General features: G+C 42.8%; 4 protein-coding genes across 12 annotated transcripts; 2 read left to right on the forward strand and 2 right to left on the reverse strand.

Moving 5' to 3' along the window:
* The first annotated feature begins 1835 nt into the window (after positions 1-1835).
* On the forward strand, positions 1836-44056 carry anks1ab (ankyrin repeat and sterile alpha motif domain containing 1Ab). Of its 7 annotated transcripts, XM_028406807.1 has the most exons (16): positions 1836-1972; positions 2353-2730; positions 16217-16289; positions 22854-22969; positions 28195-28293; positions 28945-29091; positions 32948-33055; positions 33696-33866; positions 35324-35461; positions 35569-35640; positions 35722-35805; positions 35921-36058; positions 36930-37106; positions 39131-39229; positions 40031-40128; positions 41673-41848. In XM_028406807.1, the coding sequence occupies exons 2-16, from the start codon at positions 2443-2445 to the stop codon at positions 41704-41706; spliced, it is 1842 nt and encodes a 613-aa protein (XP_028262608.1). In that variant the 5' UTR covers positions 1836-1972; positions 2353-2442; the 3' UTR covers positions 41707-41848. The 7 variants fall into 7 exon arrangements, with proteins under 7 accessions (XP_028262608.1, XP_028262610.1, XP_028262611.1 ...); XM_028406809.1 differs by lacking the exons at positions 40031-40128; positions 41673-41848 and adding an exon at positions 43503-44056; XM_028406810.1 differs by lacking the exon at positions 39131-39229.
* phc2b (polyhomeotic homolog 2b (Drosophila)) lies at positions 39284-83103 on the reverse strand. Of its 3 annotated transcripts, none has more exons than XR_003670690.1 (16): positions 82895-83103; positions 73846-74197; positions 70567-70728; positions 70348-70425; positions 69965-70126; positions 69042-69176; positions 68584-68878; positions 62724-63031; positions 62128-62308; positions 59572-59786; positions 58410-58539; positions 56323-56425; positions 56119-56233; positions 55059-55383; positions 53475-54968; positions 39284-39301 (listed from the first exon to the last, which is right to left on the reverse strand). XR_003670690.1 is itself a non-coding variant. In XM_028406805.1 (15 exons), exons 2-15 carry the CDS (start codon positions 74137-74139, stop codon positions 54814-54816), a joined length of 2658 nt encoding a protein of 885 aa, XP_028262606.1. In that variant the 5' UTR covers positions 74140-74197; positions 82895-83103; the 3' UTR covers positions 52727-54813. The 3 variants fall into 3 exon arrangements, 1 of the variants encoding a protein (XP_028262606.1); XR_003670689.1 differs by having other exon boundaries at positions 53471-54968; XM_028406805.1 differs by lacking the exon at positions 39284-39301 and having other exon boundaries at positions 52727-54968.
* On the reverse strand, positions 46017-51653 carry LOC114436516 (T-complex protein 11-like protein 1). The gene is made up of 10 exons (XM_028406813.1): positions 51579-51653; positions 51046-51127; positions 50794-50923; positions 50558-50678; positions 50230-50450; positions 50010-50146; positions 48936-49105; positions 48231-48412; positions 47707-47879; positions 46017-46868 (listed from the first exon to the last, which is right to left on the reverse strand). The coding sequence occupies exons 2-10, from the start codon at positions 51113-51115 to the stop codon at positions 46636-46638; spliced, it is 1437 nt and encodes a 478-aa protein (XP_028262614.1). The 5' UTR covers positions 51116-51127; positions 51579-51653; the 3' UTR covers positions 46017-46635.
* Positions 83104-103803: 20700 nt separating the features above from the next.
* Positions 103804-121465, forward strand: slc2a1b (solute carrier family 2 member 1b). Its single transcript, XM_028405377.1, has 10 exons — positions 103804-104178; positions 112503-112598; positions 116661-116821; positions 117517-117757; positions 117841-118003; positions 118094-118281; positions 118387-118491; positions 118578-118679; positions 118760-118963; positions 120149-121465. Exons 1-10 carry the CDS (start codon positions 104164-104166, stop codon positions 120344-120346), a joined length of 1473 nt encoding a protein of 490 aa, XP_028261178.1. The 5' UTR covers positions 103804-104163; the 3' UTR covers positions 120347-121465.
* The last annotated feature ends 22714 nt before the right edge of the window (positions 121466-144179 follow it).

Here is a 144179-nt window from a genome sequence, read left to right on the forward strand (position 1 = left end):
TCGCCGTCATAGAGATGATTAGATGTGCATTTCAGCGTGCTTCATTAGATGTGGCTTTTGTTATTGCCAGCCTGAGCGGTGTGTGTGGCTGTGTGAACCCTCGTCGGTGAGAGAAGGATGTTATCTTTTATGTCATGCACATACCAGGGGCTGCCCATAGGGAGGAGGTGAGCATGCAAGGAACTTGGCTGATTGAGGGCACAGGGCACAGAGGCGCGCTGTGCACGGCTACACTTGTGCCTGTGAATACTAAGGATGGCGCACAAGAGACTCTTTTGTCAGCGTCAGCTCCCTTTGAGAAGAGTCATAAATAGCACAGAGTGTGCGAGAGATCTTTTCTGCATTCCTGCCATATCATCAGCGTTTCCTATCTTTTAAAGCTCTCTAGATTCCAAGAGTTCCCACATTCTACAACCCACAGAACACAAAACAACACTTGATGGCATCCATGGTTATTATTAAATTATTTTTTTCAAAATGTATCACAGAAAGGTTGAGGAAATCGATGTAAAATCAAGAAGGTCCAATCTTGGTCGCACAGAATGGATGGGTTTTTCCAATCGAGCCATGGGAGAGATGCCAATATTCGTTGTTTTCTTTTTGTCGTGTGCATTCAGAATATGCCTCTCACTTCTCACTTGTTTTGTATCACACGGTCTCTCTGCTGTTTGCAATCAGCTCAGTGATGTACGCAATCCAATCTGCCAACAGTTTGCCAAGCTGGGGTGAAGATCCATGCACAAACGAAAAAGCTCACATTTCTGGTCGAAAAGAGAAACACATTTAAATGTCCTAAACAGCAGGAGGCTGCACACGCATGAATATTCAATCCATCACAACTGTAAATGCAAAACACCAGAAAACTAGCGAGCACCGTGAGCTGTTTCTACTGAATTTGTCTATTCATACATTTTCTTCTGCTTTCCAGGGATAAAATCCCAGCCCAAAACACATCTCGCCAGGAAGGTGCACAGGAGGCATCCTGACCAGATGCCCCAACCAGCTCCACTGGCTCCTCTCAATGTGGAGGAGCAGCAACTGCACTCCCACCATCCAGGGACCTTTGACAGTCTGGGCTGGGAACATGCTAATAATATGCACGAATAAAGATAAAAGCTATGAGATAAAAGCAACTTTTCAACATTTTGGGTTCAAACACCACTGACAGACTCCAAAGTTACAATACACAAAACAACGCAAGCGTTTCAGCCAGGTCCCTGCAAAAATCTCAGTTGTGTTTTGAGGATTCGCAGATAGTGATGAGATGTTTCTGAAGTGGTGTCTATTGGAAGATGTAAACAGGAATATTTCTGACTATTAGCTTTGCAAAGAGTTTAACCAGAACAAGTAAAAGATGAATATTTTGTGCATGTACACAAACAGATATTGATATGAACAGCTGAACTGGTGATAAGCTCACGTGCATCCAAGACTCATTAAGACATGCGACAGGTAAAGGCTGCTGTCTACAGTGTGCCTGGTCTGGTCTTTGACATCATGTGGACTGCTGGTTGCTTTAGGGAGACATGGCAGCAGACTACACTATTTGAAGAAGGTGAGTTGGCGGAGCCTTCTAAACGCTGTAGTCCATGCACATCCTTTCATGGTTTTGTATAAAAAGAAACAAACTTATTGGCAGTCAGTGCAGATTCCACAGAGGCTTTAAATGTCCTCTTTACAATAACAAAACTAAGTTCAACTCAGTCTTCATATATTCAGATATATTCAGACAGTCAGTAAAGGAGGAATCCTGGCTCTCCCTCCTTTAAAATGGAGCAGCCACCCAGTGCGTCAGTAACCTGATTACCCCAGCTGTCAGTCTGAATAAGGCCAGGCTTTGGGATCCTCCCGTCCTCTGATCCTCACAATGGGATAGAGCCAGTCCTCCTGAAGACTCCTGAAAACAAGCTCAGAACAGGACGGACACAAACACTCGGAAATAAAAGGAACCACAGCTGGACAAAGCCAGCAGGTAAAAGGATAACAGACTTCAGTTTTCCTGTTGTTAGACATCATTAACTTTTGTTGCATTGTTGTGTTTCTGAGTGAGAGTTGTGTAGCTTTATGTTTATAGCATGTGCATAAAAACACATCTAATCCTGTCTGACTCTTCCCCTGGGATTAATCTCTTTTATTAACACACACTTGATAAAAACAGTCGCCTGTGAATAGGAGAAAGTGAAGGCAGTCTGTCAGTGAGGGGAGGGCAACAGGATATAACTAGTGGGTGGACCTTTGTGATTGTTTCTGTGCACAACAAATCTCTCACTTATAGGCTGCCCTTCCCTCCAACTTTGTGTGACTTTGAGTGAGTTGCTGCATAGGAAGCTTCTGTATGTTATTATCTTTCAGTGAGACTCAAGGATATCCTCAACAAGAGGTTTAAGGGATCATTGTTTGGACTACAGGAAACTCTGAGCTGCAGTCGGCAGCTCTAAAACAATGGCAGAATGCACATCGGACGGCAAACCTCCCAAGGTGTTCCAGAATCCAAAAGCAGACATCAAGGACTCGAGTGGAGTTTCAGCTGCATCAGCAACAGTGGTTAAGATCAGACCAACAGACCTGGGGCTGATCCGAAGCCTCTCCAAGTCGGACTCTGACCTGTTGGCGTCGCCACTCGGAGAGGAGGATGGAGGTCTGGCCGGACGCAGTGGATCTGTGTCTAACTGCAGCTCCGGGCAGCCGTCCATGGAGCGCATGCCTTCCTTTGCCTCTGAGTGGGATGAGGTAACACTCAAGCTCTGGGGACGGGAAACAAGTGGGAGAGTGTGGAGTGGGCAGAGGGAGTGGCAGTGTTGCTGTGAAGGCATGGGCAGGCTTTCAAGTGGACTGTGTTAAGAGAGAGAGTGCGTTAGCAAGTGTGAATGTGTGAGAAAAAAGGAGGAGGTCGATAAGAGAAGCACCGCAAGATTAGTGTGAAAAAAAGATGATGCAGCAAGGCAGCACAATTCAGGAGAGAAGGAGGAAGGAAGGAAGGAAGGAAGGAAGGGTGGGAGCAGCAGAGACAGCAGTATGAAAGTGATCAGGAGTCCAGCAGAAGCAGTGATAGAGTAACTTTACCCCGGCTGTCGGCGGAGAACGCCTGCGGGCGAGTGCTTGAATGCATGAATGGCTTGATCACTTGCACCGACCTCCCTGTAGCAGCTCTGGCATCCAAGACTAATTGGGCTTGTGCTGTCATTCCACATCCACTCAGTACATGTCTCAAGGGCCGACCCACGCTTCCACTGTCTCCTCCTGCACTCTTCTGGCTCCTTTGCTCCGTCTTGCGCCATCATCCCCCCCCCCACCTCCATTAGCCCCAAAAGCCTGAACTTGTGATTTTTAAGCACTTTGGAGCGCCACTGCAGTTCAGCCTGAAGCACCTCATAGACCCCTAAATGAATAATCCATTTTTACCATAACTTAAATAGTCGGAGACAATGGAAACAATGGCTGATGACTGAAAATATATAATTAAATTACACAGCTTAGAGGCAAAGCAGTGTGATTTTTGCACAGCAGCACAATAGAACATTTCTGACACTTACCGCCTAGTGCCAAATGTGCATCCCAATGATAATATTTATAGGATTAGGGTATGTTCAAAATAGTGGAATATCTCATCATATATACAAACACTGTTTTCACTAACAACTTGAATAATAGTTGAAAACCTTTTAGGCTACGTTCAGACTGTAGCGACTCAAATATGATTTTTTTTATTTTAGGCGATGTGACTTTTTCAGGTCAGTGTGGACACACAAAACTGATCAGCAATCCTGATTATTCAAGCAGATTTGTGTCACTTCAGTATGTGGGCCTGAACTGGACTGTGGCATTGTGTTTCCATTGAGTTTCAAGCTTTTCTTAAAGTTTTATGGTCTGGTTTAGGCAGCGCTGTATGTGATAAGGGCACAGACATGTCACCTCAGAGGTTTTAGGTATCTTGAACTTGTACTTGGATTTGTGTGCCCTTCTCTTTATCACTGCTGACGGCCCGCTCCACCCCTCTGCTCCCTGACAGATCTGTTTATTCAGGCCATGTTGGGTGGGGTGTCCTGTTCTCAAGGGCATCCTGTTTTGCAGCTGTTCCCCAGTGTCTGTTTCTCCTCAGCATTTCAGGGGATTTGTTTGGGTTGGTGATGTGGGCGTGGGTATGGGCCAGAGCAAACACAGTAGCCCTGTAGTATTAACATTTAGGCCTACAGGGATTCACACATTTTTGACTCAGCCTCTAGTGGCCATAGGAGGAACTACTATTTCCACATTGCCTAAGTAGGGGCTGCTGTTGCTTGGCCACATTTAACTGGCCACAAGAGGGCACAAAAACACTTAAACACTGGATAGCGATTTCGTTTTTACCATCGTCCAGCATGTTCTTCTAAAGAATATAGTCAATACTTTTAATTTAAACAATTAACAAAATTTATAGATGTAAACATCATGAACTTTGGAGTCTCCAAATACCTTTTGGAGCCACTGTATTTCATCTACCATTAAATATTCAAACATTAAGCGACACGCAAGGCTCAGATGGAGCCTACCTTCAGGTCACATATACATAAAAACACTCTAACTTCTATGTCAGGACATGCCCACTCTGACAGCCACACTACAAAATGCAATTGCTGGCATTCACATGATGTTATTTCAAAAAAAAAGTTCAGGAATAACTACTCATTGACATTTTCAGTGCTACGTATACATTTTAAACTTTATACCGCCTGGCAGCTTATGAAACTGCTCACTATTTTTTTGTGTCTTATTGTAGTGAAAGCACTTTAAACTTAAGCAAAGAGAGGAGTCTGCTTATGTGATGAGACAGCTACTGTTGATTCTCTTTCCTGACACAGCTCCACTGCAGAGCAGCAGGGTCAGATGGAACACCTCACTTTGACTCATTCTGGGTTTTGGCTTTGCTGTAATTAAATAAAACTTTAATTCAGGAAAATGCTCAGAGAAAAGCCTCAAAGTCATTCGCCACATTCTCCGTGTCAGCATTGGTGAGTGCTGCTGATGCTTTATGATGGTGCATTATGATGTCCTCTCCATGTCCTGTCAGCTTTTGTTGGACTAGTAAATCATTCGCCTGACATGTGACTGGGACCCGGATGGTCCTTCTGCATCTTCTGCATTACTGTTTAATGTAGGTTTTAACAGGCGTGTGGCCTATTAGCAAAGCAGTGGGGACATGTCATCTTTGAATAACACAAATTTTTCAAATTACTATAAAAACGCCACCATATTCCAAATTTAGATTTTCAAACTAATTATGACACCTTAGGAAACATTGTTTTCTTGACAAGAGAACTGCAAGGCTGCCATGTTTTGGTGTCAAAATGTCATAAAATACCAAACAATACAGAAGGAACCCTCAAATTTGTTTATTTTTCAGCGAAAAAAAAAATTAACTTCTGTTAAATAATTGGATTGCACAGGAAGTACTGGGGTTTAAGTTTAAAAACATAAATAATAATTGGTGAGGTAAATTAACTTTTTTTAAGTGTATTAGAATATAACATTTTTAATTCTGTTTTCAGCAACTTAAATTCAAATTAAATTGCATAAAGGTACAGCTACGGGCATTTAAACAGCATGCAGGCTAACATGCTTTACACTTTTATGTACATTTATGTCTAATGAATTTAAAAGGCTAAGGATGAAAACAATTTGCATCACAGGGCTCATCAGTAATAATTATGAGTTCATCAGTTATAACTGTTACTACTGCTTGTAGTGAATCATTTTTCTCTGCAGCAACTCAATCTATTTTTTTAAGCTTTAGTGTCTCCTTAAAAAAAGCATCAAATTTGGCAATTTCGAGACCATAAAGATGTAGATTAGCTCAACATATCTTGCAGGTAGCACTTGAGAAAAAATATTCATGGTGCCATAAATAAAGCCAAAGCTTTAGTTAGCTACATCTACACGATGGCTTTTTTTATTTTAATGTCCTACGTCCTTTAAGAGTAAATACCCCAGGTGGCTCATTATTGCATATTGCATAATAAAAAAGGAATGCGAATGGAAAAGGCATGCATGATATAAATGATTGACATTCACTGCATCTTTTTAGTAAGGCAAAGGTTAACACAGCCACATGGTACAGATGCTTGAGTGGCTTCACTCGTGTGCATACTCTAAATTTCCCCCTGGTATTCCTGAGGTCCTTACACATGCAAAGCTCTTGAATTCCTTCTCTTAATGCCTGCGGTTTTACATAACATATGTGGATTTGGAAATGTAGTGAAAACACACATTTGCATCATGTTATATAGAAACTACTTTTCAATCAAAGTGTTTTTTGTTCATCTTTTTATGCAATAACTGAGAAAACAGTACAACAAAAGTCGTGAAAAATAGGTTACAAAATTGAATGAACCACACTGCAGAGGAAAGAGGATTCACACAAATGTGTTCATGTTGGTAATTTCAGCTGATAAGAAGGGACTATTTTTAAAGTACGTGTGTGTAAGCTGGTTCATAATTCATATAAAGAGATATGGAAGAGTGAACACATCCTGAGATCTGGTTAGACAGATGTGGTGCATGTATATGGGAGAAGTGGTGCTGGTGTTTGTGGGGGCTCGCGGGATTGGGGGTGGGGGTGTAGGGCTGAGTCCTGCCTCACCTGCCGTGTTTTCTCTTAAATTTCTCAACAGGTGTAACACATGTGGCACCACGTAGCTTACAAGCTGCTGTTTGAGTCCAGACACACAGAAGAATTGGTTTGAATAGGATACATTAAAGGTAGGGTAGGAGATTTTGAAAACTCAGTGAGAGTCAGCCAGATTTCGAAAGTAAACACACGCCCCTTTCTCTCGGAGCTCACCCCGAAGCCACGCCTCCCAATCACATGGACGCGCATTACCTGAAGACGAGCTGCGGTCTGTGACTTCGGCCATCGTGCACGTACCTCTCTGGTGCGCGCAGAGCAGGAAGAGAGTGACAACCGGCCAACACTCCGCGTAGGGTCCACCCAGAGGATTGGCTGATGTTTTTAGCATTTTATAGCTTCCACAGATGATTCATATTCTTCGTTTTAATGTGAAACTGCTGAACTAGTTGGTTGCTATCGGATTGTAAAGAGAAGTTACGCTAATTTAACAAAAAGTGCATCAGAATGAAATCTCCTACCCTACCTTTAATGATGGATTCATAGTTTGATAGCTGTATAATGTTATTTAGAATCATGTTCAAAAGTTAGTAAATTATTTATTTAATGTGACGTTTTGATTACAAAACATTCCTGAATCATCACTGCTCCACTGCCGTGCTTGACAGTGGGTATATATGAGGCGTTTCTACTGAAAGGCTGTTCTCACCAAGATGGCTGTGAGCACTGGGGTCAAAGATCTGCCCTTTGGTCCCACCTGTCCAGTTCTGTGGACTTCAGCCGTTGCTTCCATGTGCCTAGAAGAGTTGTTCTCCTGGAAATTTTCCAAACAAACTGTACTTGTTCAGTCTTCTTCCAATTGTGCTGTCAAGGACATTAACATTTAACATGCAGCAAGGCCCGTAGCTCTGAGATTGTATTTCTCTGAGGATGGTCTGACCTTGTGCTGAATTTGCTGCAATCTCCACTCCTGGGAGGATTAACAGCTGTCTTGAATGCAAATAATCTATTTTCCTTTAGAATGTCCTAATAGTTTGGAAATGGTTTTATAACTGTTTCTAGACTCGGGGCAGCAACAGTTGCTTCTCTAACACCATCTTTTTCTCCTTGTGTGTTAACATACACCTGCTGATGATGGCTTCATCAAGGACTGATGATTGACAGCACCTGCTGCAGCTCGCCATCTTAAGTCGTATGGAGGCACTGAGAAGATACTTATTGTTGTCGCTAGTTTTATTTATTTTATTTCTTTTGGCTTCATTTTTTTAACAAAGGTACATGTCAGAGGATTTTTTATTATGTTTTTACATACAAACAAACAGAGAGGGTACTAATGTCTGAACATAATTGTCTATCTGAAGACATATTTAGTAGTCTTGAGCATGAAATGAAAATCTTTCCTGTCAGAATAATTTATGTTTAAAGTGGATTGATAAAGCAGCTTGTCTGAATATGAATACATTTGAAGTGTAGTGAGATTGTTTTGCATTCAAAAGACAGTTTTGCAGTAAAATCATGTAACCGAAAAGCAATGAAAGCTGCGTTTAAATGCTCACACCTCACAGCAAGACGGCCAAAGTTTAATTCATAATTCTAAATGACCTGCAGGTGTAAGTGGTGAATGGCTGACCGGCTCAGGCTGCATACCTCCTCTCACCAAGTGACAGCTGGATCAGGCCCCAGGCCCACATGATCCTGTACAGTATATTTGTTTTATACTACAAGGCAGGAAGTGTGGACATTTTGTTTTATTATTTATACCTGCCTGGTTGTTACCCCAGCTTCCTGCTGGAGTTTAGTTTTAAAATGTGTGTGCAGGTTGAATATTTAACCCCTAAATATACGGCAGCTGTCAGTGAAAGCCGTTACCATGCTACTGCTTCCAAGATGGCTGGCGTGTCTTGCTCTTGTATAGCTGCATGTATCCATATATAAAAGCAGAAAAGCCATCAATATAGCTTTTATATATGGATACATGCAGCAGGTGAATCATATCCTCATAAATATCAAAAAAATCAGTCACGTATAATATCTTTTTATACAGCTGGAAAAAACAGAGGATTACAACCGCCCTACATTGACCGTATATCTGACTTTACAGCTAAGACTTTATTTATGCTGTGTGGTTCCAAAGCTGTCAAATAAATAAAAATCAATCCAAATCACAAGCAACTGCTTATGTGATCCGAGTCTTGTATACTGTGGAGCAACAGGGCCATCTGTCTTTATTGACAGTGATACTAAGGCGGTAATCCTGTTTCCAGACCAGGGCCACTGAAGCAGGCAGCCCTTTTCTTTTAGTTAGTTTATTACATGCAGCCATTCTTTCCATTATCTCTTTGTTTTTGGGCTCACAGCCATCATTTATGTGCAGGAGACGCTGGCTCGGTGAACAATGATCTACTCTGTATCTCATTGCAGCACATTGTTTAAGATCATTTCACATTATTTCTGTCGTATTAGGTCGCAGGAGGTCTCCTAGACAAGAAAAATGGGAGGAAGGGAAAGAAGGTCCTGTGTCCCGACTCCTTATGCAAAAAGTGTGGCACAGGCCAGAATTCTCAAACATGTCAGCATGAAATATAGAAAAATATAGAAATTAAATTGGGCGCTGTGCAACAAAACCACAGCTGGCCTGACTGTAATTGTCGATCCAGCTCATATGTTGAGCTCATATTAGAACAAAAACCTGCAAGCAGTGTAAAGGGATGTCTCAGCCTTAGGTGCTGATCTTAATCCTTTAAAAACCAGCATCTCCATGTTTAATCTGACATGTTTACCTAGATTCATTTTTGATTAGATGCGTATCTGACACACTTTATTAATCACAGCACAAAAACACTGAAGTCCTTGATCCAAAGCTATTTATAAAAAGTATTTTGGTGTTTAATTCATCAGAAGGTGTGCAGCAGCCGTTTTCAGGTGTGTGTTCACACTGCCACACGAAGAGAGAAAGACAGAAGCAACTGTTGTTATAAATCCTTTTCTTAACAACGTGGAGTTCAACATTCTACGGAGAAATGGATTATTTGCATTCTAAACAGCTGTCGGTCTTCCCAGGAGTGGACGTCTCAGCAAATTCACCTCAAGGTCAGACCCCAAAAAAACCCCAAAGAGCTACATCTCAAAAGCCTGCAGGCCTCGCTTAGCATGTTAAACGTTAAATGTCTTTGACAGTATCATTAGAAGAAGACTGAACAAGTATGGTTTATTAGACAGGGTTGCCAGGACTCCTTTGTCTATGAACAAATGAGACTAAAGTGGAGTTGTTTGGTCCTAATGTTCAACACCATGTTGGTGAAACCAAACACAGCATTTCAGAAACATTAACTAATTAATTACAAACTTACTGAAAAAGTGAGCTCTTAAACACAACAGGTCATTTGATAGGAACTGACTATGAGGAGAACTTTTAGTGCTTAGTTGGTCTATGCTCTATCTATGCTCCATCCACTAACATAATGGGGGTGGGGTTTGGGACCTATACTGTCTCCGGCCACTAGGGGGCAATCAGGATATTCTGGCCTCGCTATTAGAAGTTCAATCAGGAGAGACTAAGGTGACTGAATGAGGAAAATTATTTATTCAATTACAAAGAATATATGAAATGTGCTTTGGCGTTCTAGACCCCGATGCGATGACCAACATCCGAAAAGGGAGGAAAGGACAGGAAGTGAGGCCGCTTAAACAGGAATCCCCCCGGGTCTAGACCTGGTGGTGGTGAAGGAGCTGGAGAGCTGGAGAGGCCTGCGCTGTTGAGAAACTGGTGGTGCTTGGGGTGGAGGAGGGTTGCAGATGTCGATCTGAAGGCCAGCTGGAGAAGAGACGAAAACATTTAAATGTTTTTGCTGAGCTGTGATTGGGCAGGAGAGGGACAGATCGACAGCTGATTGGTTGGGGAGGTGCTCTAAATTAACCACCTGATTAAGGTGGGAGGTTAGAGAGAGAGAGAGGGGGGATGAGTGTGAAGAGAGATAAAGCATGTGGAGGATGAAGAGGGAAAGAAAGAGAGAGTTGGAAAATGATGAAGATGAGTGGTAGTCTTCCTGTTCGAACTTGTGCTAAGAGCTTCATTTGTCATGTCATCCATCTTTATATACAGGCTCTGACACATTATAAAAAACATAATAATTTCCCCTGTTTGTATTAAGCCTGTATTTTTGCCTCTAGCTCAGGTTGAGATTTTTCCAAGTAATTACAATAAAATATTCCATCTCCTGGGTTACTTCAGGATTCTAAATGTTCTCTTGGAGTGTCGCCACGTGTATTTTTTCAGAGGCAGTGATGCATATAATGAGCAAAGGTATAATAGGGACTGTAGAGAAACACACTCAGGCTGACAAATTAGAGTTAAAAAAACAACAAGAACTGGTCGACTCCTGGCTAAGTTAAACTCTGTTTAAAGCGTCTCTAACAGGCTGAAGCTGCACTGATTGAAGTCTGGAAAACTATACAAATTTAGCAGGGATGCACAATATAACTGTGATTGCAGCAGGAAATGTTTATATATTCTGCTGCCGTAATAATGACATTTCAGTTCATAATTACGTCTGATAAGGAGTGAGATGCAGACTGGGGATGCCATATCTTGTGACATGATGCGAGTTCAGCCTGCAGATAAACTGCTGCTTATTCACAGCTGGGAAGTTTTGCACAGATAGACAGAGCCTGTTATGATAGCTAATAGCAAATCCTCATGAACCAGCTACAAACTCACATTAAGCGTTGTAATGGCTGAGCTTAATTATCCTCCCCTTATTTGACACTGCTGTTGACTCTGACACTGAGACTAGCAGCAGAGGACACAGGAGAGTATGAACGAGTAGACTGAGATGATCTAACCACCATGGACCACTGCTCTGATCTTAATCTCTTAAATTAAATCAAGACCAACATTCAGACGAGCTGCATCTCGTACCACACAGAGAACCTACATCTGCTGGAATACTTGCTTAAGTTGTACTCGGTGTTGCCACATATATAATAAATATCGTATTTGTGCATCATTTTGGAGCTCATCCTGCATGCGAGGTGTTTGACACCTTGCTTACAGGCGCTGCCATGTGGGGGGAAAAAATGCAATCCTGGAGCTTGTAGGAAGTTTGAGAGGTGGAGCTGCATTGTTGCTGTTTACGAGAATAGCTGTTAATGACCCAGTTGGCTACTTGTGTTAGTATTCTGACGGTCTGTGGGAGTTTAGGTCTGTGGCTATCAACTGTGGGACTGCAGTGGAGCTGTGGTGGTGTGACTTGGTGTGAAACTTTCTGAGGTTGGCTGTTAGCACTGTATTGTATGTGACAAAAAAACGATGTCTGAGTAACCCACATCTGTTAAAGGAAGTGTGGGAGAGTGGCCTGGTTGAGAGTGGGTGTGACTCATGAAACAAGCCGGGTGAGAGAGGGCTTGATTGCTGCAGGTGATTTCAATCATGAGAGACTCAGCGAACTGAATGAGAAAGATTTATTAAGTACAAAGTTCCTAGACCCCATCATGAAGACCACATCCGAAAAGGGGGGAAAATGCAAGAGGAGAGGCCGCTGGATCAGATGATCCCCCTGGGGTTTAGACATGGTGGTGGTGGAGAGCTGGAGGGCAGGAGGCCTGAACTGGCGTGGATCTGGTGGTGCTTGGGGTGGAGGAGGGTTGCCGGGTTTGATCAGAAGAAAGCTGGAGAGGAGATTGAGACTTTTAAATTTCGTGCTAAGCTGTGATTGATCAGGAGAGGGACGGAAAGCGACAGCCGATTGGTGAGGGAGGTGCTTTCTATTAAGTGTCTGACTAAGTGAGCGGAAGAGAGGGGGAACAGAGGAGTGAGGGATAGGAGAGAGATTAGGAGCAGATCGGGATAAATGGTGAATGATGGAAAACAGATTGAACTTACGCTAAGAGCTACATTTGTGTTTACTGATCAACCCCCCAAAATCGGCTAAAATGTTGCTCCTGATTTCTGCCTGTTGTGTCCTGAGAAGAGCCCCAGTAGTGAGGAATCTGCTGTAGGAAGGTTTTTCCAACATTTGTATGTCAATTTCTTTTTCCATTCTATAAGTTAGTTGGCCAAAAGTTAGTCGGCCATGTGGCTTCGAGTTGGTTGGGGGACAGTGTTAAGAGGCAATGAATAAACTCTTTTCAGACACATTTGGACATACTACCAATCAAATAAACAAAGAATGTGATGTAGGCAGAAAGACGAGTATTAACATAAAACATGCAAAGTAGCAAGCAGTGAAGTAGGTACGCTTGTGATTGTTGTTGATTTAGCTGTAAAAACAAGCCGTTATAAGCAGTTCCACACATACTTTTGAATGAGGCACGCAGCAAGTCATCACATAAAGCCTGCTCCATGACGGGCCAGACTCCGTTGTCCTTATGTTTGGTCAGCGATTTAAATTGGACATCATGATATCTAAGACAGGGTGTCAGAAGTGATTGAATTCCATCAGCTGGTTGAGTTGCACTGGAAAGAAGTGCAAAATGATTTCACCTGTACTGTCAGATATTTCTCACTGCAGCACTTGAGCATGAAAGGTGACATAAAGTGGACGATTTTTTTGCAGTCTGTGCAGAAACTGAGCAGCACATTATCAACCAGTATTAACATGCAAATCACTTGGGGATGATGTCTTATCACTCAGTTGAGCACCACTGATTTAATGATACTGTCCACTCAGGGCCCCTTGTGCTTGATGACAGTGTTATCAATTGCATTTCTGTGTGAATAGATCTTCTTACTTTATTCCCAGCCAGCTCCTAAAAAAGTGCACTTACAGTCAAATGAAATGAATTTGCACGGTCAGCATGAAGCGAGCAAAGGTGGATACAGTCTTAAACCAGTGAAAAGATCTGCTAAAGCTCAAACTACAATTAAAGATGTGATTTGATCACACCAAATATTGTTTATAATTATTTTTTTTACTGAATTGTTATTTATAAACTGTACATAGTATTGATATCAAAAGCACCCTGATAACAAAAAGATGTTCAGTCGACATTCGTGTAGCCCTCCGCGGCTGCCTGGGGTCGAGAAATATTTGAGCGCTTTCGCTATGATAAAACTGCTTTCCTCACAAGCAGCCTTTTTTTGACAGGTTTTAATAATGGTGCACTTAAGCTTAGATGTAATGCACTCCTGATGTGTGTGTGTGTGTGCGCCTGTGTGTATGTGATATAGAATGTAACTGGGTTAATTCAAAAAGTAATGTGAGGTCTGCATTGCTGGAGGCATATGCCATGCGTCCCACGTGCCTGACTTCCAAATGAATCAAGGCTTTTCCACAGTGTTGATGCCACTAGCGAAGTGCATAGGGCTTTTTCAAACACTAAATATTACATCAAATAAGCCTGGCTGTGTCTCTTGTGTCACTAGTGAAAGCAGTTTTTCAGGCTTGCAAAAAAAAAAAAAATCTTCATTGCTGATTGTGAACAGAGTGATTCTAAATTTAGCTTCCTGCCTGATGTGCAGTATTTTGAACAGATTTCAAGGTGAGCCCAGCCTGCTATTTATTGGCTTGCTCAGAGTTGTCAAAATGTGTGTGTTGATGTGTATAGTCTGTGTGTTTACAACAGGCTGAACGATGTTCTGTGATTGAGGTCTTATTGTCCTTGAAGCATGACGTGTCAGCAAATAGCGTGGCGCTCTGTAGACAAATGCTAACACTTAACCGGTGACAAGAGCGCTTCTTATTCAGACATGATAAGTCCTGGACTGTTTGGTTGAGCTGAAACTCAAACATGTATTCAACTAAATTTATGTGTATTTTTGCAGGTATGAATTACATTAGATTTAGTTTCCTAACCATTAATTTTTAACGCCAACCACGAGTAAAACATGAAACTACCACATTGGTAGTGTCGGAACGGATGTGAACCCTGAACTCCTGGGTAAAAGTTCACTGAATTTTCATGGCTATATTGGGCCCCTGAGCAGATGGTGTAGGACTATACGTCCATATGTTCCGTTCTGGCCATCCAGCATAATCATATGCGTGTTTTGTACCTGGGGGATGCGATGGATTATGGTCCAGATGTGCTGTTTATCTGTGAGGTTGGAAGAAAACGGCAAAAGGTTAAAAGTGAAGCAGTAAAGTGCTTTGAATCAAAGCTAATTATTTATCTGTGCTGTCCAAGTGGTGGAAAGTAACTAAGTATTTGTACTTTGTTACTGTACTTAAGTACATTTTTATGTATTTATACTTTACTTAAGTAAAAATAATAATACATACTTTATACTTTTACTCCATTACATGTTGCAGCTGTTACCTGTACTTTCTACTCCACTACATTTCTACAGTGTTAGTAGTTACTTGTTACATGTGATGAACACAGTGCTGGACTGATGTGAGGTCAGACTCTGCATGAAGCTGGTGTCACGCTGCCAGCTGTGTTTCTATAATGAGCCTCAGTCATGATGCTGGTGCTCTGGCTCAGTTAGCTAACTAGTTAGCTGCTGTCTACTAACACAGGTCCATCCATTAATGTCTGATTAACATGAATCATAACATGAATCTACAGCAGGAACACTGACACAGTAAAATGCTGAATGCCTGTTTTTTATTAGCAGCCTCTCTGTTCACTGTCCATAGCTGCTTCTGGACTGAACCTGTACATTAACTACACATGGTCCATTTTAATTTTAAGATGATTTCTTTGATTATTTTAACCTGTTCAGATCCTTTGCAAAGGAAATCAATAATATATATACAGTGCGTGAGTACTTTTACTTTTAATACTTTAAGTACATTTAAAAGTCAGTACTTAAGACTTTTACTTAAGTAGGATTGTTGATGTAGCACTTCTACTTTTACTTGAGTATATATTTTGCTGGGTAATTGTACTTTTACTTAGCTTCAGTACTTCCTCCACCGCTGGCTGTCAAGGGCACCAATCCATTGTCTGTATATATGCAATCAAGAAGTACTGCTGGGATCCTGTCTTTTTATGGTCATATTGTATCACATATAAAAACTTGATGGTTCACACTCCTCCCCCAGAAGCAGTTTAGAGGAAATGAAGCCACCACTCTGTTATCCTGCAGAATAAACAACAGCAAACAAACAATCTGCAAATGTGTTTTGGCTCTGGAAAGTCAGAGTCTTCTTAAATAAACATTTTTGGCTCTAAGCCCCAAAACAAATCTTTTCTGAGTTGCTCTGTAATCTCCTGCATGCAGCATTGTGCACACTTAACCTTGCAGTAAGCTATTGCTTTATTCTGTGAAGCCTAAATAATACAGGTCTGAGAGGGCAATCGAAGACTCGCAAAGAAACAGTCAAGAACAGATTTCAATCTCCTGAGGCTGAGTATATGTGCAGCTCACACTGGGTAAAGAACTTCCTCCAGGCTGCAGTTTGTGGAGACTGTTGATTGTAATTCACCTTATCAGCCAGCTGTGTTTTCGCTGAGTGGTAGATTAGTCATTGAATTGCTGTCCATGTCTGACTGTTGCTTATAATCAATCATTGCGAGGCATTCTGCCTTCTTCCCAAAGTTCCCAACACACTGCCACCTCCTTCCCCAGTCCCACTCCCTCAGTGTTCGCTTTTACAGTTGATTTGGCACATTGTACATGCATGGAAGTGTTTCATTTTTTTGTGATATTTTAATTGTTCTCTTCAACAGATTGAGAAGATCATGAACCTGATTGGAGCAGGCATCGAAACGTCCAAAAACAACCAGCCTGAATCCAGCTCCGGTAATGCTTCAATACTCACAGTGTTGTCATGATGACAGATGCTAAATTCTGAAGCATTTTTCCCCAAAACAGAACAATGTGTTTTGAATATCATTCAGGAATTTTATTAATGCTAAATCACAAATGGGGTTTATGGGAGAAAGTTGGTCTTTCTCTATTACTAAGAAATATTATTATTGCTGTTGTTATAAGTTAAAGGTAGGGTAGGAAATTTCATTCTGATGCACTTTTTGTTAAATTAGTGTAACTTCTCTTTACAATCCGATAGCAACCAATTAGTTCGGCAGTTTCACATTAAAACGAAGAATATGAATCATCTGCGGAAGCTATAAAACGCTAAAAACATCAGCCAATTCTCTAAAATTATCTAAACTTTGTTTCTTTAGGCCTATTTGAACTGTTAGGAGGCCACGATGAGATCTCGATTGTTCATAGCTCAAATTCATGTTCAAATGTTAGCAGCAGTCTGACATTTTACACTTTGTTACTGGTAACATTTCTGAGCAGCAATGTTTCCAAGAACTCCTGTCTAGTCCTCAAACACGTTTTCACAAAGGATGCTGGGTAGTTCTATTGTTCCTATAAGTCACAGAAATCCAACCTGACATTTGTCTGGCACGTTGTTGTTGTTCGTTCCTCACAAGGTTTCCATTTTATGGAAAATCTAATTTAAAACTCCCCTCACTGTTTTTTTTTTCTTGAGTTACTGTATATCTCAATAGTGCCTGAGTTGATAGCATGCTTCATCAAGTGTCCTTCAGGCTGAGCAGAGGGGGAAGCCAGCTGGCATGAGCTCAGTTTGTTTAGATATCACTCCTGGGTTGTTACAGTGTAAGACTACCTCTGATGAGGAAAACTCATCATACAGGATTGTGTAACAACTTTTCTCATCAGATTTGTTTAGGTAATACGTTCATTAGTTATGTGCACTAGGCTTTATAGTCTCCCAGCAGCTGCTGACTATAGCAATGTGTAACATCACCCAGGCTGAAAGCCAGCATGTAATTATGACAGATGCTGGAAGTAAAACTATATGAAGTATAAGTCATGGCACGTCAGTCAGTTTACTACCGTTTATTTCTAATATCACATCTTCCTGTCATTGAATCACTCTATGTACTGTAGCTGCCAGAAGGGTCTTTGCGTTACATGAAGTCATGCAGAACGCTTGAAGTTTTGTAATATCTGATTTGATTGGCATCAGTCATTCACTACCTCGGTGTCAAGGGTTTGTCATCAGGATGTAGCATCATGAAGGATGCACCATCCAGTGTTATAAGTAGGGATGTCCCGATCAGGTTTTCAGGTTTTTTTAACTGTGGATTTCCACATGTGCACTGCTTCGCCAAACTGCCCGCAACGCATTGTCGCCAACTTTAAGTGCTTCAGCCTTCCTAAGCTAGGACATTTCACACATGCAGCGGCTCATCGAGGTTTTGAACCTTTCGCACCAAAGGCAACTGTCATACCCCTACACTACAAGACACAGAGCCACCCTGCACAGAAGGTGTTAAGTTTGACAGCCCTAACATATATCCGAGTCCTGATCGGGAGGTAATGTCCGATTCCGATCGAGTCTGAAATCACGTAATTGGGCCCGATTTCCGATCACGTGATCGGATCGGGACATCCCTATATATGATCTCTATCTAACCCCTTAACATCTAACCTCCACCAGTAGTTTTTGAATACCTAAATGAAATTGAAACTTAACAGAGGGCATTGACAAGATGATCATCTGTCCCTTAGTATAAACGTAACCTTTTGTCGGATCTGATGGGTGTCTTATTGACCAAATGTGCTGTTGTTATGTAAGATTGTGTTGGTTGATGTATGAGGGGTACTTTAGGGTAGAAAGCTGACAACCACCCCTTTAATATTCATGCAATTAAAATAAGAGAAATGTGAATAATAATTCAGTAATCAGGTTGAACAGTGGTGAAGAAAACCCGACATGGACTCAAACTCTACATTGCATAAATGAATCTTTACTAATGTGATGATAATGATATAAAAATGACTTTAACTGCAGGCCTGGATCACCTTTTTTAGGGCCATTATCAAATGATTCATATTTGTTGTTATTCAGCAAAATGGAGGCATTTTATTAGGCCAAGCAGCCGCAGCAGCATTAATTTATGATTTTAATTGTGACTTGACTTCCAGCTCACTGAGCATTCCTAGATTAATTACAATCCAAACAATTAAGACCTGGAGTTATTCCACATTATGTAATAGAAAATATGGTGTTTGTTTATTTTTATTTTTTTCCCCCCTACACTTATAGGTGTGAGCTATTTATAGGCCCTGGCATGCTGAAAGTGTCCCAGATTCAGCTGAGTCATACAGTCACTGCTGTGATTTTAATCATAGATTGTGCACAAATAGTTTCAGAGGTTGGAAGAATGCTTTTGTTGCTGTTTTTGTGAGTGTGTAAAAAGGTCATATTTCTTTTTTTTAACCCCCACTCCTCAATGTAATGAAAGGAACAAATAGGTACCATTCTGAATAATCACAGGCGAGGCAGGGGGATGGAGAGGAGAGAGGAGAGGAGGGATTACACAAAGATGGAAACCTAAACTGTAAATCTTCCTTCCACTTTTATCTTTCTATTGTGCTATAAGTGTGAAAAAAATATTATCCTCTATCCCCGTTTTGTGTATTTTTCCATCTATCCTTTCCGTCTCATATCAGAACGGTCAATTCATCTTCTAAAAATTTTATGCATTTTGGTGCCATTCTGCATGCTCCAGGATGAGTCTGTTTGTGTGTGTTTGCGTGCCCATCACGAGTGCTGCGATTGTGTGTTAACAGAGCACAGAGTAAATGAGCTTAAAATGAGAGAGGGTTTGGAGAGAGAGCACGGCTAACAGCACACAGGAGGCATCGGCTCGGTTTGTGTACAGGCACAGTCTGACGTTCAAAGGGAAAGAGTCCGCCTTCAGTTTCCCTGAATTAATTCAGCTTTGCGGCTCATTTTCTCCAGTGCTTGGGTGTGTTGACAAGGAGCTAGTGCTTTTCTCCTGTTCTGATAAAGAGGCACAGCTTTATCTAGGCACAACCCTTCTACCTTCTCCCCCCTGTAAATAGGCCTTTTCTGGGGTGCTCCTTGGAGCCAAGTCTAGACCTCACACAGCTCAAACAGTACGGAAACCCACATGGATAGATTTGACAGCTTGGGCTGTTTAACAGGGGATAATACAGTGACCCAGTTCCCCCCTATGGAGGAGCATCGGATACTCCATCAGTCAGTAATTAGGTCTTACTACCGTGGGAGGAGTTGCTGTCCCAAATGAATGGACGTAATCAGGTGGGGCGGCTGGTATTTTTATCAGTCTTTGTCTGGATATTGTGTTGTAAAAACTGAGTTTGGTATGAGGCTCAGCAGGAAAGAGTAAAGGAGGAGGAGGAGGATCTTGTAGTGAATCATAATTAGTCCACTTCAATCCTTCTTACTTCCTATTACCATCTTATCTCACCCATATGTTTCATCACCGCCTCCTCTTATTAGTCTTTTCCTGGGTCTTATCTGTCTCATTCTCCCTTTCTCCCTCAGTCCATCATTCCTCTCCTCGGGTAGAGCAAATTTTATTGCAGACTGTTTCTGATAAGGAATGAGGAGCGCTGGTCCTTGTGGATGACTGATGGTCACATAGACTTGACCTGGTCTTTTACCTGATTGTTAACGGCAGAACAACAGGGGTATAGGTGGCCAATTACGGAGGAGGTTCAATCAATAGCCCTTCACTCTGCCTCCCTCCAGTGTCACTGCTTCTCCTTGCCCTGACTACCTTCTTCCTGACTGGCTGACTACCCGTCTGGGAATGTGTGAGGTGATTGCACACTGCTTGAAAGCCTGCATAATTACGCTCTGCCGCTCGCAGCTGTACCCAGATAACACCAGGGCTGGATGCAGTGATCAGCCAGTTGCATAGGTGGGTGCTAAAGTCTTTCAGAGTCAGTTGGTGCAGTCCTTTAGCCCAAATCTATCTGAATTTTAGATCATCTCAGTCGCTTATCCAAGCTGTTTCCTGTGAGTAGCCTCTGTCGTGCTCTAAAAGCGGTTGACGTGACATGAGCATCTGGAAGTACATAATGGAATTTGCCTCTTTTCTGTCATGCTGGATGGCGGGATGAGATGGAGAAGAGACAGGTCTTCTCTTCTCTTCTTTCCTCCTGTATAAGTAGTGACTGCTGACTTGAATCAATGCTGCCCCCACTTGTCCTATCATCAAAGTAAGATGTAAATGACTTAAAGCCTTCTGGTAATAAGCAGGGGTTTGAGCAGACTCTTTGTTTTAATATCCTGCGTTAGCCAAAAAATTTGGAGAAAAAATTGTGAGAGGAAAAAAAAAAACTGCCGTTGCTCCTACAAGACAGAATCGAGGCTCCGTCATCTCTTTACATTCTGGTCATTCTTTGTAGAAAAGGACTGATTTTGGGCTCTCAGTGCTTGTTCCCCGCCTCTGATGGTAGTGTCCTTTCTGCACTGGCAAGATCAGAGTGCCTCTGTGCAATTCTAATCAGTGCAGTGGAGGGAGACAGGGGGGAGAGGTATGGTAAGGTTACAGAGAGAGCGGCAGAGAAGTGTGGGGACGTATGCATTTGTATGAGAAGGAAAAGAAGGGGGGCAAGGTAGAAAGAGGGAAAAGGTGGTAGAGAGCGACAGACGATGAAAGAAAGAGAGTGTGTTTGAGAACCAGAGGCAAGAAGCGAGACAAGAGTGAGGAAGAGTGCAAGCCAGAGAGGAAGAGAGAAAGAGAGAGGGAGGGGAGTTGATATAGTGGGAGAGAGAGGGAGAGGTGGTTACGTGGAGCAGCACCCCACTTCATCAGGCAGCATACGGCAGCCCTGCAGTGCGATCACACAGTATGGGAATGGGGCTATGAGATCGAGAGCGAGAGAAAGAAAGCAGAGACGAGAGCAAGAAGGGGAGGGGAGTTAAAAAGAAGAGCTTGAGGGATTCGCTCGGATGAAAAGGGGGGATGATCACTGAGTCTGTTGCCTGTCGTGGTCGTGGGAAGGACGTGGCAGCAGTGGTTGAGGCTGATCTGTGGTCTCCTGTGTTGAAGTAGCCGGCATCAGGACGTTATGCCCTGTGAGCAGTGAGGGGGTAGCGTGTGTGAGCCAGGAGCAGCTGCTGTGACTGCATCTGCGCTGCCTGCATGTCTCAGACAGGCAGGGGATGCAGCAAACCTCTGCCCTGAGCACACAGGCTGCTAGCTGTACCCAGCGAGGAGAAGGAGAGCCAGGTGGGCTGGGGAAGGGGGAAGGAGCAAAGGGGAGCACCTGCCTCAGGAAGGAGTCAGCTTAACCTGCACTGTGGTCCTGCGGTGGTCCTCGCTTCAGAGTCAAGAGGCTCACCTCCCGTCTGTTGGATCTGAACCTGGATTTACTGCTTTGAGAGATGAGAAGCACGTTCTGTGGCGGAGCCGCACAGCCAGCAGCCTGCTGAAGAGTGTGAATGCTGGGCAGCACAGGGAGCACTGGAACCACCAAGGACACAGAGCCTCTTTACACCGGCAGACAGCTTACCTTTATCAAGGAATCTATACTTGGATTTGATTATGAATTGAGGAGTTTGGAATCTGCACACTGTGGAAATTCTAAGCCAACGTTTCTTTGATGTAGGATTTACAATATGTCTACCTGACCGTACTCTGTGTGGCTCTGGAATAAGGACGAAATATGATTTAAACAAATGTGTATTCCTTGATCACAAAAATATATATATATATATATAACATGAGTACCTCAACAGTACTTTAGAATGCTGCTACCTTCATTGTATGAGCCTTGTCCTAGCTCTCAAAGAGGTTGACCAATGAAGCCATGGGACTCAGCCAGAGCTTTACAAGTATGTGGTGAAAACCCTGACAGATTCATTTTGGGGGAACTGAATATTTCTGTGTTACATCCTGATGGAGTAATTTCTGAATTTAGAATAAATGACGGGGATATTTTTAGTGGAGTTATAATTAGAGATATATTAAAAATGTCAAATGTAGTGATAAATAATTTCCACTTTCCCTCAGCCTGAATAGAAATAATCTCTTGACTTGTAGTGTTGTTATGTTTTTGGACTAGCCAGACACTGTTTCTTACACTCGCTCATCTGCTCACTAAAGGAATGTTTAGTGAGCCCTGTTTGTTGGAAGATGCCGTAGTGGCTCAGTCCAACATAACTAACGACACCAAGCTTCAGATGGGCTTCCTTCTTCCCTGCACTACCTCCACCCTCGCCTGACATTTCCAGTCAGTCACACTAACCACCAGTGGGTGTATATTAGCTTAGTCAGTCCCCTGCGGGGCTTGAGCCGTGCCTGCAGCACTTCCTTCCCTCCTCCTGTGTTTTGAGTTTTAGCGGGGCCCCCGCCTGTACCGTGGGAGCCCCTCACCCCCCGGCCTGGACCCTGTCTCCCCCCCACCCCGCCTGGTGCTGCTGCACTCGGCTCTGCCTCTGCTGGCCGAGGATGATGTGGCAATGCCATGTGTCGTCCTCTGAGTGCCGCTGCTACCGGCTGAACGGCTTCTCCCTGCTGAAGCGCTTCCCTCTCTCGGCAGATGGGGCCTGTGGTAAAGCCCTGGACCAGCCGGTGGGAGAGTGGCTGGAACACGTGGGGCTGCCGCAGTACGAGAGCAAGTTCCTGCTCAATGGTTTTGACGACCTACGATTCATGGTGAGTCACCTGCAGCATGTCATCCGAGGGGTCAGTTCCATTTTACATCACCCTGACTCTGCCTCTATCAACCTCCCTGCATTTGTCTTTTTATGTCACCACACTGCACTCTCACACGCTGCTTGTCTCTTAGTAACTCCATACCCTCCCTCCTTTCTCTTACTCACTCACCCCTTCACCCGTTCCTTTTCCTTCATCACACTTGCCCCTTCCCCCCTTCATAAGTCCTCCTCACCTCTCTGCAATGCATGACCCTGCTAAGATTTATGGTCCCTCACTGGAACCTTTAAGAGTATGGGCTGTCAACAATGGCAAGACAAATGACAACCAAAACCCATTAACTTTTTCCCAGCATTTCCAATCATGCTATCTAATTTACCGTACAATGCTAGAGATACCGCCCCCACCTTCCACATAGACTCACCACTGGACTTGACCCCTGTGCAGATGCAACTGGAAAAACACACGCTTTAATTTAAACACAGTGCTTTATATTCTAAATACACTTTGCATGGTTGCTTGCCAATTTCACTAAATCCTCCACCCATTATGAGCTTGTGGTGCTTATGCGACTTAACTGCACAAGGTTTGATTATTCTGCAGCAGCATGCACTAGTGTTGTATTTATATATGAAATGCTTGTAGATATTAGAATTTAATTACACATGTGTGCATGCAGATATTCATACATTTATTATTTAGCCAGCAAGCAGAACAAAATTGACATGTTTTCTTTCCACTGTGGTGGTTTAAAAAAACATGATATAAAATCATCAACACATTTTGCACTAATGCATCGACAGATTAAAAATGTCAACCAACTGCAGCACAAAGGATTTCCCCAGCCCGACTAAAAGCCTTATCATGTTTCCCCGTCAAGAAGATTGCCAGGAAACTTGATATTGCATTGTCGAGAACAGCATTACATTAACCATCCGCCGGTCATGTTTCTCTGAAGACATGGTTGTAAATAAGTAGTACCCAGAGGGTAAAGGCACCGGGGCCGTACCGGCACCGTGGCACTGCTGTATGTTACGTCTGTTTGTCACTGCTGACTTCAGTTAAGTGAGACCAGTAAGCTCAGAGGGGTGAAAAGTGCTTCTATTCATATTGTGTTCCAGTCAACAAGTGCTGCTCTCAGTTGTGTGTTTCTTTCTAGGAGTGCACAATGTAATGAGTACTTAAGAACATGCGCTCACTTGCAGTACAAGGTGAAGGGCAGATGCAGGTTTTAGACCCCAAGGCTACTCATAGTGAGTCTGTTTCCAGTAAAGGAATACAGATGATATAGATGCATGGACAGATAATATTGATACATGGATATTTATGTAGTTTTATCTATTGATTCAGTGGTATTAATAGACAAAAGCCAAAGACGTGCATGAGAATTTGAGATGCTACAGTTTTCCCACCACAGAATAATAACTTTATTTTCATTGTGTTGACCCAACTACTTTCTTTGCACTACCAGGGAATCTGCTGAAACTGCAGACTAAATTTAAAATCTGTTCCTTCCTGCTTGTGACTCATAGGAACTTTTTTTCATAAGGCAGCATGACGTGCTGTGGAGTTAGGAGCTAAACAGCTAAGTCACGAAATCAAACCCTAATAAAATAATTGATTATGTCTCCCTAATCTAGTAAAAAATGTACAATTGATGAAGGAATCCTATAAATCCAAACTTTCGATAAATAAATTCCTTATATTGACCTGCTGATCAACAGAATGTATCAAAGCACAGCAATATATTTATTAATCATCAAAACTGTACAGTTACTGTACAAAGCAACCTTCTTGATTTGATTAATTCCATGTCGATTAAGATTTTCTGGATGTTATGTGATGAGGACTACGGGTCGTTAAGCATTCTGATGTTCATTTTCACGCCATAACTAATGTGTCTGCCGGACTTGACGCATCAAGGAAATAAATCATTAGCTTCACAAGGCAAATTACCCATGGATATTTACAAGGATGTGGCGGATGCAAACAAGGGAAAGGTCACAGTCATCAGGCAGGCATCGTGAATGTTTAATATTGTGCCCTTTTAGATTGTGCTAGACTTGTTTTGGATGTGATCAATCTAGCTTGAACTTGAACATTGTTTGCGGGATTCGATGGATTGATCAGCAGAGGGCAGTATTGTGGCTCGTTGGCAATATAATTAAAGATTAATATAAATATTTTGGTTCAGTGTGGTGACTCTGCCTGTCACCATCTTGGTAGTGCAAGGCTAACACCTGGCTAATAAAAATAGGTAAAACATTAAGTATTAATAGAGTGGAGTGGGTGGGGGTTGTATTTATACTTTCGGTGAGACAGCTAGATGATGGACGACATGACTCCGCCTCCACCCATTGTACAAAAGTGAAGCCAAAACATCTCACTTGCAATGCTTGCTGCCATGTTTGAAAAAGATGCCACAATGGAGTCATAGGCTGTGTTCGAAATCACTCCCTAATCACTACATATGGCCGTATATAGTGCCTCCACCATTTTGTAGTGCTGTCTGAAATCTTAGTGAGAAATTATAGACCCCATATAGGGCCCTCAATGTATCGCACAATGCATCTTTAAAAGTAGTGTCCATCCGATGGTCACGTAATATGTACCATCATGGGGTCTAATAAATAGAAAAAATAACGGACGTTATTTTATTTTTTATTTTATTTATTTTATTTTTTTCATATTTATTTTAGATACTTTAATAATCCCAAGTATCTAAAATAAAAAAATAAAATAAATAAAATAAAACATTTAAAGAATGCAGCATGACCGGCTGTGTTTGTTTTATTCATGTTTTGCCATAAAACGTTTATTGGGCTATAACGAAATAAATTATAACTGCTAACAACGTAGTTTGTTTAGACGGCAGAGATCAGCTCGTTTAATTTGCGACAGCAATGACGTCATTGACGGCGACAGTAAATGAGGTGGGTAGTGTCGGACATGTCTGAAAATGCTTTCACAGTGAGTTTACTATATGGTGCCCTACACTGAACTCCCCATATGGGGAGTAGGGAGTGAGTGAGTGATTTCGAACACAGCCATAGTCTACATAGTAGACCCCACCCATCCCTCTACTTTCTGCATAGCTTGGCTGCTTCATTCGCTGCTGATCACTTCTTTTTTTAAAAAGAAAAACAACAAACAAACAAAAACTTGCAGGCCATGCGCCATCAATAATTAAGGAGCACTTTTAGTTTTTAAGTTGGGTCTGTGCCCCATCCACTAACATGGAGGAGGCAGGATTTAGGATTTATACTGCAGCCAGCCACTAGGGGGCAGATGTTTAAGCTTCAGTTACAGAGAGCTGTCATGTCGTCATCGTTATATACAGTCTATGGTTTTAACACATCAACTCTATACTGGTAAACAAAACAATGAATATGAAAGAAGGGAGACGGGTGTGAACATATCAAGACCCACACATTTTAACACTGTTATTTGTAAGAAAAGAGAAGGAAAAACCCCCTCATAGTCTCGGCAGATGAATGATACTGTACCTAAACCACCGCTGATACGCTGTACCATGCTGTTTGGAAAGTTTCCTTCGGCCCGCCCACCAGAGCAGGCAGGCAGGCACTCACATGAGGCTCTCTGCATGTGCTGATTGCTCTGAGATGCAGCTTTTGAGGGATCATAAATTATAAACAGCTGTGTGCCCATTCTCATAATTTTTACACGATGATTATCATTTTGTGCTGCTTTCATGCTACCAGAAGTGGGGCACCCATGGCTTTTATTCTCTCGGCCTTCACGCCCACACATTTCCCATAATTTTCTTGCAACATTATGCACTGTTGCTCTCATGTCCACGCTAATATGGAGGCAAATTGAGGCAAATTCTAAGCACAGAGCATCTTCGAAGTTTCCCCCTCCTGCATTTACATTGCATCTCTCCCGCATTAATATTGCATCATGTTGAGCAGCCGCCCCTCTTTCTCAAATGTTATAATGTGGAAGTGAACATACATATTGTATCACATAAACCTCTTGTTTTTGCCAGATCATTGTTATGCCCACTGACTCCTTAAAAAGGTTACGAAATTTGATTTTTCTAAACAATTCCACTGTGGGGCAGAGCAATAGAGCAGTTCTAATTGACTGTTGCCTTAGCTGAGTGCATTTACTGAGATGAAGGACTTCTACCATGGTTACATCTGCAAGTCGTATCCGATTAAATCAAACCACCATAGCTCATAAGCTATGTAAGAACTGAACCATACATTCCCGTCACATGTTTGAAATGCAGCATGAAATAATAAGTTTGCAGAGTCTCCCGAGGCATCATCAAACTTCGCACTGTGTTAATAAAAGTGGAGATTCTATTTTGGGCCTCCCTTACATCAGACCCCCGCTCCATTTTGACCTTTATTCTAGCGATCAGTGAGTAATCTCCAGACTGCGCCCTGATACAGGCCTGTGAATGCTGCTGCATTGTGCTCTGAAACCAATCCAGTGAGAGAAGATTGACTAAAGACTACACAACGTTTTAACATTCTTGGCCAGGAAGAATCAATCTGCGGCAGTCTATAGGGGGAAAATGCTTAGCTCCACATTTCCATGCCGCTCCATGTATCTTTATTCCTGCCTATAAACTGGAATGAGATGACAAAGCAGCTGGAGCATCGATGTAAAGTAGACGTAGCTGCTCAGTCAGGACGTGGAGTAAAAATGATCGTTCATTGTTTTAGAAAAGAAGGATTAGTCACAAAATGTGACGACATATTATAATTTCTTCTCGGACTGTTTAGTGTCCCTCGATGAGGCGGCGGAAGCATCCTGGAGATGCTGCTGCAGTTATGAAGGCTTTGTTCCCTTGCAGTCTAGATTAGATTGATTACTCTTGGCATGCACAATTTATTTGACTTCATTGTCCTCCCACTCTGTTGTTACTGCTTGTGTCAGAGATGTGTGTATTCTGTGTGTGTGTGTGTGTGCAGAGTTAGTGTGTATTTGTGTAGCTGCATTTTTACCCTGGTAGAACAAGTCATGATAATTTTATTGACCTGCTTTGGCCCTTTTTATGTGCAAATGCTGTATGCATGAATGAGATGTATAATAGATTACACATTTATCCTGCTATAGTAGTGTACCGAATGTCGTGTGTGTGTGTGTGTGTGTGCGATTGTCCGCACGCATGATGACTTATGCCTGAGCGTGTGGCTGTGTGTGGCTGTGTTTATTTGTGCATCTCTCTCTTTGTGTTTGCACACATGCAGGGAAGTAACGTGATGGAGGACCAGGATCTCAGAGACATGGGGATCACTGACCCAGGACACAGGAAGAAAATTCTCCATGCGGCACGCAGCTTGCCTAAGGTGCTTAATATCATGACAGATCCTCAGCACGCAGGATGAACACTGACTGACAGGATCTCAGAAAAACAAAACAGTTTCATGACAATGGCAAATAATCCAAAAATAGATACACAAGGAGAAAAATAACTGAAAATTCGTTTAGCTATGAATCTGTGGAAACAAATACCTGTTAATAATAATCATCCAGATAGATACATAAAAGGAAAAAAGAGATTCACATGAAGAATGGTTCTGCAGGGCTGAAATGGCATCCGTCCACATGAAGGGAATGATAATACTTTGTAAAAAGAAAATGAACTAAAGCTGGCTTTGTGTTGTATTGATACACATTCTGGGAAGCAGACAATAAAGTTGTGATAATATCAATGTTAAAAAGGAGTGGGTGTGGTATCCTTTTAAAAATGAGATGCTGACAGCTTTATAAGACGATACGCTTTGGGCTAAATGCTAATGTCAGCATCAGCATCTTACGATGGCTGTGTGAGCCTAGAAAGCTGGGGTTGATATTTCGATTAATGCCTCTTTGGCCTTCTGACTGGATACATTGGGCCGTAAAGGATCCAAATGGTGCCTCCTTTGTTAACGGGGACAGAAGTCTGCATTTGTCACTCTTGAGTTAATCAGCATTCTAACGCCTGTTTGTCTGTGCAGGTGAAAGCACTGGGCTGTGATGGCAGCACATCTCTGGCCTCCTGGCTGGACGGCCTCGGCCTGCATGAATATCTGCCCAACTTTCTTTCAAGTGGCTACCGCACGCTGGAGTGTGTGAAGAACCTCTGGGAGCTGGAGCTGATCAACGTAAGGGGCTGTTGTTTGTTTCTAGCTGTGCCAATGCCCTCTGTGGATGCATGCACTCGTCAGCTTTCACATAGCTCTCTTACAATGATGAGGTCACCTTAATTGTTGCCCATGGTTGAGGTTAAGAAGTACTTTAAAAACACAGCGCTTTAATATCAGAGAGGTGCTTAGTGATGGAAGCATTTGCATAAAACTATGGCAGAAACATTTTCCAAATCAGAGTAATTAGCAGATAACATAAGAGATAATGTAAAATAAGGGGCCAAGTGGTGACAGGAGAGATGAATGTGTAATTTGGTTTGTAACATAATTTATAAAAAATTATGTTACATTTTATGATGATTAATAATTAAAAAGAGGAACCAATCTATTTTAAGCTTTAAACATTTGAGGTAACAGAGAGGTGCATGTCCCACTTTGGTTGATTTGTCTTTGTGTGACAACAAAGACTTGACAGTTTGTTCAGCTGTTAAAATGATTTTAGAAGAAAACACTAACTGCGAGTGTGTGAATGGTTGTCTGTGTGTTGCCCTGTGATGGACTGGTGACCTGTCCAGGGTGTACCTCGCCTCTCACCTGTAGACAGCTGGGAGCGGGTTCAAATGATGGATGGATGGATGGAAACTCACTGTTGTTGTTGACCAATCACTGCCTGTGATGTGGATGATGCTAGCAGCCATTGTTTTGTCTGTAAGAAGCACAAATCACACCAGCTGAAAGGCAGGGCTACAACTTCACACACACAGACTATTATTTTTACTGACCGCTTTTATACAGTTTGTTGACAAAAATATCTGAAACTTGACCCTGCTGCTGGGTTGCTATGGGACAGAACACACGCTGGGTTGTTTTGTGACCCAGCGTGTGTTCTACTTCTTTAACCCAGTATGCTGGGTTGTTTATTTAACCCAACTTAGTTAGCTAAATTAACTATTTTTCTGTGATAAATTTTACCTGCACACTGAGTTATTTTATTATCATTGTTATATTGCCATCCAAACACACAGTGAGCACTGAATATCAATGAATGTGCATTTAAGGTGTCATTCAAGAACACAAAAAGCCCCCTTTAATGATGCATCTTCAACACCCACAAAAACAATGCGTTATCATAACATCGTATAAAATCAGACACTATTTGCATTGCAGTTTAGATTCAGTGCTGTAGATTCATCATAATTATGCAGTGAGGACTTCTGAGCAACTGTTTCTCTGCAGTAGAAAAAACATTAATCACAACCTGTTTTGAGAATCAAAGCGACGTTTGATCCACATGTCGAGTCTCTGAGGAAATTCCATTAAGGTCCTGCAGCTGGAATGTGATAGGAGATGGCTGACACACGTTTTATCTTCTGTCCCTCAGTAACATTATCTACATTCAAATCATATAAATATGGACTCACCTTTGAACGTGTTTTCAGGATGTGTCTTTCATTCAGCTTCATCTAACGGCATCAAAAAGTAGGATGAATACCATTTATAACGCTGACTAAAACAGATGGAAAACGTTATGCCGCTTCATTTTCCTGTCACATCATAGAGCTAGCGAGCTTGCTAGCTTACGTTAGGGCTGTAGCTAACGTCGCTAATTCAGCTACATCGCTAACACTTAGCTAAAGCTATCTATAGACAGAGACTGCGTATTGAAAGTGTATTGAAATAGCTAACGCTATACAGCAGCTGCTAATAATGCATAACATTAGCAGATAAGTATTGTTAAAGCAATACTTTGCTTCAAAACTGTCACGGCCATTAGCACAGCCTCCATGGGGGCTGCCATTGTTGTTTAGCGGGCTGTGTGACGTCAGAGGACGAAACTGGGAGCGCATCGAGTTCACGAGTGGAAAGTTCCGTGTTGACTGTCACTTTCACAGGTAACTGCCAAGAGACAAACATTTAAATGCACAATACAAACGTCTAAAGGTGAAAACTTATGAGGATGGCCTGTGTTAGCTAGCTAACGTCGAAAATATCCCTTATTAGCGCTGTAATAAAAAAGCATGGAAGCGCCTCTGCCCTCTTTATACTATTTTAATTAAATTAGATTTATATAATGGAGTTACCACAACACTAATAAAGTGCATGTATTCAGTATCATCCTGTCATTTGGTGTGGTCTGCAAGTCTCAGAGATGGATCTAGAAAGTTCTATGAGTGGGGAAATTAACCCTTGCAACCCAGAATTAAGTTGGTGTAAATGTATGAATGTAAAAATGTATTGATTATTAAGTGATAATTTGTCTGCTTAGCTTTTATGTTCTATGTTTTTGAGCTCATTTGATGTTAGGCTTTGTTTGTGAACTGCCCGCTCAGTTTATATTCAGAATTATTCAAGTTATGGAGCAGATTATTTAGCCTAAAATCGTACACTCCACCATATTTGTGGATATGGTTTGTCAAGATACACTGGGTCCTTTTTCCGTCAGGGTGTAGTCTTGAATGGGGGTTTCCTATGGCAACAAGGAGCCAAATACAGGGAGCGGTTTTCCAATAACTCTATTATGTTGCTTTCAATCTAACCAAGGAGTTACGAAAAGTAAAGTGAAAAATGGATGCAAAGCCCAGTTTCTAGTGTGAAAGTCTGGAGTTACTAATTTTTTTAAGTGAAATTTGTAAAGTTTGTAACAGTGACGTGTTTGTGTGTAAAATTGTGCAACCAGAAAAAACAAAGCGGCGGATCTGATGTGGTTAATATGAAATCACACAGCGCACCTGTGGATGGATGAGTGTGTTTTTACAGTCATTCTAATGATCTTTGACACAAGGACAGTGGTGGTAAAATGGCAGAAACAGCTGCAGCAGCAGCAGCGGAAGCCAAGCATATAATGTGTATGCAGTGTGTGTGTGTGTGTGTGTGTGTGTGTGTGTGGTGCCCAGCAGACTGCGATGCAGAGAGATGGGTGTGAGTGCAGGGCACATTACTTTCAGTGTGCAGAGGAGCAGAACTGCCTCTGAGCATCTTGGCAGAGCTCACTTTGCCCATTACATTTCCAACATCCTGCTCAGCATCTTCCAGCAAATGGCATCAAGCTTCAGGATGATGTATGAGCTGGTTTATATTCCCATATAATCCCCAGGTTCTTTATTACTGTTTAAGTTTTCTTTTATTTCACATGGCTCATGCATTCTGGTCTCCCTGGGATTCTGTAAAATAACGACAACAGTACAAGAAATCCAGACCAGTTAGCTCCTCTGCTGCTGACTCTCTTGTTGAATAAATAATTGAAGGCTTCATACAAAGAATCATATGAGCCTGTTACAGAATATTTTGTACTAGCAGCATAATTACAAATGTAACATTAATCACTCAACATCCACCTTTACTGGATGAGCATGAATGTTAATAGCCAATTATGCAAATGTACAGTATTAAGATAATGAGTTTTGACGACATGAAATTAACCTATGTTTCCTCCTGTGAGGATTTCAGACACACTAGCTGAAAGAGCCTTTGTTAGCTGAAAGGTTTAAAGAGACAGTGATAACATAATGACTAACATGCATTTAATTTATGACAAGTGAAACAGATCAATAGAAAGCAGTGCACCATTTGCATGATATTGTTCCGTAAATCTGTTTGTTTGTTTGCTTTTTTTCCGTTTCCAAAAATGGTCTGTGAATTTATAGTGTGTCCTGAAAAAAGGAGACAGCGCTGTACTTCAAGCTTACGGCAAAACAGATTGAGGCTGAATTATTGACGAGAGTCATTTCTGTTTGCCTGTGGATGCCTGCCAGCGAGGGGTGCATGCCACCAACTCCGTGTCAGTGTATTTTGGATATATCTCTATTAGCCTGGCCGAGATAAATTCTGAGATGTGGATGGAAAGTGTCTCTGACTGTGCCTTTGTCCTTTCTAGGTTATTAAAGTTGGTCCTCTGGGACACAGGAAGAGGATCATTGCCTCTCTTGCAGAGAGACCCTATGAGGAGGCTCCTTCCAAGTCCCGGCGCCTGTCCCCAATTATGGTAAGACTGGCGATGTAGAAATTTATACAGTTAATATAGTGTCAATTAAGGCTATGATTCTTGCTGATATCTGCAAGACTGCAGCAGCGTTAGTGCCACCGTTTAACCACTAAACCAACTGTCCCCGCTAATTCAGTTAACAGATTAGACATGGTTATTGCTCTGCATATGCCCTCAATATAACCCATATTAAGTGTCCCTATTGCCTGTTTTTTTTGTATTTAGGACTAGTTCGCATTTGTTCCTATGTAATACTTTAGTTAAGACAGATGACTACAGCTCCTTGTATTCTTATTAGCAGCCTAACCAGATCCTATAAGCTAAACTGCATGACATGGTGAGCTGCATTTCTGTGCCAACATCATTTTGTGAGAAAATGGAATCTTTTCTTTCTGCAGCAGATATCTAATTTTGGAATGAGATTCTTCAATATCATTATGTTCACAACAGTTAAATACTCAGGGCTGATTTCCCAGGCAGATTAAACTGGGCTAAAAAGAACAGAGAATCTCCATGGAAGAGGCTGTTTTGTGGAGGATTAAGCTTGGAAGTAGATCAGGGAAACCAGCCCCATGTAGACAGTGCTGTCAGATCATTAATCTCTGATGTGTGTCTGTGTGTGTGTATGTGTCTTTGGCAGTTCCACGACCTTCTGTCCCAGACCACTTCTCCCCTCAGTCAGATGGACCCCTACACCAGTCGCTCCATGGACATGCTCCTGCCACTGACTGAGTCGGACCGGAGGCGGAGAGGAGTCGACCAAGACTGTAGTGTATCTCTGCGTTCTTACAGTGAGAGGCCGCGCTCTGTAGTGAGTTCCACTTTCTTGGACTAGAATAATCTTCTTCCATGTTAGCAGCGTCACAATCTTCCTAAACTCCTAATACAGGTAAAGAGGTGGAGCATGTGTAGAGCTGAGGCAGCCAGGCAGTCACTGAATCGTGCTATAAGTCTGCAGCTGCCTGCCAATCAAGGCAGTCACAAAAAAGGAACTTATCTATAGAGACAAAAACCAGGCTGTAAATGTGGAATGGAAATGTGTTTCTGCTTAAAAGTTAACCATTTTAACATGCACATCTATAAGGATTGACTCACTTTTGGTGCCAGTCCCTAGAGGCTGTGGGGTGAACTGCATTTTTAAACTTTTCCACATAGTTTTTCACTTTTATACACAATAATAAAACAAAAGCACCCTGGCCACTCTAAACCAGAAGCTGAGACAGAAAAAACAACACATCAACTTACACAATGTCAAGTCAGTGCTATGCAGTAATCAATAAATAATAAAAAAACTAATCAGACAAATGCATAGTCAAAATATTGCAAATTCAAACCTTCCTAGTACAGAAACACATTAAGCCTCTAAATGGCTATAAAAGTCCTGTTTATTCAGGATAGTATAAGGTGATGGTGCATTATTTTTGCACAGCTCTTCTCAGAGTGTATAAATATGGCCTGAATTAGGTCATGATGGATTATCATTTTTGAAAAATAGGTCGCCATCAGTAAAGTTTGGGGAAACGGTTCTAGAGGTTCACTAAGGATTAACACACAGCTGATTTTGGTGAAAGCTTTAGATATAAAGTTTAAAAATAAAGGAGCATGTTGCATAAAGTCAAATGTGTCTGGATGTCTAATTGAAATTTGCACAGGCTTATCCTGCAAAGAGGAAAATATTACTGAAAGTCAAAACATGAAAGTATGAACTCTCTGCCCCCACGGCTGGTTTTGATCGTCATCGTCATGACTTCAGTACAGCCTCCCTGGATTTCTTCTTCTGTAAGCGAATGAACTAAGAATAACTAGGTGATCAAATTTTAGCATTTGTTAAAGGTCAAACTACGACACAAACAGTCAGGCTGGCTCGCGTGGTGTCTGACTCACTGAGACCACACACACACACACACAAGCATCCACAAATAAGGAAAGAGTTGCACAGGGAGCGTGACATGTAAAATCACTGCTGTATTATCATCTTAGGTATATTTTACTCTGACAAATAGTGTATGAAAGAGCTGAGTGCAGCCTAACATGCATGAATATTTATAAGAGTATGAGGAGGACTTAAAGTGCTGACCAGACAGACTTGAGTTCACTAATGCAGAAATCTTTTACCCTGCCAGATGCACAAAGCAGTCTTTGAAATCAATGTGGCTTCAACTTATACCACAAAAAAGTGCATACAATACATTCTCTACACTTACTGAGGTGAAGTTACAGTGTGGTTTATGTTATAAACTGGCTTCCTGTGATTTCACGTCTCTGCAGGACAGACACAGTGAACGACACAAAGAATCTCGTATAAACCTCCGGCCACCGAGCCACTCTGCTACCTATGCCACGGTGTCCGCCTGGCATCACCAGCCTGAGAAACTCATCCTGGACTCGTGTGGGTACGAGGCAACAGTAAGTGACTTCTACACTACATCCACACTCTGTTAATATATGTTAAAAATAAAGAGACTTTCTCTGTGTGTCAGTGTTCTAAATCGTAGTTTTACTCTCTGTTCTAGTACTTAGGCTCAATGATAATCAGGGATCTACGAGGGATTGAGTCCACACAAGATGCCTGTGCTAAAATTAGGGTAAAACCCCTGTTTCCTTTCCTTCTTTGTTTGAATTTTTATTCGTTTTACTTGCCTCTCACGTTTTCTTCTTATGTCCAGAAATCAAAGGACTCAAAAAAGGGTCCAGTTGTCATACTGTCCATTACCTACAGAGGGGTCAAATTTATTGACGCAGCCACAAAGGTAATGGGGAAGCATGTTATTGATTCATCCAGCTCCATATGCTGCAGTTGACTTTTTCAGCCTCCATTAAGGGCTGATTTCCAGTTAGCACTCACTTCATTCCTGTCTCCATTAGACCATAGTTGCAGAGCATGAGATCAGGAACATCTCCTGCGCCGCCCAAGACCCTGACGACCTCTGCACGTTTGCATACATCACCAAGGATTTAAAGAGCGGACACCATTTCTGTCATGTCTTCAGCACTGTGGAAGTGGTGAGTAGTGCACTTTGAATAAATAGAAAGATAATGTTACACACTAATGCCAATAAAATCCATTGCAGAGACCTCTCAATCTTTGTATCATTCCACAGCTTTTTGTGAATTTGTCAGTGAAACTCAGCGTGTCCTCGGCTGTCCTGCAGTCAAACCTGCATGCAGCTTTCTATGGACATCATTTTCTTGATTAGCTCATTATCGAGTAGCTTGATTGAAATCCTGCTCCTGCTATGTCTGGCCTTTTCATTTAGTGGGACAGATTGTGTAATTCTTTGTGTCTCAGTGTTAGTAAAAAGGTCAACAACAATCTTTTGTCTTTGGTTGGCGGACCACTGTGGAGCCACGCTCAGCTGCAGGGAGACCGTTTTAGCTGAACTATAAAGATGACTGTTTGCACAGGGCAGAAATACAATTCTGAGCTTCACACATCTTGTATTTAACACAGATGCTCCATGCACAAAATTGATTTTGCTTTGCTGTGTTATATATTTCAGCCATTAAGTAATTATACAAAGTAATTATCCAGTAAAAAGCAAGTTTTTGTGTGCGATGAACACACTGACCTCCTTAATGCGATGGCTGGTACTGCTTCTCTCTCTGATATCTGATGGCGATGCTATCTGCAATTGATTTTCAAGATTGTGGTCGGTCAGCCTTGAGTGGAACTGAGAGCTATTTTGAAAAGAACTGCTCACAACAATAGGTTGTCCCAAACAGAGATGCAAAGCTCAGTGCATGTCCCCTTACAATGGGAAAGTCTTCAGCATGTTGATAAAACTGAGTTTGTTGCTGTATACGGTCCGTAGGCCGGAGGTTCCCCATTGTGTTTGCATTCAGTGTCTCTAATGTTTTCAATCTCCTCACACAGACACAGACCTACGAGATCATCCTAACACTGGGACAAGCATTTGAGGTGGCTTATCAGATGGCAATCCAGTCCAGAGCGAGACAGTATGTCCCCCCGTCATCTCTAACCTCGGAGCTCATTGAAACCAAAACCAGCCGACCTATGTCTCAGTCTTGGAGCAGTATGCGAAGATCAGCAGTGAGTACCACCCTACAAACTCTTAAGAGAACATGGTGTATGTGTGTGAGTGTGGACACCGTAAACACACAATTGAGGAAAGGTACACAGACCTCATGGCTGACTTCTCTCCACTGATGAAACCCCCACCGGGCCGCCTACAAAGCCAGATTTGCTGTGTGTGTAGTAGAAAGTGATGACTCATTACTTTGCTACCAGTTTCTTCTCGCCCACCCCCCCACCCCCCAAATCTGAGTCACCTAGATCAGCGGAGATTTTCCATTTGTGCATATGTGATGAATGAAGAGTTTTATTTGCTGGCGGGGTGTGTGATTTCCTCTGGGACCCTTACAGAGGGCTTGGCCCCCCCTCTAGTCCGAACCACCACCCGCTTCCTCGCTTCATAAATGTTGATGTGGACTCTGAGCAGCCCGTTGATGCATTGACCTCTCAGGCAGCATGTAATAAGCATTCAGTGATCACTGTCACTGCACAGCTGAGAACACACACACACACACACACTGCTGCAGAGACACAAATCATTTTGTTTTACTACCTGCCTGTAAGGATAATATATGGAGTAATCACAGCACTGCATAATGAGTCTGGCTGGTTGTTTAAGTTTTAGACTGGAAGAGTGGTGATATCTGTCGGCTGCAATTTGTTTTAATACTTCTCACTGCTACCAAATGTAGTTGGTTCAGACAGAAACCGTGACAGCGTGGATACAGTACAGTCTCCCAAAGGAGCAATTGTTGCTAAGCCTCGTCCTCCTGCAGAGATTTTCTAATCTGCTCTCACATTGAACATGTGCAGTGTTACGGTGATTAAGTGTGACACATTTAAGACGAGGATTGTCTTCGCTTTCTACACACAAGCAGGCTAATAATGGAGTCTTAACAGTCGTCAGTGTTCCATTGTGTTGACCAAAATGATGACTGACATGAGCAGGTTGAAACAATCGGGTTAATTATGTGAATGCTACTGGTGGAATTTTCAATGGATTTAAGCTTTTTTATACTGTTAAAGGGTCCTAAAGAGTAAATGGCAAACACTGACAGTAGTTAGCATAATATAAATGATGGATTATTCATTAAAGTAACAGCAGCTTTAGTAGTGAAACGGGAGTAAAATCATCACAATTTTATTTACATAATTCCTAACATGTATGGTGCCAAATTGTCTTGAACAGAGATGCTGCTGTACCTGCTGCACTGAAATTAAAAAATGTTTTTTGCTTTAAGTATACATAGTAAGCTAGTTAGCCTGGCTTGTGTAAGTGACACCTGTGGTCCTTAAGTGAACTGCAGTCAGCATGGTGTTGGTAGCACACATGTCCTTTACACACTGAATGTGCACGAGTGAGGATCCTAGGCATTAATTTGATCAATTCTACAGTTGTTTACTGTTGCCCTGCACTGTTGTGTTGTTGCCCCTGCACTGTTATGTGTTTTTCTATGTCATGTATGTTAAAATAGACTGTTTACTTAAGTATAGCTATAAGCAAAAGTTGAGGTTACGAAGCAACCGACAAGCTGCACAACTAAGTCACAGCTTGCCTTGAAGAACAAAATCATTAATATGATTAGAATTTCCACATAGAATAGTATTTTACTTGTGATTTCAGCTTAGCTTTTTATTTATTTAGCTTTTATAACTGCTACACTGATGGATCTTGCATTTGTGACTAAATGTCCTGCTAGCTGATTTAGCAGCTAGATTAGCACAAGAGCTTGGATGAATTAAATCACCCATTTAAGATGGTATATTGCTGCATTTATGTAGCTGACATTAAGTCTGGCTGCAGTGCATCTCAGTTTAGTTAAGTCCAAAGGCAACCTAGAAAAATCAGATTTAGAATTAGATTACATTAAAAGCAGTTAATAGATGTACATTGTCACGGTGAGATGTGGTTTAGTGACTTTAAAAATCTGGTGATGAACTGCTTCTACTGGATTTCTTCTTTATCCATTCAGTGCATTTAAATGCTCTCTTCTTTTTTAACGTGTCTTTGTTCTTGTCTTCTTGGTCCTCCTGCTTCCCAGGGTGCCCCTCTGCACGAATGCCGCTGCTGTCACTGTCACACGTGTACTACCCACCGTCCTTCCTTCCTCCCGTTGCACTCTGTTAGCCCTGGAGTCCAGGTCCTTCTCTTTCCTTTCCTCTATTCAATCCTTAATCATCATACATCTGCTTACACACACACACACACACACCTCCCCTCCCCTTTTTTTCCTTTTTCTTTGTTGTCTCTTTGTTTTGTGGTTCTTCGTATTTCAGACATTTTATTCAACCATTTGCTTTCCCATCTCTCATCTTCATCTTACATTTTAGACTTTTTAAAATGCAAAGTCTGTGGTTCAGGGAAGGCGGATGTGTGATTTACTTGCCTAACTTGAGGACTGTTGGCTAAATTGTGCCAGTGAGGGTTTAATCCATTGCGGTTGAAGCTGTCTCTGTTTGATGTTTTTTTTTTTTGTATTCTGTATCTTTTTAAGACGCGTGGAGCTGAAGGTGTGATCCACAAGAAGGGGATATTTCAATACCAAATGCGTACCCTTTTTTATTTATTATTATTCTATTTTTAATTTGTAGCTCTAAGTAAATTAATCAGCATAGTGTATGTAGAACTGTGTGTGTGATTGTTGGTGTAGAGCACATGTTGCTTTAGAAATACTAATCAGCACATTGATTTAACTCCCAGAGGGTCGTGTCTTTGGTTTACTGCCGCGGCTTACAGAGGCTGAGTGTATTTTCTGTCAGACATCATCCATTTTGTGGATTGAGCCCTGAGTGTCTGTGATTATAACATGATCACTGGACTGTACCTCTAATCCACATGCACGTGTGTGAGCTGAGGACTTGTCAGTGTGGCACGATGGCCTCCACTGCCGCACGTCTCACGTCCTCCTCTCGTCCCTCCTCCCTCCCTCCCCCTCCGGCAGATCGACCCCTTGGAGATGGACGCAGACATGCAGTCCCTGGGCAGCACCACCTGGCTCTTGGACCATCGAGACTCCAACAGGCGCCCCGTCAGCACCAAGTACGAGACCACCATATTCTGAGGCCGGATCCCTCACAGCCGCCCCTCTGCACCCCCCCCCCGCCCTTCATCCTGCCTCGTACTTCCCTCTCTCCCCCTGCATCCGGTTCTCTATTTCTATATCTCTTTCTCTTACACGCACTCACACATATATACATGTGAGCCCCGTGCCTTCTCACTGTGATGGTATAGCGTCCCTCAGGGCTGCCTACTCCTGCACCCTCCTTTGCCCTGCCCAGCGACCCACAACAACCTCCTAACCTGCCATGCAAACGCTCCTGCGGTTCTCCCGTGTCTCCCCAACACCCCCGGCAGCCTCCTCCTCGCCTGTTGCTGCTGCAGCCAATGGCGGAGCCCTGGAACCGGATGATCCTGGACTGATCTTATTTTTTTACAGTGGCCCTGCTCTCTCAACCAAACTGCCTCTTCCTCCTCATCCTCCTCTTCCTGACAACTTGCATCTGCCTCCAAATCCCAGATAGCTCCCAGAGGTTGCATCTTTATTATTCCTTCTCTTTCAAGCCATTTTGTTTTTAAGAATTGATTCTTCACAGGCAAAACGAGCATGTTCGTATTTATTTTGGTGTGTATCTGGACCCCACACTGGCCCGACCTGACAGCAAGCATTTCCAGAAATGTTGAGTAAAATTCTGCTTTATATGTAGCACTGAAGGGCCAGTGTATTAAACATTTTGGGAAATATGCCTATTTAATTTCTTGCAAAGACTTAGATGAGACTATTGATGCCTCTCATGTATAAACACATGAAGCTCCCAGAGAATCTAACTACCAGCATCTCTGAAGCTCATTAAGCAGAGTGAGAGCAGCTTTATTATTCTGAGAGTTTTAAGATGTTTGGGCTGGTCTGTGACACTTGTCATGTGTGTTACCGATATCCTCCTATATTTCTGCCATTATGCTAATCTAAGTCAAAAATGAGAAGACGTTGCACTTACAAGTTATTTCCTGTATTTGTGCGACACGGGCCTTTTCACTGCTGCAGCCTGAACAAACCGCGAACTCCAAAAACAGCCGATGCGCAAGTGGCAGAAACTGCAGTTCCTCCAATGGCCACATGAGGGCTGGTGCACAGGGTTATATTTAAACAGAAACATAACACAAATATTGAATATCTGCTCTCCGGTGAGCTGCAAGACCAAAGTGAGACCACAGGAACATGCCGTCAGTGAGACATGGAAAATCATTTACTTTCTGCTGATTACATTATACAGTGACCCGCCCACTTCAGGGACAGGAAGTGTAAACCATTTCATACCATCAGTGTTTATTTGCCGCACAGATGTGAGCATGTTATCAATCTTCTCACATAACTCTAATCAAGAAAACAAACACGCCTGTTCCCCAAAATGTTGAATATTTACAGGTTTTATTTTTATTGTTGCTGTCGGACAGATTTATATTCAAATCTGTAAAATAAAAGTACGTTTTAGTTTGTTTTGTTTTTTAAATTTTGTTTTTAATTTACTAAACTGTTAAGTTGTTTTGCCTCAAGTTATTTATTTTTTTTCTTTCTCCATCTGTAGCCTGTCCTGTCTTACCAGGCATCTACCACTGTGAGGCACTATGAGGAGGCTACTTTGCTAGCATGGGATGCAAGACGGACAATTAATCAATCAATCAATGAAAAGACAAAACGGCAACATGCAGCAAACATCCTGTTTTTCTTTTTGTTTGTTTTTTTTTCTACACATTTGTACAATACTCATAGTATAAGACCACATCGGAGCAGATCTGTCACTGATGTCTGAACTTGAAACGGACCAAGAACTGAGACCTCGTATACTCTCAACACAGGAGGACGACTTTCTTTATAGCCTTACTTCCTTTGGGTTCAATATAATCAACTGACCTTTCCTCCCCCTCCCCCTCCCTCCCCCGAACACCACCAATTGCACGCCCTCCACCCTGCATTTGAAAAAAAGACTTGTGGAAAATAATACTGACTGTGACTGGCTGGGATGTTCTATTGATGGTACAGTTTTGTCAGGATGAGTCTTTCACTCTGGCCTTGTACTGCCCAGTGCCTCTCAGCAACATGGTAGCACTGAGAGCCTGCAAATCACAGCATCGTCTTTTTGTCAAGTTAAAGTAAAAAAACAAAACAAAAAAAAACAAAAAAACAACAACACTGTGTTTAAAAAAAATGGCACTATCCCTTTTAAAACCTTATTTTTGTTTTCTTATGGTGTATTTGGGACATCAGTGCATTTTGTGATACCTTTTGATAGATGGGTACAAACCTTTGGAACAGAAAGATATTATTATACCCAGAGGCAAAAAACAAAGAAACAAACATCTATATAGTGTACTGATATTGGTTCCCAATTTTAGTAATCTAAAGAAAACTTATTAATGAGCTCACAGCACAATTTGGTGCACACTTCCCTATCCTATTATCATGATTACATGGGTATGAATCCATGATGTTTCACTCTAATTTAGAATTAGTTACAGTACACTAAAAAAAAATAGAAAAATGTGTGTCACCTGAAAATAAACATATTTAATTCCACTACATTAAACGAGCCAAATCTGAACGTTGCTCTGGTGTCGTGTTAATGGATTTGTTATGCTGAGAACGTGACGCCATTTTTTTTTTTCCTGAGGACTTTTTCTTGCTGCACTGTGACTCAAAACTGCTCATTGTGGACTCGACACATATCCGTGGGTTGTCTTCTTCCCCGCCTCCCCCCACCCCATCCCCCTTATATCTGTGTGCACTACCTTGCCGTGCGTGCTGTATGCCTGTGTGTGTGTCCTCATGGGAGTTTGGACTGTTACTGTTACATCACTGGCCACTTCTTGTTCTTGTTTATGTACGTGCTGCAGGAGAAGTGAGGGATTGAGCTCCTCTCCCCAGAAGACTGACTGTTAAGGTGTAACTGGTCTGTGTGCGGTTACCGTGGCTGCGTCATTGCCACTCTGTTCTGACTGTTAATCGTTAGCTTCCTCTGATGATGTGCATGTTGGCAGTGTCTTTGTGTTTTGTACCCTTTGATGCACTTGGCCTGAGCAGTCTTTGTATGTACTGTAGCAGTGTCTCGTCTCCTCTCGCTCATCTACCATTTGCTTTTTATGTTTCTCCCCCCCTCGCCTCTCTCTCTCTCTCTATCCCTCTCTCTTTCTTACAATACAGCAACTCATCTTCATACCTCCATTTTGCCATTTTCACATTTTGTCATGTATGTTCTTCCATTTTGTGTGTCACCAAGACAACCTGCTCTAAGTATGGATGCATAATATAAAAGCATTACACTTTAATGAGCAGCAGCTATTTAAAGCAAGTTTTGGTGGCATGATGATGGCTGTGTGCATGTACCCGTCTTTTTAACATTGGTGTTTTCCTTGTGTAGCTCACCCCAGCGTTCAAGTTTCCGGATACCAAGCTGTGAGTTGAAGGGGAGCAGCCGGTGATGAGAGTGTGTGTTGCGTGTGTTGGTTTTTTAGTAGGCAGAGCAGTGGAAAAGAGGGAGAGAGAGAGAGAGAGAGAGAGGTAAGCCTTACGCAATGTGCAGGGCCAACCAGTGCTACTCTGACATTTAGATCTCACCCTGTATACCCCCCACCCCCGCCCGCCTCTTTTCCCACCTCCTTCCTGCTCCTCCACTGCCCCTGAGATGAATCCCAACACACAGACTAAAAGGTAACCTGTGATCCCACATCACTGGATAAACAGGACCTGTGTATCACTCCTGTCTTGAGAAAGGTCAGTCAGAAAGGCCAAGTCTTATTTCCTGGCCTCTGTGTGACTCTGATCTTGTCATGTAGGTACTGTAATGTTTAGAGCACTGTAGACCATTAATGATATAGACCATTAATGAGCATTTCTATTGATTCAGGTCTATTGAAGATAGTAACTGTGGGATTTATTAAAAGGGTAACAAAATGTAGAGGAAAAAAAAAAACCTGTACCAGCATACAATGCTTTGCCCATGTTTGTGGACAGAGTATGGTTTGTCAATGATAATGTGATACTGTTTCAAATTTCAAAGCAATATTATATTAATGAAATTAAATAATACAAAGACTAAAGAATCCCTCTGAAGTCTGTTGTCAGCATTGCTTTTTTGTGTTTCAAAACAGAAATGTTAACACTAGTTGTTTAAAAGTTAAAGTGACAAATGTAACAATGTGGTAATTACTGTACAATTACACCTTCACTGCTTCCACTGCTGAAAAGATTAGTGGGTGGTGCAACCTTCAATCTAAACAAGTGATTAGCCCCAGTTTGTGCCCCTCAAGTATTTATTATATTCAAGTCACAGCTGAGGATCCTGCTGATGTTTTGGTGTACACAAAATCAGTGTTGCTGGGCTTTAAAGGGTTTTTCCACTACACAGCCTGTTTTATGAATATGATCATATGCTGTGCTAGCAATGCAAAGTACACTGTTGTTGTTATTTTAAATACATTCTAGGTATCCACTTTTATTGTAATATGAAAATATCAAACTATTGATGATATCTATAAAAATCTCATGTGCAGTCAAACTTCAGTTATTATTTGCAATTGAAATTAAGATTAAGACAAAATAACCTCAATAATAAACATGTGGGGAAAAACACATCAGAAGCAACTTTGCAAGGTGTGGATGAACCTTGGCAGCTGCAGCTGTGCAGCTATGAAGACCCTTCATAAAACTATAGACTGATGGTACAACATGTCATGCTGAATAAACATACCGTAATCAGAAGATCAAATTCTTCTGAACCTTATTAGTTAAAGGTAGGGTAGGAGATTTCATTCTGATGCACTTTTTGTTAAATTAGTGTAACTTCTTTTTACAATCCGATAGCAACCAATTAGTTTGGCAGTTTCGCATAAAAATGAAGAATATGAATCATCTGTGGAAGCTATAAAATGCTAAAAACATCAGCCAATCCTCCGGGTGGACCCTGTGCGGAGTATTGGCTGGTTGTCACTCTCTACTACATCACTACTGCATGATGGCCAAAGTCACAGACCGCAGCTCGTCTTCAGGTAATGTGATTGGGAGGCGTGGCTTCGGGGTGAGCTCCGAGAGAAAGGGGCGTGTGTTTACTTTCAAAATCTGGCTGACTCTCACTGAGTTTTCAAAATCTCCTACCCTACCTTTAATATAAAATAACAAAAGTCTACACTACTATAAAAACAAAAGTCGCCTGTAGGAAAAGACGTCCTGAAAGTCCAAATACACTCTCTGAGATGTTCAGACAGGACACACTGTGTGTTGTGTTATAATGTTCCCAGAATATAGTTAAAAACCCATTGACATGAAGAGTTATTTTACCAGAATATTTAATACTCTTTAATAGGGGTGGGCGATATGGCAAAAATTTTAAACAATTACAGAACAAAATAAAGTTTTATTTCAAATAGGTTAAAAAGAAGACTAATGTAATTCTGTAAAGTATTATTCAACAGTCATTTAAACAGACTGAAGTGTGCCTCCTAAGATTTAAACAATAAATACAGTATGGAGACTTAAGTAACTCTTAAAGTTTAATGTGATCAAACCTTAATGGGAATCATATCTAAGGAAAAACGGAGCTGCTGCTGTCACCTCTGTCCACCGTTTACTAGAGCCCTCATATGGAGCCTCTTCATCAAATGCCTGCGTTATTGTTTTGGTGACGTCATTAGCTGTTGCCTGTGTCTGCATCTGATGTGCCCTTCCACTGCGACACACGTCTCGCACACAGACACAGGCTCAGAAGACGCGCCGAAACAGTGCCGAACATAAAGGTGGAGTTGGTTTTAGGGACCAGTTCCTCCGTTCTCTTTTCGTTTTCAGCCGTAGCTTCCTAACAGGGAGGCTGTCATTGGTTGGTCGTGTTCACATTAAGCGCACTGAGAGTTGGCCGAGTGAAAAAAACTCATGCGTCTGCGCGAACATAGAACTGCAATTAATAGAAGGTGCTCTATGGACCATAAAACGATCTGTCCGTTCTGGTAGATCGCCGATACGTTCAAATCCTTCACGATCATTTATCGTCAAATCGCACACCCCTACTCTTAAGCATATTTTTGGTTTAACATTAAAGGTGCAAAAAGCAACAAGAAAAGAAAGTAAAGAGTTTCCACCATCTTTGGTAAGTGATACATAAACATCTATCAATATAAACAGACCCAGCAACATTTTAAAGCATCAGTGATATTTACAAACTGTGAGCATATTTTCTTTGGTACTTTTCTTGTTTTTTTTTCTTAATTACTTGCCTGAATAATCACAAAATCTTTCTGCTGTGTTTTAGATCTGTGGTTAAGATGCTACATTTGAATTATTCATATCTAGTTTCACCTGCCCTCATCTAACATCATCTGTGGAAACTGTAAATGCCCATAAAAAGCAGAAGATGAAGGAAATGTCACTTCAGCTGCCTTGTTTTGTGGTTAAATAATTGAGTTTCCCTTGAACATTTAACCCCTCACTGTATTTACATTTTAAAGCTCTCCTTGCAACACCGAATGTCAAAGCTTATGTTCAGGTCATTACTGATCATCAGCTCAGTGCACGTCCTCCTCTGCTTCTGCCTCTTCTGGCGGGAACAGCAGTCTCCTGAGGATGGGTGCATAGAAGGGGCCGAAGACTGTTTGGTTGAAGTGGACGATTCGCCCAAAGGCCATCCCGAGCTCAGCAAGCTCAGCATTCACCAGCCCGAGGGGAGCAGGCAGCTCTGGGCTCCTTTTAGCAGGGCCGCCCTGCAGCATGGCCCGGAGGAAGCCCTGTACCCTCTCTCCTGTGTGTGATAGAGAGAGAGAGACAGGGTTTAAAAGCTTCCATGTGGACAGAGGGAACTCTGTGCGTTTTAATGTAAAATAAGCTAACATTTCTTTGTTAAAGTGTTTTTCCAAGTTTTGCTGTTATCCGTTTGTTTAATCAGCCTACAAGGTTGCATTCTGATGTACAATCTGTTTGTAACCAGCAAAAAGTTCTCTTAGATCATGTTTTAGAACTTAAAACATACACAACTGACAAAATGTTGATAATAATTTGAAGTATCTTACAAGTGAAATGTGAAAAGCTCTGATCTTAGATCCTCAAATCTAGAGATGTTTATGTAGTTTTCGAGTGGATTTGTGGGAATAAAAAAAATGTAATTATAATCAAAATATACTTATGTCCTGATGAATCTACAAATCCAAACATAATTACAGCCTAAGCCTGCAAGTTTTACAAGACTTAAAATTATGTTCAGACAGCCAGGCTGGAGTGACTCAAATCTGAATTTTTTTCCTGATTCTGATTTTCAGGATGTGGTTTCAAATCGGATAAATTTCATTTGTGGCCACGCGTCATGAATAAAAATGGTCATGTCAGCTTTGTTCCTAGGCTAATGTGTTAAATGTCATTATAAACCTGCAGCACCATCTCACGAACTGACATTTTCAATTGCTGATAACAGAAGCAACACATGCCAGAGTATGGATGTGCACGTTGCAGAAGTCAGATGCAAGCCCGATGTAAGACACTGATGACTATAAATGATGATCAGACAAATCTGTAACTGTGTCCTTTTGTCTGTTAATGTAAAATGATACAAACCACCACCAGCAGTCCATCAGTCCATGGCTCACCTATCAGTTTGCGAACAGGGTAGTTGTGCTTCCACAATTCAGATATCTGTCCCTTCAGCAGATCCTGGATCTCTTGAGGCAGTGCGGCTCCTCCCTGACCCCTCAGAGCTTCGGTGACCTGCTGCAGTACCGTCTCCCCGAGTCCCGACAGGGCCCCCTTCAGGTCAGCTTCCCTGCAGCACCACAAACCAGCATCAGACCCATAATCTACCAGTGTGAAAACACACAGGTCTAAGTCTGCACACTGTTACACATGTTAATAATGGTGATTAAGGAAGAACACGGCCTGTGCTACATGCTATCACAGCTTGGACCAGGGTGTGAGCAGCTCCCTGCAGATCACAAGCTGCTGTTCTACATTTATCCACTAAGCATGACAGGGCTTCTCTCGAACAGAAAGAATGAGGTTAGCTGGATCTGTTCTGACAAGCTAGTTGCCTCCTGTCACCTCCAATGGTTTCCTCCTCATACAATACCTGTTCCCCATGACAGCCAGTACATGCATCACCACATCCTCCTCTTACCTGGTGTGACTGCCCTCCAGCAGGGCAGCGACAGACCGCCTGAGTTTACCTACAAACCCCTGCAGGCTGAAAACAACACCCCCGCAGTGAGCGTTGGTCAAGAGAAGCACCGATGCCTCCAGGACCAGCATCTGGAGCCGCTGGCCTAGGGCGTCCAGACGGGCCCGGTCCATCAGCACAGTCTGTGTGAGGAGGGCAGGTCAGGGTCACACATTATTAAATTGTAAACAAGAAACCAACTAAAAGCCGCGGACACATGGTTCAAATAGATGCTAATGTAGGGTGTAGACTCTCAGCTAGAATAGAAGATCAATTATGATTTTGTGGTGTTCTTTAGGTAACAATTCATTGAAATAATACAATAAATCACCATCTCACTTTTTACATGAACAAATAAAAGGTTGAATTTAACAGTCAGTCAGTGATTGTAAGGGAAATAAATTGATAATGTGTTTTTTAATCTAAATAAATATCAATGGTGGAGTTAGTCAGGCACAACTAAAACACACAGTGTGGAGACTCATTTGATCATCATCTGACAGGACTGTGTGTTCATTGGATATGTATGTGTTGTCACATGTTTTAGCAGGCAGCAGGGTGAGGAGGAGTGCGTGGGGGAAACTGAATATTCCCTCACAATCAATAAAATATCACTTGGCATAATGAAAGGCGCAATGTGATGTAATTATTCAGGCTGCAGCTGACCTCGGGATATTTCTGGTCCTGCGGGTCCCAGCGGAGCAGACGCATGTAAGCCCGGTTGAGGACAGCGGTGGCACTGAGAGGACCTCGGCTGTCAGGAGCTAGAGAATCGGACACAGACGCCTCTTCTGACGCTGCCGCCCGAAGCCAAGCGGTGGTGTCGTCCAGAGAAGCTGAAGGAGAACAGAAAATTAGGAAGACAATAATGTGAGTAAAAAAACATACATGAATTCCTGGTTTTTTTGACTAGAAGGAGACGCTGAGTTAACGAGTTTGTTAATCAATCAATATAAGATGTAGTCTCATTGATCCACCTCTGGGAAAATAAGTCAATATCACACATAATTAGTGTTACTAAGGCGCCCCATGTGATTTTAAATGATACTCCCACACCTCTGTACTGAACAAGCAAAGCCTGTCTCACTCTAATTCAACCCAATGATCCTTCAATATGATGTCAAGGCTCTGCTAGCAGCTCTGCTTTAATGATATGGCTTGTTGTGGATGGTACTTTTACAAATATTGATTAGAGTGTGTGATCAGCAATAGATCTCTGTGTTGTGCAGCAACATGAGCATTATGAATCTGAACATAAATCTTTAAAATTGCCCGGAGTCTCTCTATATTCCTCAAGCAGGTAAGAGGCAGAGCAAAGCTGCGAACACTTGCTGCATATTTTTTATAAGCTATAGTAAATATACTTCTCTTTATGTACTAGAAGAGCGTGGAAATGATATTGTAGGCGCTTGAAAAGATTTAGTCAGGAAAACATTTCCCCGTTTTCTTTTAGAAATATTATAATATTAATAAAAGTTTTCATATCTCGGCTAACATGGCTGCGTCAGCACCGGCAGGCCTGTCACTGTGCCAGTGACTCTGATGAGGCAGCACTAATATCTGAGCCAAAGCAGCAGAGCTGGTGATTGGCTGCAGAGCGCGTCAGCCAATATATGAGAGGCTGAAAAATGTCAGGATGGTGCCAGGGTCAAAATCTGTTTAATTGAAAACTGAAATATCCAACGACCATAAACGTTCCGCTCACAAAGTCACCTTTATCGTCCATCATGCTCTACTCACCTGGCTGCTGGTCCAGGATCTGCTGGAATTTGGCCCTCTCGTACTGCACGGCCTGCGGCAGCAGGTGAGGCCTCAGGCTCTGGATGGTGAAGTTAACCATGTCGGTCTTCATTAGACGCAGGATGCGGAATATCTCTCTGAGGGCAGAGCAGCAAGATCAAGACAGTTGTAGAAGAGAAGGAGGAGGCAGGAGTAAGAGTCTTACTAATCTGTCCCTTACTTCAGAAGGTCCACGGGGTCTTTGAGGTCCCTCAGGGCCCGGATCTCCGGGTCACGCACAGGAGCGCACAAAGACGCCATGGTGTCAGTGATGAATGCTGCCAGTCTATGGAGGTCCAAAGCTCCGTGTTTGACCTCCTGCTGGATCAGATCCATGTCCAGCACCTCGTCCAGCTGAGACCGCAGTCTGACGTGACCCGGCAGCAGCAGAGACTGCAGCATCTGATGGGAAATTAGAAAAAATTAGCCGCAACCTCTTGCAGAAAAACATGCTATACAACGTTTATTTACAGCAGAATGCTCCTTTAAAGCAGAGGTCACACACTCACAGTTTTGACCTCCTGCAGCAGAACGATGGCGTGGATGTAGTTCGGAGGATCACTGCTCAGGTTCTCCTGAAGAACATCCCAGAAGGCTCTGTGAATGACCTCCGTCACTCTGCCCTCCAGGCTGAAGGAGGACAAACGGTACAAAATCAGCTTAACAGGAGCTTAAACTCACATAAATAAATCTATTAATTTAGAAACCAAGGTCACATCTGCTGCAGTGAAGTGTTCTGTCTTACCTGTCGGTGGGAGGACTCCTGGGCTTGAAGCAGAAGTCTCCGTTTAACACTATCTCATGTGCGAGGCTCAGGTTGGAAACACAATTTTCCAGCTCCATCAGACTGGATAATGAGGCGGTGGGTGGGCTTCCTGACACCACAGACAGGACACACACCCGCAGATAATTAAAACTGCCACTCTGGTAATAATTCAATTACTAATGGTCCCTGAATGTCCCCGAAAACAATAAGTTCTATATTAGAGCTTCATACCTGTAGGAGACTCGAGCTTTACCAGACACGGCAGGTCAGTGGATGAGTCTTCTTCTCTCTGATCTGACATCTCAGCAGCAGTCTGGACATTCAGATTAAGCATTAACATTAATATACAGCTAAGGTCATTAGTCAACTGAAACCTAAATGTGTTTTGATACAGTTTAGTTAAATAAATCATGCATCTCATGCAAGAAAATCAAGAAAATAATCAGCAGACTTATGATCACACACACAATCAATAAGGAATGATGGAAGAAGAAATTTGCATTTTTATTATAAGCAAAATGTAGAAAATATGCTACAAAGCATTAAAAAAAATGTAAATATTGGTGATCAATAAAGGTTGGTTTTACATAATTTACATGTGTTAAATGTTGATTTAAATAAGAAAATTCGTCCTAACTTGCCCCAAATAAAAGGTGAATTGAGCCTATATAAACATTCAGTATGTCGAATTAAAACGTCCCATATTTATTCGTCAGATATCATAAAGTAAATAATTAAATATAACATTATTAGAGCTAACTTACCTGAATGCTGATATTTAAATACTTTCGCAGCGGATCCTTCAGTGTAACTTTGTGCCGTTTAAAATCCACGGTCAACTGTTCAAACCTGGGCTGAACCATTCTCAGCGCGACACGGGGGGGGGTTACAAATGTTAAACCATATGAACGTTTCAGCAAATAAAGTAAACTTAATTCTGCATCTGTTGCTTAATGTGATATTTCACTATAAACATGGCTAATGTTTGTCTTGTAGGTATTTCTATATTAGACACAAAAAAGGGCGGTACTGAGTTTGGTCCAGTCCGTTCTCAAATCATAACAGTGTTGGTGTGACGTCACCGCTGTGCGTGTCAGCTGATCTCCGCCCCCTCTCTGACTGTAACAGACCCTGCAGCGTGTCGACCTGTTCTACCTGATTCTACGTCAAACGGACCGTTTGTACGAACCATTGTTCACAGTCTGACACAGATGATCATCTGTGAACAGCTGGAAATGTCCCGCAAAGCAGGAACTTCCAACATGTTCGCTGCTTTATCCAAACCTCGGTGAATATTATGCTAACTTTAGCGCTTTCTGGTTGTCAGGAAATATGTATACAAGATTTGTACACAACGTGCACACGCCCATGGTCACTGGATATAATATGCGGCTTCAAAATGATCTGCTTAACAACAAGTAATGTCAACAAATTTATGATTATGTCCATTCTGTCTTCTATTGGTGTGAACAATACATTAATAGTTTTATATCTGTAATTTAGTAAACATGTATTATTTAAGTGTTTTTTATTCCTTAAACTCCAATCGTTTCTCTTGAATGTATAATTAAGTTGTGTTTGTTTTGATGTTGTGATCCCCCACAAGGGAGCTATACAGTCATTATTATTATATTTTTAATTATTAATCCTGCAAAATTTTGGTTTTCAAGCATTAAGAGGTCACTGCATCACACACTGGACATAAAAATTACAGTATAATATGTCCCAACGCTAAAAGACACTCCAGTCAATGTAATCATAATGCAGCTGTTTGTTTGTGCTTTCCTGGTTCTATTTGTCATATAGTTGTGTAATATAGTAATACAGTTGTACGTCAATGTGCTATAACAGTGTCCCACAACACAATGTAACACACACACACATAAAAAAAAATAATGACTGGACACAGAGCTGTACTGCAAATTATTTATAACTGCAAAATGTGTAACAAACCGGTTGATAAATACAAGCAATCTGACAAAGCCTTATCTAAAAAAAAAGTCAATTTTCCTTCACACCCACAAACACAAATAGATATGATCACCTTTAGAAAAAAATACATGAATATAAAAAAAACCTCCCAGGCCAATCATATTTTTTATACATTTGCATATTTCAAAATATTGAACACCATTTATCTTCTGTTTTAAAATAACAAGGATAACTTAAAGGCAGACACACACACTCTTTTCCCTCATGTCAGCTGCTATGTACATATAAACTTATAGTCTTCACTTAAGCTGGAGCGTCTCGTAACATTAAAGCGAATAAAAAAAGAATATTAGTGCCAAAAGCAGGGCTGTGAGGAGACCCTCAATTGTTCCCTGGATAACTTAGTGTCCTCCAATGAAACCGAGACAGGAAATCAATGTCATATTTTAGTAAATCATTTAGACAAAAAGGGGCCAAAAAAAAATCATTTGTGAGCAGTTTGAATGTACAGGAGGAAGGTGGCGAGAGAAAGGAAAATCATGGTCACAACAGAGTCTGCTTAAATGGTTTCTCTGCATTCAGGCTTTGTATGCCAGAGCTGTGAGGGTCTTATTGTGAGAAAAAGCAAAAGGAGCTGCTACTTGAATAAAAATGAGCAAATTAATGAATGCAATCTTCTGTTCCCAGCCGCCTCTCTCTCATTCACACGCTAACAAAACTGTACAAACACACACACACGCACGTCTAATAAGAAACTCAGACCTCACTCGTGTTTTGTCTTAACGCCTCAAATCAGCATGAACTGCATGTTGTGACCCGAACCCAGGCACGACTGGACATGTTCCTCTCAACAATGCACTTGCAGTTTCTTTAACATCTGGATTCTATATGCACTATTTAGATAATGACATTTGCTAAAAGCCTCTGCAGCTATACCTGCTATTAATAAGCTGCCTTATCTTAATTCTGCTGCAGTGTGATGAGATCCTGATACACTGAACTGATAATGAGACGAGGATTCTCAGGTCAAAGAAAGCAGTGCTGCTGTCTGAGGAGGACAAGTTGTAGTTTTCTGACAGGAAGCTTGAGATGATGGGAGAAGGAGGCAAAGTAAGGGCAGATCTGTTGCATCATTTTGTTCCTATCTCTCTCTCTCTGCCGTCCTTTCCTGTCATCCCTCTTGTTTTGACTGCACATAAAAGGACAAACTCTGTGATGTCACCCCATAGAGTTCCCAAAGAGCCTGTTGTAAGCAGTGCAGAGACACCAGCGGTGCCCGATTTCACCGAACTCACAGCAAATTGGCAAAGGAGAGAGTGAGGCAAGGTAGGTGACTGTTCAGCACTCACACTGCTAATTTCACACACATTATCCCCTCTCTGTAAACATGTTTCTACTGCTGTAAAGTTGTCTGTGGGCATTGAGTCACTTTCGTAGCCAAACCCCAGTGGACATTACAGAAAACTTGGCCCCGGTCTGGTGGATCTGACAGCGTCCAGCAGAGTTTGGCACAGCTTTTGTAGAGGCTCCTTTACAGACTGCAGTGCATGTGAACCCAGAGATCACCAAACATGCAGTCCAGAAGACCCCTCTCATCTGCTCATTCTTTCACATTCACACCGAACAAAAGATGCTGGTGTAATGCCACCTCCTTATTTTGTGCTTTAAGACGGTATCCCAGTGTAATGGATTAGGAAGAGTCTCTGGTGTCCTTCCATTCTGTCTGAGTACCTACACACACAGAATAGGTGAGGCAGAATTAAGTCAACTGTCTCACCTTGAATGTGTGGAGTAAAGGGGGCAACGGGCTAACAGGCTCCAGTGTGCTGAAGCTGCTCCAGGTGCCACAAGCTTTAGATAAAACTGGTCACAATCTGACTGAGCTGATGCAGGTGAGGTGTGATCTGTTTGTGGGCTGAATTTAATCCCGAGTGAGAGTCCGTACCGCTCTGGTAGTGTGGAGAAGGCCGGGTCCTAGTGCAGTCAGTACTCTGTGCTGTCAGTGCTTTGACCCACACACACACAGATATAAACACACACAAACACTCATACACCCATACGCTCCTGCTAAGAGTCTTTGAGCATGTTGATGCGTGCAAAGATCTTGAGTGCAGGTCCTAGTTTAATGTTCATGGTGCTCATCAGGTGGTCCTCCTTTAACAGGAGCAAAGCCTGTCCGTCAATCTCCTGAGAGCGAAACTCGTCCGCGATCTCCTGACAACCTGTGTGACCAGCAGAGGAACAAGCTGCAGGTTAAAACCAGTGAGACAGATCTGAATGGAACGCTTTGTGAATGTGCTTCCTGTACCGACCTGGCAGCGAGCGGATGAACTCATAAACTTCCTCCACGTTCCACTTGGTGGGGTCGTTGGGTAAGAAGCGCTGACAGAGAGCCTGAGCGTCTCTCCCGGCACAGCCCTCCTGGTCTGACGCCCTGCTCTGCTGCCGGTGAACGGGAACTTGTGCTGGAACTGGAGCTGGAGGCAGGGGTCCTGAGCTGGCTGCTGACAGGGGGGACTGTGGCTCCTCGTAGCTGGACATGTCTGAACACGGGCTGGACTCCTCCTGACTGGGCTGCGAGTGATGCGGTGAGGATACAGAACCACCCTGAGGCTGCTGTGGTGAGGGAGACAGTTTCTGCAGAGGAGAAAAAGGAATCAGATATGACGTCATCTGTAAAACATTATTTTTAGTCACAGCAAAGATTTAAAGGTGCAATAAGTAAGATTAATACTGCACAGTAGCATCAAATGACAATAATACACCTGCAGGGGAGACGATAGGGTGATTGGATCGATACCAGTGCTTTGAAGAATACTTTGTCGGGTGCTGAACCCTCTGAATTATGAAACTCACATAATGGTCCAAACATGACACAAAAGCACCCCCCACTGGAGGATCAAGAGCCAACTCGCCAAACATTACATAACTCAAAATATTCCAACTATAAAACTCCTAAAAAAATGCTCTGAAGCCAAGAAAATTGCTATTTTTCAGTTTAAATTATTGTGACACATCACCTCATTGCTTGAATTTCTGCTGTTATTATCTAATGCCTTTGATATGTGGTGGAAAATACAGTAAATCCAGCTTCTTTTTGATGTGTCTGTAGCTTGTGCAGCAGGCAGAAAATCGACTACTAATGCTTCCACAATCTGACTGGTCACCAATAAATGTTGACAAAGATCATAGAGTACTTAATGACCCTTTAAAGACAGAAGGAGATAATCAGGCTGACGCAAAGTTCATTAAAAAGCATGAGGCGTGAAAAGCGCAGGGTATAAAATGTGCAGAGGAAGCACTATCTGAAGAGAGGTAAAGTGTTGATGAGGAACTTTTACAAGAGTGAAGTGTGTGTGTGTGTTTCCATACCTGCTTCTTGGCTTCTGTGGTGGGGCGGCCTTGAGATCTTCGGCGCCAGCGACTTGCCGGTTTGGTCTTCTCTGGACGGAAAAGTCCGATCCGTTTCGTACACCCAACGTTGTATCTATTTACAGAGATCCCACATTCTTTCAGCATTTCTTTACATGTACATCTGCTTACATGGTAATAAATCTAAAACCCAGATTGACTTGCCTCTTTGCACAGACCACCGAGCAGAATCTTTTCGAGCCCTTGAACGTGTAGGCGAAGTCGACCCAGCCGCAGTATTCACACGTCAGCTTGGGTTCGTCTTTTTCTGCAAGGGAGGAAGCACAAGACGAACACTAAGAATCAGTGTTCTCCTTTATCTCCTTTCAATCAAATAGCAAAAACTCATCAATATAAAACTGAATAGAAAGTCTAGCTACATAAATGTTCCGAGGGACAGAAGCTATGTTGGTTCACAGGTCGTGTTTGATTGGCAGGAAAAAAAACGGAGCTGCACATGGGTTAAGTGGTTTGGTGAAGAGCTGCAGACACATGTAATTACACTGAGGTCAGAGTTTATCACAGAGGCTCAGAGCTGTCGTTTATTGGGTCGGGTCTGTAAACAGGTGATCAGACACACCGACATTGTACCATTTTATGGGAGATGCAGGCAGAAAATGTGGAGAGAAAGCAGGGGAATGATTCTGATTTCTGGTGCATTCACGGAACATCTGGTTTTTCTCAATGTGTCAGTGTCAGGTCTTATCTGTCCTTCAAGGAGTGCAGACGTGTTTCTGACTGCTCCCGCTCTGCTCTGCGCTCTGTTCTCTCTTGTCCTGTCCTGTGATTTTTGTGACTTTTTTTCCCCCTGAACACCCTGCTTTGCTATCCTTGGGATACTTTTTTGACATGGAGCTAAAAAATTGGTCGCTCAGTGCATTGGACAACATTTTCTCACAAAGGAAGACATCACCGGGACAACCCCTCTGCCCTGAAGGGACATTCGCTGGTGGATATGTCCATGATTCCTGGGAAACCTGGCGTCTGGTATGTCTCCAGCCACTGACCCTGGAAGATGTGGAGGATCTATTCATCTATTGGACATTGGTAGTAGGCATACTTCTGAATTGCGTGGGAGCTGTGCTGCCGTACCGAAGATTTGGAAAAGCCACTGCTGGCAAATTGGCACTACCACTAAGCGTGGACACAAAACAAGACCCTGGGCTCATGGGACCTCGGATCTTGGAATTACATCAGAAGATGGACCGGATTGAGGGGCTGATCTGCAACAATTCAGCCCGCTCCGGAAAGGGGGCTGGAAGCGGGAGGACAACATCGGAAGACAGTACAACCATTTGAGGATCTCAATGGAAGGAATATCTGTCAAGCTGGAAGAGATGTCAAAGGTTCTCCATGCACCTGCAAGGGGCGAATGAGCACTGAGGCCGGACTGACCGATTGATCACTGATCTGGGCAAATTAATCACAGATCGAAAATTGTTGTTATGATTTGGTTGATTTTCTGTTTGTCCCTCTCCCCACCCTCCGTCTCCCGGCCCTGAAGAATTGCCCAGCAGCTGTGCTCCTATCTGACTCCTCTGCACTCCTATCTCCCTGCAAGGACAACTGATGAACTGCACACACATAGTGCACTCATGCACTAAACACTAAGGCATATTCCTAGTAATGTGATTCCTCACTTACATGGCAATAAACTCGATTCTGATTCTGATTTCTGGTGCATTCACAGAACATCTGGTTTTCTTGTCCATGTCAAGATGAGAGCCGTTCATAGAGCTCTGTACAAACACCTCAGCGCACACTTTCGAAGGCACGACAGCATTGTGTCATCAGTCCTGAGGTGTAGTAATGTGTCTCATAAGCCGTGTTCCACCAGCTTGCCCTTTCTCACAGTCATTGAGTCAGCACTGTGACTACATGTGCTGCTGGCTGGAAGTGACACTTTTCCACAAGAAGGAGGACTTTTCACAAATCTTGAGTGTCTGTACAGTAGAAAGGCGGCAAAAATCTGACAGGGCAACCTCCAGCCAGAGACAACAAAGAGACAAAATGCCTTCTCACACCGAACAGCAAGGTGTGACGAGGTGTCAGAAACATTTCAAGGATTTATCATTTCCAACCTTAACATCTGCCAATGCCAGGAGGTGATTTCCTTCCATCATTTGAGCTAACCCTTTGTAAACATTACTTTGTGTAACCCAGCAACAGTAAATTGCTGCTTATGGACACGGACCCTGAAGCTACACAAGCAGACACACACATCCTATTACTCCTTATTTTGCTTGTCTCACCTGGCTGGTTCATGTCCTCAGCTTCAGAGTCGGTGTTGGCTGCGTTGCTGACCGGAGTTCTGTCCGGGTCGGAGGAGAGCTGATGATCCAGCTTCTTTGGGCTGTCGATGAGAATGGGAAGACGTTCCACCTGGTGACAGAGAAAGAGCGATACTTTACAATCACGTGCAGCATGATCCAGGAGGAAGAGAGAAACACCAGCGGTGATTAAACAATGTGTAGCTGGAGTGTTTCTTCATAACTACGGCAAAAAGGAAAGAGCACAACTTTGATCAGATGCATCCTGACACACAGTTTACCACCGTGATTTTTGTACTAACAGATTGAAAGTAGGACAGGAACAACCATACACAAACATCACTCCTGTCTGTAGGCCAAACAAAACAAAAACATTTCATTTTACTCCCAATACTTAATATTATATATTATGTAATATTGATCATTAACACACAGCATAGTGCTTAAACAATTAGTCAAACACTCATTTAGTCAACCTAAATAAAACAAATATAAACACAGGTCGTTGTTTTAGTCATTAATTCAATTGAAATAACTAAAATCTGGACAAATAACTGAGTAAATTAACCCTTTTAATAATAAGTACCATGTAGAAGTTGCTTCCTTTCATAAATTTAGGCAGTATTTACATTATAATCTATATATAGATTATAGACTATAGTGAGCATTTACACCAAACGTCCAGTAGGAGGCAGAGAGCTCAAAGTCTACAAATTACAAGGAGCACATCATTGTGTTTTTCCCTGTCAACACTTTGTTTTTAACGGATGGAAGTGATAAATATTCACAGCAGGCACACAGATTCACTGTATGAACACTATGAGATGATAATGCAGCAATTTAAAGAAACATGACAGATTAAGGGAGGATTTTATGCCTTCAGACAAATGAGACACCACAACGTGCTGCTCATTACACACACACACTCTCCCTCATCCGTCTGTATTCTTTCACAGCTACCGAGCCCTCCCTCCCTACAATTAAAGCCTGAATCAAACAGAAGCTGTGAGCTGTCACTACTCGCAGTAACAGAGGGTTTGTGTTTTCCTGCTGACAGCTCCCTGCGGGTGTGCGCACTGGAGAGAGAGTGTTGTTTATCCTGCTTCCAGTTAACAGATGAGATTAGGGGTGGGGGGGCACTTACACACACGGGGAACGGCTCTGCACCCTCCTGGATGACAAAGCCCTCGATGACATGCGTGAGGACCTGGGGCTTGACGATGGCCTGAGGCGGTTTGTTCTCTCCGTTCTGCGGCGTGCTGCCCGTCACGGTGGGCGCCTCGCTCTCGTTTCCTGAGGTCATGGCTGGAGGTGGGGTCACTGGAGGTGGCGCGCTTGGCCTCTTGGTAGAGCCCCCTCCTGACCAGGAAATGAAATACACCATCCAGTTAATAAACACATAAAGTTCAAATTAAATTGTTGATAGGCAAAACAAACTCATACAATTTTGCAACAGGTGTTGAACATGTATCTGATTTCAGCTGGTAATATATATATATAGGCTCTGTTTTATTGTCATATCTGATCATAAACTGCATATTCTGGAGTTGAGGTGTTCAAAACAAGACATCCAGCAGGACTGTGGCTACTGTACGGATCTATGCATGACGCTAATTGACGAGCAGTAAACAAATGATGGCGACTCCTGCTTCAATCCACCTGCCCTTTGCTCATTTACATAACGGTTCTGCAGTCGTCGGTCAACAATAACAACCTGCTGGCGCAGCGTCGATCGATAATAATAAGATAAATCCATCATGCATCGGCGCCCCATCAGTCTTTGTGCTCAAACACCCACAACAACCAGCTAAAGTAAACAAGCCGCCGCTGAATGAGGAGTTTTCTTACCGCGCCACTTCCGTTTTGTTCAGACAGAAAACACGTGTGGTTTGGCTTGTTTGTTGTTGTGATGATCCGACACCTCGCAGACAGACACAAACACACACACACACAACGAGCCGGTGCTGCTGCGGATGCTGTTTGAGCGTCTTTAAAGCTGCAGCGCCGCTTCACACACCCCTTAATGAAAAGCTGTACAGCAGGGTCCGCCTCCCCGCGTCCTCCCACACACAGCAGCAGCCACCGCGGGCAGCGCCGCTCCTCCTCTCTCCTACCGGGGAGCCCAGCGCGCACTGACGGCCACACAGCCTCCAGCTACAGCCTCGGGGCTGAGAGTATTTCCTGTTTGACGACGAGACGGCAGACAATTGTCCTCGTGTTGACTTAATAACGCATCAAAATTTAACCCATGAGGCGCGTTTCCAGCAGGTGTGTAAACCTGATTCTTAGACATGTGTGCAGGTGATGCTCGGGCCACACACACACACACACACACACACACACACACACACAGTATAATTCTCAATAGGGGCAATTGAGAGATCTATGGGGATTGACTCACTTTTGGAGATAGCCTCAAGTGGCCAGTTGAGGAACTGCATGTACGAACCAGGAGGCATATCAATAAATAGATAAAGCCGATGGATTTACTTTGATATTTTTTTGCGGTACAAAATTGTATTAGATAATAATACAGGCTGGCGCTGTCTGGTTTGCATGCCAACTTCAATGCGTAAGTATCCAACGGTTTAAAATGGAGGCAACTGCACCTATGGCACAGCTTCAATAGTAATTTCTGTTCTGCAGAACTGATGAAGCCACTGATGGGAGTGACGGAACATCTTCAGAAAACTCTGCTATGAGTTCAGTCAATTGAAACCTTCAGTTCAATTGAAACCTTTGGATGTAACAGGACCCGAATGAATGAGAGTCTTTAAAGGCAGCTTCAGTGCAACTTGTTGTTCATGTGCCGGTGCAACTCAACTTAGATTAGCAACAATAGCTTTCTGCTCTGCGTATCTCAATTTGTAGATATATCTGAGGTTTACTTATTTTGTTATTTAACGGGAAAAGCAGCATGTGACCCCACAAATGCATAATTATTCTCTTACAGAATCTCAAAGCTTCTGACCTCCTTTTATCTAAATCACCTGGCTGAGTCGATGTGCACAATAAGCAGAAAATTCACTTTACAAAAACACATTATACTGACGTTGCAACATTTCTGTGATTTTTCTTCCTTTAACAGGATTATACACACAGCATCAATTTAATAAGTAAAGATATGAGAGCAGCTCTGCTTTGGAAAGTTGAGAAGCTCCGATGTAACCTCATATAGTGAAGTGTAAAGATCACTGGGCCCTATAACAACAATGAGCAACATGTCAACACGCAGCAATGTATCATATAAAACACTACCAACGATCACACTTACACTCAGATATTTCAAACTCTGGTCAGCCAGCTGAGTGTTTCATTTAATCAAACATTTGAGACACTTTCCTCAAGAACACCTAAACTCAACATTACAGTGCCTCCATGGAAAAAAAACACCTTTTTAAGGATCATTTTTATAATATCAGGTGATGATTTAGGCTGCAGTTCAGTAAATTCACAGATAATGCAATAAGAGGGAACAGTTGTTCAAAACACAAGTAAGCATGAGCATTGATTTTTCTTTTCCTACAAAGATTTATGCTGGAGTTTAATCATCTCTGCTCTCCTTGATGTGTATGAGTTGAAGTAAAAACTGTAGTTACACATTTTTAAAAGGCTATCAGTCTTCTTATTCAAGAGGCCAATTGATTAAAGAGCTTATTTAATAAGACTAAGTAGTTCACAGAGATTAATTGAGCTTTACCTTGTGGCTGAACAGCTGGTGTGGTTGGGTCGACCTTGGGCTGTTCTGCAGGTTTGGCGGGTTGTGATGGGGAAGGTGCAGGTGCAGGTGTCTGCTGCTGCTGCGTGGGCGGAGCCTGACATGTCTCTCTGACCACGAGTGACGTTGGCTTATCTTTACTGTCCTGAACCAGTCGGGAGGCCTGATATGTGCAGCAGAAAACAAAAGACAAACATATGAGAATGACTGTCTGAGACAGTAATGTCAAGCCGTGTCAGTGTCTGTGGCTCAAGAATTTGAAAACCATTAGGCTGGGAAAATATCACACCAGAGGGAAAATGTTACACCAAGAATTCCGAACCCAGATGATGGCTGTGTGTGTTTTTACATGTATGTCTTGGACAGGAGATGCAGACTGTGGGTGTTGATGGAACAGTGGTTTTTGTTGTGCTGGTTACCACTAACATAATACCAAATTCAGCACATGAACACAACAAGACAAGATGTTGAGGAGGAGGACAGACATCCATGTTTCAGCAGACTGAATGAAGAACAGCAGAGTTCATATTCTGCACAAAGGCAGGAAGAAAGGAGACTGCTAGTCTGTCTGTACGCACCGTTGGCTGTATTTGCAGGTTGATGGCGGTGAGCTGGACAGGCTGAGCTTTGGCGTGGTTGAGTGAGGAGTGGAGGGCGTGCGGGCTGATGGTTGAGTGGAAGATGGTGGCCTGCTGGCTGGGCGTGGAGGGCTGATGAGGACCAGGTTTGGGCAACACAGGGACAGGGTGCTGCGATGGCTGAATGGAGGCCGTCTGCAGCAGCTGGCCCGTCGTTCTTTGGGAACCCTGGTTCTGCTGCTGTACCACAAAATGCTGCTGCTGCTTGTGCTGTTGAACCAGCGAATGAGGCTGAATCTGAGTGTAGGCTGGAACGACAACAAACGGCCAACAAGTTCAACTGACAGCTGTGTCACCAGCAAGGACACTTCACATTATATCAGGCTAAACATCAGGGTAGACAATCTAAACTAGCTAATCTCCCCTCATTATAGCTACTTTACTTTTATAGCTAAATGGGAAACCAAAGGGATTTGATTTGTGTATATGTGCTCTAAAAACTGGCACAGTCATTTGAGTTTAATTTCTAAAGCAGAAATCATTATCTAATGGCCATTTTTAACTGTTTGTTGGCAAATGTTGCTATCGAAAAGTGAAAATCAATTTGCATCGGTCATTTAGGCATCTTAACTCAAAGCCCTAGTAGTGGGTTTCTTTTACATAAAACAAAAACATGCAATTATTCGCAACAAGTGCCACGGTTTATCCACTTGTAACCAAGGCCCCGTTCACACTGGAGAAAGTCATTCCAGCTAGAGTAGGATTGTATCTGGATAGTCTTTAAGCTGGATATGTTCAGAACTATTTTCAAATCTGGCTATCACACAAGCGTGTCCGCACTCAATCTAGCTTAATCCGGCTTGTTTGCGGTCCTCCAATCCACTAGGTGGCACTAGGTATCACGTCGTTATTCGCCGGATTCGCTAGCCACATTTGCATTCACACCTGAGCCACATTTGAAATCAAACTGGATACAGCCGGATTCAAGGTGTTCACACTCAGAAAAAAAACATCTGGATACATCTGGATGCGGCCCTAAACCCGCTTTAGCCAGATTTATTTCCCCAGTGTGAACGGGGTACAACAGTCACATGACAAAAAATCTTTTTGCAGGGGAAACAATGGGCATGAGTACTTAAGATGATGAACAAAACATAGCTGGGAGAAACAATAAATGCTAAAAAAAACAATGTAAAAGGTGATTAAATTTGAAGGGAGGTTGGATTTCAGATTGGTAATATATATATATATATATAAAAAATATGTGAATGAAAACATTTTGATTATCACTTATGGCCGTATTATAGTGGCGTAGTGCACAAAAGACATTTTGAAGTTCTTTTCTCAGCATGGTTATGTTGGAGTGGAGGAGAGTTTCAAATGCCACACACTGCATACAAATGTGAGCGGAGCAGGGGTTTGAGGTTCAGAGAGTTTAACACCAATCATTCTCATTTTCAGCTTTTCAAATGTGAGCATACGGCTTAATCTTTTCTGGATAAAACACCATTTGAAGGAGCCACCTCGGGCTCAGGTTCATAATGAAATATGAATGTCAGACACATCAGTAAGAACAGTAATCATAGTGTACACGATGACTTGACATTTAACATTTTATATATCAAATTTAAACACTACCCTCTCCTGTAAGATAGTATCTTTATACAGATAAGTGTGACCTGCTACAAATAATCAGCTCTATTTATTTCTGTACGCTAAGAGCTGGATTTCAGGAAGGCCCTGTTACGTGCCGGTATTTGTCTGTTTTGTGTGTATGTCGGTTACGTGTGTCTCTGCCGTGAAACAGTGAAAAATGTAGATGTCTGCACAAAAGATCTTGTTTTGTAGCGTTGCCTTCACCTGTGCGCTCCTTCTTGACAGGATGTAATACTACCAGCCTGCTGAAAGGTGCACACAGAGGCACCTCTTGCCTGACTATTAGTCACAAATCGTTTCAGAAATGGCCTGTCACCACCTGTCAGTGCTGCTGTGGGTAAAAAGACATCCTGAGCTCATAAATTGGGGATTGACCCCCCCCACCCCCACCCCAAGCCGAAGACACAGGACATCAATCTTGTATTGTGGGAGTGTGTGAGAAGGAGAGTGTTCGGCGGAAGTAGCCTGAGGCAAGTCTAATATTAGAAATGCCAGAGGAAGAGACATGTAGAGCCAACTGTCCATGACACGTTTTATAGAGTTAATATTGAGTCAGAAGCCCCCCCCTCCTTCATCTCAGCTCCACCAGGAAACAACCTTATCACTAAAATCCAATCAAGTAATGAGTTACCCCTGCACCAAAGGCACAGCAGCTCCTGCTGTATGACAACATGGAGGCACATTTGTAGATGTTAATAAACCTCCCAAAAATCCAATAGTGGAAAACTGCCAAGTGCATCAGCATTTGTCTCAGATCCCCCTCGTCCCCACCCTCCTCCTCCTCCTGTTCTTTTCATGATGTTTTGTGTGGGATCGGCTCCATCTGGTTTCAAAGTTTCCCTGTGAGGCAGTAACCGCAGTCTGTGCCCTGCCGTGGAAATATAGATGTTTCTATCCAGCAGAGTTTGCGTGTGTCAGTAGTCCCTTTAATGTTACAGGATCTGCTGAAAAGTGTTTTCTTTTTCACATGGTGAGACGCAGTGGAACCCACTGACACAAGATTTGGTTAGCTGTGACGCAGAGAGAAGACCGACAGTTAATGTTGAGACTGTTCAGAGTAGAACAGGAAAAAACCGTGAAACATGCTGATTTAAATTTCACCCTCTTCTGGGCAACATGATGGTAAAATGTGCATGAAATTCGCCCAAAGTCTTGGACAATACAACATGTACCTGTAGACCTGCTGTGGCTACAAAAACAGGAAATAGACATGACATGACTTTTTTTTTTGTCAAACCAGAATCAGTCTTTAATATTATTAATCGGTTGATTGCAATTGCTTGGCACTAATTTGCTCGAATTTTTAAATTTATATGTAGCAAAAGACAGACATTTTGTGGTAAATATGAATGTTGTAAAAATGGCCATAAAAAGCTGCCTCATGTGGGTCATAATGCACCAAGAAGCATCCAGCAGCACGTCAAAGCAAAGAGCTCAGTGACTCATGAGATTCCCAGCTTGAGTCTGAGCGAAGGAGGGGGATTTCTGAATCAGTACACACCGGATACAACCAGTCCTCCCCGTACATCCTCACAACTTTCTCAAGTCTCTAATGAGGAACAGAGAAATCTTGGGAGATGAGCAAGACAGGAAAAACCATTTAAATGCTATTTCCTCCTCAAAGTCTTGGGATTAAGGCATGGAAATGACTCATTCCCACACACACATACATATACATATATATATATATATATATATATATACACACATGCAAATCTAAACAATCGAAAGTATGTGCTAAGCTACGAGTTGAAGACCTCTGCCTGTGTGTTGTTGTGTAAAGTCCTGAGTGAGGACAGTACACATTCCTTTCAGCATTTGTAGCACCAGGCCCTGGAAAATCCCTGAGTTTCCACATTCTCCGGGGCAGCCACTTAAACACATTCTGACCTACTACAACACAGTAACAGCAAACCAAATGTCACTTATCAGAACAATTCAGGATCGGGCTTAATCAACAGGAGAATACCAAGAGAAATGTTGATTGTCAGATCTAGCAGGCTTCTGTTTTTCCTGGGTATTTTCTGTTATACACACTAACATTTAGCGACTGCTGCTGGTAGCTACTCGATAATACCAAGACAAAGACATCAGCTGCATATCTTTTCATCTGTGGGCACACTGCTTTTTTGGGGCTTCCCTGCTGTGGTTTTCTGCAGTAGTTAGGCTCTTATTTACAGAGAAGACAGAAAGACGCTGAGCTGAGCCAGGCGGCCCAGCATTTGTTTCCTGCCCAACTCCAATTCGACTAAAACTGATAGCTTGTGACTTTTTAGAGAAACAGAAGCTGTATTAGAAGAAGTCAGGTCTGATTGTTCTCCGCTGAGTCATTCTGAGCATGAGTAATTTAAATACAGGATGTCCCATGATGTTGTCTTACACAAGTCTGATTATTTAGTCAATATAAAACAAATTGCATGCAAACTGCAGAGCAGTTAAGGGAAAATATTACTGTAAGAAAGTATTACTGCATTAAACACCAGCAAAAACACCTACTGACAGAGAGTCAGTACAGAGAGTGACAGAACAAAGGTGTCCATGTGTACCACTATAGGATTCCAGGTAATAATACACACCCAAGTTTATAAACAAGATCTGATATATTTTATTTACAATAAAGCCAATCAGCTTTGCTTCCTGCTGCTGAATTTGTGCTTTGTCTCTTCTATGAGCCATAATATAGTCAGTGAACATCAAAGTATCTGGTGACATAAAAATGCTGTGATTTTAGTCCAAAATTCAAAGCGCATAATGATCCGGTCACAGTCGAGTTAAATCTTGAGCCTTTATCCTAATGTGAATCCCCATCAGCAATCAGGCCTCAGCGTCTCCTCCTCCTGATCCACCGTGTATTAACTCGCCAGCATCTCATGTGCACACCTGTCCCTCGTGGCCCGCTGCTATGGCAACCCATGTTAATTTTTTTTTTTTTTTTTTTCAAACAGCATGTTGCCAGATTCTCAGCTTCCACCCTCCCTTTCATTTTATGTGAATCCATTACTGAAACAAAGCAAGACACAGTTGTGCACTGACACGCTCAGATAATCCCTACACCCCCTCCCGTTGCAAGACACACACACACCCACACACACACATCTGAACACAGACAAAAACAACAGCATGCGTTAACACTGAATTCAATGTATGAATGGTTTACAGTCATTCACATATACACTAATATGCTTCACCCATACACATACATGATGTCATGTAAGAATGAGCACCTGAAGGGGCTTATCACAAAACAAACTAGACTTAATTTGACGTAATCAGCTTGTACTGCTGGCACATTCATAACCATTCAAACTAACAGGAAAAAAAAGCTGCTGACTTTCAATTACAAAAAAAAATTGGGTTAAAAAGACTCTTGCATGGCAGTGTGCCTTTCACAGCTTCTAGTTCACAAAGCAGCTAGAGAGCAACACACTGACTTCAATACGGCTGGTTTCACCCCTTTAGTGACTGAATGGATCTGTGATGCGAGCCCTGACATGTCACAAGAACAGCCAAAGAAAAGGCTATAAAAAGTGCACGGTGTAAAAACATCTCCTCATCTGATCTTACTGTAAACACAAGAGCATATTTCTACTATATATATATCTATATGACAGCTGCCTGTAACCACAAGTCTATTTAAAAGGGTTGAAATGTACATCTGTTTCACAAAAGAAGCATATAGCAGCTGGCAGACAAATCAGCCGTTTCATTTTTCTCCCCACAAAAATGAAAACAAACTTCCTTTGGAACAATGAGTGTTAGTGTCTCTTAAACACCTTGTTTACATTGAACAGACATGCCACTTTCTCTGCAATCAGAGTCTATACAGGAGACTGATAAAGAGCAGCATGTTAACAGAGGTGCCTTCCATCTGCACCTATATAGGACGCACTCTGGCATAGTACTGACAATGGGATTGACTGAGGAGCAGGCTTGATGGCAAAACCTCAGACAGGACTGAAGTTGTAAAGTGGCAGGTGTGCAGTTTACACAGTTTCACACAAATGCTTTTTATTGACCATTGCTCAATTATTTTCTAAAATAAGGTCCATGGGGTCCACTGGACGGGTCATGGCTGCCATTACGTTAACAAGCATCATCAGAAACAACCACTGCACATATTTTTCCCCAAATAAGGCTTCATGAGGCTATCACCATTTTTTCTGCTTTGTGATAGAACATTGTCAGAAAGACAGGCTGGACTTACCTGGAGCAATGAGAGGCTGCGCATTAACAGCTGTGACACTGCGGCTCATGTTTATAGCTCGGACTTCTGTGACTGCTGCGCTGTCCCCCTTCTTCCCTCCTTCAGAGGGGCTGTCAGAGGAGCTTGTCTTCCCTCCTGTGGAGGCCTGGGTCCCTTGGCTGGCATTCTTGATCAATGAGGCAGGCTGTATGGGCACAGGGTTCTGCTTCAGACTGAGCGCCTGCAGAGTCTGTGTCTGAGAGGAGGATGATGTCGCCCCCTGCTGGCCACGGATAGCCAGATTCTGGACCTGATTCTTAGGAAAGAGATAAAAAAGGAGATTAAAAATCAAACATAACACTTTTAACAGCAAACCAATGATCAATAGTAAGCTGCTGTTAAGTTGTTGCTGTTTTGATCTTTTTATGCATTGTGTCATTTAAAAACTTTTAAATCTGTATTTATTAGGGGGTCCCTACCTGAGAGGAGGCCTGTGCAGAGCTCTCAGACTGGACAGCTGTAACTGTGGCAGCTGGGGTGAAGATCAGCTGTGGGGACAGAGGAACAGCCCGGCCCAGGCTCCTGGCCACCTGCACCAGGTTACTCTGCTGGGCCTCAAGAGATACAGATAATGTTTTATTGGCATCTTTAAAACACACATTCTGCACATTCTGGGTAACACAACTGGAAATAAATACCTTTTCACTTTATTCCTCATTGTATAACATTAGCTAACTGAGCTAAATATCCACAAAATTCTGGGGAAAAAGATTCAACTAAACTTCCAAAGGGGTTCTTGATTTCAATCGTAGAAAGATCGGAAGAAGCACAGTGACACCTCTCGAATGCACCCAAAATAAATCCTCTGGCAATCAAGTGTAAACTGACGAATATGTTTTGCTGCCTGCCTCAAACATCACAAACATCTGACAGTTGGTCATAACGAGGCATATCTGTATGCCAGCCGCACAAACTGATGGCAAACTGAAACTGACTAGCTACCCACAGCCAGCTGTATCAAAAGAGGCCCTATTCATCCCTTCAGCAACTCATTCTGTAAACATCTGGACCTTAAGCAATAGAGAGAACACCTGTGACCACCAAAAACATGTTTTCTGAGCATTAGTGCACATTCATAAACAGCTCCCACTATGTTTGTAATGAGCCCTCTGGGGCCTGACAGATTATCCTGACCACCTACTCTGGTGGCAAGCGAAGAATAAAAGCACACAGTTTTTAATGGCATGTACACACATACAAATACCAAGCCCAAAAACACACACTCACCCACCAGAGAAGATAATTTTCAGTTATTTATCCAAGGGCTGTGCATGTGTTTATGCATACATGTATGCTCATGTAAATGTGCCTGTGGCTATTTGCTGTAGGTCTGTAGTCTCACCATCTGTGCACGCAGGTACATCTGTGCCTGGCTGGCTGTGAGAGTCGGGCTGGATGGGCTGCCCAGCAGAACAGCCTGCTGGGAAATACTGGTCGGGGTGGAGCTAATGCTCTGGGCCCGGCTGATCAGCTGAGCTGCTGCTGGGGAGGTGGTCAGGTTGATCTACAGGAAGAGAGGACAGGCAGTTATCTTATTTACCTTTACAATTACGCAGATTGAAAAAAAGAAAGTCTGCTCAAAGTGTTAAGAAAAAGAGAAGGAGCACAGTGGAGCGAGCTTCAAGCATCTCATGTTCCAGCAGGTCCATGATAATCTAGTTGGACGATAATTTAAACCTAAAGAGGCTTTTAAGAGGCTGAGTCAACACTTGAAACTGCACTTACCGTAGCCTGACTAGATCCTGTTTGCTGAGATGAAGTGCCATTTTGTGAAGAGCTTTGCCGGCCAGCTGCAATACTGGCCTATCACAAGGCAGAGAAAGAAAGAAAGACCAGAGTGAACGTGTGTAACATCCACTTTGTTAAACATGTCATGCAGGACATCAACAATAACAGCAATCATCATCCCTAAACTGTGAGCATGAATTACGTTTGATGACTGACCTGCTGTACAGCAGCCAGGCTTTGCAGCTGAGCGGTGCTGAGGCTGTGCTGCTGCTGGAGGGCTGCAGTTTGCAACATCAGATGCTGCTGCTGAGCAGCATACATTTGCTGCAGGTACTGTGCTGCTGTGTTTGGCTGTCTGTGCAAGGCCTGCTGGAAGACCTGCAAGTAAAGAAAGAAAGAAAGAAAAAGCTTGCATATATTACAGGAGATAAAAGCTCTGTATCTGAAGACAGAAGAGTCCTATATTCAGACACACGGTGGCACAGAACAAGACGTCAACACCGCTGTGGGAAATGAACTGTGTGGGCGACCCGTTCCTCTGCTACTTTTCTTCTACCAAACACACACCTGCTTCACTTCTTCACATAACAACAGTGCCTTGAATTTTTTACATCTCCAGATGTCAACTAGCACCCCTCACCAAAAGCGTGTAATCTGCACTCACTGAGAAGCAGACACTACAAATAACTTATGGTAAGTTCAGTTCGTGTGATCACGTCACAAAGACATCTGCATGTTTTTCATGCTGGAAAATCTACTTAGAGCAACACTATGGACTTTTTCAGCCTCCTCCTCGACAGCGTCTGTATCGAGGATACTTTGGAGTTCTAAAAAGGACTACAGAATTTTCCTATTTTACGGCATACGTCACATCTGCCCCCCACCAAAGGATGAGGCAAGCGACGATGGAAGCGACACTGAGAGGCAGCAATGTGCTCATGGGTATCCAATCTGCTGGAAATTTACAAGAAGAAGAAGAAGGAGCAGGAAGTAAAGTTCAAAGCCAATGGCTGAAGCGACGAATGAATGAAGCAGAAATTTTAAAGTGATGAAGAAAAGAAAAGGTGGAGGACGATAAAGCAACAGCTCAAACAAGGTTTAGTGTCAGTGAGCGCTGAGAACCGCTGTTACAGCGACGCAGGTCGGTGAACATGGCGGCTTCCATTGGCCTGTGTAGCCAGACCGCTTCCAACAGACAACGGCAACGAAGCCGCGGTTCTTTTGAATGGAAGCCGGCTAATATAAGGTTAATATTGTCATTATTAACCTGCTTAAATACATTTTTAAATTCATGTATGTTTACCTGTTTAGAATGTTATTATTTTCTGCATTCATTACATTTGCGCAGAAACGCTAAAAGCTCCTCAAAGCGCACAGCGACAGTTTACAGAGTTTACGCCGGCATAACACGTTGGTTCGCTGTCAGGGGAAATGTTAATATAGGACAGACGTGTTGATAATATAACTGTTGTGTTGTTGAGTTATGAGGTTGTGTAGTTTCGCAGTGTTTTCTTGAATTCTGACATTAATGGTTTTAATTGGCAGCAGTTAAGCAGCCGGTTGTTGTCTTCCGGGTTCTGTGTGACGAGAGTGCGCGGGCTGAGAGTGACAGAGCAGAGGGGGTCTAGCTCCGGCCCACAGCAGCCTGGGTAGATTTATTCCAATACAACTAAGAAAAAGAGAGAACTGAAGTAGCCTTCTTGCGCGAGACACACAGCTCCAACTTTGAAGGAGTTTGCCGGCGGCCTTGGCTGCTAGTCAACAAAACGACAGTCAGTTACGACAGTTCGTTCATCAGACTGTAGGGGGACCCTGAAAGGAATTTCTCCAGAAACCCCATAGTGTTGCTCTGAAGCAGGGGTGGGCAATTAGTTTTTTGCGAGGGCCCTATAGACTGCCATAAGAAAAGCAAAGGGCCACATTTTCATTACATAAAAAATACAGTATTAAAAATTGGAGATCGCTGGCACAGTATCTACCTTTATAAATATGCTCTTGTTACATTGTCATCTTTGTCTTTTGCTGTCATTTGCTGTTTACTCCTCTGTGCTCACTGTGTGTGTCCATGTCTACTCTGAGAGTATGTCGGTTGTATGTTGAAACACACTCCCGCACAGCAGCACAGATAATGTGAAGATATTTTTTACAGAAGAAAACCATTAGAAACTAAAACTAATTTTTAAAAAGTATCAAATCCCAAAGTGTGCTTTTTAAGAACTGATGACAATAAAATATGTCAGCTGCAGCACCGCGGTAACAAAAAGTCTCTACAAAAAGTAGATCAGATGATGCAGTACAGCAGCGTGGAAGAGACAAGAAGGGTTGGGAAGACGTTACTGGTAATGCCGTGCCCGACAGCTCGACACTTTTGCTGCCTTTGTTTAATATTGGGTGCACGGTCCGTGGGCCGCAGTGAAGACGCAAGCGGGCCGTACTTTGCCCAGGTCTGCTCTAAGGACATCTGATTTATTTCTCATTGCCGGTGAATGAGGCTGACTTTTCTTGGTTTGTCACCTTCGAAAATGCACTGCCAAATATACTTATTTATTTAGTCATCTCTGAATGTACAGTGTACAAGCACCACATGAATGTAGACAGAAGAAGCACTGCATTTACTGAAAAAAGGCCCCAAAATTAGCCGTTTCTTGTTTACAGATGTGCATGTTTGAATGAAAAAGTATAGTAAATTAATAACATTTTATGAATAAATACTAACACAAAGTGGTATTATTACATGCACAAAGGACAAAAACTAAACCTAGTTCCTAAATCAGTGCCTGCCAGAAAAGTCTTTCTTGACCTAATTACAAAAGAACTGAACCTCTTTCATCGGAAACGACTCTCATCACCCTTCACCTCTTCAGCTGCCCTCTGTCATGTTGCCAAGTAACTAGAAAAGAAGCTGACCTGTGGTCACAGTGTCACAGGACCATCCTGACCCACTCTTCGTGAAAGCAGAGTAAAATTAGCAGTGGTTGAAAACATGCACGCATCCAGCAGCCCCCAGTGACCATAAACGACCAGCAGTGCTTTGTGCTAAGGGTGCTTCTTGGTCACAATCGTGTTTACCTTCTAACTGTCAGCAAGCTGAATTCAAGAAAAGGAGGCTTCAATGTTACAATAACCCTGCTGTCAAAGCATCGGTACTAAAAGTTGAGTGGAGCGTATTCAGGGAGAGCCTAAGTCTGTGTAGAGGCTTACCCCGAGGTCAAAGTGTCAAGAGCACTAAAGCATAAAAAGCATTCCTTCAACTTGGGCGAGATCCTGTGAAATCACCACTTACATGCGGTTCCGTCAGTAGGAAGACGAATGGGACAAGTTATATTAATTTGCTACTAATTAGAGGATGAATTTAGTTTTAGAAGTATATCGGTAACAATTTTGGCTGAATAAACACCAACAGAGGGCAGCAGTACACAGGAAAGTGTGCAAAATTGTCACACATACAACAACAACTTAGTATCAAAGCCTCAACAACACCACCAAGACACTCACCTGCACTGTTTGCCGGTCAGATATCCCACTGTAAACAGAGATCTGAGAGACTGCCTGTCTTCCTGCTGCAGTACTGGAACTACTGCTAGTGTTACTACTACTACTACTACTGTTACCACTGCTAGTAGAAGTGGTAGTAGTGGTAGTAGCAGTGTTAGAGGTGCTACTACTGCTGACAGCTAAGGTGCTAGAGGAGCTGGTGGTGGTGGTGGTGGAGGAGGAGGAGGCGGTGGTGGTAGTGGTGGTCCCGGTACCGCTGGCAGTGGAGGCAGGGGCCCCCGGCTCACTCTCCATGGTGCCCTCTGCTCTTCTCACCTTTGACCCCCGGCTCTTCTGAATGGCTCTCCTGTGCCTTGAGGAGAAAGAAGAAAAGAGAGCACATGAGGAAAAGGCCATGAAATATATGTTCTTTCAACGCAAACTCCGGAAGAGGGTTTTTAGGCAATTACACACAGCTGACAAGTGAGAAGAAAGCTGGAATCAGAAGCAAAACTAACGCACTGCAGTGCACACATGGTACACTGTGCATCAGGCATCACATAAATTCTTCAACCGCATTTAAATGCAACATTCCAAAGATATACATGTAAGGTTAGGTTAACTGGGGACTCTAAATTGGCCGTACGTGTGAGTGTGATTGGTTGTTTGTCACTGTGTGTCTTTGTGGGGCCCTGTGATAGACTGGCCCCTGACAGCCCTGTGTAGGTTGGATGGATACAGTGACAACAACTTTGTGTGTTTAAAGGTAGGGTAGGAGATTTTGAAAACTCAGTGAGAGTCAACCAGATTTCGAAAGTAAACAAACGCCCCTTTCTCTCGGAGCTCACCCCGAAGCCACGCCTCCGAATCACATGGACGCGCATTACCTGAAGACGAGCTGCGGTCTGTGACTTTGGCCATCATGCACGTACCTCTCTGGTGCGTGCAGAGCAGGAAGAGAGTGACAACCAGCCAATACTCCGCGCAGGGTCCACCCGGAGGATTGGCTGATGTTTTTAGCATTTTATAGCTTCCACAGATGATTCATATTCTTCGTTTTAATGCCAAACTGCTGAACTAATTGGCTGCTATCGGATTGTAAAGAGAAGTTACACTGATTTAACAGTTTAATTTAAAAAGTGCATCAGAATGAAATATCCTACCCTACCTTTAATAACCATGTGCAACTTTGCTTTGTATGGTAGCCCTAAAAAGACAGTCAACATTTCAACTTGTTCTTCATGACAATGTGGATTCATTGCTACTTTTTGATACCTTATGGACCAAATGACCATGATCAGTCATCCTCTAAAATCATCATAAGCTTAATTACCGGTTTTAGATAGTTATTGGTGAAGACCTAACCCTAAAATTCTGATGATATTTCACAAGCACCAACAGAGCCAAATTCTTTAGTGAGAATGGCCAAACAACATTTGAAGATGTCACCTTGAAAAGTAATCATTTGCTGTAGTCCTAGAGAGTTTGTTTTGAAAGGAAAGGTAATTTTCTTTAACAGCAGCTGCAGTCATAAAAACACATCTGCTACATCATTATCTAAAACCTGGATCTATTTCAAGAGATCTGTCAAAATGTTTGTCTCTCACCTATCCTCATAGAAACTAATACAGATTTTTGTAGTACAACTTTACATCATATTGTTAAGGTATAGTCTAACTGCAATGCTAGAGCTCACACCTCTACTATTAGCAGAAAAAGATATGTTGTCTTGTTGACTACAACTGGGTGCAATGTTGTAAGCTGCGGCATGACTGGAATCTACAGGAGGTGAGCATTTTTTTGTACACACAGGTACCACAGACATACTAAATCTGAAACAAGGAGCCTGTTTACAGACAAACTCAATTTCTGGCACACTACGCAATGCGTCTGCCATATTGAGCAAAACAGGGATAAGGGAGAACACAGCTGGTTACAGAAGCCCACAAAAATGCAATTTAGGAAGCTAATGAAATCCAGCGAGTTTAGCATAAAAGGAAGAGTAGCTGGATGACATTGGGGCCACCCTAAATCACATCTTAAACAATAGAACAGTTTCATGTTAACAGGAAAGCAGACATTTGGTGAGAGTTAACTGGGAAGGGCAGTAGAGGCGTTAAATATAAAAACATAAAGCCAAGCCACGAGTACAAACGTTGTCATTAACCTTTGATGTATTAAAAATGAAATTTCTGTCACACAATGTATCTCAAACTTGCAATTCTATTTCTTCTTGCAGTTATGAGCATAGGAATGGATGATTTAGGCTCCTTCCATGAAAGCCTTTTTAAGACTGGTCCCCTGATGCACTACAATCCATTAGCAAGGAAGGAAAAAGGTTCAGAGCTCCCCAGACAGATGAGATGGAAGAGGCCCTTAGCCTGGCAGGTGAAAAGATGTGAAGAAGATGGGAGGACAGAAAGTCTCAATTCTCAGTGAAGACAAAGAGGTTATATTAAGTTGTTTAACAAAAAAAAAACTGACTTTAGAGCACTTCGAGATTTTTATTCATGAGTGTTTTTCAGTGGTGGAGTCAAACAGCATGACAACTGGTGTAACAGACCAGAAAAGAATAGCTGAGCGGTTGGAATTTCATGCCTTGAGGTTAGAGGTGTCCACATTAAGCTGTGGTGACTCCGAGGGAAAGAGCATGTGAGGGGTGAAGGTTGAGTGAGCAAGGTTGAGGATTTTAAAAGGGGCTGGATTGAAAAGAGGGTGTGATGGAAGTAATTAAATAAGGAGCAATGCTGCCGCCATGCTGCAATTCTTAAGCTATTTCCTCCTCCTACTCATTATTCTTCTGAGCGGATTAGGGGGCCAAAGAAAAGCTCTATAGCCCACTTATGCAACAAAGGAGACTTGGAAACAAACTGCAATCTCACTGAACCATATGTTATTCCTTAAAATGGCAAAAACAGATCAGCCACAAATAGCCCTAAATGCTTGAGCAAACAAAGTGAGCGAAAAGCTGGAATTTAGATTTGACTGTAATTTGTAGAATGGCACATGCTTTAATAAAAACTTTAGATGCAGAATTAGAAAGACAGAACAGTCAAATTAGGAAAAGTGCAATGGAGCAAAAATCTGAGATCTCGCTGCACGAAAAAATAAAAAACAAAACCCACCCAAAAGTCCATTACATTGGGGATTTGGCCATTTTGTGACGTTAATTAATTTAATTTTCTAAATTTAACTTCTACTTATCGGTGGCTGTGAAATAGATTCAATCCATTCACCCAGAGTGTGTTTCAGCCAGAGTGGGGTTCAGATTGGGTTGTAAACAAAGCACCGCTGCTGCCAAAGCTTGCCTGCTTGCTCGTATGCTGTCATTAGCCCACATCCAGGGTCTGCTTTCTATTGCATCCTTATGTGTGGAGAGGGGAGGGAATCCCCTCTGGTAATGATGCCTTCAAATCCTGTCCCTCTGAGAGGAGTCACCCATCCATCAGTAAAGGGGTGCAGTGGTGAACACCCCCACCCCAACTCCAATTCTAATCCCACTTCCACATCTACAATCTGGCACTAGGAGTTAGGGGGCACGTTGTAGCAGCACCAGCATCTTGCGAAACATTGCAAAAAAACTCAGCCAACACCACAACAACAAGAACGATTTCAGAGCTTTGCGCCCCATCATGAGAGAACATATTGATCCACTGGTGCTGGCATTACAAGACCACAAGAACTGACTGTCAGATTTGTGTCTGGAGGATCTGCACAGCCAGCAGGATGATGAGAGCTGTTGAGAGACTGTCAGACAGACTGGCTGTCTCTACAGAGCTTACATCACAGCAATGAAGTGCAGGAGCCTCCATCAGTGGCCATCCTTGACTCCACGTATAGGACACCTCTGATGACCCACATTAAAAATACCACAAGAACGCATTTGTCAGCTGCACAAATCAATTGATGTGCGATAATGGCTTTAATAGCCAGACATCCATAATGCAATGTATTTCTGTGTATGTTTATGTGTGTGCATGCGTATGAGTGGAGGGATGCCCTGCTGCTGAGACAAAGCCCTGTAACCCTGGTGCTCCTACCTCCTCCGACACCCCCAACGCGATGCAGGGGTATGATGCCCCATCCCCCGGGAGCGTGCTGTCCTCCTGTAGGATGCTGCTCCTCTTTGTCTGCCTGACTGAGTGGCTGGCTGGCTGGCTGACTGAGTGAATGACTGAGCGTGTGCGAGGGTGTTTCTGTGCTATATCCAAACCCCCCCCCCCAGCCCCTCTTGTCTACCCCCAACACACAGCGAGCTCGTCGTCCCAGCATCGACACCCCAGTCCACCAACCAGGCCACGGCCTGCCTCCTGATTATGTGGTATCCTAGCGACAGCCAACAGGGTGCTTATGGAATCCCCGTGCAGAGCTGCGTGCTGATTGGACACTAAGATCCTCTCTAATGAAGATGATGGTAATGATTTTACTCCGTCTCTCCCCTCCCCCTAAAATGCTGCCTGAATACAAATTTTTTTTAAGGATGCATAGGCCCTCTTATACAGACTGTAATCATCATTACCTAAATTATTTTTGAAAAGCTGCACCCAAGGTAATGAGCTATTTCATTAAAATTATAGCCTTGAAATGACATACTTTGTATTTTGTTTAATGTCTAGCTCAGCTGAAAACTGAAGGCTCCAGGTCAGTGCCTCAGTTCTGACTTAGTTCTAAAGCACATGTGGTAAAACCTTTAGAGAAAGCACCATTTACACAAATGGTGTGCATCTCCAAATGGGCCAATTTTGTATCATTCAGGTAAGGACTGAAGCAGCAACTGAATCTCTAACTTACTATCAGGGCAGTAATTAACATCCTGACCGACGCTGGATCTGACAAAAACTTAAAACAAAATTGTCCCTTAATTGTCCTAATGAGGCACCATTAACACAGGTAATGCTAGAACCTAAACATGGCCACCACCACCTATTAATCGAAATTACACAAATGAAATGCAAAACAAGAGCAGAAATGTTCACACCCCTCATAAAAGTGAAATGGAATAGCTTTGCAGCTGGATTCAAACCTCTCTTTAATGACAACAGAATTCATTTATGTGGAATAGGCAAGATAAAACCAGAGGGTAATGGCATACTTATAGTCTGCCCCACCACATTAACATGCCACCAAACTGTCTGGCTGTATGAAATGTAGCCATTTGAGCCTTTTGCTGGTGAAAAGTCGTATTGATTGGGGCCAACCATGCATGCACTTCATTGATTATCATCTTCTCATTAGCATATAGATTAGCTTGTGGCGCAGCCAGGAACGCAGGCCTGGAGTCTGACACTAACGCTAACAGAGTTGAGCAGCAGAGCGGGTCAAAACAAGAAGGATGGGGTGACTCAATTTGATATGAGCTATTTGATGATGGACCTTAAGATGTGACAGCCCAGAACCCAGGATTAGTAAAAGAACAAAGCAGTTTAAGTGAAAGGGGGGGGGGGGTGGTCCAGTAAGAGGCTTTAAAACAAACAAACCCCACCTTTTGTTCAAAGGGCATTCAAGTTCATTATCAGTTTTCAAACACTGATGCACTGCACAAGCTGTTTTAGGGCAAGAATATAAAAATAACTCACTGAGACGATTGTCTGTTTGTGTACTCAAAACTTGCTTATACGTTTGAAGTGGCAAAGCAATGCATTGGTGTAAAAGCAAATAGAGAAAAACTGGAAAAAAAAAGAATCCAAGACAAATTTTAAATCTGACAGCAAGTCATTTCTTCCCCAAAGGAGTTAAATGCATTCATTTAATGGGTCTGTTTATGCCTGTGTCTTCAAATTTAAACACAGACAATTATATCACACAGTGGAGATGTAACATTTTGCAAAAGCAATTTCCCCCTGGGATTAATAAAGTATTTCTGATTCTAAAAAAGAACATCCTGTAAAGTCCCTTTCACACTGAGCAAAAATTCCACAAACACCTGGCTTTTGTCTGAAACAGGAAAGGGAACATCGGTTCTGTAACTGTTTTATAGTCTCAGCCACAGATTCTGTCCAGACAGGATTCAGTTCAGTTATTCAGAATGCTACTATGTTGGTGCATCCATGAAAGTTCCTTTTTTAGCATGTTAATTTAATTTTAATTTAATAATATCAATGTGTGTTTTTATTTGAGTGTAAACAGGGTATTAATGAAAGATCTGTCATCCTTTATTGTCAACAATAATTCTGATAGCATTTACCCACACCCGATGTCTTTTTATCAGGAGGTGACATCCACACAATAAAGTTACAGTAAGAGCATAGGAGGCCAATGAAATAATTAAGCTGTAGGAAAAACATCTACATTTTATTTTACTGTGTTAAGTTAATATCCAATTGGTCTACAAAGCAGCATTTCCTTGGAGGACTCTTTGGTGATGCTGGGATCATCCCCTGAGGCTGATGATAGTTGATGGGCCTTGTCCAAACACAGCAAGCAGGGCACTGCCTTTGTTAGAGTGTGTAAGACAGAGATAGTCCCTGATCCCGGGGCTAGATTGGTCAGCTAGCCGTAATTGAGCCATCTGACTCAGTCGGACCTTGCCTTCCACAGCTGAGTAGACCCGTACAAAGAGGCTCTGGCTGCTTTCCAGGTTAAGTGTGCTGAGCGTGTGTGTGTGTGTGTGTGTGTAATTCCTGCACGTGAAGCCTCACGCTGTGAAGATACAAAACACTTTCACTTGACTTTCCCCGAGAGGCCCGTGGCCCTTTTTCCTCTGTTCTGTGTGCTTCATTCAGTACAGCCTTAAACCCTGTAAGGTGAAAGCTGCTCCACTAGATGCTAAAAATCGCCTGGGCTGTTTTTAACGTTCAAAACAATAACATGAGAAGGCAGTTAGACTGAGAGGGTGCAGCACAACTGACAGAATGAAAAATTCTTTCTCTGATCTATAAATATCACAGTTTAATAGTTTTGGCAAAGCTTGCAGATTAGCAGCGTGCTGCAATCCAGACTGTTCTATCAAAGCAGTCTCTCTGGTGTGTTTCACACAGAGAAAAAAATAGGTCAGGTATGAGTGCAGATGAGCAGCAACACACAGAAGTAGTGCTTTACTCCCTTCCATCAGAAATAAGTTCTTTAAATTTATATCAAGTGCCAGCAGTGACCTAGACAGACATGAAAAGTCGGACTGATCCAAAGGATCACAGAGAAGCCCCATAATCACTGGACTCACTTTTTTAGCTTAGAGAGCTGAGTTCTGTGTGTATTTCCTTTATTACATTTCTCGATTAAGTTGCTGTGTTCAAAATGACACAGACCTCTTATATTATGAGATCAGAACTGATGAAAAGCTCTCTTTTCATTTCCACATACCTTATTCACTTAATAAATAAGCCGCATTCTGATGGAAACACCACTCAGTGCTCAGCCTCAACCATTAGGCCAGACGGAGCTTTGAACTGATCTGACATCTTGTGAGAAAATTCTGATATGTAATGAGATATAACAACTTCATTCATATTGGCAGGACAATATTTATTGCAGGCAACACTCAACAAAAAAGAATCATTTGCACCTTTAAATGGAACCTGACACACCTCTGGTTTTTAGTCCAATCAGTCCAAAAAAAAAATCAGTCTAATCATGATCCAATAGTACTGCAGAGACAAGTGAATGTAACATGGGTATAGCTGAATGAGCGCTGGGCTTATTTCAAATGTAAATGATCACATGTCTAAAGTAAACATGGGAACATTTTCTGTGAAATAAACAAATCAGCCTTTTCATATAAATATTTGACTAACAGCTCCATGCTTTAGATCAGGTGCCAGCTATAGAAATGGATGTGAAAGTAATTATTTCTGATTCTATTTTCCCTGGCTGATATAGAGGAGGCGCACTATTCCATAATAACAGCTTGCAGTGCTTTTAAGCAGATAAAACCTGCGTCTCCCTGCAATTAACCCCGGTAGCCTTGAGAAAAATCTATGAGTTTTTTTCACTGAACCTGTTGCTTCTTTTTATGCTTGAAATAAGCAAATTACTTGGCACGATCTCGCCCTTTAAAGAGGGGAAAAACGCTTAATAAAAATACGGCACGATGACAGGAGTGTTAACTTTTACTGAACTTTAGAAAACAGGCAATTAAATGCAGCAACTGTGTCTGTTGGATCAAACATTTAGATATTTATTATTTTGCATATTATTTCTGATACAACCGAGTGTCTGCTAAACTGAGATAAGAGTTAAAATATAAGTCAAGTTCTTTGTTTCTGTTATAGGGCCACAGGATTTTTTGGATAGACAAAGCTACCTGAATAAATCTCTTTGAGCTGATGGAAATCATAGAATTTTAATGATGCATTCCATAGATAAAACAACAAAGGAAAACACTGGCAAACTAATCCATAATGGAGAGAGTGAGCAAGCACACACACTGCTGTCGGGGTGTGTAAATATCACAAAAGAGCAAGTCAAGTAGCCCATGTCATTGCATCGCTACTTTTTTCCCATCTTTTTGGGTTATAACTGTGGTTGTACTGCTTTATTATGCCTACATACATAGTAATACTGCGTTGTTTATTATCCTACTCACTGTTGTTGTGGTTTATGTGCAGTTTTAGGATTGCCAGTTATCAATCACTCCACTAATCAATGACCTTCACTTGTGGATGTGAGCGCCTCCTCCTGTGTGTCAAAGGTCATCACCAGTGGGAATCATTTCCTTCAGTAATCACCTAGCTAACTTTAACCAACATATTCAATGTTAACACTATAATCAATGAAAAAGGGGACGTTGCTGTTACCCTCAACTTTACATTAGCTAATTTGATCCATTCTTGCTGCCACAGGGTTCTATTACAACACTTGCTAACATTAGCTGCATGTAGGTTTACCATCATAATGCTGTGGATACATGAGGTAAACTAAACTTAGCTGTGAAACTACCGTCAAAGTTAGCAAGCGAGCTAGAAACAGACGCTGCTGTCTGCTGATGTGTTGTTGTTGGGGGGGCATTAGCGACATTAGCTTGAGCAACCGATTAACCTCACGGATTCCAACACACAAACAGTAACGTGATCCACGTTACCGATCATGACATCCCGTGCCGAGAAGCAAAGAAGTAAAACAAACGTCGCCTTACCGTTGTCGTAAACCGCGCTGCCTCGTTCCTCGTTCTGTCCGCTCCTCCTCGGTGTTGACCCTGATATTCTACACCATTTCTGGACGGTGGCTCGCTGCGCCCAACAGGCTCGGAGAGAGCAGAGCGAAGCAGCAGCAGCGGCGGCGGCGGCGGCCGAGGAGCAGAGCCGAGCCGAGCTGAGATGGGCCGAGGAAGCAGCTACTCTTACCATTTGCATTCCAAACAGAGCCACGTGACCCAGAGCTGTCCAATGAACATGCCAGTGTGACATTTGACCCCACCCCCTTCTTCTGTCATTCAGCATTCCTCTTTTTGGTTCCATGCGCCTGTCAAGTGGCGACCGCTGTCCTGGTCCCCATGGTAACAGCACGGCTTTAACCCTTGCACTGGGTTTGTTTACATTGGGATCCACGAATGTTTGTTTTGTTTTTTTTTTCCCTAGGTATCTCTCAAGAAGTTCAGTTCTCAGGAAGTTTTTTTAAATTTTGTTTATTTATTTATTTTGAAAATTCTGTATATCTGATTAGTATAACACAGACTGGACACTGTGGTGCTGTTGAGAAATAACTGGACAAACTGACACAACAGGGCACAACTTTGTCCTGGACTTTCCTCCATGCATTCGGTGGAGGTAGTGGGTGAGATCAGGATGTTGTCAAACATCAGACAGCTCCTGTCCTCCTCTGTATGCGACTCTGGCAGCCTTACAGATGGCTTCTTTGGCTGTGCACCACAATGCTGAATCCCATATATTATCCTGAATATTATACGTATTTTATTGTATGTGTACAAACCTGTAGGGGAGACCGGGGCTTGTTGTCACACTTGCAATAACTTGACCACAAAGGGGGTCTACTCAAAAGTGGAATACTAGTTTTGTATTTAAACATAATGTGATGTCACATCCCTTCTGGGGAAACCAAAGCACACTGTCAACCAAGGTGAGGACAAATTTCCCATTTTTCACATATGAAAGTGAAAAATACCAACTAAATATTTTTTGTAATTGTCAGCTTAAAAACAAAAAATATCAATTATTTGACATTTGAACCTGTTGGAAGAGAGAAGTGTTTGGCCAGACTGGAGTTACAGTGCTGCTTCAAGCTAACTTTAAAATATGGCTGATATTAGCAAATATGGCTGATATTAGCAAATATGGCTGATATTAGCAAATATGGCTGTCTGGGGCAACTTGTCACACTTCTTGAGTATATGCAATAATAGACACAGAGAATCAATTTGTGATTGTTTTTTGAAAGAACAAAGAAAAAACTCATTATGAGGAGAAATTATGAGGAAATTATGAGGAATTACACAAGAAAAACAAGAAATGGCCGCAGAGCACCTGACGTGATTGAACTTTTTCTAGCTAAATTTAATTTGGAATATTAATTAAACTGAAGTGTTCTTGTTTTATTTATGCCAAACATGATGTGTGACATGTATGGTGTGACAACTTACCCGCTAATGGGGCAGCATGTCACATGTGTGCACCTCCTATTTAAATGCTGATAAGTCTGCACAGAATAGAGATATCAAAATGAAATGAATACAAAGTTTGTGCCCAAGACGTTGTTCTTTCATTTGGTAAGTATTTTTTAACAATCTGATGAACTAATTTTAAGATATATAACAGAGTGTAAAAGGTGTGACAGTCTCCCCTATGTCATTTTCTTGCAGGTCTGTCTATCATGATAGGAGGAGTTTAGGTGCTCTAAAGCAAACTTGTCAGCACACACACACTTTCCTTTAATATATTATGTATTCTTATACATGTATGTCCGGTCAAAGTGTTGGAGAGCTGCTATATATGCTTTTATGAATTTTGACTACTCCTCTCCTGTCTGCACTGTCTTCATCAAGTCCTCCTAATCCGACACCATTGTATAAGCATCGAATCTGTACTGTGTGTCCAGATGGAAATGACCCGGTGTAGCAATAAAATGGACACCAATGAATTGCTAATGTTGCAGTGAGTCGCTATTGTGTTGCCTGCAATATGAGGAGGGATCGCATTCATCCCCCTGCAAAAATACTGAATAATTTATCAGAATATGACTTGTTTGGTTGGCCCCTGAGTTAATTATCTAGTCCTTCATAGCTCCCCTGATACCCCGCTCGCAGCATCAGCGTGAGCACACTGTCGGTCCGGTAACATTGCGGTTAATCCCCAAAGACACGTTATGGAGCTTTGCAGTCAGACCCATGTGTAATATTAATGCTGCAGCAGAGGTGGACTACAACATGCCTTCAAAAGAGTACGGTGTAGTAATGGTGTGCATAAAATACATGAGCGCCTTAATGGAATATTTATGTTGGCTCTGGTTTTTAGAAGGAGGAGTGTTTTGTATATTGCAAAACTAGTGTCCTCACAGAAGAATAGATTGACAAAGAATTTGAAGATTTATATTGTTGTCGAAACAATGCTTTCAAACACAGTGATGTTGTGTTTGCGGTGTGAGGGTGTTGTGGCCCAAATACAGAACCTCTTCTTTGCCACACAAAGTCAAAACAAAATGTGAACACTTTTAACCCAACATTCTCCTCCATATAGTCAAAACAAACCAGAAGTTATTTCTGTTCAGTTCAAAATCTACAGAGTAAAACGCCTGTCTTTGCTGTTGGTAGTGGGAGCATTTATACAAACACTGTTGAAAGAAATACATGTTTTAACTGTGCAACTAACTTCTGTTCAAACTAGAAAGTAAACCAAAGACAGAGGGGCAAAGATCACATCCACATTACATTGAAAGGCCAAGAAACAGAAAGAGCCTAAACCCCTCTCAGACTCCCTCATAAGGACTTAATTGCATTATAAATCAGGTGATGTGTGAGAGGGAAGAGGAGCCTGTCACGGTGCAGTGAACACAAATGATGAAAATAAGAATCTAAAATAGTCACTCAACATGGACTATCTATACAGCTGCTGTGAAAAACCCCCATGACACCAAGGTAAGAAACATTTCGTGATATCGTGTTGTTTTTTTGTTTGTTTTTTATACAGTGCATGTAGTGTTCTCCTCAGGAAGAAGGTTTGTGGTTTGTGGTGGAGGTTGGAAGTTCTCCCTGTGTCTGTGTGGCGTTATTTGCATTTCCGAGTACTTTGGCTTCCTGCAACATTCTTAGGTTGATTGTAGGTGTGAGTATGAATGGTTGTGTATCTTCTCTGCGATGCACCACTTGTCCATTGACAGCTGGGATCTCCAGCCCCCTGTGACCTTGTAAAGGACAAAACAGGTATTTCTATCTAGTCAAAATGCCCTTTTTCCATAAATGACTGGAACTCAGTGAATGATTCTTCCTGTGTTCTCCTCTTAGCATGATGCTAGTCGTGATGCAGCAGGGACAGCTGCAGGTCTGGTGGAACAGGAAAATCTAGTGACACGGCAGTCATTCCTAAAGTCACAGAATAGTTCATCTGTGTGTATAGTGTGTTGTTTTTTCTTTTGTGTCAGATTTTCTTTTATTGTCTTGTCCACAAACATGTATTGAAATAAGAGATTGGCCTTTTATAAAGGGAGCGTCTGCTATCATAGGCTGTGATTACCTTTCATTGTTCTGTCATTTGTGCACATGTTTGCACCATAGATCAGATCGCCCACACAGTAAAAAGAACCAGAGGGAGATTTAGATGAATCATACATTCAAAGCAAACATCATGCCTGATAAAAGGTGAAGGGTGTGTTCTTTATTACCTTTATTCATCCGGGAGATGCTGTGCAAATGTCGTTCTCACAGTCAGGCGGCGCCCCGCCCCACCTCTCCCTGTATTCTGTGCATGTAGGACCTGTATGTGCACACAAATCCCCATCACAGGAGCTGCTGATCTAAATTCCTTACAGCAGAGAATGTTTTAAGGATCACATTAACAATAATTTTAGTCCTGTATTGTTATTTCATGTTTTAGCCACAAGGGGGAGCCATTATGTTACCAGTCTGCAGAGTACTTCCTTTTCTGAGGTTCACACTCATTCAGGAACACTCTCAATAAGAGCATACGGCTAAAGGCAGATTTTTTGTGTCTTAATATAATGTTTGTCCTTAGATTTTAATTTTTAAACAGATTAAACAATGAAAGAATTTCACGATTAGCTATTTGGAAAACACAAGTTCAAATAGTCTGAGGTCTGTGGTTGATGGTGAGAAGTCCTTTCTCAGTTGTCATCACTCAGGTGGGTAGAAGGCGTTTAAAATAGCCTGCAGGAACAAGGTTAATTGTTCCCATGAAACAATGAAAATTCCTAAAGTCAAAGGCAGCGAATGGTGGCTTCCTCTCTGCTCAGTCCTGTTGTGTTTGCTTTTCTTATTTTCTTCAAAGACAGTCTACACCGCCACCTTGATTGAACCGTTTCTTTCTGCATGAAAGCGCTCAGGAATGACGATAGAGAGGGCTCCGGCATCAAAGTTTGCTTATTAGTTCAAGAATGACTCAAGTTTTTCTTCTCATTGTTTTGTAGTTCTCCGATTTGTCTCACTGCTGTTTGCACAGCACGGATGACTATTGTAAGGAAGGATATTTAGTCTGATTCAGGCCCAGCAGACATCCCCTCCCTGTTGCAGACACACTTGACAGGAATAAAAGGTTTGAAAATGTCACAAGCATCCTGTACTTTGACCTCCGTGTCTTGGCAGTATTTACATTTATTTATGTCATGTAGGGTCATGCAGTCACAGAATTGGTACGGTGGAGGACGAAGCAGTCCACACGTTTCTCAGACAAAATGGTGACCTTTTGACCTGTCCAGTGACATGAGAACCAAATTCATCCTGGAGACAATGCAGCAGAATATCTCCTGCATCGGGTCCATGCTTCCTTCTCCTCCTTTTTGTTTTTACCATGCGGCTCTTTAAAGTGGCATTAGTGGCAGCTGAATTACATCAGCTTAAAGCACATGTGCCTCCTCTGCAGCCTCAGCATATCCAGCAAACTCATTACTTCAATTCCCGCACACCCGATCAAAATAATAGGATTTTTGCCATCGACATTACGACATGCAGGCTAGTGTGCAGTGATGTGTGTGGAAGGAACAAAGGTCCAGTGTTTTGAGGGATTTCACTGACAGAGAACGGCCCATCTAACAGTTTGTGTACGGTGCTGTAGCTGCTAATGCTCGTGTCTCAGCTTACTTCATCATTCATTCATCATTTTACACTAAGTAGGCAACAAATTGTGGTTTAGGTCCCACAGAAGCAGCTTAAATACCTAATATGATCACACAAGTGTAAGTGACACAGGGATGTTGTGGTTGGTGGGTCACATTGAATCACACATCAATATGGACGTGTGGCTATCATATATTTCATATTGTTGGGTGGTAATGTTTCTCTGTGAGAAACTCTAAGAAACTGCTCAGGGTTGTAGTAGCAACAGGGGAGGAGGGACACCCAAGCTCCCCCTGTGTCCTCTCTCTCTAACTTCAATAAACTTCTGGATAATCCAAATTTGGGCAAAGTAGTAAAGCTCAAGTGTGTTCATAACATGGAGGCCAGTGGGTACCAACTTGTCTTTTCAACCAGCCTCAAGAGGCCACTTGAGGGACTACAACTGTTTTTTGGCTCTAGCACCTTATTCTCATCCCAGGAAATCACTGCTTGTTACCCAAATTATTTCAGATGGGCTGTGGGTTACTGTGATTGTGGTAATAGACACTAACAAGGCAAAATGGAAATGAGACGTGAACAATCTGTAAATACAAACATGACGTTTTTATGGTAACAGCATAATTCCTGAATTTCCTCCTGGGCATCAATAAAGTATCTACAGCTATCTAAACCATTTGATTTGAAGTTGCTATATATAAAATTTCTTCGACTTCCAGTCAGCATCACATTACTGAGAAATACCAACACTGAATGTGTTGGCGTCAGTCTAAAGCATCCTGTTACGTAAAACTTGACAGCAAACTGTGAGTCACAAAAAAATTTTTTATTTAAAATTCTCATTTTTAGGTCGTTCATGCAGTTTAATTTGCATAAACATGTTGCATATGAGCCAAGCCAAATTGTTGACTGATTGATTACTGTTAAAAAACACACATTTCTTTCTCTTTTCTCACGTGTGTGTGTGTGTGTGCGAGAGAGAGAGAGAGTAAAAGAGGTTAACTGAGGTGATCTAGCTGGGAGGGTTTAGGCAGTTCATGAAAGCAGCACTGCACTGCCAGACATGATGTAGTTGTTGGACCTAAAATAAAGCTACATTTCCTTTCACTCTACTCTTGTTATATGCTTTTTTTTCTCCGTTTTCTGTTTAACCATTTTATGTGCAGTATGGTTTGCTGCAGGGCACCGGGCATGTGTTGCGAGTCTGCATGCACGTACGCGTGTTCTATTTCCAGTATGACTGTGATAGAGAGAGTTAAGGGTTTACACCGCAGGACCCTGTGATGTGTGAAGAGGCAGAATGTGAAAAAAAAATGTGAAGTGCCTGGAAACCACCAGTGAGTCAGCCGAAGTGTTGATGAGACAAAGTGCACGTCTGCCATGGCTGCTTAAACAGAAAGAGGTCCCACAGTCATTAATATAGTCATACCTCAATTCTCTAGAACCAGAAGCATACGTTGCTTTGGAAACAAACCGCTGTGATATTATCACATCCTATTTAGATTAAAAACTTTAGCAAGTGTCACTGTGGGTCGGAAGGTGGTTGCACCGCTGGCAGAGCTGCACACTTAACAGTGGTGTTTATAGTTTCTGTTCTGTTGCTGCTTCTTCACATGGAGGTCTATTTGACCTACATTAAACTAAACAGAAAAAGAAATGAGAGGAAGTCAAAGAGATGAAAGAACAGCAGCACTGAATATGAAACAGTAATGGTTTAAGTGAGGAATAAGAGAAAATAGCCAATGACCTTAGGCTGGTGGTCGCTGAAGGACAGGCTAAATATTGAATATTTAAATCTCATTATCTAGAGCACCAAAGGGCCTGTTTCACCAACTGTTGTATAGAAGTAATAACTATAACAAGGCAGCATCACAGGGCTGGCATTTAAAGAGGAATGACACTATAGAGCCTTTGTTTTATGTGGAAGGAGCTTTCTTAAAGTTTCCTATAGTATTTATTTATTTTCCTTAACCCATATGGACACACAGAAAACAAATTCTTACAGATGTGTACACACCTTAAACTACAGGTAACACTGTAAAGTCATATTTGCCCACCAATAGGGATAATACATTAAATTATGTTGCGTTATATTTAAAAAAAAAAGAAAGTAAAAAACAGTGAAGTAAAATGGAGACGTGTGAAAGAGAAACATGTTTAGTGGGTGTCTGCCACAGAGAGGGGCTGAACCAGTCTAGTCCTGAACAGGCTGGCTTCTCCTTCCTCATACAGGTGAAGTTTTAATAATGTACGACCGACCTAAAAACAACAGCCATCCTCAGGTTTCCTTTCAGTTCCTGTGAGTTCACATTTACGTGACTCTCACCACTGATCACAATATGTATGAGCAGACACTGTGTATCTGGTCAGATGCTGTAAAGTTCAGTGTGGATTTATACTGAGTGGACGATGTGTAAGGAATAACTACAGTGTTGTGTTGTGAGTTTTTTGGATGAGCAGGGGTAATATTTTTGGTTACAAGTTAGTACAGTCAAACAGTCAGAAAGTAAAACAGTCAGGCAGCTGCATGAGGCTTTAACCACCTTTAGTTAGTTACATCACTTTACCACAGTGTTCACCACTACTTCCCCTTTAGAGGACCAAAGCACCCGTCCTTTTAGCTCCCAGCTTTCCTGCCAGCAGTGTGTGTGTGTGTGTGTGTGTGTGTGTGTGTGTGTGTGTGTTCAGCAGCTTGTTCACCAGCTGCAGATCATTTTAATCAAACTTTGTGCAAACATATTATCACTATCTTAGTGACGAGCATTGTTTCCAGGCCAGTCAATGCAAACCAGCCAGCTCCCTTTGAAGTCATGTTAAGATAAGAATCATTGTTAAGGGTGATTAAAAGACTTTGATTGCTAAAGATACAACTACTGCACATCAAGACAGGTATGGTGCTCTGGACCATAGACTGTATAATAGACGGATGATATGATAATTTCCAAAGGTGAGGCCAAAACATGTTGAGTCCCACCTCCTCCATGTTAGTAGATGGAACTCAACTAATAACTACAAGTTAACTCAAATACAATTTTCCCAGAGATGGTTCATGGTTTGTTAGATAGTGTTTAGATGGTTTTGCTGATCTGTGCTCTTTGTTGCATACATATCTATTTAACTAGTTATTGTCAAGGCGTCAGGAGCCAATGAGCAGGGAGTTAGTTGAGGAAAGAGTGTGCTTAACATGGAAGTGGATGGGTGTTTGAGAGGAGCAGCAGTGATGTGGCTTCACCTCTCAGAGTAAACTCTGGTGCCATAGTTTAGCCTCACTCATGGGCAGAGGTGGATCCTAGACATTCAGGAGCATGAATGGATGAGTGGTTATAAGAAGAAGAACACACCATTGTTGAAAACCCCTTAAAACACAAACAGAGGTAGGCAGAGCCCGTCTTTTCCACTCTGGAAAAAACTGAAAAAAGATGCCGGAGCACAAAAATGCAATGTGGAAACCGTGTGTGATTAAGAACCTTCCACTGGATTGACAGAAATATCCAGTCAGATTAGAGTCATGTGATGCAGTTAATCTGTATCATGTGTGCCCAAAATTTTAATGTTACTGTATCTGCCTAAACCGCACGTTTTATGCTGTTTCTAATACTGTAGTGTAAAAAACACGTTTCCCTGTTTTATTACAAGGAAAAGAATGACAGTTTCAATGGAGGACAGCAGACTTGTATGTCCTGTGTTTGGCTACAATCCATTCTTACCTCATTTGGCTTGGGCTGCAGACCTCAGAGATGCTCCAGTGAATTTCAGCAAACAGTGCAGCGCTGCACTAATGCAATGTGACAATCTGTTTTTCCATTTTGCGTGGTTTTAGAGGCAGCAGTGGGAGTGATGTTTTTCTAATTGGACATAATGATGAAGAGGAGAGGGAGGTGGGTTCCCGGTTGGGATTATAATGTGACCACCTTTTTTTTTTATGAAGGATAAAGTTTTAACTCTTTCAAGGCTCTCAGCTGCTGTCCGTACTGGTATATAGAAGAGGAACTGTGACACTCATCATGTTTGCTAGCTGCAGCTCCTTCCTAGTCATTCTCTCCATATTTCCTGTTTCTGCTATTTGTAACTGATGCTCATTCTGACTATGAATGTATGTTGCTCATGTTTCTGTTCTTATAAGTTTAGACTTATAAGTCACATGCCTCTGCATCTTTGTCCCAAACCTTGTAGATGGTCCTTGCATCTACTAGGTTCCCTCTCTCTCTAGTTTTACATGAAGTTACATAAGAAGCCTTTTATTCTAGGCGACTGTAATAACTCACCTACACAAATAGAAACTTAGAGGCATAACCCAATAACTCTGAGTGATGAAAGTTGCAGACAAAGTCAAACAATACTAAAAGGGTCATGGGAAAGTTTACCGCTAAACATTTACATTTAAGTGCAATGTTTCATACTGCCCGCCTTTGTTGCTGCCTGTTTCATTACTGTGGGATTAGACACTTTTAGCTCTCCCCAGCAGCTCCCTCTTCTCTTCTGTGCACCTCACGGGCGTCTTAATCGGACCGGCCTTAGGGGCCCGTGGCACCAGGGGTGCAGCTTTTGTGGAAGAAAGGGAAAGGAAAGGAGTGTGTCAGCGATTTAGCAGAGGGCAAGAGCCTTGTTTGGCCTCATGCCTGCTGCCTGGTCAACTAAAATTCTGCAGGGGCACTGGGCAGTGTGACAAGGCCAGTTACAGTGAATCAAGAGCTTGTTGGACCTAGGTGAGTTTGCAAAGAAAGATGAGGCCAGTTGGCAAGAAACAGAATGGGAGCTTGGTCCTTGTGTGTGGACTCTGAACCAGCCGGTTCTTTCTTGTTAGTTTTCTGTTCCAGTGACCACAGTGCCCGGTGCCAAGTATATTTGGTTTTTGGGTTTCATCACATGGTTTGATTGGCTGGCTCTGAAAAGTCTTTGTTAGTTTTCGCATTAAATAAAAATGTGTAATTGAGGTGTATACCTTTGAGTAGCAGGTGTTGCTGGTTAAAATAGCTTGAAGTTACTGAGGCTACGTTTGTCACGATGTACTGTGCCTGATTTAGTGCAGGAGCACAGCATAGACTGTTTAAGAATCGGCACCATGATAGCTCCACAGAAGTGAGCCCAAAACATCTGGGTTGCCCCCTGGTGGCTGGCGGGAATATAGGTCATTAACCCCGCCTCGTCCATGTTAGTAGATGGCACACAGACCCTATGCATTATCTATTAGCGTCCCAGAGGTGGTTTATGGCTTGATCTGTGCTCAAATGCAAAAGTAGTTGATGGCTAAAAAATAAGGACGATGATGTGACTTCACTTCTACTGGGCAGACTGATTCAACATGCACATGATGTTTGCCTCGCTTCTGTACAATAGGTGGGTGGGGAGTGAGCCACATTGTCCATCTTTTACACAGTTAATGGGCACAGTAAGGATTATGTGTAACGTTAGCAATTTGAAATCATCATACAATGCAGAAACCTGACCTGCTGAATCGATCCACAGCTTCACCAAAGTCGAAACTAGCAGCTTTCCAAATGGTTCTTTTAATATTCTGCAATGCATCTCATTCAAAAAGCAGCAAAGAAAGTATTCATAAGAATAAATATATGTAAGAGTGATACAAGTGTTGGAGCCACACAGCTGTCTGCATTTGGATTTGTTACCACACTCACTCTTTTGTCAACTGCTGTGCTCTATCTTTCTGTTTCACAACCTCTCACTCATGGCTGAAGTGAAATGAATGGGATTGGGAAATAGTATAGGAACAAGAGTTGACTGAGCCAACTATCGTAAAAGCCACCGCAGCGCTCTGACATACTGCAGCACACTGTTGCCTGTTGCCTCGGTGAGTCTTGGTGTGATTTATTTGCCCTGAGCTGATACAGGAATGGTAAATTTACCACACCTTGTATCTGTGTCACCGAAGTCACAGCTCGTAAAACCAGTTTCACAAGATTTTTGTGCTACCATGGAAATGAGTTTGAGAATTGTAATGGTAAACAAACAAAACAGATCTGTGTAGTATTTACATATCACCGTTTACTTCAATACAGTGTGTTGTTTGCAGTCTGATGTGACAAACCAATGAATAGTGAAGTTAAAATATCTTCAGCATCTTGTTCATAACAATGATGTGAATGACTGTAAAACAATATTATTGTGTGAGATTATTTACAATATAGAGAGACAAGAAGACTATGATAGCATGAAGATATCTCAAAGGAAGGAATCTGTGTGTGTGCTCATCACGCTTTGGGTGTAATGTTTCTTTAAAGTTTTTTTTTTGTTACACTTTCAAAACTCTCATGGCAGACAGCCAGTGGCAGACAAACTTTACTCCACATCAATGTGTCTAAACATGCACAGTGTCCTTTGACCATAAAAGTCTGCACCCAATCGAAATAAATGAGGTAAACAGGTTTTATATAAGTCACTTCCTGGTTGTATGACTACATGTAGATTTTTCCTCCATTGTTATCTAATATGGGCCATTAGTCACCATCAGCAGTGCTGAGTGAAAGTTATTCAAAAACCTTAATGAATGTATGGAGACAAAGACTTTCTTTGTGCTCATGAAGTAACAGATTAGCACACTGGGAGTAAACAAATGCAGAAACAAAGGCCACGTGTTCCCATGTGGGTTCATGTTCATCAGGACATGCTGCACTTTTGACTAAGCTGAGTAACAGCTCCTTTTAAAAGGAAGTTTCTCTGTCTCTGTCACCTTAACTACTCGCTCAGGGGTCTGGCTCTAGTTTTATTTAACTCTGACTATAACAGAGGCTTTAGCGATGACATGGCTAAACTTATACTGAAAACAATTCACTGAAAATAATCATTATATCTCTTGTAATTTGACTGAATTTTCTTTAAGATGTTTTGTCTGTATGTAGCTCATTTGGGAATTGGGTAATTGTTAATGATTTTAGCAATAAATACTTTCATATTTTCCAGGGAAAATTTTAGTTATTTTTAGCGTCAGTCCAACACAAAGCAGAACACATTGCACTCAAGCACCTCAAACCTCAAAACTACGTAATGTGAGGAGGTGGAGTTTGAGAACAACACAAAGGGAATAAAGCTAGTTATGCAATAGAATGGCTCTGGTAAGGAGCCATGCTGATACGGCAACAAAAGCCCAGGCTGAAGTTCACTGAAGCATCAGAAAGCAATTCAAGCAAAGGCACCACCAGGCAGTGCTCTCAGCACCTCAGGTTCAGGATGGTCTCCACTGGCCCTGCTGCTGTCTGCCTGTACCCCCCACTGTCCCCAACCTTCCTCTTAACAGGGACCCTTATGGATATATTGGCCCATGATCAGATGATATTAGTCAATATGATCATACTTTTTTTCTGTGCACACATTTTAAAAGACACTTGCCAGTTAGTTAGTTAGTTTGTAATGTATGAAAACTAGTGGCAAGTCAAGCATGCCTCTGTCTTCTGATACAGGTTCTCCTGTGAACCAGTGACATCACTGAACGTCATAAAGCCTTAACACAAAAAACATGTTGCTGCAAAAATGTATTTGGTGACGTGTGAATGTTAGCATAAATGAGGTAAACATGAGCTCAGATTGTTTTCCTGTGCATCTGAATTCCACCTTAGTTATGTAAGCTATTTAGTGTTAATCCTGGATAACTTGAGGAAAAATAAGCCAAACAGACCTCTTGAAAATCTTCAACTCTCCCTCCTTTTTTCAAGCTCATTCCCAGCAGTAGAACAATAACCCTGTTGGAACATGGCCATCTTAGTTTTAGGGTCTGTCTATTTATAAAATTAAAAATTACTTTGACTCGATTACCCGGTGGGCGGGGTAAGGCTTCTTGAGAGGTGGCAGGGTAAGGCTTCTTGGAAGAGGGCCACATTTATAAGCGGTTGAGAGGGATTCAGATTTGCATGCCACAGCTTTAGGAGGTCACAACAGAGGCTCAATTGTGTGGCACTTCTGAGTAGAAGAGTGAAAGGATTAAATCAAAGACAGCTTTTTCTTTTGGAGAAGCCCTTTCTTATTATTTGTATCATAAAAGATGCGAAAGCATACAAACACTGTCAGTGGAGGTCAGGGCAGAGGTCACTGGGTAAAAGGGTTATCAGTGATCAGCCTGCCAAATGTCATTAGGCACGCTTCAACTTACACACACTATTATTACAAAATGCATGTTGCAACATGTATAATGACGTGTTGGAGTCGGAGTATGCTTGGTTAGTGTGTTATTCAAAGTTAAAGCTCTGAGGAAAACAAGATTAATTATTAATAATCAGAGTTCATAGTTTTGAACTGGTTCTTTATTATAATTATAAACTGCCTGTTGGTTCTCAGACACAAAAAATGATATTCACACTAAGTCTCCTGTTTACTTTGTGAATATACATCCTACAGATCTTGCATTGTGTGTTTGATGCTCATTTACCTTGATGTTACGCTGCATTTTTTAGCATATGGACATTGGTCAACTCTGCTTGTGCTATATAAATTTGACATTAAATAAAACAGACATGACAGAAAATAATGTAAATCATCGAAAACATGAAATATTTTCACTTATAACAAGCACCTGCGCACCTCATGATATCAGCCATATAGCGTGGATGAGCTTTCAGCATGTGGAATCAAACTGTTGGCATGGTAAACGTCACACATGCTGAGCATCAGTAACACCTATGTAGACGGCCCCTTTTTGACCTTTATCACTCCCTGTCCCAGGACCAAGCTGTATCTGTCACTAAAATACAAACCGGTGCCATTTTTAGAAGTATGAAACATTCAATGACGAGGCTGCCAAGTTCTACTACTGAAATGGGCGTGGCATTGTTGGCTTGTATCACTTGTAACAAATGTGGTTTTGCAGCTGAGCATTTCTGGAACATGTTCAGTAGCCTACATTAAATACAAGAGGCTCTGTCTTAAAGGTCCAATGTCCAAAGATTATCAACACAATGCAAATCAATACCAGCATTAAGTAAATCAAAGACAATTGTGTCGCATGTTGCACTGATATTTTCCCCCTGTTGTAAGAACTGCACAGGGGATTCATTTTTTTTTTTATATGAAGCATTGAGATTAAATTAACACCGAACATTTTGCAGGTGTGACCACACCACCATCTTTGTGACTGCCCACCCATCTCAGCTCCACTTGTGCTCCAGCTCTTTGCCTGTATTGGTAGTTTAGGTGGAGTGTGATGCTACCAACATGGCAACGGTCTGAGCCTCCCACAGGTACTGAAATTAACTCAAACCTAAATGTGACGCTCAGTCTATAGTTACATGTAAACAGTTTATGGTGCATGCACACTTGGACACAGAATTTACCTCATGGGAGCAAATTTGAAATTGATTTGGTGTCTCAAGACACATTCAGCAGTGTGGCTACAGGTCAGAGCGGCCCACAGATACTTAAAACAGCTCTTCAGAAATCTAAGGGTGATGCTGCTGGAGCTTCATCCATAGTTAAATACTGCCTATGATGATACCACTAGGTGTAATAATGAGTCGATGTGAGGGTGTATTCTGCCTTCAGTTCAATAGAGCAGATCCATTTTTACAGTTTTATTAACCAATAATTGATGGGCAATCGATGCCTAATGAAGTAAACAGCAAACACAACAATGGCTGGGGCACCTACAAGCCAACCATGTAGCATTTGTTTTCAGCTTAGCATGGACCTCTTTCTGAAGTTCTGCTTCCACACATTGTGCTTACAATGTCTTCTCCTTCATTACCATTGTAACGTGAAGCCAGATATTGAAGACCTGCATTGTGTAGCTTGTCCAGCTGATCAATATGCAGGTTTGGTTGTTCAGATGTAGCAACGTGGCATATCCATGCATCACAGAATCATACAGAATCTGGAGCGTAGGCCACTTACATATCACGCATTGTACCACTAAGGGGTTAAATATTCTTAAAATTATAAGTAAGTAGGCAAAGTGGAATGCACTGTGCAAATGCAAATGTTGACTGTAGATACAGCCTGTTGCATTTCCTAAGACACATGTGACAACACAGTGGAGAGGTTTATCTGCTGTATTTAGTGACAGATAGTGGATGTTTCGACTGGAAGAAAGAGAGTGTGCACATGTAGACCAGGGTATCGGCCAATGCTGATAGCAATGGCACAATGGAGATTAGCCAAAGAGATGTCCCAGTTTTAGAAGTGTTGGCATTGTCCTGCAACAACTCAGGTTTCAGTGCTCAGGAAGAGTGTGATTAAAGGTATTAAACTGAATCAGTGAGCAGTTATTATTCTTTTATTTAAGTAAATGTTCGATTTTAGAGCCAGATAGTGCAGCCGATGAGGAGTTTCAGATGTGCAAGCTGCTCAGTTGGAACTTAAGCCAACAATCAAACAATTTTATTACATTTTATTCACAATACTGATCTCTGTGTCAGTAGGTCATTAAAGTCAGCATCATTTGTTCTCCTGTGCAGTCTCATATTTCAGTCTGGAACAAAGTGGTGGACCAACTGTCAGTGGCATTACGTTCCTGAGAGACATGCCGCTAGCAGAGAACATTTCACTGGACTTGCTGTATCCATGGTTTTGCATGCAATGCCTCTGGAAGCGTTACTATCCTGTACGGCCCCATTCAAAGAGTGGACTCTTTAAACAGCCAGCGGTAGTAGGCACAGCCGCCAATTACATTCCCAATGCTTAAAAAGATGAATGACAGGTCAGCCTGTGGCCTTGGCCCATCAGGATCGTTAGTGATGAGCCAAGGAAAACATTCAACAAAGACCTCCAGCCCATAACTCTTTACCAGTGACATAAAACAAGGTCCACAGGAAGGTCACTGCCTTATAACAAAACTTCTGTGTTCAGTACAGTCTTACATGTACAGTATGAGACCAGGGAGTTTAAATCCTAACAGTTAAACCTCTGGTTTTTAGGTGCAGTTTGCTCCATATGCTAGTGTAAGTCTTCTAAAGATTTATAAAAATAATAATGTGATTTAATGGTAATTAAATGGTTGATGTAATCTGTCGAGTCTGAAGCTTAAGTATCCGCTTTTGTTGCCGTTTTAAAGGTCACTGAGTGCAAATCTTGAATTCTAATCTCACATGTTGCGTAAACAGCAGAGTCAGAACTGAAAGGCACCAGTGATGTACTGTTGTGACCCCCGTGATGAAAGAGAGCAACAGCCTTTGATGCATTTGTGTTTAGCTGGAGCTCAACCCAGGAAATGAATCTGTGTTTTTTTTTTGTTCGGTAGACCCAAGCCCAGGCTCTTGGGAGTGTCCACATTACGTTAGACGGAAGAACTCCAGCAAAGATGCAAAGTGTGCCAGACAGGTGGATGTCGTAAGCCACATCCTGCTGTCGCATTTCCTCTCAAAGTTGCCTTGCTTATTCAATACAATTTATTTATCTTTATACAATATTAATATGAGGTTTGGTTATCAAATGAGGGCATTGTCAGAATTAGGTTAAATAAACAATTAACTCAATAATCATTGCAGCTTGGATGTTTAGTAACTGTATACATATCTTATCGTGATTTTAATTAGGAGACTTGTCACATGTCTGTATTGACATATGAGGAAACCAACCTTAGCTTAGCACAAAGACTGGAGACGCTCTGTAAAGCCACAGTTTGTGGTTATTCGGTTTTGCACAGACCTCGTGCCACATTTCTGAATCTTTAACAACATTGTAAGACTCACAATGGAGGCTGGTTTGGAATGGGTCTGACAATGATAGGCATGAACATTCCTGATGTCCAGATAAAAGAAAACTGAAAACAAAAACAAAACAAGCACCAGACAGGATTCCTTTTACTACCACTGGTATCATGGCCATCCATACCCGCATTCACTCTTAAAATTGGTCTGGAAATCCTTCCTTCACAGTTAGTTCCACTTGCCACAAACACCTATCTTACCAAAGGTAATCATTTATCTGACATATATGCATTTTGCAGGCTTCAGGTTTCAAGTGTTTGCACCAAATGTGTGGACCAAACCATTGGTATGTTGTCTCTTAAGAATGTGTTTTCGGTTTAACAGTTAGCATGCTTCTCTTACAAAGACTGTAACCAACGATTCGTTAGATCATCTGTGCTTTGTTGATCTGCTTGGTTGACTGTGACTGACATCTGTTTTATTTTATTCTGATCACCTGCCACTTTGAAAGTTTGTTCCTTACCGGACAGTTTCCGATGATGCAACAGGTTATTAGCCTAAGGTAAACTTTCAGACCTGCATGCCAGTGTTATTTTGTTATTATTAACAGCATTAGTATCCACAATAATCCACACCAATACTCCACCTACTAACATGCACCACTAGAGGTGAAAGTACATTCTTATTCCATGATGACATAGTTTTGTTTTTTTCACTTTTAAGGAGTGGGGCTGCACATGCATCACATAACTTAAACTGTCAATGCATATTTGTCAGCCTTCCAGGGAGACACCTACATGTGAGCATAGACCCAGAGGAAAGCATGTTGAAGGATTAGAACTCAACAGTGATTCAGATTTATGACATTTATAGGGCCAGTGTATCTTTGGCTTGGTTTTATTACAGTACAAACAAACAGATGATTCTGTGGGATAATATGAAACAGAAAGGCTTCCCTGAGAAGAGTATTAACAGCACAAAGGCTGATGATCGACAATAGAACGGCAGAGGTGCCTACGTGCACGGGGGCACAGACCACAGAGCAGCTCCCGGGCCATCTCTTTGTCAACAGAGGAACATGAGCTGCCAAGTGACTCAGGTGAAATTACTCAGTGCTTCAGCTGCTGTCAGGTGCAGTCATGTGTGAGGTCACCATGTACCCACGTATACCAGCTCATCTGAAGTTCTCTTAGCACAATGAAGAGAATTTATTCTTTATTATTTAATGAATGCTGCCCCTCTTATGCTCACATGCACATACAGTTTACACTTGACAGCCAAAACTCATTGTACTGAGTGCAGTATCTCACTGTAGGCTTTGACTGCACTGTGTTGCAGACACACTCCTGCAGACACCACAGCTGTTGCACCCGTGAATCCACAGTAGATCACCATCCTGATGTAGGCAGGGATGGACAAACAAGGTCAGCAGCTGGTTTAGTTTTCCAGTGCATGTGTCAAAAACCGCTGGTTCATCCCCAGCCTCTGGGGGGCTGGCTCCAAAACAGAGTCAATCCCCACAGACATCCATGTTAAAATGTCCAACCTAATCCAACCTAGCCTATATATGTCACAAACTTTGCCTGTTTAGGCGGAATATGATGGTGCCAAAATTGCAACAGCGTGGGAACCTGTGGACCTGAACCTGAACCTGTCTGTGGTGCATGCACACATTGTGGCCATACAGCTATGGACACATATTTTGGACACATCCCTAATTTGAGTGTGCGTCCCTTAATAATTAAATTTAATTTTGGGGCCCAAGACACACTCAGCAGTGTTACTGAAAGGCAACCTGACCAAAGCGTACACTGCCTCTCATCCAGCTGGGACATGCTCCAGCCAACAGCGACCCTTAAAAGGGTAAAGTGGGTATAGTGAATGGATTGATGGATCCTTTTGACTATACGGAAATGTAAAAGTGTTTATTATATGTGTTTGGACAGAGACTGCAGCTTAACAGATTGGAAGAGATGAGGCCCCATACATCAAACACGAGAGCTGTGGCAACCTCATTATCTTACACTTGGTAAGACAATAACTGAATTTATTCATCTTAATTCACACATTGTGACCAAGCACTGGCCCTCTGAAGAAGAGAGAGATTGTTAGAAGTCTGTGTGTTACGGAGTATAAGGAAAGATTGAATAATTTCTGTTATTAGGTCTGTTTGTTCAAACAGGAGTAAACTTGAACAGGACTGGCATCCTGGGCGTTTCTGCACAATACCATCCTTCAGAACATTCACTCTTTGTTCCAGAAAAATGTCTGTTATTGTTTTCGTTTAGGGTTTCAAAGGATTTGCAGGTTAAAACCCAACAAAAACAAACCTTGTCATTTTGCTTCCCGATGTCCCCTCAACGCTGCAGCTGCATGAATGGAGGCGCTCTTCCTCCTTCACCATCAGGATTATTTTTCTTACCATTTTAATACACACCGACTGCATACCACCTCTCCATCTGCGGAAGAAGCCATGTCGTTCATGCTGATGTATTGGTTCAGGACAGGAAGAGGAAATGTTAATTCATTCTTTAATTAATTAAATATCTAATAAATGTTTATAATATTATCTATATATTTGCATGAAGAAGGAATTTTGCATGCAGGGGAAGTGATGAGTGATAATGAGAGAGGCCTGGAAACATGGTGGTGTAACCCTGTGTTATTCTTGTGTTTCAGACAGGTGAAAATCTGATTTTATCACTTAGCCTTTTCCTCATTGTTTCCCTGTTATTGTTTTCCCAAGGATTCAAAGGCAGAAGACAAAACACAAAGGGAACATATTCTGACAAATTCATCCTTACGTTGCCTCACCCCCCCTGTGCGTTCACGCTCTGTGCAAAAACATGCATTTCCTTTTAATTATTTTCTTAATTTTTTTTCTTACGAACACTCTCAGACTGAACACAGCCCCCCCCCTCCTCCTCCGCCCCACTCCCAGACAAAAGGTAGAGCCCAGTTTTCAAATTTGTTTTCTCAAGCCCTTTTGCTAACAAACATCCCAGATCACAGCCGAGAGGTTGAATGGAGGGCAGATGTTATTTCATCAGGCTGGTGAAAGACCAATAACTCACTGTTAGATGACAGAAAGCAAACAGACAGCTGGTCATAACCAGACGATTAAAAAAAAAAAAAAACAGCAAGGTAGATTCAAAATAACCCTGACACATCTTTAATATGTGTGGAAGTCTGTTAGTGGAACAAATTGTTAGGCAAATTATAAACATTAATAGGACACATTATCTGTTACACAGATTTTTGTAAATGAACATCAGGAGACTAGAAGATATTTACATTTTATATAAATGTCTCCAGATTGTACAGACAACAATCAGTTCTGCTCAATCTGATAATTTGATACAGTTTTGGTGATTTGGGTTAAATTAAATTATATTAAATTAATAAATTAAATCAAGAGTTAAAATGATTCAGACTCCAGTCCAGTCTGCATCATCTGTCACTGGCAGTGGCAAAGAAACAGTTATTTTTATACTGAACTAATTAGGGGTGAAGAGATAATTCTTCACAGTTATATCATGTGTTCAAGATTTAACAACAATTTAATGTTTATTAGGCATCATCTAATTAAATTTGACTAATTTACTGACTAATTGTTTCAGCCACTCTGTATATATGACTTACATATAGCTATGGGCTGAGACAGCTTTGGAAATATGTCTGCCGGGAATAAAGAAGAAGAAGAAGAAGAGGAAGAAGAAGCATTGGAAGTGGAAAACAGGAATGTTGCATGAATGGGAATGTTTCCAGGGGGACCCCAAAAAGTGACGGACCTGATTGTTTCATGCTTTTAAAGCTCGTCGGTGGATTTTGGGACTGAAAGCTAAACTGCAGCTCTTCCCTCCTGCTTGTTAGGGTGCTCGTTTGAATGACTTTTTGTGGTCGTGTAAAAACTATTCCAGTGTTTCACTTTGCGTGTTTTTTTTTGCTAATATCCTTCTGTTTATTTGCTTCTTTCCTTGAAACACAAACTACACCAACTAAAGTTGAATAAAAAACACAGAGTTTATGGGCAAAACTCTAATAATGGAAGGAACTGAGTTGTACTCCGGCACAGCATTGGCTTCTCCGCTTGTGTGTGTGTGTGTGTGTGTGTGTGTGTGTGTGTGTGTGAGAGATCAGTGCGCAATCATTGGCTGATGAGTTGGACAGGCCTCCAACTCACAATAAGTACACGCCCACCGAAAATTGCGTCAGCTACGACTAATATATAACCACGTCTCCTTAGAAGTGTCTCCATAGGCTGGACCGGCGGTACTTGATCGGCAACATCCCGGAAGACTCATCACATCCACGAATCCGTGACTCACGGAGCTTCTGGAGAAAACACGCAGAAGAGAGGCGGCAGCTGGAGGTTTCAGGAAGCACATAAAGAAAGACTGGACTGAAGTGTGAAGGCTTCCCCACAGAACCAAAAGACCTCTGAAAGATGAGAGTTTACTAAAAGAGACAGCGTTACCGGGAGATTCAGAGGAAGTTCTTCCACCGCCGCCGAGACTCGACAAAAAACACAAAGAAGAAGAAGAAGAAGAAGAGGAGGAAGACTTGTGAGCCTGCGCAGACATGGACTCAGGAAAGGTAATAACACGTTTCAGTGTTGTTAAACTGGCTCATTGTGAGCTCAGAGTTCACTGAGTTCACACGGTGTCGTTTCCACATGCGCCTCATCCACGATCATTTATGTATTTTACATTTGATCTCACTTTTACTACTTTATTAAGCATCAGAGGCAAAGGAAAGGCTTATCTAACTGTGATGATCAGAGTTTGGGATTTTATTATGACTATGATATATTTAATTTACCTCATGGGGGGTCCCTCCACATGTGCTGCTGTGTTCAAGGTGGTCTCTTCCTGTTAGATATAAAAAAATACTTGGTTTGGAGTCAAAGTGACACTTCACTGCGGTTATATGCAACTGTTTCTGTGATGTATTCCAGGAACTGAGTCAGATTTCCTGTTCTCTGAGGTGTCTGTTGATACTTTTTTAAGTAAGTTTTTTTAGCTCATCGATAAATCGAAAAAAAGCTTGATCAAACATTTCAGCCTTTTTATAAAATATTATTAGTGATGTAGAGCGCTAAGACTGAATGTTAACAGAACATTTACATTTTAGCTCATTTTCACCAGCAGCAGATGTCAACATCCCACCCTGGTGCGTCACTTTTTGGGGTCCCCTGGAAACGTTTCCTCTCTGGTTTGCGGCACTGCAGCTCGTATCTGTGTTTTACCTGTGTCGTTCTCAGTGATGGAGCGTTTATATTCTCCTTTACTACTACACTTTGAATTGTTTGTTTTGTAAGAAAATCAAAAGAGAATCCTGACATTGGGGAATTTGCACATAGATCTGTCAGACAGAACCAAAACAAAAACACAGAACAACAGTTAACTTGAGCTTTGCTGGTCTGAAGCCATCACTGAGGCTGCATTCTTCACAAAGTAAACACAACTTATCTGCAGCCTCATAAACAGGGAAAAACATGTCTTCCTTTTTTAACTTGCTCATAGATGTAGTTATACCCAGAGGAGCAGCCCGGGCTGACACAGTGGTCAGAATGTGTTTCTCTAGCTGCTGTTGTGGTCGTTGTCGTCTCCATTTATTTTGCACTCTTTGCCATCATGGCCTCTTCAGCTGGATGAGTTTGTTGTGGACGTGATGGGAACATCTCTGGCTGTTTCCACTCTGTCACAGATTCAGCAGATTTCCACAGAGAGTTAATAGCCACCGAGGGAATACTGAAGGTTGCCGAGCTTTTCCTTCCCTTTGACGGTCCACTCCCAGTTTTGAGTTCCGTTGCTTCCAGCAGTGTTGAGCTGTTGTGTGCGTTGGTTAATCAACGTCTCGTGATCAGGATTTTCATACCTGGCTTGCGCGTTGTGCCGCTGGTCAGATAAGGTGCTTGGTGTTTTTTGTCGAGCGGGTTTAAAGAAGTGCATTGAACAAGGCACAAATTCACAGAAGTCTTAAGGCTGATGTTTAGTTTGCAGTGTGCTTTGGTAACAATTGTTAAGGTGTGGTTTTGCTGGTGTCACGCAGCAGGCCAGCAGGTAAAGAAGGGACGGTGCTTTGGTAGAAGTTTTGTTCTTCAGTGCAGCTGTATTCTAATTTGAACTCCTTCAAAATAAAATCCAACTTAACATTTTGAGCCGTCTTCTTCATAACAGGGTTCTTTTTTCACTCAACAAAAGAAATGCTAATTGTTGGAATGGACAGCCCTTAAATTCCTGACAGCCCCAGCAGCAGGTATTTACAGTTAAGAGCTGAAAACTCACATTGTACACTGACTTAATTGCACCAACTTAATTCCTCTCCATCCTCCACCTCTCCATCTTATGCCAACTCTGGCCCTCCTCAAGTCAACCCAGTACTTTCATCTGCATGACTAGCTCCCTTCACTGTGTCTTGTAATGTAACTGTCAGCCACGCTGTAATGAGGTGTAATGAGGCTTTGCTCCAAAAGTTTGGGATTAAGGGATCTAGGTAGGTTTTAATTGCGCTGAGCAGGACTAGGAGGAGTTTAATTCTCTTTGCGTAGCCTCCGGTCACTGTTCTCATGGACCTACAGAATCCCTCTGGGCTTCTGAGATTTAACGACTCAAAGCAGATGAGGGGTGTTACCTTTTACGTTCGACCTTTAAATGTCAGTTTTACCTGACCAGCATCTTCAGTGACAGCACTGCAGCCTGAACTGTGTGTTGTGTTTCAGTCTTGTTGTTGCGTAATGCTGTATGAGATGAAGAGGGCAGCGATGTTTCAGTTACTACGTAAGAACACAGTTTGAACTAACATTTACCTCCATATTTGTGCAGCAATTGCGACCACACATTTGGACTGATGGTGTTTTTCAACTGCAGGAACTTGTGGGCCACATGGTTGCATTTCTACTACCAGAACCTCCCATGTAGGGGCTTATTTCAGGGACATTTCCTGGGTAGAAAGAAGTATGGTACCTGTTGTTTGGGTAGGAGGAGGACTCTGCACCGATTGGTTAAGAATCTTATTGTTGAGGTTCCTGCAGTTTAGACACACAAAAATTACAGGTTTCAAGCTCATCTGCTCTAAGAACAAGGACAAGATAAAAGTTAAGTTTCATTGACAGTGCAGTGCTGATCAAAAACCCACTTTTACCTTCATTAGGCTGCAGATTTCATTAGGGCAGAGGAAGAGGTAATTTTCTAAACATGGAACCTTACATGAAAAAAGAAATTCATGTAGAGTCACTCCCCACTCGACTGGTTATATTTCCTGAAGGACCACGCTCTATAAATGAGCTGGTCTCTGTGAAACATAAAATCGCTCCTCACTTTCTTATTGTTTGTATTTTCGACATTCCAAAAACACAGAGCACCACTGTAAATACTTTTTATCTGATCTCACTGGTCGGCTGAAGTTTCACTGCAGGCCCTCTTCAGTTGTGTTTAATGGCATATTACTCATACAGTTACTAGGAAGTGTTTTATAGAAACAAAAAGGTGGTGTCCCATTGTTCTGCAGTGTTTAAATAAAGGTTAATACTAACCAGGAGTGCCAGGAAACGGATACATGCCACACATACACAGTCTTATTATTGCAGTAATCATAAATGACAGAGTGGTTTGTGCTGCAGTTATACGGCTGGTTAATAAATGCTCAATACTTTGTATTATTACATGTAGTTTGGACACTGGTAAACTGCTTTTCTCCTTGTTGCACCAAAAAGGCTGAAACATGCAGGGAATGTGTTTAGAGCAGGATGTGTAGTCAGGATGACGAGGCTCTGGGAGGCCCCGCCCCTACAGGATTAATCCACAGCTGTGAAAGCTGAGACTGAAGAGGTGGTGTGTGGAGGGACGTGATGGTGGCAGCGTAGGCAAGAACCACAGAGCTGCCACACACCAGGTAGAAGGAACTGAGTCTAATCATGGCTCTCATGCTCCTCTACTTCTGCTTCCTAATATTTTCTTTATTTAAACTGTGGTTCCACAGGGGGAACTCAGATGAGTCTTGGTATGAGGTTGAAAGGTTACAGTGAAAACTCTGAAACAGATAATCTAAATGAGAAGTATTGATCAGTTACAGCTTCCTTGACTTGTGCTGTGGCCTGTTTTCTAAGTTTTGTTCATAGCTGCTTAACATTTTATTCCTTATTTAGAAGAGACAAGCATCCAGTGCCAAAACATTAAGATTAAAATTAAGATTTACTTTATTAATCCCTGTGGGGAAATTAAGTTAATGAAACATGAGTTAGGTAATGACGTAATAATGACTAGAGGGGGTGGAATGTATTCCTTTTTGTTTTCCAAGCCTGACTTTCTTTCATTTCCATGTTTCTCTCCTGTCTCTGTCAAACTAAAGGCCCAAAAATCAAGTGCTTTTTTAGTTTCCTGTTTTTCTTTGTGCCTAAATCTTGAATTTTTGTAAAGAGTTTTTGTTTATATCTCAGTGTTCAGAGTTACTTTTTTATTAACTGAACGGAGTCAGGGTTGTGTTTTATGCTTGTTGACTTTTAGATGTTTGAAGAAGTTGGAGCTCGGCTGAGTGATAAATATTGAAGCAGTGGTGGTTTATATTGCCTGTTGTGGTTACACTTATCCTAATTTGGAGAGTGCTGCTCTTCCACCATATTTCAGTTTATGCTTTATTGTGATCACTCCATGCAGCAAAGGGTGGGCGAGTGTTTGCATAGATCTCCATTTGCCAGAATGTGTTTTTTTTTTTACTTAGTCTTTTCTTTCTCTCTTTTGGCTGTCAGCATATAGACAGTGATAGCAGTGATGTCTTACTAAGCAACCAAAGCTACCATCAACAGTTGATTGTTCATTCCTGGCTTGACTCAGGAGAAATTTCCTGGCTGCACTTGCATCATGCTTTATTTTCTTTTTCACATGCAAAGTGGGGGGCATTTGCATGCATGGTGCATTTAAATGAAGTCAGGAGAGGAGTTATTACCTCTGAGCCTAAGGTGTTTATACATATCATATAATGAAAGGACTCATTTTAACATGACGTGTTGAAGCTATCTGGGTGTATATGTGCAGTCGTTTTTTGGCTGATTATCTTAAGTTAAGAGGCAGAGACAAAAGAACAGGATGGACACCGGTGATGGCTCCAAGGTTGCTGTCATGTAAAATAGTTTTTGTGTGTGTAAAACGTCATTGTTTCCCTAGTAAGGAAGTCATGTATTATGTTGCTCTTCTTTGCACGAGGAACTGGAATAATGTCCCCTACTCCGTCATTTTTTTCCATTTTACAAAGCAGGTTTTCTTCTCAGTCCTGCTTAAAATGATCCAATTTAAATGGAACCAATGAAAGAAAACACATTTAGAACATCTGGATATTCTTTCTCTTTTTCTTCTGTTTATTTTAAATACAGGACTCATGCAAACGGTGTGTGTACACCTAGACTAGGCTGATGTTATGTAGGTCAAACGAAAAGATGTCACAGAAAAGTTTTTGATTTCTCTCTAACACACACACACACACACACTGCGGCCCCATGTTCCACAGTCAACTGGATTTAAACATCCATGTTCCAAGGCAGTGTAAATAATTCCTACTATTCCCTTAAGCAAGGGTCAGTTTAAATAGAGTCCAGTGAGGACTGCTCCCACAGACAGGATTTTGCTGTTTACATAAAAAAGAACAGCTTCTTGGTTCTGATTGGTCTTTGCATTGGCAGCGTGGTCCCTTTAAGACCCCAGCCCACAATACTGAAAAGAGTGTGTGTTTACATACTGCTCCTAACAGTTCAGACGGGGTGATCCTTATAAGAAGAAGTCCCATTGGTTCAGAAGTGAAGGAGGGTTTTAAGTGACTTCAGGCAAGCTTTTTTTTGTACAGTGAACAGGGCTGCAGTGAGCGCCTCCTAAACATGCACAGAAGTTTCTCAGTAGTTTCTTAGAAGTAGCCAGCAGCATTTGGGCGATATTACAGAGGAGCATGCACAATCCTTTTAGATTGTTCCTGAAGAGTCACTTTAATGAAACATGGTGGGGTAAATTCTTCTGTTTATCTTTTCTTTGGAGATATTTATGAACATTCCAGCCTGGAGGTTTAAAAGAATGAGATTTACTCAGCAGGAGGTTTGGAAATAAGTTTGATGCTTAAAGGCAGGATCAGATGGGTTTCATCATTTTATAATCACCTGTAACCATCAATCATTTTGTTTTCTGAGAATGAACCTTTCACATTAAGAGCAGGTCGTCCTCCATATTTCTGCAGCGGCCTACAATGGACAAAACAAACACTGTCTCTAGAGAGCATCTTCACCTCTATAAAACACTTTAGCTCCTTCACAACTCCAGACCTGCCCTGAATCGTACATTATGGAAAATAAAAATGTTTGTTGACGTTGTCAGAGAAGCGTTTGAGGTTGTGGTCACTGGTGCTGTTGTACTGCACCACTTTATACAGACATAAAAGCCTTCTTGGTAAAAGAGGACTGGCTGGACTGGTTTGAGCAGACTCTACTTTACAAAACCAGAGTACCATGTCCATGTCCATTGCTGCCAAAAAAACAAAAGCAGAAACCTGAGTCTCACTGAAGTTATAGTGGTGTGTTGGTGTGGTAAGTGTTTTCTTGGCACACTCTGGTACACCTTAATGCTAGCCAACATGGTTTGAATGCCTCAGCCTATCTCAGTACAGCTGACCTTGTGTGTGTGTGTGTCCCTGTACAGCCATGATTTAGCCATCCTCTAATGCAGCAGTTCTGCTGCTCTTCTGGTGGAGAATCTGTGTGTTTATGTGTTCATCATGACCCTTTCTGGGTGGATCTTGGAGAGACCCATGACCCTCTTGTTGGTGAATGGTTGGTTAATGACTAAAAACTGTGCGGGACTAGTTAACAGCCCACTGTTAGGGTCTGAATGGGGTTGAATCCTGCTGAGAAGAGATGAAAAAGGCAATCTTGCCGTTGGGGATCAAAGCCTTAATATTGCAAACGCCCCCTAGTGGTTTGCTGCTGTATACCTAATGAGTATATCAACACTGACAGGCTACAAACTGACATACACTTAGAAGGAAAATTAATACATTAATATAGCTAATGAAAATATATTACAACATTTTGGCCTTCATAGTGTCAAGTGAGGAAAAAACTCTGGCCATTGGACTGATGTAGTTGATGACCCCTGTTCTAATGGCTACTTCCTGCAGGGTAATCCTCCAATTCAGTGCTTTGGGATGTGTGGCAGATTTGTGTGTATTTTGATGTGTATCTTTTTGTAATAAGGGGTTGTCATAAAAAAAAAAAAAAAAAAAATTATCAACACCTTGGTATCAAACCACACTGACTGTGCCCGCTGTGTCATGTGGTGGTACTCTGAGAGATCTGGTGACGAGTAACACGAGCTGCAGTTTGGACCGTTTTTATCAGTAGTAACCAGGTGGCATCTGATACGCTGTTTCTGTAACTTTCCATATTTGTCTTTAATAATCATTCTGTGTGTCCATGTGGACGCAGAATGTTTACAATGTTGGTTGTAGCAGCCTGACTGTCCGCTGGAAACTCTCTCTGTTTAGAGCTCGACCGTGGAGCTGAGCAAACAGGAAAGAGCTCCGGTCTGTCGACACATCAGCTGTAACACAGCGATGATCAGAGCATAGAATAAATGGGTGGTGCATTTGTAGTTTTAAAAGGTGACATTTGTGCAGTGTTTGTGGTTACAGTTTGTCTCCAACTGGCAAAAAGTTAAGAGTTACATCGAAGAAATGGTCAGGAATCGGACACTATAACATGCACCAACAACATTTTCTGTTACTATCAGGCTTGAAACATGTTCACATCCTTATCATCTGTGCTGCTTATGATACATGTTGCTAAAAGTTAAGTTAATCTTTGTGACTTATTTCCAAAAGATCAACTTTATTTCCCCCAAAATCTGATCCAACAGTGTCTAAAAATTTTGCTATTTTCTCCGTGTGAGTTAAGAAAAAATAAGAGGAAGCTTTGAGGTGACGTGTGAAGGCCGGGACTTTTGTTGTCATAACATGAGGAAGTTTTCTGGTCACAGGATTTATGGAACCTTAATCACGCAGACAAGATGACTTGTGGTGAGATAAAGGCAGATTAATTTTCTCCAAACTAAGTCTGGTTTATGTGAACTCTTTGACACATAAGTATGGAAGTGTGATGTACGCGTGGAACCTTACAGTCCTGCTTTCAGGTTGTTTTTGGAAGCTATCCTGCAGACAGTAAAACAATCAGAGATTAGTACAGCTAAAGTTGAAGCAGGAATGATAATGGCTTGTGGTGGACAACAACAAAAGCACAGATAATAGCTTGAGGCTGCTGTTTCCCTGTCTGAGAGAAGGACGAGGAAACACGTACTGGTTTATTAACTTTTTGGTATGAGAAAAATCTCTCCTAATCTACTGGGCTCTACTGAGATCAAGCTCAAAATGACCTCTGTAATAACAGGAGCAAGGGTGCAGACAAAAACATCAGTAGACCTGCGTTTAACCCAGACCTTTTTCAAGAAGCTGGCTCGCTCAGTAATTCAGATTTCTACTGGACCTCAGACCTTTGTTTTTGTTTGGTATTATTATTATTACTACACAGGTTGCACCATCACTTTCCTGTTTGTCTGCACTGTGATAAAGCTTCATTCATTCGTGGTGTTGTGAAATATGGCCTGATACCAAAACATCTTCAACAAGATATTTCAGGGTGTTTTTTTTAATACTTTAAACCTGCGGTGAAGATAGAATTTGAAGGCGACCAATCTAAACATGTGGCTGCAGGTAGAAACAGTCACACAGTTACATATCCAGCTTGTATACAGAGATGCATGGGAGTTGGATTTGGAAAGTCGATACTGCTGTTAATGTTACTATCTGCACTCATCCAAGCTCTTTGCTCTGTTCTGTAAAAAGTCTGGTCTCCTCACTGACACTTCATCTGCTCTTCGCTTTTCTTGCAGCAAATAACGCTTCCGCTGATGATGAGCGTTGGAGCAGCAGTGATTGGCTCTCTGCAGTTCGGCTTCAACACAGGAGTCATCAATGCCCCTCAGACTGTGAGTAAAAGACACAGCTGGCTGATTTATTAGGTGCAGGTTGGAAAACATCTGCAAAGAAGTCTTCATGAAGGTTGTATTGTAAATGGATGAATGATTTGTTTAATGAAGTTATCCTATAGCTGCTGAAAATCTTCCAGAGCTAGCAAGTAGCAGTTTTTTTTGCCATCTTTGTATAACTAAGTGCAGAAAAGCCACTTTTACTAAAATCAAAAAAAGCTATTCTAAAAGAATAAAAGAGATTTAATGAATAAAGAGTCTTCTGACTGTCATTACTATAGGTCATCTTTCCTAAAATATGTCTTGAAACTGTCCATGCTTGCAGGATGCTCATTGGTCTGCATAGTTCTGCGTGTGAGTTAATCCATAGATGATGAATACATACAGCACCAAATTCAACAAAATACATTTGGCAAACACTATTGCTTACTTTGAATTACACATCTTCCTCTGCCTTCACCTGCATTAAAAGAAGATGTGTGTGTTTTTTTATTAAAATGTTTATTGGTTTTCATGTTCAAATAACAAATAGAAAAAAACTATAACAACAACAAAAAACCACTGGCTGGACCCCCCCCCCCAACCCCCCTCCTGTCCCCAGGGTAACAGCAGATAAATCCATAAATAAGGTGTATGTTTATAAAGCCCTATAAATAACAGCAACACACATTTTACAGTGAGCATGTTGTGCATGTTTTTCCAGCATCCACGCAATGGATCAATCACTCTGTCTATCAGAGCCTGCTGTTCGCTGTCTTCCTGGTTAACAGCCGGTGCAGGTTAAGAGGTGGGATAATAATAGCCGCATTCAGGCCTAATAGGTTTGAGGATGTCTGTGTGAGAAAGAGTCTCTATGCCCAAAAATGGAGCTCTCCTGACCAGCAATGATCTGGGAAATGCAAGACAGTGAAATTAAAAGACAGACAGTCGCTTATCCCCATAACAAAACCAGGTAATAGAAAAAGAGGATTTCATGGCCCCCTGTGAGGCCTAAATGTAGCTGTAGGCTTTATTAACAGACAGGTACAGCAAAGAAAAGTCATTTCCTGGGGAATGTCTTCATTGCATGTTAATAACGGCTCAGTTTGCTTTGGTCTGGACACACCCTGTGGCTACACAGCTGCCTCCGCACAGGTCACAGGTGTGTTACCTCTTTATTTACCTCCTACGTTCTGTAGTCAGACTGTCACAGTGATCTAGTCTGCACAGCTGTTTCCTGTGTAGATGCTCACTCTAAGAGCTATGCTGCACTTTCTACTGCACAATTATGAAGTGTATAGCTTAGCTTTATAATTAGTTAAGCAACTTTTCTTTTGGTCTACTGGTCAGCACAGCTCTAAGCTTGCTGCACACATTTCACCTTATGTAATCTGGTATTTTGCCTCAGAACACAGATTGCAGATTTGCCTGCACAATAACAGCAGCACGTGTTCCACCTACATGCTTCAGCCACAACGACCGCCATGTGCGCCAGTCACTGAGGGCCCGCAGACCGAACATGTGGCCTCTTACATACTGTGCTAGTGTGAACCTGTCCTCCTTAGTCTTTATCGCCTTTACAGCGGTGTCACATGCAAACACCAGAGAAAGTTTTCCAACCTTTGCAAAAACAAACTTTAATACAGCAACAGGACTGTGGGCTATCACCAGCACCTCTTTCCTCTGTGTTTGCAGTGATGCTGCCTGTGACGCAGGCTTTCTTCTGTTACAGCGTCCCTGATTAGATACGCTCTTTCAATGGCCTCGCTCTCTCCTGCCACGTCCGCACATTTATAATCAAACCAGCTCTAAAACCAAAACTATTTTTGCCACTTGTTTAGTATCTCTAAGTTATTTTCACTCCTGAACACGGCGCTCACCTTGGCAGCAAGGTCAGCGGCCAGCTCCTACACCAACACCAAGCTGACAGCATGAATAGACGGCTTGTTTCATTGTGCACTTGGAGCCAGCTTGCGTGTTTTTGAACTGTGCAACCCACTGACAGAGAAGTCAAAAGGGTTAGTCTAATTATTCTGCAGCCTTCCTTTTGGTTTTTGCAGCGTGTATCGTTTAGATGTTTTCAAAGATTCAAAGGCTGTTAACGTCAAATCACTCTGTGTAGAACATAATACTATAAAGAATATTAAAAAAAAAAGTGAAGGGGGGTTGGGGGCGGAGGTAGGAATAAGAATTTGACAGAGTTAAGGTCCAGAGGGAGGTAGTGAGTTCAACATCCTGACAGCTTGGTGGGTGAAGATGTTTGACAGTATTGTGGAGCGGTCCCGAAGGCTTCGGAACCTCACTGAAAGCAGGAGGCCTGAGTGTGGGTGTGTGAGGGGTGGGAATTATCCTCAACAATGCTGATGGCTCTATGGGTGAGGTGGGTGTGGAAAATGTCCTTGAGGGAGAGCAGAGGGGCACCGATTTCGCCAGGGGGCAGTGCAGCCTTTATACCACACAGTGATGCAGCCAGTGATGATGCTCTCAATGGTGCTCCTGGTAGAAGGAGCACATGAAGGGAGGTGGGCCATGTGTGCTCTCCTCACTTTGCAGAGGAAGTACAGGTGTTTCTGAGCTTTCTTGGCCAGCCGTGTTGTGTTTGTTGTCCAGGAGAGGTCCCCAGAGATGTGCACCTCGTAGAAACTCGGTGCTGCTCACCCTCTCCACCGCAGCACCATTGTTGGTGTTGTAGTTGGGCACACAGTCATGAGTCAGCATGTTAAAAAGCAGCGATGTGGGTGTGTGCTCAGCCACCATGCTTAGCATGATGGTCTTGGAGGTGTTGCTGCCAGCCCAAACATTCTGTGACCTCTCTGATAAGAAGTCCCAATCATACAGAGAGGTCTTGAGTCCCCGGTGACAAAGCACTAAAAAGCTACTCTGCACCGTCTGCACAGCAGTTAGCAAGTAGCTGGTGAATTTAGCACTTTGAGAGCCAGATGTTGTCCTCAGGAGAAACATGACAGCACATGAATGATAATGTTGCATGCATACCTGATGCATACTGAGAAAGTTTCTAAAATCCACCTTGATTTGAAAGGTGCATTCATAGTCTTCTCTTGCCTTGTTTAGTCAGTTTATTGCTCCATCAAATATTAAACAAATTAAAACAAAAGAAATTATAATTTTGAAGTATGATCAGTAAAATGTGCTCAAACTATCCAAAGTAAAATATTTATTTCTTGTTAAAAGATGGGAGCTCAGCCAGTGAGGTGTGACTGTTTTAAGGTGCTTGTGTAAATATGCTCGACTACATTCCTGCACATGTACTAACTCGGATCAGCTCTTATACATGCAGCATGTTTTAAAGCAGTGATGGGATGAAGGTCAGGGGTCCAGCATAGTGTACGATCACACACTCGTGGTATCACCAAGCAAGGTCTTGTGAGTGCAAGTTGATAGCGGCTGTGACCCAGGTTGTGATTTAATGGTGTCATACTATGTATCCCTCCACCGTAGGAAAGCCCTTGACAAGTGATAGGTCTGCTATTATTAACGGGTTCATGAGGACTCTGCTGAGCTTTTCTTTCCACATGCTACGTGCTAGTACACGAAGATCTCTGCTGTAACTCAGCTGCAGAGAGTTTTATAACAAATATAGTTAGTGTAACACTATCAGAGAGGCATGTGGCAGCAGAAACAGAGCCTGGCATTATTGGCGGCATAGCCGGTGAAGTCACAGAGCTATGGGAGCCTGCAGATGGGGCGATGACCTTTTCTGAATCATATGAGCGGTGTCACTGTGACGCACGCATAAACAGACATCGCTGCTTAAGCCCTGTCACCAGCTCGCCTAGTTTTGTCAACATAGACTGTCTGTGATGTGACACGCAGGAGGGAGGAGGACCAGAAACATGACACCCAAACATGTCTGGTTAACTTCCTGGTAACCATGAAATTTTGAGAGATCTGTGTAGGTGCTGCCACCAGCTGGCCACAGTGTAGCAGCTCAGCTAACACTGAACCATATGTGGGTGCCTGAGGAAGACATTTAACATTTCAGCTGTGACAACATTTTATAATAAAGATCATAGTCCGTGTTTATTTTTGTTTCAGTAACAACCATTTGTTTCCTTTGCGCAGATCATTGAGAACTTTATTAATGAGACGTGGTTTGAGCGTTACAACGAACCCATCACCAAAAACACCATCACAGCTCTGTGGTCCCTCGCTATTGCCATCTTCTCTGTGGGCGGCATCCTCGGTTCATTCTCTGTGGGGCTTTTCGTCAACCGATTTGGAAGGTAAACAGTAAACTACATTTTTGTCACAGACCATCATCTGTTCTGGATTCATTTTCTACATGCAGGGAGTGGTCAGAAGGCATTTGAGCTGCGGGGTGTACAGTTACACTTGCTGCATTTTCTGAAAGGGAAGTTTAAACAAACCACACACACGCCTTAAGGGGTGTTGTCTTTTAGTTCCAGGAAAAGAAGTGTGTTTTTCACAGCTAATTTTAGATAGATGATTTAGCATTTATGTTAAGCTATAGTGCTGAACTTTTTCCACACAAATAAGCAGGGCCGATTGAACCAGCCAGCTGCTGGTAAATGCTTGTACATTTCACAGTATACCACAACTTTACACCAGGGAGGTGTACCATGAAACTAAATGAGCAGTTTAGCAAAGTCTGTTGAACCTGAAGAGTCACAAAGGTGCTGCATGCCACTCTGGTCTGAACTGGATCTGTTGAATTTTCTTCATGGTTTTACCCGCCAGGTGTCTGTGGTGACATTCCTGCCTTGAAAAGAGTGTCTATAAAAACAATGTGGTCAGACTACAAAAGAGCTACAAGCTCTGGAAAGAAGAATAGAATAAATGTAGTCACAGGAAAATTAGCTGACATGCTAATGGGGATCCAAGAACAAATAAATTAAACCAATTAAAATCAATCAGCCTGTATGAATTAATTTTTTTTTATCTTGTTCTTCATATTCAGGAGGAACTCAATGCTCATGGCTAATGTCCTGGCCTTCATCGCAGCCATTCTCATGGGCTTTTCAAAGATGGCAAGCTCCTGGGAAATGCTCATTGCTGGTCGTTTTGTGGTCGGCCTCTACTCGGGTCTCTCCACAGGCTTTGTGCCCATGTACGTGGGTGAGGTTTCCCCAACAGGCCTACGAGGAGCCCTGGGCACCCTGCACCAGCTGGGCATCGTCGTCGGCATCCTCATCGCACAGGTTGGTAAACAGAAGTTGTTCTAGTAGCTGTCGGCGTCCTCTTATTGTTAAAATCTGACATTGACGTCTTGATTGATTTTCAGGTGTTCGGTATGGAGGCGGTCATGGGCAATGAGGACTTGTGGCCTCTTCTCTTGAGCTTCACCTTTATCCCAGCTTTGATACAGTGTGTCCTGCTGCCTCTCTGCCCAGAGAGCCCACGTTTCCTGCTCATCAACAAGAACGAGGAGAACAAGGCCAAGACGGGTGAGTTCTCTCTCTCTCACACACACACAAACACACACAAGTACACAGTGTTGTTATGTGTAATTTTTAATCCGTGATGTGTTTCTCCAGTGCTGAAGAAGCTCCGCGGCACCACGGATGTGAGCGCCGACATGCAGGAGATGAAGGAGGAGAGCCGGCAGATGATGAGGGAGAAGAAAGTGACCATCCTGGAGCTGTTCCGCTCACCTCTGTACCGTCAGCCCCTTTTGATCGCCGTCATGCTGCAACTCTCCCAGCAGCTGTCTGGTATCAACGCTGTGAGTGTCAAAGCTCAGACATTAGCCTGTCGTTCTCTCTTCAGATCAGCTGAGATGTTTTTATGTCAGAAGACATCCTGAGCGTGTCGCCTGCGTGTGTTTCAGGTCTTCTATTTTTCCACACGTATCTTTACAAAAGCGGGAGTTGAGCAGCCCGTCTATGCCACCATTGGAGCCGGTGCGGTTAACACCGCTTTCACTGTGGTGTCGGTGAGTTCAGTCAAGATTCAATTAAAGCTCTAACAAAGAAAGCACAGGTAGACTCTCATGCTCTGTCTCATCTTGTCCTACTGTAGCTGTTTATAGTCGAACGTGCTGGCCGCAGGTCTCTGCACCTCCTCGGGCTGCTGGGAATGGCCGGATCTGCCATCCTAATGACTATTGCCTTAGCCCTGCTGGTAGGTGTATGAGACAAAGTCTTGTGTATGAAGTGAATATGCAAATTTTTGTAACTTTTTTTCTTGTTTCGCTTTTATAGGAGCAGCTTAAATGGATGTCATATATGAGCATCGTGGCAATTTTTGCCTTCGTGGCGTTCTTTGAGATCGGGCCGGGTCCCATTCCTTGGTTCATCGTGGCAGAGTTGTTCTCACAGGGGCCCAGGCCGTCAGCCATCGCCGTAGCTGGCTTTTGCAACTGGACCGCCAACTTTATAGTGGCAATGTCCTTCCAGTATGTAGAGGTAAGAAGGAGAAGGGAACTATGAAACTAGCACGGGCAAATCCTCACAGCAGTGGCTCAGTGGTAGAGCAGGGTTGTCCAATAACCGGAGGGTCGGGGGTTCGACCCCAGCTCCTCCCTAGTCATTGTTGTGTGTCCCTGGGCAAGGCACTTTACCCGCATTGCCTCCAGTGCACTCACTGGTGTACGAATGCGTATGAATGAATCTGAGAGGCCGTAGGTGCACCATTGGTTACCATTGCCCCTGTGTGTGTGGTGTGCATGAATAATGCATCTCAATGTAAGCGCTTTGAGTGTCTGCCCAACAGAGCAAAAAAGTGCAATATAAGACCAATGCATTATTATTATATGTATCAGAAACAGGCATGGTCAAACATGACTTTGGAAGAAAAAGACATATAGAGGACGATCAGTGTCCTCAGCATGAAACATTACATGTTGCTGCTACCTCAGTCTACAAGCAAGTTGCTTTGTGTGTGTTTGCTGCAAACATTACTTTGTGTTTCTTTAACATTACAGTCATTGTACTGCTAATTAAGGTCATACAAAGTTAATAATTATGCAAAAATAATTTAAAAATGTATATTTTGAGAACATGTTAAGGTTGCACTCTTCTAGCTGGATGACAGGTTTACAGGTTTGTCTATAGTTTTTATTCCTAAACCCAGATTGTTTTCACATTGTGCCTGTTTTTATTAATATCTTTCTTTTCTCATTTCTATTAGAACCCCCTTTGAGATTTTTTTTTTTAAAGAAATTGCCTGTAATGCACAAACCAGCTGAACAGATGACATTTGAATGAGGAAATGGACCATAATTGGTCAATTTGTGATTATTATGATTAAATCAAAGTCCGGCACAGTACGCAATTAGGCAGAATGAGGAATACAGACGAGAGAGTGGAACAGGGAGGCTGGCTTGCGAACTAGTTTCAGAGGTTGAGGATGTGAATGTGTATTCTTTTTAAATTTATATTTAATAAGTGTCAATATTTTAGTGCAGAAACAGCTCATCCATGAAAACACTTGCTCACAGTACAGAAATAGAACAGTGTTAAAGATAAGTCCCAGACTATGAAGGATGAGAGTCTTTGTCCTCTTTACTTGTGTTGAGATAAATCAGCTCGTCAGTCTTGGCTGTCAGATCACTGAGGACCGACCGTTTTCCTTCTTGCGTGTCTCCACAGGAACTGTGCGGCCCCTACGTCTTCATCATCTTCACTGTGCTCCTGCTCATTTTCTTCATCTTCACTTACTTCAAAGTGCCAGAGACGAAGGGCCGGACGTTTGATGACATCGCAGCCGGCTTCCGTCAGACAGCCGCCGGCGGAGAAAAGCATTCGCCGGAGGAGCTGAACAGCCTGGGAGCCGACTCTCAGCTTTGAGTGACTGTTTCTGAACTTTCTAACAAACTCTTTTTCAGACCGAGGGCGGCAGACGAGAACAGTCTGCGATCTAGAAGTAGACAAATCCACCGGTAGAGTAATTTTTCACACCGTCGCCACATTTCGGGCGTCATCACCGACTGTGCGGTGATTCTCCCAACATGACGTCTTCTGCTGCTCCTCTTGTGAAGAAACTTGATAGGCACTGTGTCGCCTGGTTGATATGAGAGAGAGGGGGGGTGCGTTGAGGATAGATCGGGATGGTTTTTAATATTTTAGGATATTTTTAAATAACGTAAATGTGTGTGTGCGCACCAATCAACCAACCCTTTTTTTTAAATAACTCTTTTTCACTGAACATATATAACTGATATGTGCTTATGCTCTGTTCACTGCTGTTACGGTTTCAAAGTGCTGTAGCTGTAGATGTTCACTGTGCTGAAATACTCCTCTTTACTGAGCAGACTGTGTCACTGTAGATCCTAGCACTGTAGAGGCTGCACAGCGTGTCTATATTTCTCTCCACTAGATGGGGCACTGCCTCCAAAAAAACGTTTATATGTACCTTCTTCAGAGAAAGTACACAAATTGTGATATCATGTTTTAATATGATGATTTTAAATTTATTACATCAACCATAAATTATACATGTATCATTTGTTGCTGTAAAAAAAAACATTTCACACCGACAAATGTCATTTTTTAAAAAAAATATTATTTTTGGTCCTAAAAGCAGTTGATCCTTCATTCCTGTATGTTTTACTCCATTCCTTTTTAGCAGCAGGTTATCGATGAATGTGGATGTGTGTCTGCACAGATCACTGGACTTGGCAATGAAGCACAATCAGCAGCCACAAAGCCAAAAAAACATAAAAAATCGGTCTCACAAAAGGAGAAAAAAAAAGGATATTTGTGAGTTTAAGTGCCTGATTAACAACAATCAAGCCTCTGCAGCCTTCCGGCCTCATCACGTCACGTCAGACTGTCGGAGGTGCATCCTCACTGTATGCAATTCTCTGTTGGGCTTTTTTCCACACAGTCAGAGGCTACATGTGAAAGCATTTTTAGAAACAATTTTTTTTTAAAAAAAATCCAAAAATAAAGTGGACCAAAATGAAATGTCGCCCTCTTTGCAAGATTTTTATTATCCTGAAAGTGCTCTTCATCCAGCATGCATCAACCAGCCGGTCGTCTTTGCACTATGTGTCTGAGGAGGTGGATACTTGTTGCTGTGGTGCAAAGGCTCATTCTCCTGCTGTATTGTGTGTCTCTCTCACTCTTTCAGTCATTTTCAAACTCACTTAGCCTCACTCTAAGTCAGTCACTGCTGTATCACTCGTTGAAGCCGTTTTTGAGGAAAGTTATCTTTTTAGCAGCACTTTATTATTCACAGTGATATTTTCTTTGAGACACTGAGGTCGTTTCAGACGTGTTTTTTTACTCACAGTGTGAAATCTTTGTTACAGGAGAGACTGAAGTACTGCTGATGGATTACTTGATGTTATGTTTTTCTGTATGAGATGTGTTCATATCTATTCAGTCCTGTACACACACACACACACACACACACACACACACACACACACGGACAGGTCAGCTGTCGATCAGAAAGTCAAACTCATTCCAGAATTATTATGTGTTAAAATATCTGTAGTTTGTCATCTGAAAGCACTGTAACATCCACTACTGTGTGCCTTTTCTGTGGCAAAATCATGTAATGACCCACAAAAGACACACTTCCCCGCACAGACTGATCTGTCTGTATTTTATTTAATTCACGACTCTTCTTGGGCATTGTGCTTTTTATTTTAGCAAGCAACCAGTGGTCTAAATACCATGATATCAAACACTAAAACACACTCCAAAAATTATATATATAAAGTTATATATATATATATATTAAAAAAAAACTTTTAGAGTTTTTATTTTTTTCTAAATATATAATTTATTAGTACTGTAGAGCTGTACATCTCCCTGGGTTTTAGACTCTGCACTGCCCTCTGTCTCCCCTTTGATTTGATACCAGGAGATGTTGTTGTGGCCTAATAATATCATAATAATTATTTTTGTTTAGTTAGTTATTTTAATTTTAGTGCACAGAGCATATTCTGTTAATATTTGTAATGGCAAAAAACGTCTGTGTGTATGGTGTCCGAGTGTTCTCTGTGTTGAGGATTGTAAATTGTGACGGATGGTGCTGTGAATGACTTAAAAAAAAAAAAAAAAGGCTGAATAAAAGACATCGTGCAAACAGAGCTGAAGGGTTTTTTTTGTTGGCTTTTGTTTTAATTTAAACTGTACCACTGATTTTATGATGCAGCTTCAAGCTGGCATTTTATAAAAAAGTATTGTAGCGATCCTGCAGTAATGTTGTTAAATGTTGTTCTGTTGTACTGCTGTTCAGGTGTTATGTGATTGCTGTCTGTTTAGGAACATGGTATGTGTAGCGCAGGCATATGATTGGCTGAGAAGGTAGGGGTGTGTCCGTGGTTGTTGGAGAGTGAGTGTGGGAGAGAGAGTCAGCGATAAGTTAGTCTGTTTGACTGTTTTAATGCTGTTGTACCGGCGTGGTTACGGCCAGCAGTAACCGGTTTGGATTCTCTAATAAATCCGAATAATTCGACTCTTTCCCGTCCAGTTCCTCTTTACGTCCGGCAGGACGTTACACTGGTGTCAGAAGTAAAGCATCGGGGTTTCCCAGTTAGCCACTGCTAGCCCGAAATGGCTAACTCTGCTCGTGAGCCGACAGACGCAATGGCGGCGTGCAACAAGGCAAGTGCTCGCCCGAGAGTCAAGGAGGAGGTGATGGACAGTGATTATGCCCGCACACCGGGGCATCTGATGAACTTTGGCCGTGCGCCGGAGCACTTAGCCCGCCTGAGGGAGACGGCCAGGAGGCTGGCTGCTGACGCGGGATTCAGGACGCCGAGCTCGGGGGCGTGCGCAAGCATGAAAACACGCACCGGGACTGATGTGGCGCCGGATGTGATCAAAGATGGCGGCGCCCGGGGTGGTCAGCTCCAGGTGAAGACCCCTAAATACTCCGGCAAGGCGGACTGGGAGGCATTCCATGCCCAGTTTGAACTGTTAGCACGGGCTGCCGGGTGGTCAGAGAACACGAAGGCACTTCAGCTAGCTCTGTGCCTTACTGATGAAGCCTTGACGTGCTTGCTGCTGCTTAGTCCTGCTGAAAGGAATGACTATGGGGCTTTGGTGGGAGCTCTGCAACGGCGTTTTGGACAATGTAACCAGCCAGGTGTCCTGCGTTCAGAGCTGGCAAATAGGCAGAGACTGGCCGGTGAGCCGCTCCGTGTACTAGCTAACGATATTGAAACCCTGACTAGGAGGGCATACGCCCACATGCCAGATGAAGTGCAGAGTGAGCTGGCCAGAGATCAATTCATCCGTGCCATAACACCTAGGGAGCTGCGCATACAGACTCAGCTCTCACATCCCCACACCCTGCAGGAGGCGCTGGAGCTAGCCTTGGAGAGAGAGGTGGTTGGTACAGCTGCAGTGAGTGACCACATTGGGAGTGGCCCTGTTGTGAGGTCTGCAGTGCAGGAATGCCCAGGCCAGGAGAAGCCAGCGTGGGCTGCCGAATTGACTGAACTGATCCGTGCTGTGACGCTGCAACCTTCACGCAACTACAACCGTACTCGGCGGGGTCCTCCTGTGTGCTGGACATGTGGTCAGGCTGGCCATATCAGCGTGCGATGCCCCAAACATGCTGACAACCAGGGAAACGCCCCGGGGTCTGTGTAGCTGGGACAGCACAGGCCCCTGCCCCAGTGTCCCACCCTGCCTTGTTCCAAATGGACAGAACTGAACTTCCCCCGGAAGCAGATGATGCCACCGAGTCCTCAAGGGTGGTGGGCTGGACCCATGTGGGGGATTTCTGCCATGTTCCCATCACCCTGGCGGGGGCTCCATGCACAGCTCTTGTTGACACAGGTTCAACTGCAACACTGATGAGGCCCGGTGTGGTCCCGGCTGGGACTCTGTTGGAACCCACTGTAGTAAAGCTAAGGACAGTGACTGGTGAGCTGGCCACCATGCTTGGAAGGGGGGTGGTGACCATACAAATTGAAGGCCTATCAGTTAATTTTAAGGTATGGGTTGCAGCAGTACAAGACTCATGTATATTGGGCCTGGACTTCCTGCGAGCTGCCAGCTGTGTGTTGGACCTTGGGATGAATACACTGACCTTTCCGGGCGGCCCTACAGTTGGAATGGTGCACCCTGCACAGGCGCCGAGCCAACTGGCGACCTCGGATGTAGCAGAGGCCCGTCATGGATCAAACTTCCAACTCCAAACATCTCCCCCTGTTCCCCAGCCCCCCACCCCCCATTCCCCGCTCAGTGTACAGTTCCCACCCCCAGACCGGCTGCCTGTGGTTGAGGAAGTGGACAGACTGGCGGCAGTGAGGGAGATTTGGAAGCGCAGCTGCGGTAATTTGGAACCCGTACAGCGGGGGGAGTTGTGGCAGGTGCTGGCAGAGTTTAAGGACATTTTTGCACTGACGGAAGAGGAGGTGGGACTGACTCACCTTGTGCAGCACGAAATTGACACAGGGGATGCGTGGCCCATCAAGTCACGCCCCCGCCGCCTTCCCCTGGCGCATCAGGCAGCTGCTGACAGTGCAATCGATGAGATGCTAAAAGCTGGAATCATTGAGCCCTCTGACAGCCCCTGGGCCTCGGGGGTTGTGATGGTCAATAAGAAGAAAGGTCAAAAAATGAGATTCTGTGTTGACTACAGACCACTGAACGGTGTGACCAAGAAGGACTCATACCCACTGCCGCGCATTGATGAGTCCCTGGACCTGGTGTCTGGTTCGTCTTGGTTCTCCTCATTGGACCTGCGCAGCGGGTACTGGCAGGTGCCCCTCAGCCCTGCAGCCAGACCGAAGACCGCTTTTTGTACAGGCAGAGGATTGTGGCAGTTTCGAGTCCTCTGTTTTGGCCTGTGCAATGCACCGGCCACGTTTGAGAGGCTGATGGAAAAAGTGCTGGCAAACATTCCCCGACAGACATGCTTGGTGTACTTGGACGACATCCTGGTCCACGGGGGAACATTTGAGGCAGCATTGGGGTCCCTGCGGCAGGTGCTACGGAGGATAGCGGAGGCAGGGCTGAAGCTCCACCCCGACAAATGCTGCTTCATGCAGAAAGAGCTGGAGTTCCTGGGGCATAAGATTGGAGGGGAGGGCATTAGCACGCTGGAGGAGAAAGTGCAGGCAGTTAAGGACTGGCCAGCCCCCACCGGTCTGAGAGAGCTGAAAAGCTTCATTGGATTGGCCTCCTACTACAGGCGGTTTGTGCGTGGCTTCTCATGTATAGCTGCACCCCTGTTCCGCCTGCAGCAGAAAGACAGTGATTTTTCCTGGACACCGGAGTGTGAGCAGGCCTTCAGCGCATTGAAGAAGGCCCTGACAGAGTCCCCTATCCTTACTCCCCCAGACCCCAGCCTGCCGTTCGTCCTGGACACGGATGCCAGTGATGTGGGGATGGGTGCGGTGTTGAGCCAGGCAGGGCCTGAAGGGGAGAAAGTGGTGGCTTACTTCAGCAAGATGTTCAACAAAGCTGAACGGCGCTACTGTGTGACACGCAGGGAACTCCTTGCTATTGTGAGAGCAATAGGCCACTTCAGGTACTATCTGTGCGGCTTACCCTTCACTGTCCGAACAGATCATTCAGCCCTCCAGTGGTTAATGTCCTTCAAGGAGCCAGAAGGACAGATTGCTCGCTGGCTGGAAGAACTGGCCCCGTATGTCTTCACGGTGGAGTACAGGCCCGGTGCTCGTCATTCCAACGCAGACGCCATGTCCCGACGCCCCTGTGCCATAGTTGGCTGCCGTTACTGTGACAAGAGGGAGATCCGGGAGAATGAGCTCTGTGGAGGGGGGCAGGGTTCTATGCACAGGGGTGGCGGAGCATTCTGCAGAGCAGCACAGATTGTCGATCCACCAGAATGGAGAGCACAGCAGGAACAGGACGCCGACCTGCAACCGGTGCTGCAGTGGGTGGAGTCAGGACAAAGGCCACATTGGCAACAAGTTGCTGGGTGCTCGCCTGCCACTAAAGGACTGTGTGAAAAGTTCAAGGCTCTCCGGGTGAAGGATGGAGTGCTCCAGAGAGCCTGGAAAGAGCCGGCCACAGGAGAAGAGAGGTGGCAGGTGGTGGTCCCCAAAACATTGAGGGATTCGGTGTTAAAGGCTTGTCATGGAACTACAGGAGCAGGACACTTTGGAGTTTCAAAAACCCTTCGTCGGCTCCGGCAAGGGTTTTACTGGGGCCAGATTAGGAGAGATGTTGAGGACTTTTGTCGCCGCTGTGACCTGTGTGCTGCTCACAAAGGCCCCCCAAACCAGTCCCGCGCTGAGCTCCAGCAGTCGTCAGTGGGGGCCCCGATGGAGAGGGTTGCTGTGGATATAATGGGCCCATTTCCTCGCACCGACAAGGGGAACCGTTATGTACTAGCTGCCATGGACTACTTTACTAAGTGGCCAGAAGCATATGCCATAGCAGATCAGGAGGCAGAGACTGTCGCAGATGCCCTGGTGGAGGGCATGTTTGCTAGGTTTGGAGCAGCTGAGGTCATCCACAGTGACCAGGGGAGGAACTTTGAGTCAGCCGTGTTCTCTGCAATGTGTGATCGATTGGGCACGAAAAAAACTCGGACTACTCCTTTACATCCCCAGAGTGATGGATTAGTTGAGCGCTTCAACAGAACACTGGCAAAACAACTTGCTATCCTCACTGCAGAACACCAGCGTGACTGGGACATGCACCTCCCTCTCATCTTATTGGCCTACAGATCTGCTGTACAGGACTCCACCTTGTGCACGCCTGCCCTGCTCATGTTAGGGCGGGAGCTGCGGACACCCGCAGAAATGGCCTTTGGAAGACCCCCAGACACACCTGCAGTTCCATCTGGGCCCGAGTATGCCCGGAGGCTTCAGGACCGCATGGAGTCGGCTCATGCTTTTGCCCGCGATCAGCTGCGGAAAGCGGGGGTAAGGCAGAAAAGAAACTACGACATGAGGGCTAAGGGAAGTGACTTTCGGGGTGGGGACCTGGTGTGGGTGTATAGCCCAAGGAGGAGAAAGGGCAGATGCCCTAAGTTGGACTGCCAATGGGTGGGGCCTTGTGAAGTGTTGGAAAGGCTGGGTGAGGTGGTGTATAGAGTCCAGCTGCCACCGGGGGGAAGGCGGGTGGCGCTCCACAGGGACAGGCTAGCTCCATACAGGGGTGATGCACGTCCACAGGTGCACACTGGACATTCCCAAAGAAGCAAAACAGTCACGCCCTCGGACTCACTGACTGTTTCCCCTACTACCTCCTCATGTCCTCCCCCACCACTAAGTTTACCCCCTGCTCAGCAGCAGGTTTTTCCAGGACTGCAGGCGCAGCCGCTTGCGGTTACTCCGAGCCGCCCTCAGAGACAGAGGAGGGCCCCGGGGCACCTCAGAGACTTTTTATGTGATCCCTCGGGGCGAGGGACTTAGTACGGGGGAAGCAATGTAGCGATCCTGCAGTAATGTTGTTAAATGTTGTTCTGTTGTACTGCTGTTCAGGTGTTATGTGATTGCTGTCTGTTTAGGAACATGGTATGTGTAGCGCAGGCATATGATTGGCTGAGTAGGTAGGGGTGTGTCCGTGGTTGTTGGAGAGTGAGTGTGGGAGAGAGAGTCAGCGATAAGTTAGTCTGTTTGACTGTTTTAATGCTGTTGTACCGGCGTGGTTACAGCCAGCAGTAACCGGTTTGGATTCTCTAATAAATCCGAATAATTCGACTCTTTCCCGTCCAGTTCCTCTTTACGTCCGGCAGGACGTTACAGTATTGATGGCCATTAAACCCAAACATTGCACAAAAGGCTGGTGAATTATTGATAAAATGAGTCGAGCTCCTTGTACTCATCTTTATTTACTGTGAAACTATTCTATTTTATCAGCATGATGCTGAGATCAGAGAGGCCTACATCGTGTTATACCGACTAACCATCAGATCTTTTCTTGAGTGCAATATTCACTGTAAAAGTTCAAAGTTATAGTGTAGTATTGCACTTTTCATAGCAGAGTTACAGCAGTTATACAGCAGGGTACAATGAAAAATACAATAAGAGGCAGCAAAAACAATAAGTAGAAAAAAAATTAAAAAATAGGTGATTAAACGGGGGAACATTCAGAACTGGAGACCAGCAAAAGCTTCCTGTATAAAAAAAAACATCAAAATGTAGCTTTTAGCGTAAGTTCAGTCATGAAGACTCTATTTCACATCATCCACCTCTTATCTCTATCTGCTTCCCTCTCCCTCTTCACCATCCTGGCACTCGCTCTCTTTCACTGCACTGCACTTCCTCTAGTGACCTCCCACATAGTCAGGTGTTTAATAGATGGCACCTCCTTCACCAATCAGTTGTCGATCCGTCCCTCTCCTGCCCAATCATAGCGTAGGAAGAAATTTAAAAGCCTCTGTCTCTTCTCCAGCTGCCTCCTGATCGAATCCGGCAACCCTCCTCCACCCCAAGCACCTCCCGATCCATGCAGTTCAAAGCCTCCACTCCCCTGCTCTTCTAATCAGCGGCCTCTCTGCTCGAGCTTTACCCCCTTTAGAAGTGGTCCTCACGACGGGGACTAGCATGCCAATGCACATTCACAATTATTGTATTAATTCTATAAAAATAGAGTCTCTTATGATTGAAATATGTATGATTTAGAAGCAGATGAGGAGTCCACAAGTCTCATCTGGAGGATGTAGTAGTTGTGCTACCTACAGCTCATCAGTGTATTAGCATAGTCGCTCACTTGCTAACCAGGTCTAGCTAACAAACAGCATTAAAGAACGGCCAATCTACAAAATGTGCATTATCTTTGATATATAGTTGACCAAATGATAATATTATGTTCACAAATATTAGCTTTGCAGCTGACAGGAGGGTTCTCTCATTTTTAAGTGACCTTTGGTGACCTTTAGTGACCTCTGGGGCTGCCTGGTTGTTGACTCTAAAAGCATCATCACTACAGTGACAGTACAAACGTGACCTCCATGTATCACTTTTAGCTTGCTAATGTCAGCTACTTCCACACCACCACAATAGACAGGATGGTGTTATACATGCTGGGAAATGTGTAAATGAAATTGTATCTATTTTAATCCTGCGTCACAGGCAGTGGTAAACCTGTTATTTTTTGAATGGATAATCCATAATTTAATTATGCTAAACACAGGCTGTGTTTCATTCCCTTCTTTAAGAGGGTAGGCCTACCTGCATGAAGCTATTCCTTACTTTGACTGAACAGAAACCCAATGAAATATTTCATTAAATAATAAAATGTAGTCATCACCCATACAAAGAAATTCATTTCTTTACAGTTAATCTAACTGTAAAAATGTGTGATTCCTGTCCATAATCTGAGTGACCAGATGTGACTCCCTGGCTTCAAAGGAGTCTTTGAAGATGGCAGCACCTGAAAAGAATCTCACTCTACATTTTATCTGTCTTTCTCTCCCTCTCCTGTCACCTGTTACACAACAGTCACTGCTGCTGGTTTAAATTTTGTACAGAGCACCATGAGCCGACCTGTACATGAATTCGATTAAGGTTACTGTTGCTTTGAGACATGCTCATGTCCTCCAGCAGCGTATAAAGAGCAGTAGTTCGAATCTCAGCTCTGGATTATCTGTATTTTATCTGATAGTCTGTTCTCTCCAGAGCAGCAGCAGCAGCAGTCACCCCCCTGTAAACAGGCTAATATTTCACCATCATCTCTGACCTTTTAGGATGAAACTGTTTGCAAAAAAAACGCACTTGTACAACAGAGATCAAACAAACCAAAACACATTCTGAGTTCCTGTGAATTTTGAAACAAATCCCAAGGTCGCAGAGAACATCATACAAACTGATGAGATGCAGGAGAGGAGCCTCAGCGAATACAGGCATTTGAATATGTTTGACGATGTAGCATGGGCAGACAGATACAATCTCTAAGATAGAACAAATGTAGCCAGCACACAGCTGCCATAGCTTCCTCCTCTGTTGTTATCTCTTATAAATTCCTCCTTCTATTGATGGATAAAACCAACTCACCCAGAGGCATGTTAAATATAACTGCAAGGTTGCATCGTGTCCTGACGTTATTGATTTTAGACAAAGAATGAAAATGAAATGTGGTGCACTCATCAGTAGCTGACCTCTATTAAGAAACAAATGTCTACACATATTTATGTGTGTGTATGGTGTGTGTTATGATCGCCTACCTGTGCTTAGGTTAAACTGCAAAAACAAATAAGCTTTGTAACAACTAAGTCTGCTATAAATCAATATCAGGCCACTAATATATTCAGGTTTTTTTTTGTTCCATCTACAAACACCCATGTGAGATAAAGGACCGATGATGAAAATGAGAAACAGTCGAAACAAATCGATACATGCGTATTCATGAAGTGAAGCGTATGTGAAGAAATATGGCTGCTGATAAAGAGCTGTGGATCCAGCGGCAGTCAGATAAAGGATACAGATATACTCGTGGGGCACGGGTGACGTCTCGATTGAGAAGCACCACCAACCTCTCTGTGATGTTGTATGAGAGGAGACAGTAGCCTTTGTGGGTGGCTGGTGTTGTGTGCACAGAAACTTAGCTGTGAACAGAGCGGGATCATCAGCGAACCTAGAGAGTGAACAAGACTGAACAAATCTGTCAATTTGGCTTTGAGCAAAATGTTTGACCCCTATTTGCTCAGGGGTGAACTGCTCAGCAGCCAGTACTAACAGACTGGTTGTTTCACAGTAGCATGAACAACATCAAACAGGCTGATTCTGACAAGCGAACGTGCACCTCATCCCCGGAGAAACAAACGTCAGGGTGAGAGACAGCAGACAGACACGGAGACTGATGAGCGAGGAGTGGTAAAGGAAGCAAGTTCCTATATCCAGAGGCAGGAGTCTGCACCTTACTCTCTCTGCCTGGAGGTACAGTATCACTCACCTGGCTGTGTTTTATTTTGCCTGAAAAAGGAAGTGAGATGCTAAAGATGGGTTGTCGGTTGTGCCAGTAAGGACTCTTTGTTCTGATTCGCAGGTTTTGCAAAAGCTTGTAACACTTTCTATAAACAATACAATTTATATAGTTAAGTAAACCTTAATTTAAGATTAGTTAATGCATGAACCTGTCATGGCATTAAAGGTAGGGTAGGAGATTTCATTCTGATGCACTTTTTGTTAAATTAGTGCAACTTCTCTTTACAAAGGCAGTTTCACTTTAAAACGAAGAATATTAATCATCTGTGGAAGCTATAAAACGCTAAAAACATCAGCCAATCCTACGAGGCGCCCCTGCGCGTATAGTTGGCTGGTTGTCACTCTCTTCCTGTTCTGCATGCATCAGAGAGGTACGTGCATGATAGCCAAAGTCACAGACTGGTTGGGAGGCGTGGCTTCGGGGTGAGCTCCGAGAGAAAGGGGCGTGTGTTTACTTTCACAATCTGGTTGACTCTCACTGAGTTTTCAAAATCTCCTACCCTACCTTTAAGTTTTAGATGGACCTACTTTTATATTTTCTGCTGTTGCATACGTTCTTGTGTTTCTATCATTGTTTTTTTATTCCATTTGAAAAGTGTGTTTTGGGAATTAAAGTTTAATTTGGTTTAAGGTTTTACTTCCTGTCCTTTTCCCTCCTCTGTGATTGCCTGCCCCACCCTCATTGTTTCCACCTTTGTCTTGTTACTCTTGCCTGGTGTATTTAGTCCCTGTGCTCTCTTTGTGTCTGTCTGTGAGCTTCCAGTGTAGTTTTTCTACATCTTGGTCTCTTTTCCCCCCAGTCTAGTTACTTGAGGCTTTTGTTTGTGTTTTGGATGCTCACTTTTCCTTTGGGTCTTCCAACATGGCAACATGTGAAATCCATCTGTAGCCTACATATTTGAGGCAGGTATGTGATGCTAGACCACAAGAACTCTCACAGAAATTCAGATCACGGATTTACTTTGACAATTATCATGCTTATATTGTTACTTGGACATAATTATGATGAATGGATACTGGATGTCACCCATAGTTTTTCTGATATGAATTCATGGCTGCACCTGGTCCTGCTTAACTTAAAACTAAAACAAAGTGATGGAGGCCAAGTGGAGTTGCAGTGGACAGCCAATCAACAGGGGGCCTAAACCATGGGAGTCTGTGGAAATCAACTTGTTTTTGCAGCCAACCCCTAGAGGCCACACAAGGTACTGCTGTTTTCTATTGGTACAGACCAGCTGCTGTTTGATCTCACAAGAATCCAGCGAGAAGTGAGATAATGGCAGGTAAAGAAAAGAAATGACAAGTAAGACATCATCAGCATACAAAGACATAAAATGTTCTGATAATGTGCGACCAACAGATTCAGAACAGAAGGCTGCCATGTTTCTTTGCAGATTCCAGTGAGACTTAATGGTTGATTGCCTGTTAGTTAAGTAGCAGCATGGTCTTGTTTATACTAATGTAAAAAAACCACAAATGTATAATCAAAACATATAAGCAGAAATAAATGCAGACCGCTCTGAAACATATGAACCTAAATCAGGCACATAATGACAGATGTACAGTCTGTATCCTCTTCCCTCCTGTTAGGAGTGCTGCTGGGCCCTCCTGTTGTTATTGCTATTGTTGCTCCTGTGGTGTGTTCATTAGCCCGGTCCTCCACTCCCCCGTTGATTATGCCATCTCCGAGGCTGCTTTCCCACCTCGTCGCTCTCCCTCGCCACATGCTCTGTCTCCTCTCTGGCACTCATCCAGGGAATTCTTTATTCCTGATGCACTGCGTGACTTCAGGATGATATTTACATTGCCCTACATCCAGTCAACATGTACAGAGTTTAATGAGACTAACACCAAAAACAAATGAGTGTTTTGTAGGATGACAGCCGTGTGTATTCAAGGGCCAGCTACCTCTGTTCCCACATGAATAACAGGTCAGAATGTCTTTTAGATTAAAGAATTAAGTTTTCTCCCTGCGGTGCATCATTTTTCATTACCTTGTACCTATTTTGAAAGCACTGCAATGTCACTGTGAGATGGAATGTTAATTATTATGCACATGCTTTGATTATTGCTCTTTAATCTTTAAGATTGTCTGAAGTCAGCACTTTATCCTCATTGCTCCGTGGTGACAAAGTGGATTACAGATGATGAAGGAAGGAAATGCAGGAAGAAACGTTTTAGGAGGAAGCATTGTTATGGTGTGTGAGCTAACTCTATTTGTTTAGTGTAGAATAAAGACTGCACACTTAAAAATAAGAGTATAAACACTGTTTTCTGGCTGGCTGTGTGTTGTCCATTCACAAGGATCTCTTAAAAAAACGTTTATCTGCCAGTAATTTGTTCTTTCTTTCTGCAGTTTGTTTGGATGAAATTCCAGCAGCTTCACAATGCAAGAAGCAGTATTTGTGTGGACATTATCTCCCTCTGCAGATTTCTCAGAAAAAAATGAATAGGTTTCAGTGAAGGATGCTTGTGCTAGTTTAATAACTAAGAATTATTATACTTATCACATTGCTACGATGTGGCAACACACAAATCATCCGCATCACAAATTGTTGCAGCAGCAGCTGGAAACAGTAGGAGTCTGACAATCGAACAGGTTCTGAAAAAGCTGTTTGTTTATGCAAAGCAGAGCATCCTTCATTAAACTGTGGACCCACACCCAGACTTCACAAAATAAAAGGCAATTAAAGAGCTCAGAAAAACTCAGAATTTCAGTATAAACGTCATCAGTCAGTGTTGCCAGATGTATGATAATTATCACATTATTATTAATTATTACACTAACTTTACTTCCTGTAATGAGTGCCAAAAATCTGGCTGTGTTTATTCATCTTCTTGTGTTTCGATGCAGCTACAAAGTCATCACAAGCTGATCCAGAAATTGCTGCATACCAGTATGACAGTCAGGGCGAACACATGGGTATAGAGGCATTCTCTCTCTTTTGAGCTTTCCTGCAGATGTTCAGTAAAGTACAACTGTGATAAATATGTGTTTTGTTTAATGAGATAAGTCATGGCAGAAATCAGGATGAAAGAGGATGCACACAACAGTTTTTTTTTTTACAATATGATAACTTTAAGCCTCTGGTACAACAATTTGATGTGTTCCATCTGGCAGCACTGGTCAGAATAGCCGGAAAACATACTGGCTGCACTGCAAATGCAACCGACTGTAGCAGCACATTCTGGTATTTTTGGCATAATGAATGTGACATACTGTGCATTGGAACATGCTAATTCTTTTTCTGGCAAACTGAAGAACGATGAATGTGTGTGTGTTGTATGTGAGGTTAAAAAGGTGGAAGCAAATGCAGAAATGTGAAGCAGACATTTGTTAAAAAGAGAAAGCCAAGATTTAGTGCAAAGTAACTCCGAATTAAAAACAAGCAGAGTATTACGTCAAACATACAGCTTTGGGTGATGGTGTCAGTCGCAGTTAATGTCCTGAAGTATAATATATTTAAAAAAAACTGCAAGTTCATTTTTGAGTCATCATTTTCAGCAAGCTGTGCACAGTCAGTGCACTGAACTCCGTCAGCACAGAGAGCCCCATATATACACACACACATACGCAAGTGTTTGTTTTAGCGGAAGTCAAGGAAGGGTGAAGGGCAGAATCAGCTTGAAAATCTTCTTCCTGATAGAAAATGCAAACACTGTGTGTAATCAGGAGACTTTGTTATGCAAATCCTGCAGAGATCCCTGATCCCTCAGGGTCACACAGCTGCCCACTGCAGAGGTCTCAAGCTGGATCCATACTCCGCGAGACAAAGAGCGGAGAACGCGCTCCACGGGTGGTAAGAGATACAAAAAAAAGGTCTTTTCCGCACTGAGGTACCATACTCCGCGAGACGCGTGTGTGCAGAACTCCTCATACGGCCCGCCCACTAAACTATAAGGAAAGACTTTACTGAGTTTTTAACACACCACAAGGACGTGTGCCATGGCAAGAGGGCATTATACAGAGAGGGTGCCTGCAACAGCGTGAGATGTCCGGCGATGAGTTGTGAAAATGCGACATTAAAAGTAACAATAGCAAAGATTCAGTGTTTGTGCCTTTATGACCACATTTGCACATCTACTGTGTTCCAATGTGCCTGCGATACTTCAAACTGTCCGGTGACGAGCTGTGAAGATGCGACATTAAAAGTAACAATAGCAAAGATATACAGACATTGTTAACGAGCCTATTATGCCCGGGTATGTAGGAGTATATAGAATGGTAATAACAGTCACCATCTGGTATGTGTGAATGGCTGTCTGGAGTTATTGGTGACAAATCACCCTGACTTGCCTTTCTTTCTTTCTTTTATTGCTCATCATGCAAAACCGGTATGGTCTTATCTAAATCTGCTGAATCAGCGCTGTTTATACACCTACCTATATACCTGGAGAGGCTCTTGCGCTTCTCCACTTTCATCACGCCCACAATAAATTCCGACCAATCACAGCATGGTTGCCGCACAGCCTTGAAAGACAAAGTTCGGCCCGGACCCTGTGCACAGGAGTGCGGATCAGCGGGCGGTCAGAGACAAAAAATGACGTCATTTTGTGGGCGTAACGTCTGCAGGGGGGGAAAATGTCTTTGTCTCGCGGAGTATGGATCCAGCTTCACTCTACCTCTGTACACTTGTTTTTTTTCTCTCTCTCTTTTATCTATATTTAAACAAGGGGGTGTTGGGTGTTATGTTAGGCATTATGGAGTGATTGATATATATGTATTATTTATAGAGCTTCCAGCGCGGCCCCGAGGTAGCAGCCATCCAGAGAAGCTCCGCACACCGTGGGTGTGTTAAGTTCTTTTTCGTAATTTATTTCTACTTTAAACACTCTACTTCGTAGTAAATCAAAGTATAAGCAGTCAGGCACTGCAATAATGCGTATTTTTCTGACTTTCTTTGTGGTCTTCATCACTTTTGGAGCACTTTTATCATGCCGCGTCCCTGTCGTAGCGGAAACACGCCAGGGCTCCATTGTTTACACCAGGGATCAGCTGATCAATCTCCATGTATGGCCAGCGACACGAAATCCCCAAAGAGCTAAGAAGGAAACAACGTGGAAGCAGAGGGGGCAAAAGAAGACAGCTGAGGAAAAGAAGATACAAACCGTATCTTCCTTCTATCATCATGGGTAATGTTAGATCACTGGGTAATAAGATGGAAGAGTTAACATCTCTCACAAAGAGCGAGTGTGTGTTTCGTGAGGCATCTGTAATGTGCTTTACAGAGACATGGTTGCACGAAAACATACCGGACTCTACCGTGAGTTTAGCTGGCTTTCAGTTGGTGGGGCAGACAGGAACTGCACCGAGAGCGGCAGGAAGAAAGGAGGGGGACTTGCGCTCTACGTGAACAACCGGTGGTGCAGCCCTGGACACATTACGGTAAAGGAGCATGTGTGCAGCCCCGACATTGAACTGCTAGCGGTAAGTCTATGTCCGTATTATTTGCCCAGAGAGTTCTCTCATGCCATTGTACTCATTGTTTACATTGCTCTCTCGGCTGAGGCGTCGCGACCACCAAAACTGTACGGAGGTGGACACTGGAAGCTCTGGAGACCCTGCAGGGATGTTTTGAGGTGACTGACTGGGATGTGTTCTGTGACGCTCATGGTGAGGATGTAGTAACACTCAGAGACTGTATCTCAGAATATGTTTGTACAGATTCTCTAATCCCCACCAGGTCAATACGCTGCTTTCCAATCAATAAACCATGGGTGACAAAGGACATCAAGGCATCACTCAACAGAAAGAAGACAGCCTTCAGGAGTGGAGACAGAGAGGAGATGAAGAGGGCCCAGGCAGAGGTGAAGGAGAAGATCGGAGAGGGCAAGGAGAGCTACAGGAGGAAGCTGGAGAGCCAACTTGCCCAGAACAACTTGAGGGAGGTATGGAGTGGCATGAGAACCATCACCGGCCACAATAGGATCTCTGACCAGCTGATGGAAGGAGATCTGCCAACAGGTTCAGCCAACCAGCTGAACCAGCCAACCAGCTGAACCTGTTTTTCAACAGGTTTGACAGGTTTGATAGTCCATTCCCTGACCACCCTCCCCTCACCCCTCCTGTGATGCACCATTAACACCTGTCTATAACAATGTACCTCCTCCCCTCCCCCTAACCACACTAACCAGTCTCACCTCCCCATCACTAACATCACCCTGCCCCCCTTACCCCACCTTCCATTAACAACCCCCAGCCTCTCTGCCCCCATCAGATCTCTCTCTCTGCTCTTCTGTGTCCACAGTTACCATCACCACAGAAGATGTGAGGACGGAGTTCAGTTGTCTACGACCGGGAAAAGCTGCAGGACCGGATGGACTGGAAGATCCCACACAGCTGTGTGGGGTCTTCCAGCACATCTTCTCCCTAAGTCTGAGCTATATGACCGTCCCTGCCCTGTGGAAGACAACATACCTTGTTCCTGTGCCCAAGACCAAACATCCAAGCGCACACAGCGACTACAGACCAGTTGCTCTGACTTCACATGTGATGAAGTCTCTGGAGAGGCTGGTCCTGAAACACCTGCGTGCTGTTGTTGAACCATCGCTGGACCCCCTGCAGTTTGCTTACCAGCCCCATATTGGAGTGGAGGACACCATTATCTACCTGCTACACAGAACCCACACCTGCTTGGAGGAGGCAGGCAACACTGTTAGAATCATGTTCTTTGATTTTTTTTTAACACCATGCAGGCTGCTCTTTTGAAGAGAAAGCTCCTGGACATGCAGGTGGAGACCCCACTGGTCACCTGGATCACTAACTATCTCACAGGTCGACCACAATTTGTGAGGCTGAGGAACACCGTCTCGGACACGATAGTGAGCAGCACGGGGGCACCCCAGGGCACAGTACTGTCTCCATTCCTGTTCACTCTCTATACATCGGACTTCGGACACTGCTCACAGTCCTGCCACCTGCAGAAGTTCTCGGATGACTCTGCCATTGTGGGCTGTACCAGCAGAGGTCGAGAGGCAGAGTACATGAGTGTGGTGGACAGCTTCATGGAGTGGTGCGGACAAAACCACCTGCAGCTGAATGTCACAAAGACAAAAGAGCTGGTGGTGGACTTCAGGAAGCACCAGACACTCCCAGACCCGGTCAGCATCAAAGGTACCAACGTGGACATTGTGGACAGCTACAAATATCTGGGTGTTCACATTAACCGCAAACTGGACTGGTCCACAAACGCAGAGGCAATATACAAGAAGGGACAGAGTCGCCTGTATCTCCTAAGGAGAATCAGGTCCTTCAATGTCTGCCGGACCATGCTGCAGATGTTTTACCACTCAGTGGTCTCCAGCGTCATCTTCTATGCTGTAGTGTGCTGGGGCAGCAGGATGAAGACGGCCGACACCAACAGACTCAACAAGCTCATTAGGAAGGCTGGCTCGGTCCTGGGACTGGAGCCGGAGTCTGTGGTGGAGGTACGGAGAGGAGGATACTGAGGAAACGTCTCAGTATTTGTAACAACATGTCTCACCCCCTGCATGACACACTGCTGTCCTACAAAAGCACATTCAGCGGTAGACTGAGACTACCAAAGAGCAGCACAGAACACCACAGGAGGTCCTTCCTGCAAGTGGCCATCAGACTGTATAACTCCTCCCCATTCTGTAGGGAGAAGAGCTAGATAATCATGTCAGGCATCACTGTCATTCCCTCCACTGGTCTATATTTATGTTTACTTAGCACCTCATATCTCCATATTTGTATCCATGTATCATATATTGTGCTCATACTGTGTACTGTACTCTTATTTGGATTATAGTGACACTTATACTCTTATACTCTGTACTTAACTGCATTTAATGTAACTTGATACCTCTGGCACAACAATTTCCTTCGGGATTAATAAAGTTTTATTTTATCTTATCTTATGTAGCCTTAGAATAAATCATATTGCACAGTGGCAACAACCTGAGGCAACTGGACTCGAGGATTTTTTGAAGATGTTTGAAACTGAAGCAGAGCTGAAGAAGCCTGTTCACACTGGAGAAAGTCAATCCAGCTAGGTAGGATTATATAATCTGGATAGTCTTTAAGATGGATACGTTCAGACCTATTTTCAACACACACGTGTCCGTGCTCAATCCTAGGTGGTGCCTCGTAATAAACAGAGTACGTTCAGGCCACAGTAGGACCACATGTGCACATGCGTCATGCATTTTTTTTTTGTCCCGTGTCGCTTGTTCCTTCGTTTATTTCAGTTTAGAAAGCAGTTTATTCCTTTGTAGCCCTGTGGAAAATAAACTCGGGGCAAAGCTGTCATAGTTCGACGGTTGTTTACATACAGCTTTTGTACACGACCCGGAAGTATGACGTCGCTAGCCGTATTCACTAGCTGCATTTGCGTTCAGACCTGAGCCACATTTGAGCCAATCCGGCTAGATCCACCTCTGAGAGGTGGATTGAAATCAAGCTGGATATAGCTGGATTCGCGGTGTTCACACTCAGAAAAAACCATCAGGATATATCCAGATACAGCCCGAATCCCACTCTAATCGGATTGATTTCCTAAGTGTGAACAGGGCCTTTGGGGAGTGGTGAAACGTCTTTAAATTGCCCTATTTTAAACTCTTGGACATAGTGGACCCAAATCTCCTCCATGCTTACAAACCCTCCTCAAAAGTTGCAGATTGTCCTTTGACATGGGCTGAATCTGCTCTTCATCAAGCAAAAGGAACTTCAAGATTGACACGTATTGGTCAGTTGGATACGTCATGGTCGTGCTCCTGCTGTAACAGTAGTGTTATTTGTCAATCTAATATTATAACTTTATATATAGATCAGTCTGCAGGCTGAATCTATATGCTGACTATGCAGTAGGACAATAGGTGAAGCTGCATCATTGCTGCTCCACCCAAACACCCAACCAGTTTATCAACCCCTTCCTCAAGGTTTTGGGAAAGTTTGGCTGTTTATAGTTCGTACTAATTACACAAATCAGTGTGATATAAACTGGCTAACATAAAAAAAGAAAAATGTATTGAACAGTACTTGTAGTGCTGTAGTTGCCATCCACTAAAAAAATGGAAAAGGCAACCTTTAGAACCTACTGCGGCCAGCCACCAGGGGGCAATCAAGATGTATTGGCCTCACTTTTGGAGAGCTGTCACATCATCTATCTCTATTTACAGTCTATGGTCATGGTCATGTCTACAGTCATGTGTCGGTGGTCTCCTGTGTGCTGATGGTGGTCACCTTCAGGCTCCTTTGTTTGAAGGTAAGCCAACAGTCTGCTGCAGTAGCATCCATGTTCTCATCTCTCCTGGATAGAGTACAAAAATACAAGTAGAGTAAAAGGCTACATCCATGTCTTTTCAGCTCTTTATGCACACACACACACACATACACACACACACACACACTGAAAGAAAGGAGCTGCAGACAGAAAGAGTGCGACATGGCCTGAGAACATGCTGCTATTCATTTTCTATCTTAAGCAATTATTTCTGACACTGCACATCAACTGTGACAAACTGTGACAGCTTGCGACATTCAGGACTGACACAGTGTAGTGTGAGCAACATGATGGACGAAAGGAACCTTAAGATGAAGAGAGGGAGAGAGAGAGGGGGGAGAGAGAGGGGGGAGAGAAAGCATCGAATGCAAACAGCTAAACAGCAGCAGCGGGGCATCAGTGGGTGAACTACGAGGAGGTGAACTGGACATAAAAGGGTGAGGAAGATGCTGTTGTTGGGGGATGGGAACAACAGTGGTATGGATAAGAAGGCTTGGTGGAGGAAATTATTATGCATTGAAAACACAGCAAGAGGTAGAACAAACCAGTTAGAGAAATATGAAGGAAGCCAGGGTTGTTTTTGTTTTGTTCTATCCGTTTATCTGTCTCTGTACGGATAAGTCGGCACAGACAGTGTAACGGTGGTGAGTCCTCCTAATAAGGTAGGGAGTTCTGAGGACTCTGGTGAATACTAATGAAGAGCAAAACTAATTCTCATTAGTCAGCCTGATATTGTGCTGCTGGACAGTTGAAGCTGTGTGTCTGTGAGGTGAAAAGCAAATTTGACATTTTGAAAGAAGCTGATGGGAAGGAACAAGTGCAAGTGTTCCCTGGAGCAGATCCATTTTCTCCACAGTATCTAAGGTCAGACAAATTTAGAGCCTCAAACAACAGATGGCTACACCACACTGTACAAGTGGTGCATTTGTACTGTATTTTTCTACTTTTAGAGTTTCATTTTACAAAAAAACCCATTGATTTCAATTGTGTTCTTTAATCTTAACTTTAAAACTTTTGAAATTAACTCACAGATATGTGCTGTGCTTGGAAAGAAATAACCTCAGGGTTATTCTTTGTACTTGAGTTTCAGTGTAAATTCAGTCCAATTTCAGCACCTGTTATCTTTTGTGGTATAGTGATGTCTGTATCTAGTAGCTGCTTTAAAAAAATGCAGTAAAAACCAGCAAAGAACGCCCCATTTAAGATTTAGTGGAGGGGAGAGACAGAGATCTTCCATTCACACTGTTATGGACGTCTCACAGTCGTTGCACTGCAGAGAGGAACGGAGGCGAGCAGGGTTGGGGGACATGAATAATTCAGCAGCTCTGCCACAGTGAGCCCTGGATTCCCATCCTCCACTCCACAAGCCTCCATCCCAGAGGACCCACGGTGGGATTGTAGTTCAGCACAGCCAGAAATGCATATGCACCGGTGCCGCACAGGAAGAGCTCCTAGTCTTCAGCTGATTGCAGGAATAACTCCAGTAATCCCAAATCCTTCCAAGAGAGACTTGTTGTTGTTTTTCTGCACGCATGATGAGCTGGCTGAGGCTGCACATTTAAGTTCAACTCTTTAACTTGAATATTAATTCAAGCGCGCACCACACTTATGGGAGGAGAAGTGATTGGCACATAAGAAAGTCTGGTAAATGTATTCCGCTGGTTCCCCGAGTGTGTGAGCGGCTTTGGATGAGAACATCCGTGAGATGTTATAAAATGCAAATATGAAGCAAAATGAAATGCGAGGTCTCAAAAATGTTTAGTTGGACTTACAGAAGTTGAAAAGTGAATTAATCTTTACTGGAATCGCTGGTAAAAAAATATTAACAGTTGATGCATCTTGTTTGAGAAAGCCATTGAAGTCCTTAGTGCCTCTAATCTAAAATTCAAACACATTTAAAATCAGTGCACATTTCACATTTAACACATCCAGTTTGTCTACATTTGCGTTCCTCTCAATCATTTATTCACGGTCACACGGGAGCCGCGGCTCTCCCTGTGCTTGTTTTCCTCTCGTCTTTGCATGGCTGCCCTTTGGTTTCTCTAATTTTCACTGTTTGGACATCGGGCCCTCTCTTCCACCCAGTGCATGCTGGGATAGCCTCCAGCCTTCTCATGCGACAGTAGGGTAGCACTAAGTGGTTGTAAGAGGATGTAAATGTGTGTGTGTGTTTTATTATATGACTCAGGCTGATGTATGTGAATACATTGCACTAAACTGTATCATTAAAGAACACACACTGTCCCAGAGGAGCCACAGTGAAATACTGCAGAGTATTTAAGCCTGTCTGCTTTTTCCTCCCCTCCAATTCACTTTGCATACATCAACAGACAGCACGCACTTCTTTATTTGTTTGTGTATGTGTGTGTGTGTGTGAGACAAAGCAGTTTAAAAGGGAAGGGATTGTGCTTTGCAGAGCAGCTGATTTACTGGATATTGGTAATTACTTTGCACAGAGTCCTTGGTTAATTACAGCTTTCTTTCTTAGTTCTTGTTTTTTTTTTAAAATGAGATAGAAAGAAATGTGTGTGTGTGTGTGTGTGTGTGTGTGTGTCTCTGTGTGTGAGAGAGAGAGTAATTTGTGGGTTTTGCATGTGTTCGTCAGACTGTTGTGCTCCATCACTGGTGTTGGGAGGGTTATAAACTGAGATCAGAACAGATCAGAATACATGTTTTCTAATAGTCAAAGGTACGCACAGTATTGTAAAATTGAGAGTGTGCAGTTGTGTTGCATCACGTCGAGTGATGGGACTCTGACTCCATGTTTTGAGAATAGTGTTGTATTATTTGTGGCTGTTGCCATAGCTACCAGTTTACTTTCTGTCTGTATTGGCGGAAACAAATTAGTCATATCTGGTGAGGAAAACATGCACATTCACTTTCTTCATGTGCTCCATATGTCAGTATTTTGTGCAACACTGTGAATTAATGTGGCGTCTACACAATAGTGCTTGCTAAAAGCAGACACTGTAATGGTGATATTATGTCTGGCCTCCTACCTGCTCACACTGTGAATAAAACATTGCTGAATTGTTTTGTCTGTAGATGTTTTTCAATAAAGTTTGATCATTTTAAGTATGCTAAAAATAATGCTAACAAGGCTGTTGAAGGATAGGGGCTGCTGATGTGTTTTTTGTTCATGTCTGTATAAAGCAGGAAGAGGAAGGAAACAGCAAGGAAGCACTTTTGGCCTGTCTCCTCCAGCCTGGCCTTCACATTTCCTCATATCTGCCCTCTGTGCACTCTCGGGTTTGCAGTTAAAAAAAAAACATGAAAGTGTCTGAGTCGAGTTGCTTTAACGTGCAAGAGCTTTTCCAAAATCTCTGACCTGTCAGAAATTCATCAGAGCATCCAGAAATATCTTCTAAAATGTTGAAAATACAAGCTGCACACTGGAGAAATGTGAGCATGACCAGGCAGGAGGTCAGCACTCTGACACCACAACGTCAAGGGCAGAAATAACATCACCCGCCTTAACACTGCCCCTGAACTGCACGTCCTTATGCCTTCCAACCATCCTTTAAACACAAGCTGCATCTTACCTGACTCCACCAGATCAATAAA

This window comes from Parambassis ranga, chromosome 5 (assembly GCF_900634625.1).
Source record: "Parambassis ranga chromosome 5, fParRan2.1, whole genome shotgun sequence".
Taxonomy (NCBI): domain Eukaryota; kingdom Metazoa; phylum Chordata; class Actinopteri; family Ambassidae; genus Parambassis; species Parambassis ranga.

Coding starts and splice junctions, on each gene's coding strand:
- slc2a1b (XM_028405377.1), top strand. Junction 112,599..116,660: donor TCATCAATGCCCCTCAGACT/GTGAGTAAAAGA, acceptor TCCTTTGCGCAG/ATCATTGAGAACTTTATTAA. Junction 118,680..118,759: donor CTATTGCCTTAGCCCTGCTG/GTAGGTGTATGA, acceptor TCGCTTTTATAG/GAGCAGCTTAAATGGATGTC.
- LOC114436516 (XM_028406813.1), bottom strand. CDS start 51,115: ATGTCAGATCAGAGAGAAGAAGACTCATCCACTGACCTGCCGTGTCTG. Junction 49,106..50,009: donor GATCCTGGACCAGCAGCCAG/GTGAGTAGAGCA, acceptor GTTCTCCTTCAG/CTTCTCTGGACGACACCACC. Junction 48,413..48,935: donor AGGACCAGAAATATCCCGAG/GTCAGCTGCAGC, acceptor CTCCTCACACAG/ACTGTGCTGATGGACCGGGC.
- anks1ab (XM_028406806.1), top strand. CDS start 2,443: ATGGCAGAATGCACATCGGACGGCAAACCTCCCAAGGTGTTCCAGAAT. Junction 16,290..22,853: donor CCAGCCTGAATCCAGCTCCG/GTAATGCTTCAA, acceptor CTCTCTCGGCAG/ATGGGGCCTGTGGTAAAGCC. Junction 35,462..35,568: donor CGTGTGGGTACGAGGCAACA/GTAAGTGACTTC, acceptor TCTCTGTTCTAG/TACTTAGGCTCAATGATAAT.
- phc2b (XM_028406805.1), bottom strand. CDS start 74,139: ATGGAGAGTGAGCCGGGGGCCCCTGCCTCCACTGCCAGCGGTACCGGG. Junction 68,879..69,041: donor CTGCACAGGCCTCCTCTCAG/GTAGGGACCCCC, acceptor CTCTTTCCTAAG/AATCAGGTCCAGAATCTGGC. Junction 58,540..59,571: donor CAGAGCCGTTCCCCGTGTGT/GTAAGTGCCCCC, acceptor CTCTGTCACCAG/GTGGAACGTCTTCCCATTCT.